This window comes from Lepisosteus oculatus, chromosome 28 (assembly GCF_040954835.1).
Source record: "Lepisosteus oculatus isolate fLepOcu1 chromosome 28, fLepOcu1.hap2, whole genome shotgun sequence".
Classification (NCBI taxonomy): Eukaryota; Metazoa; Chordata; class Actinopteri; order Semionotiformes; family Lepisosteidae; genus Lepisosteus; species Lepisosteus oculatus.
The window spans coordinates 1,244,856-1,389,034 of NC_090723.1; the positions used below are offsets into that span (position 1 = coordinate 1,244,856).

General features: G+C 39.8%; 1 protein-coding gene across 2 annotated transcripts; it reads left to right on the top strand.

Moving 5' to 3' along the window:
• Positions 1 to 12,859: 12,859 nt before the first annotated feature.
• On the top strand, positions 12,860 to 72,865 carry LOC102683404 (tumor necrosis factor receptor superfamily member 16). Of its 2 annotated transcripts, none has more exons than XM_069185660.1 (6): positions 12,860 to 13,201; positions 24,107 to 24,248; positions 37,781 to 38,143; positions 53,361 to 53,601; positions 56,600 to 56,763; positions 63,376 to 72,865. In XM_069185660.1, exons 1-6 carry the CDS (start codon positions 13,166 to 13,168, stop codon positions 63,678 to 63,680), a joined length of 1,251 nt encoding a protein of 416 aa, XP_069041761.1. In that variant the 5' UTR covers positions 12,860 to 13,165; the 3' UTR covers positions 63,681 to 72,865. The 2 variants fall into 2 exon arrangements, with proteins under 2 accessions (XP_069041761.1, XP_015217551.1); XM_015362065.2 differs by having other exon boundaries at positions 12,861 to 13,201; positions 63,373 to 72,865.
• The last annotated feature ends 71,314 nt before the right edge of the window (positions 72,866 to 144,179 follow it).

Sequence of the window (144,179 nt, forward strand, 5' to 3'; positions counted from 1 at the left end):
GCTTTTCCAAGAGCATGAAATCCATCAGATAAAGAGAATTATGGCCCTATTTGTTTGGCTGAATCCCTTGCTGTCATAAGTGATGCCTCACAAACTCCAGACCCCTGCAGTCTACCACACACTTGTTTGTGTTCGTGTACTTTGCCCTCATTGGGGTTCAGGTAGCATGGACAAGGTTCAGGGGGTTAATACGAGTCTTTTCAGCAAGAAGGGAATCCCAGGGTGGAATGGATACATTGCCTGCTCTCACCCCCTGCTGACAAGGGCCCATAAAACTTCTCATCATTTATAAGCTTTGTTTTGTCTCTCTCTGAGCAGCCTGGCCGATAACTACACTCACTAACCGTTTCCTCGTTTCACTCCTGATCCTGGTTTGCTGAGCTGCTCAATGGACACAAAGTCTGCATTTGAAAAAAAACAAACTTTAGGCCACTTGTAGCATTTCTGTGCTGCTCTTCCCATGATGCAATGCTGTTTTGTGGTGTTTGCCAAGGTGGACACTCTGAGCTACCAACAGGGAGAACCTTCTGAAATACCATCCTTAAAGCACAGAACATAGTGTGGCAGAAGCGTACCACTGACCTGGACAGATGGGGGCAGAACCCCTCTCTGACAGCTTTCATTTCCTCGTCCAGTATTTTCAACTTTTAAAATACCTCTGTAGTTATACTAAAGTACTGTAGTGGATCAGAATGGAGGGACAATATGTAAATATTACAGGAATACATATGATGCTATGCTGTGAAACATCAGTCAGGTTTGTTTTTTGGGAGGAAGAAAGAGGAAAAGTAGAAACCACTGCAATTGAATTGTTAACCATGATCTAGCCACAATCAGCTGAACGCCCGAGAAGAAGTATTCACCTGGGCAGGCCTGTTGGAGTCTTCCTCCACCTCCAATCACAGAGATTGGAGCAATCCTTGTGATGTGCCTAGTGGCTCGCATTCCTTGCATTGTGCTGAGGACACAGCTGGAAAAGCATGTCAGCACTTGATAAAAAAGTATGTGGGGACCCTGCGCAAGCTCACATCATGCCCGATTGTTATCTGAACTCAGCGTCCTTCTCTCTGTTGCGCTCTGAAATGTGTTGCCTGACCCCCCAGAACTGCACTCGTCAGTGAGCTGCACAGCCAGCTTGCTCGATCTCTGCCTTCCCCTCTCCAGGACTGAGGATTCATTCATTTAGTCCAGGAGTGCCCAACTCTGGACCCTACACCTGAAGAAGGCTCCATGGCCGAAACCAGATATTTACTAGCTTAACCAGAGCACGAACAGCTTCTGCCAGCTGGACAGCTGCTGCTGCTTTAAAGAGACTTAGAAAGCCTGCAGTTACAGCGCCCCCTCCAGGACCTGGATTGGACACCCCAGACTCCGTCAGAAAGCTTTAAACTTTACATTTCAGGCTTTCCTGATCAGCTCTAGTACAGTGTTCAGTTTAGCCATTTCAGTGACGTCTCTCCCCTGTTCGATTACCCAGGTGAAAGGCTGAAACAGTTACATTTATTTAAAAACACAATCATCCCCCCCTTCACGGTGGATTGGCGCTGTCAATCTGTAACTAACATTGTTCTAAAGATGTTTTGTCATTGTACTCCAGTGTTGTTTGGTATTGCATAAATATTTCCTGAACTGATTAACATGCCTTGGATCTTTTAATGAAGGCATTTTCATTCCCTAGTAATTGTTTAACCATGGATTTCTATTTATGGCAAAAGGCAGAACTTTTTATAGAAAAAATTCTACCCTCACATTTTCAGTGATTAAACATCTGATCCTCTTCATGCTGAATTCTCTTACCACCATCTTAAGTAACACCATTTGTCTTTTCATCTTAGAGAAACACTCATACAGTATATTGTTTCCTTATGAGCTTTGTTCTGAGGCCCTGGCTGAAGGTGGAACTTGTGTGACTGTGAAAGTCTCAAGCCAGGCATTTCAGAAGGAGCTGGACGTTGGTAAAGCACACGCTGAGATAATTGCCCATTCTTGTCTCGATTCATGTCTTCCAGATCAAACCACTTTTCCGTGACGGCAAGACCTGCTGCCACAGCAGTGAACCTGCAGCTGAGCATTGCACTCTCAATGGAGGGTGGGAGAACTGGTTGGAGTGAATCTTGCTCTAATCCTACACGGATTATAGAGGAGAAAGGGTGCTTCCGCGATGATTGTAAGGGATCACTGAGTAGGGAATTCTGTTAAGGCAAATTTAGCTAAGCCCTTGTGAAAACAAGAAAGTCACAGAACTGTGAGAGGAGTGAGCTGAAATGAAGTCAGGCAAGTCTGTTGTCAAGAAGGCCAAGAGCAATACTACAGGCTATCAGCTGTCTCTCACAGAGCCTGGCTTCTCTGGGCTAGCTGGAGGGAAAGCAAATGCTCTTGCAAGCAGAGTAGGTTTGCTGTGCCTCTCTCCAACGACCACTTCTTTTACAAAGAGATTTTCCTAAAGCAGCTGCTGTAAGAGTACTGTAGCTTCTCTCATCAGGTGGTTAAATGTAAAAGAAAAACAGATGTCTTGAACTCAAAACCAAAACCTGAAGAAAGTTTTTGTTTCAGTATTGTTTTATTTCATGCTTTAAATGGCTGTTATTGTTGAAATAAAACATGTTATAAAACATGTCGTGTATGTGGATAAGCTTTTATGGATCAGCAGCTCTCCCGTAGCGTGGGCTGTTTGCTAATTATAGTCAGATGGGTTGCCCAGCCCCGCACCAGCCTTGGCAATGCAATAAGCAACAGGTCTCTGTGAACAAAAATCTCCTTTTACCCCATGAATAAAAACACAATCATCCCCCCCTCTTCACTGTGCAAAGTAGGTACTGTCAATTAGTAACTAATGATTTGTTAAAACAATAAATGAGTCATTAATTGATAACTTGAAAAAATGAAATTTTGGATCCCAGTTTACAAACCCACTGTAATGTAATTCTCAAGTACCAGAGAAAAAAACTAGAACTTTCAGTACAAAAAAACCCTCAAAAATATAGTGTCACACATTTTCAAAATCAGTCCAAGAGATGCCCAAGGAATGCAGAAGAAGGGAAAGATTAACTCAGAATTTTTTAAACAGATATCTTTAAACAAAATTCCTGTCACTGCAGTGCAGCCTCGCTGTTGTATCATGCTGCATAAGCTTAACCCTAGCAAACAATAATGTTAAGGGTATTAGAAAAATGTCAACTTTATGCCCTCCCATGCCTTCGGGAAAAGCCTGTCACCATGGCAAGCATGGCACATCTTCCTGCCCTCATGCTGAGAAAGGGGTCAAGCCTTCACCAGCATCACAGTGGCGTTGCCCCACGTGAGCTGAGAGCTTAAAAAGGGCACTTCTCCAGATCGCCTGGACAGCTAGCTCTTGGTGGAGATGTGCCCATATGTGCATGAGAAATAATGGAATGGAAAGCTGTGGGCAAAGCAAGCAAAGTGCAGTCTGCTAAAGCATAGAAAAGCCTTTTAACAGCTTTTTAATAAATTTATAGTAGTAATTCATGTTTCACATTTTTGTTTCTGTGTTGCAACATACCTAGATGTTTTCAGAATTATTCCCAGTTCAAGTTTTTGCCATTATATCAGTTTACTCTTTTTTATTTCACCTTTACACATGTACTGTACTGTACATTGTTTCTTAGTATTTTATTTTGTCTTTACTGCGCTTTTTTTACCTCACATGCTTTCATGATTGAATGAGTCCCAACCTTACACACGACTCCCTTGGCAATTGCACACTGTGTTACTGTAGAGTACAGAGACAACATAGCAGACCTACAGGAGAGCAGGGAGGACAATGCAAAGGTGCAGAAGTACCATGTGTATGTATCAGGAAGCACTTTCATAATGGAGCTTAGATTTGTATTTAAAATGCTAAGCAAGGGTCACTTCTACAAAAGACTCCTTGTAACTGAATAAAGACACGGTGGCTGATAAAGACACAGTGACAGAGATCTGGGGATTCATTGGCTTAAGAGGTAATGTTTTACAACAGAGCTTGAGATACCTTCAGGGTTAAATTATTAGTGCTCTGGCTGGAACCGGCCTGTGATTCAAGCCTGCTGTGTCTGACGTGTTCATTTTACAGGTCAAAAGCCAGGCCAGACGCCTTCGTTTTGGGGAAAGTGTTTGCATTTGGCTGATTTTAGCAGAAACCAAGTCAAGTTCTAACTCATTAATTCAACCTGGCAAACTACAATCAACTGCTGTTTCAATAGGATTTTTTAAGAAAAGGTAAAATAAGGCACACAACAACTATATAAAAGGCAGTTTTAGCAACTCCTCTCCGTTTAAAAACTTAATACACATAAATCAGCAAATACTTTTGAAGTAGTAAGAGGTAATTTACCATAGCAAACGTATTACATAGAATAATAAAAATATCATATTAAGAGAAATTGTTATAAAGAGCCATTAAAGAGTCTGGAAGGCTGTGTGGCCTAACCTTGTTTTTGCCAGCTGCTTTGGATATAAGCACATACTTAAAGGACTAATTGTATTATAAGATGTTTGAGATCATTTTGCTTTTAGAATATTCACCACAACTGGCATCTTAAGAGTCCCTAAAAGACCAACCATCATCAGCTACAGTGGAAAATGTGTGGTGAGAGGGAGCTGCATACAAATCAACATCAACTCACAGCTACTCAAACTCAGAGTCTGTGTTTGCACATTCATACTTTTAGAGACCATTGCAAAATTAAAATGATCTCAAACACCGCTGACTTGTTTAGCTTTACCCACGAAATGTCTGTCTGCCTGGGGCAAAAATATCCACTGTTCTTTTACATCTGACCCTACAGAGTACAATGGAAGAAAACAGGAGATATTGATGTGTTTGTGCATGCTCCATTTTGTGCCTGGTTACGCCAGACACAAAGCATCAGATCCATCGTAAAATCTGTGCTGAGCTGCCAGGCCTGTCTGTCTGATGCACTTCACCATTGGCTGGAAATCATCTACTGGACAGGATTTTGAAGTAGGTTATCCAGAACTGTCTCCAAGCACCAACTGTCCAGGAAAGGTTGCAAAGCTTTTGCCAGTCTAGTGTGGTACAAGGCCAGGCATCTTTAAAATGATATCTGCAGTTCTCTCACAGGCTCATAATAAAGCAGACTATGGTATTACCGTGCCATAAGGATTCAAACCTGCTGGGGTAGTTTTAGACAGTGTGAAGTGTTTTATTTACAGTAACTTATTGAAACAGCCTTAAAATAATAGAAATAACCATCATAAGAATCACCCAAGAAAAATATTGTGGTAGACAGTCTTTTGAACTACTCAGTGATGAGTTGTTGAACAGAGTTCAGAAAGTGTGTCTGTTTTATTTGGCATTTTACCATTATTCTCATTTGTGTACTGAATCCTCTTTCTTTCATTTTTCTGTTAAACAGCAGGAGAGAACAGTATTATTGTTTATCAAGGCTTTCACTGTGCTTCAATATGCCAGACCATGATAATATCACATTTTCTATACCAATATATTTGATATTGTTTTTCTTGCTAACCCTATAGATGTGTAGTATGTTAAATCACATTATTTTCATCTTATATTGGAGCAAAACCAGAATACAGCATGGTGATACAGTTTGGGAAACACAAAGGGGGCAAAAATGCTGAAATTGTCTATTGTGATTCTCTGAACATATTCCATTCCCATTGAAAACTCAGACACTAGAGATGTCTAGTACAGTATAAAACACATATCTGGGTGCAGCTTTTCAAGTGCTAAAAGTGCTCAACACATTGATTTCATTAATAACCCTAAACTAAACCAGACATCCCAGCAACTGTAGGCTTCTCATCTTAAAAAAAGTCAAAACAATCTCAGACTTCCCTTTTAGAAACGTAATGAAAGGAAATAGTATGTAAGCCAGCGTTCATAATGTTTTGGGTTTCGGAAAAGACTTTTAGAAAGATTCTTTAAAACGTTGCGGGCAAAGGCCTTTACCATCACATTTTCAGACAGTCACCAGGCCTCTAATGCCAGGACATGAAAATGACAGCAGGAGACACAACAGTTTAAAGACAGATCTGCTGAGGAGATTCCGAAAATCTGAAGGCAAAATGTGAGATATAGTTCAGAGTTCTCCTAATTCAGAATCAGCTCTGTTTGCAGCTGTAACTCGTTCATCACTACTGAACCACTTGGCCTTTTGACATACTGTATAGTACTGCACAGATAGTAACAAGCAAGAGAAGGCCAGTTGGCTCATCTGGCCTGTCTGGTAGTCGGTAGTTAATTGATCCAAACACTAGGAAGTGTTCATCTGGTCATTCAACTGGGGCATCAGCTTCAACAATATGGCTGGGTAGCTTATTCTAAACTCCCACAACCCTTTGCATGAGACCTTTTGTTCATGGTTTTAAAGGTGCTTCTACACTGCATAGTTTTTACCTGTGTCCTCTGTCCTCTGTTTCAGATTTCACTGTTAATTCTGAAGAAGTCCAAAAGGTGAGCTTTTCAATCCCATCCCAGAATTTGAATATTTGCATCAAGCCCATGGTACTGTACCTCACAGAAGTCAGCTCTCATTGCTGGAGTGATGCATGTCTCATGTGCAACACAGCCCAATTCTATGGATTACTACTGAGTGAAAACCCCAGGGAAACCTTCACTAATTTAACCCTCCAGTCCCATCTGCTGGGACTGGCCAGTTATGAACTGATGATTGGAGAATCCAGATCACAGATGTTTAATGACATAGCCCAGACTCAAAGCAGTGAAAGCCAGGGAATGACCTAGGAATTAAGGAATAAATACCTCTCAGATGTGGGAAAGCCCCAAACCATGAAATATTAATTATTAAATATTTAACATTTGCTAATATATTAATGTAGTTAAATTAAGTTCATATCTGAATAAAAATATTCACCGTGATCAATGCAGGAGATGGAAGATATATTTACATCATCCATTTCTGAGACTTCGGCTGGAAACCTGCTGGGAAAAGCTGGCACTGTGATCTCCACTGGTAAAATGGACAGGGATGTTTCTCCAACAGCTCACACCCTACTGAGTTGGTATTCAGCCATGTACAGTGCACCTCCTGAACTTAATCCCTCTAAAGTGAAACAGAAAGCCCGAAGCCTGTGCTCCACACTACAGAAAATGAGTCAAAGCTCAGGCACACTATACCTTGACAAATAGGAGAAATAATCTGATTTGCTCAGTGAGGTTTTGCACAGCAAGGTTATGGTGTCAATTTAAGGGTAACATGGTTAATGCTGGCCTGGAACTTGAGCCATGAGTATCAACTTGACTTGACCATTTCGGAAAGAGGCCCCATGGTAACACTGTGATGTAGGTGTCACAAAGTGAAGCAGCTCCCTCAGACACACACCCTCCCACTCACTCGGTGAGCCAAACATTGCTTTTCCTAACACAAAAAACATTTTAATAAACCTCTTCTCAAATTTCTGGAGTAACTGTAAAGAGTGCAAAAGAGACCATTGCTGCAGGCCAATAAAATATTAATGCATTCACTTTTCACCTGACCTCCCATGCAGACGGCTCCTAGTTTTATTACAAATTTCTCCAGATGAAATCTAGCTGGAAAGGGGGGGGTGCAGCTTAACAGTTTATTGAACCCCTACTGTGGCCTGTCAGAAGAACTTGATGGTTACAGATTGGAGAGTTTTAGCAGCCCCGGTGTAACCCTCATTAAAATTGTGTCAGTAAAATGCCCAGCTGTACAACTAGGTAGGGGCGTCATTGTCACGATTGTCATCCCTCCTCTAGAGGGCGCTCCGACCTTTTTGTATTTTAGTTGTATTACGTACACCTGTCCCTGGTTTTCCCTGTATTATTTAAACCCTGTGCCTCCGAAGCTCTGGCCTCAGCACTGGGAGATGGACGCCCGGAAAGAGAGCCCAGGAGACCCCCGACGGCATAGACTTCACCCCGGCATCCTGACCGTCTGAGTCAGGGGCTCGGCCCGCCTGGCTCCGTTGTGATTTTAACTTCTGTATTCCTGGTTCCTAGTTCCCTGTTCCTCGTCTTTGTCTCGGATGGACCTCCCAGCTATTGGATTTTGGACTCTGCCCTGATTTACCCTCTGGACCGTTTCGGACATGTACGCCTTCTCCCCACCCCCCCGAGCACCGGATCTCTGCCGTCACTGCCCTCCTGCCTGTCATGCCATCCTATTCCAGCTGTGTTTTCCCTGTTGTCCTTCTCCCGTCACTTCCGGATTATACCATCCGCACAGGGTCCTAAACAACGCTCTTTACGGGAGTCAGGACCGGCTCCCATGACAGTAATGGCTTAGCTTCCACTCTGGGCTTCCACACTCTGATCTCCCCAATGATTCCCTTACTTCAGCCGGTGTAAGAACACTGCTGTGGGGCTGCTGGTGCAGAATGGCTGGCACTAATCTCTCAGATGGGGGCTGCACTTCAGTGGGGAAAGCACTGTGTGGGATCCCTAGGGATGAAAGTACTAAGTTAATCAATTATCCACAGCAATGTCAGCACAAACCAGAGCACTTGAGAGCAAGAAAGGAATCAGATTGCAATGCATTTCCATTTCTCAAGACATTTAAAAGGGTATTGGATAATTGGGTACTGGGTAATTCTAACCATCTTCAGGGTAGATTTGCATCATTATTAAAGAAATTATTATTTTTATTACGAAAGACAATTTGTCCAATTTGTCCCATACCTGGTAAAACCTTAAACTGATCCAACTGTTTTGCAGCAGGAATCTTCCCAGTTTTCCTGTGATAGGTCATAGTGAATTAATGTGATTAGGTTCAATGTAACTTCTGAAAATGCCAGTTTGTCTAATGCAGCAGGAGAGGCAGTCAATCAATATGACAGGTACTGTATGTGCTCAGCTACAGTTAGGAATGTGCAAGCCCGGGATTTTTGTCATCAGAGGCTCGTCATCTCAGAGAGTTAGATTCCATTAACATTGATCTCTTTGAGGTAAAGTATAAATTTGTGCAGTAGGTGGGAAACCATACTGTACTTGCTGGCATTTGGACACCAGTCATTTCTCATTATTACTACTGTTAATCCTTAATATACCGAGTGCAGCAGTACCTCTGTGTCGTCAGGGCTAGATCATTACAGATTGCTTTATCATTGATCTGACAGCACATCGGCATGGAATTGAAAATTATATGTGGAAAACACTGGAGCTGAGCATTGGTTAATTTAAAGCAAATAATTACTCAGATCAAACTAATGATCATCATTAGTCATGTTGTATTATTGCTGTTTGAATTCAAAGATCTAATTTAGTTACTCCATACCACTCCAAGCCAGTACACTGTAAATGCTAAGCAAACTGCTTTTGTTCTTTGCATTTAGAACAGAAAACTTTCACTGTTCTAAGGTGTAAGATACACACAACAAGAGGGACATTTTCTGTGCAAAAGCAAATATTTAAGTTTTTTTTTACTACTGTGGCAAAGGGATACTATGGTATATCATGCTGAAACAACACTTTGAAATAATGGGACAAGTACGGCCAATTTGCAAAACAGGTGTCTTTTTTAGTATTTTTTATGGGAACCCCATCAAATATGTTAATAATTACTAAGGGTTTCTTTATTGATTCATACCCTGTGTTGCATTTGCAAAGTATTGCGTTCTGGAGGTGAAGGGTTAAAATGAATGATGAATTTTACTTTTCTAGGTGTTGTACTGGCATGCTGGCTTGTACTTCTGCCTCACAACTCTTGAGACACAGACTGGGTTCTGGAATGGACTCCTTCTATCTGGAGTCTGAATGGGTTTTCATCAAAAGCTCCAATTTAGCCTGGCTTCCAAAGACAGGCTGGCTGAGTGAATCACTTTCTCTGTATGATCTGTGTCTGTCCTGTGATGGACTGGTGCTTCTGGTCTTACAGGATAGGCTCTGGGTTTCTGTTATCTTTACTTGGTAACATCAGTTTTCAATCATGGCTGGCTCTCATTTAGACATTAAAATTCTCACCTGCTGCTCTCAGTACTGAATGCAATTCTTGAGCAAAACACCAATTTTTAAATGACTCAAAACTGTGCTCTGGGATACAGTATTGTGTAAACGTAAAAGGCAACATGCCAAAAAAGAAACAAAAACTCACCACTGCCATCTGCAATCTGATGCCCAGTTTACACCACAACCTGAGTTACAGTAACTTATACAGTATATAGTGACCCATGTAAGGAGGTCTTAGTCCCAGAGCGCTTATCCAATGTCTGTCGAAGTTTATGTGTAGAGGGTATTCACTGTGGTGACCTTTGGAGACCTGCATGTTACAAGTTTCATTCTTGTGTCTGAGAAGAGAGGCATTCTTTTGTGGGATAATGTGTCTTTGTGCTTAATTGTGTACATGCGGATTACATACCTTTCTGTGTGAATGTAGACACAGCCTAACATACAAAATTTCATGTGTGCATGTGCACATGTAAGGGTAAAAACATTCCTGATATTCAGACTCACACAAAAAGCTTAAATGAATAGATGACCTCTAATGACCTCTAAAAGACCCTCATCAATTAAGGCCTTCAGCAGCTGTAGGATGTGGGCTCATCGACCCAGGCAGGAATCAATGGAATAACATTTTAGAACACACGGTCGCCGGCCCCTGTAATCAGAGCTCTTGTGAAAAAGATCTCAGGTTGACTTCCTCAAAGCTAAAGGAGCTTTGTCATGTCTTTTCAAATGAGGGGGTGTACCTGTATCTCTGCAGTGTGGCTGGAGAACAGTAGGGGGTGTGTGCTTCTGCTCTTTGTTTCTGATTGGCTGCAGCCAAAATCTTTTGCATACTTATTTTGATATCACTCATTGTCCTTTATTGAGCTCTGCAGATACATAGGACTATTCATCTATGAATCTTTTCCATGTATTTCATATGAAGGTAATTAGATACTAGACTGGTACTAATAAAAATGTCTGACATTCCTTGGAAGCATCTATAATACAGATTTTAGTCAAGTCTAACCATCACAGGATTCCTGATGTTCCCATCAGTAAGTGCTTCCATTTCCAGTCATGTACATTTTCACTTGTGGCCCCTTATCCTTTTTCAGCTGTTAGCTGCTGAAATTGAACATGGGCTGCATTCCTCAAGCCAGGGGTCTGGAGGTTATTCATTTCTCTTTAAAGCACCAGAATCCTGAAGAGATGGGACAAGCTCATTATTGGTCATATTAATCCAATAAAGAGCTCATTCTGTCTGCGGACATCCAAGCTGGACTGAAAGACAGTGGAAACAGCAGTCCCCCAGGACAAGGTTTGGGGAACCTTGATTCCCTGTCACTGCAAGTCTTTGCCCTTGCTAATCTTAAACAATCAAATTGACCTGCTCTGATCTGGGTTAATGAAGGATAAATTCAGTGTTTAAATTACTGCAGGGTACAAAGCAACGTAATGTCATCTCTCACAGCTTGTGCTCTTAACCTGAGTAATACAGAATGGCGAGTGGCTAGAGGGAATTGAATCCAGGTGCCCAGATTAAATACTCCTGCTCTCCTGCATTTTCCTCTCAACTGATGCCCGCTTGCAGTGAGGCCAAAGTCTCGCAAGTGTTTTCTAGGCAACAAAAACTGAAACTAGTAGCTCTGCGTTGAGCAATTTGATTGACAAGTTGCATCAACCTGTGTTTGTAAGTAGTGGTGACAGGCAGAGTTTCAATAGAGGTGCTGAACAAAGCGCTTTTCTTTACAATGAGGCTCAAGGTGAATGTAAAACGAGGTTATTCAGAACAAAACATTATTTAGGAGCTCAACAAGTGGTAGAGGTGTGGTTAGGGATCTGGGCTTGTAACGAGAAGGTTGTGCGCTCACATCCCAGGTGAGACACTGCAATTGTCCCTTGAGCAAGGTGCTCAACCTGAAGTACAGGGTCCTGTATTGTGACACAGCTACACACACGCACACACGGACGCCAGTTAACCTGCCAGTATGTCTTTGGACTGTGGGAGGAAACCGGAGCAGCTGTAGGAAACCCCTAGAAACACAGGGCTAACAACCTGCACAAAGACAGCACCCCTCAGATTGAACCTACAGTTCCAGTGCAGTGGGGCAGCAGTGCTGACCACTCCAAGCTGGATAAATCAGTTCAAAAGTAAGATACTATGGACGAAGTCAATAAATATATAAATTTATAACAAAATGGGAAGGGAGTGAATATATACATATACAGTACTGTATAAATTATATAAAATCCACAGGAGTACCAGGGAAGAATTATAGACAGTTTTGGGACATAATCAGAAGTGGAAATGAGAAGGGGGCTTTTTTAGAATAACAAACACTTCTTTGCTGCACTGTTTTTTATCATGGTTCTTTCTGATCTTGCCGGCTTTTACGTAAATTGCGTTGAAACAACTGGACTGCAATGACAGCAAAGATCCACCTCTGAATCGCACGAGTGTTTTGCATGGTTTGTCGCCCCCTTGTGATCCGCTTTATGGTTACACAACGTGCTCTCTCGCTCTGATGTAAATACCTCTTCGCGGTAAGGTGCACTTCTGAATGTACCTGAACATTACATTGTAGTCGTTACTTACGTGCATTTTGTAAACCAATGACTTCAAACTGATTCTCGGTGTGCTTCATAATTACATGGGTGTTGGAACAGTTTATATCTGAGTGATATTTTAAATTAGACTTAGCTGACATACGGCTCAGATGAGACAGACCGTCAAAAATGCAATTAAAAAAAAACAACTAAGCAAAAACAGAAAAGACAATTACTTTTGTACGGAGAAAGTGTCATACTCCAGCATATTCTTGATTGTATTATTAACCAATCCATTACCGGGCTCTTTCCTGCGGCTGTGTAGGATGCTCGCTCTCGGAACTGAACGAAACAGAAGGGGAGACAACTGCTTGTGTGCTGTCAGATCAAGCGAAAGGGGGAGTGACTCGCATTGGTCCCAAGCACAACCCGTGAGAGGCGGCTCGCCGCTATGAAAGCAAGAGCTCGGCCACGTCTCAGCCCAAACGCGCAGAGTCTCCTCTCCTACCTGCCAGCCTGTCGCTAGATTCCCAAAGGTCCGGCACTTGGGATGTGAAGGGAATCACCGAGGACTGCTATCGACCGACAAGCCGGGGAGAGGAGGACGATAAAGAACACATTCCAGCGAATATATTCATAATAAACTTTTTTTTTTCGTAAAAGGATACTGATATTTTATTGCTAATAAGAACCAAGTCCGCCGTTGAAGCCGTGCCGGGGAAGATCATGGGTAGCGCGATGTTGGTAGTTCTTCTGGGAGCGGTGAGTGCGCGTTTGCTTCTTCCTTGCAGTTTCTGAGCGGTTGTTGGCTCGCCAGGGAAGTGGCAGAGCCTCTTTAGTTAGCGAAGGTACTGGGCCAGTGTGCTGTGCGCCGCGGCAGGAGGTGCCTGCCTGCCCAGTGACAGAGGCTGTTTTTGATACGGGCTCCAGTGCACTGACAGCGCAATGTCAAGAGCCAGGCACTGTTTCGGGAGTCACTAAGACTCGCTCTTTCTCGCACCAGGCACCCTGCGGGTCGACAGACCGCCCGGGGTGATGTTTCGCAATTATGTCCAGAATAATTTGACAGGCAGGTGCCTCAATGTTTTGAGTCAGCTCTCCCACACAACAGGTGAGAAAATGTTTAAATGGGCGTGCGAGTTTGTTATTTCCGTTTTTCGCTGTGTCGAGGCATGCTTTTCTAAACGGGATGAATCGGTAAAACCTCAACGCACCGCGGCAGAATGAGGCACAGTTGTCTGAAGTGGGGAACATCTGTTGGGATGTTTTAGATTGGTACATCTCCAGTACGAGGATAACAATGCTAAAAATAATAACGAAGATTGTTTTGCGGTATAGTCTGAAGCAATACACTGTACAGCTGTGCACCGCTGTTTCTGAGCGGAGCTGCCTCATGCACGTCTCTGAATTATTTAAATCGCATTAAACTGTAAGCAAAGTAACCAGCGGCTTTTAGGGCAGCTCTTTACAGCGCAGCGCTAATGTGTGGGGCTAACCTTAAGTGAAGCCTCCACTTAGAAACGAAATCATCTGGTTGGCTGCCTGCTACCAAAGACAATTAGTCTCCCTGAATAGACCACAAATACACAGCGCTGCCTGCTTGCCTGGCCACGCTGCTTCGTGTTGAGCGCGTCGCTCGGAACCCGTGCTGGGGCTCAGCTTCAGACCCGCCAGCTCTCCCATGGAGACCCTCGTTATGCCTTATGCCTTTTCAGACAACTTGCAGCTTTTCTCCGCAATCAGAGCATTTGCAGAGGCATCATTTATGATGATACATATTGTCGCACGTTGAGTGGTTGTCAGAAAATTATGTGGCCTCGTTAAAAGTGTGCTGAAAAACTGGATAGCTGGAAACCAAGCTTGTATTATAGTGAACTCTTAAAAACTGTAAGACATTTGTCTCGTTTTGTAATCAATATTATAACCCCAATGGCGTTGTACAACCCAGGACGCTCTGAGACGTGATGAGGTTTTAAGTTTTCTCTGAGATTAAAAGAAACTGATAGCGCATGCTATCCATTGACTGTACCCACACGAATAAAGGTGTATATTTATTACAGGGTTGCAGAACTGATCGTAAAGGTAAACCACAATATATTATCCTGCAGTAGTCAATTGTTTGTTCTGACACCACTTGTCAGAGGTCAACTAGAAAACGAGTTTGAGTCTTCCATCAGACAGGTAACTCATTTGAAGTCGAAGTTTTAAAGTGAGGAAACATATTATTATCCAGTTCCAGGGCTTTAAAAGGCTGTAAGCAATCAAAACCAGTTCGGCCTGCAGAGACATACCGTACCATTTTCACAGAGTGAGTGCTAGGGATCAGATAATCTCTTTTTGCATTTCTCGTAGAGGAAACGCTCATATGATCTCCTGCCCACACTGGATCAGATATGCCAAACCGTTGCTCAGTATTTTTGGTAAATCTGTCACGAAAACAGTTTCCACTGTGACCTTTAGCGCAACACACTTGGCTGAGGGTGGCGTTGTTTAAAAAGGTCGCCGGTAGAGAGAAATTAATATTGCATTCTTCAGATTAGACTTCACGGAAGCCTGTTAATATTGGCGTCCTGGCTAAATCGAACAAACCCAGTTTTCCAATTAGATGCAGTATATTACAGTAGGTCTAATTGGGTCGATAACGTCATTTATATTCATTCTTCTACCCCACCTCCACACACACACCCATGAAACGCTTAGGTTGCCCCAGAGTAAAGGTAAGGTGTCTTCACCGCATAAAAGAAGGGGGAACGCGATGGCCTCGCACTTATGAAAGAAGATGACAGCCAGGGGGATACAGGAGAGATTCCTGTAGATTACTAACAAGTACAGTAGCTCCCTTTTGTAAAGATTAAAGGATCAGTGTCATCGCAGGCGTGATTGTGCCATTCCTTAAGTCTTCAGTTTGAACATTAGACATTTCTGACGTGTTGCGTATTATCTGCGAAACAAACAACCAATAAAGCAGATGTAAGGATCTGATGGTTTCGGGAGAGAAAGTACCCTCCGGCTAATAAGGTCTTAGAATACCATTCGAGACGAGATAAATCCGCAACAATTTCAATCCGGATGGATTAACCAAAATTAAACGGTCAAATGTGTCTTTTGTTAAATAAATACAAAATGTATTCGGTTCCTACGAAGCTGCTTACGTGCTCATGCTACATTTTCTTTCCTGATTTTGATTTTAACACATGCGAGACAACTCATTTTTTTCAATTTATATATCGCAGTGCTTTATCAGCAGTATAGTAGAGGCTATCCTCATAACTACAAGACATATATACCCAAATATTGAAACACAAGCAATAGCTTTTCGAGGTATTATGATAAATTGAATAGGGTTGGGACATTTTAATTTAATTTAATGTAACTGAAATATAAAGCTATAAAAATGCATGTGAGGAGCTTGTGATTCAACTAGTTTGGTTGTATAGTAGGTAGCGGTTTGATTCCATCTTATCCAGTTGATTCTTGAAAGAAGCCAAGACATTTGCTTCAATAATGACTGGGTAGCTTGTTCCAGACTCCCATAGCCCTTTGGTAAAAATATCTCCTTTCCTAAGTTTTAAATACACTTCTCCAAAGCTTCCATGAGAGTCAGTTCACATCTGTTTCACTGCCAATTCTGCAGAAGACGATTAGGTGACTTACCAAAGCCTTTAGAGGATTTTGAATACTTGGGTCTGGTCTGTCATAGTCTCTACAAGAGACCAGGGGTCTTTGATGTCACTGTGAGCTAAATGGCATAATTATGAAGCGGGGAACTGGAGGAGTTACCTGAGGAATCAAATTTAAGAACTAGATACGCTGTGCCCAGTGCCACAGTCTTATAACTGAAGAATGTCAACCCAACAATTGTGCCTGCAGTATTGAGGGGTCCCGTAGGTGCATAACAGAAGAAAACAAATAATAAAGACAACATTGGAGTAACTGAATTCAGAAGTGCAGGAGAACCTGTCTTGCAAACCCACACAGACGTGTAACTCTGGTATGGCCATGACACTCTGAATCTGCAGCTGAGTGTTGTAACTTGTCAATGAAGGTATTAAAGATAGGTGTGGATTGACAACACACTATAGTACTGTATTTCAAGTTATGGACAGGTTCCAAGGATGAATTATGAAGCTGTGAGAGTCTGAGTAAGTTGCCGATAGAAACCAACCTTTTTTGTTTCGAGCTCTTTGTAATCAACACTGTGCAGTTTTTGTATATATAAGCAATTAATGAGTCTTGTCACTCTGTTGTTAGATGCTAAGGGCAGTAATAATTATTTTCTATTGTTGAAAAGGTGACGATAATATCCCTGGTAAGAGAAGGGCCAGATCAGATCATTAAAGAATTAGAAATCCACAAATTTGTCCACGTCAGTGCTTCAGTGAAATCTGTCTCTTTACATGGAGCCTTTGGTGATGTGTCATCTTTCACTTTTCCATCTTCAGCCACTCTATTGAATTTATGCATACGAATACTGGATAAGTGCATGGTGTTAAGTTTCTGGTTTCTCTACTTGGTTAATCTTCGATCAATCTGTTTAATTGACAAGTCAAGTGGTGTCAGTTTCGTTTTAAGTGAGGCTATCCAATCAATTTGTCTTGAATCATGTGGCGGCACAAAAAAGGACATAAAACATTGTAAGATTTTTTCCTGTGTGTTGATTTGAAAAGAAGAAGAAATTTGAAACTAACTTTTATTAGTAATAGATAAGACTGGATGGAGGTGTTTGTTTACACTACATTTAACGTTCCCTATTGTGTTAGATACTACTGTACTTCTCTTCCATCGGTAGTGGGTTTACTGTGGAAGGAATCTGGACATACTCTGTCATTCACTGTGCTAACTGTGTACAAGTGTGTCACCCACCATGCTACTGATATGGTAAAAAAATGGTTTCATCCATCTGATTCCTTCTACACAGCTTAGGAGGCTTTTTAGGAGAAATGTCAGGAAAATCTAGAACAAAGTATTTGCAATTCATGCAGAAGTACTTGTAAAATTTGTCTGTGCTCATACATGCTTTTCTAAATGGATCCTGTTCTGTAAACTAAACTTTGGTCCTTGGGTTAGACTTTGATATTTCTTTAATGTACTGCAAAAATCCATTAAAATGTTTACTGGGACTGACAAAGATACACTAACACTGTAAACATTTGCAGATGGTATGTATGGTGCACATGGAGCTTTGTTTAAAACAAAGCAGATCTTTTTTTTTCTCCCAATTGTTTCCCTTTTGGTTAACACGTGAGACCAGAGACAACGCATTTGGACTGGTGCAAAATTCAGTGCCAGGTGCTTTTCATTTTACTGGATCAAAGCTTTTCCCTTTTCCTTGCAAATCTGAAATTTGGATAATGAATTCAGTTTACTCAGGGATATTGAATATGAACCAGAGAAGATCGATTGGTGAGCCCACAAAAGGGATCACTTGCTCACTGCTGAAATATAAGGAAAGCACTGTTTGTGTTCTTTAATCAATATAAAGCATAAATCTATGCGGAATCTGTACTAGTTCTCTGCAGAAATAATGGTTGTCTGTGTGAACAGCTCACCAAATGACATTTCAGTTCTCTTCTTCCTGATATTACAACATTAAAGTGATCAGCGAACCAAAATAAAGTGCTAGCCACAATGACACACACTGGGTTACAAACAAGCTGGGGAAAACCCAGGATATCAAAGTCAGGCTACAGATTTAGCCTTAGTCTACAATGGCTTTGGAATATAATCATTAGAATCTTAAAGACCCCTATTCACTGTTTAGCCTGAAGCAAGATCTAAAGCCACAATTTGTGAAGCACTTACAAGCACTCCAGAGAGAGAGATGCTGCTGGGGGAGAGGGGTTGAGCGAGTGGGTGTGTTGTGCAGATGTGTCCATTATGTGATCTTCCAAATGGTAAAAAAGGGCCCATTAAGTGCTGATGATTTTCAGAGAGCCAAGCCATGGCTGACAGCTAGGGTCAGGAAGTTAAACATATTCGTTCCTTGAGAACACAGGGAAGACTTCAGAGATCGCAGACCCCAACAGAAATGTGTGGAGAAGCACATGCCTCTGGGTCCTGCTCAGATTGAAGATGTCCTCTGGGTTTGTGGGATCTTGACTCTTCTCTGCTATGGATCCGTAAATAAAATAGGAATCCATTTTAAGGGTCACATTTCCTTCCTGCAGCTGGGGTTCCCCCTCCCTGTCCCTTTAGACTTGGATGAACCCCATCAGCTCAGACACGATGCATTCCCACCTCTGACGTTCTTCTCCCTGGTGATTTGGCTTGCTTAGTATTTCCTCAGCTGTGTTTGAGATGCTGGAGGTGAATGGTGGTGAATGTGGAGCAGCACCTCCTCCAAAGAGGGAACAGCAATTCTGTCATGAGTGAAGCAGAATGAAGGGAAGGTGGTGAGTATGTGGGTGTGGGAGTGATCCTGAAGGACAGCTCAGCCTTCAGAAGCAGACCGAGTTCGGTGTCGAGACAAGGCTAACAGCTGGCGAGGCCAGAATTCCTCCTGTGGAAAGGTAGCTCGGCTGACAGTGGGCGGGAAAGGGTTGAGCGTCTTGAGGTGGGTGAGGAGTGTGAAGCACAGCCAACATCTGTGTTTTAATGGGCTTTACTGGCTATCCTACAGCTCACACTGCTGCACAGGTACCGATACCAAATACTGCGCAGCCAAAGGTCGAGGTCCACAGCTCTCTGCACACCATCAGGCAACACTTTCATTTTCAAAGATCGTACCCCTTTATAGGACAGCCTCATCCTAAACACGTCTCAAATTAGTGTCTTTATATTTTGAAGAAAGCAGTAGAGCCTATTGTTTGCATTTTGTTTCTATTACATTTTCTGTTCTTAGTTTCTGCTTTCCAATAATTTTTAATTGGACAGTGCAAGGTGAGTTTAGGGACATTGATGTCTGCATGATGGATACCAGTCCCTCTGCAATCTGCAAACAGCGGTGGAGCTTTCTTTAGTCATTGAACATTCACGTGGGCTAATGCAATCTGGACTCTGCAAGGCACGGAGCATTACGTACAGTAGCAGTACCTTCGGAGGGCTCAAGAAAAGAAGGACAAAGCAATCTAAAACCACCATGTCCATTTTGATCATGCTGATCATTTTCTTTAACTTTGAAACCAAAAGGCAGAATTTAAAAACACACTGGATCATAGTCACAAAAGTTTGACACCAAATCCATACCTGATATTTCCCCTAATGAGAACAAGACACAAAAATTTGGCAAGCGTCACAAGTCTTTTAGATTGTTGAATTAATAAAGAATTTTGAATACTATGTGTGTGAATACAATTCTGTTTAGAAGTTTACTTTTTGCTTTTCAAGAATGGATGGAGAAACTTGATGAATGTTTTTCTGATAGCTTAATGGTGTTCCAATGTGTCTGAAAGAATACCAATATAAATAGTGAGATAGATCTTCAATTCATGTGGTACAGTGTAATAAGAAAATAAATTAATTTATAAATTAATAATTTAGTACTTTTTGGCCTTCTGGATTCTGGACATATTTTAACTCAGCGTTCCCTAGTATTGCTGGCCATAGTGAAAAACCCATTTGAACTGTGTTGGTCTGAAATAACACAGATAAAAATATCTAACATTATGAATTAACGTTAACAGGAACACTAACCTGAGGCCAACCAGCATTGATAAAATAACATAAGGGAGAATAAGCAAAGCCCAGAACAAAAGACTTGCTCTGAAAAGCTGCCAAACTGCTCTCTGCTTTATAGAAAATATCTATATGATATATATAATATATATATATATTATATATACAGATATATCTACACACCTGAAGAAGGCTCCACGGCCGAAACTTTGTGTTTTTTCTCTCTTCTTTTTTTTTCAGCATGGAATAAACCTATTACTTGTTCAGATATATCTACATGCAGTGTGTGCTGATGTCTGAGCCATTTCAGGTGGTTTTTGGAGCCTTTTTCTAAATAAAAAGACCAAGCAGAAAGATGGCTCTAGTGTGTTGACCAAGAGAGAAGAGGGATGCAGATTTAATTTTGAAACGAACAGAAATGCACAGTGTAGGCAGTGTGATAGAGCCCGATCTACACCATTAGCGGCTCCATTAGGGATGTGGAGCAGGGAGAATGGAGAGCGAGGGGGCTGTGGGTTTTCTCGCTGTGAGAAGCACAATAGTCTTTCTGCCTCCTCAGACCGCACTCCAGGCAGATTGCTAGATGAGAGGATCGAGTTACGCAGAGCCTGGAGGATTGTGCTGAAGGGCATGAGTCAGTCAACTCTGTTCTTTAGAACAGGGCTTAAAGAAAGCAGGACTGGCACATTCCAGAACTGGGCACCAGATTGGATTGCTGACCTTCTGGCTCAAAGGACCAGAGCTTTTCTTGTGTTCTGAAAAATCATGCAATGCAACTACAATACCTCCTGCACAGCAGTTCTTGTACCCAGAATGCAGAAGTCAGGCTATAGTTTAGTTTCTCGGATACAATAGCACTGTTTGCATTGGGAACTTAAATCCCAATACTGCTCTACAGTACAGGTAATGGGTCTGGAATCTTTCCAATTGCTCCATGCTGCCCCCTAGCATTGAATAAGTCACATTTGTTACCAGTTTGAATTCTTTGGTGTCCTTAGAACTGCAGGTTAATGTCTCAGATAAAAGATATTCACCTGACATGCCAGTAGTTACATTACCACAATGTCCATTTGTTCTTGCTGTACAAAAATATATAACACTAACATAATGAAATACATTCTAAAGGGTGTATAGTATAGGGCAATAATATATTTTACAAGTTAAAAAGGAACGAATGTTAATTGCGTCTGTGCAAAATTAAGGTGAAGCAGTTTTTGTACATTTCAAAGTTTGATAGCAGACGTGAAATAGAATTATTACTTTAAGGAGGACTGCCTGAGGCTGTGCATGTGCTGAGAAGAGTTTCTCATAGGACTGAACAGATTCTGCAACTGAGCATTGCGAAATGTGATTAAAGTAAAGTTTCTCTTCCACTTTCCTTGCTGTGAATTTTGGAGAGAAAGAGTACAATGGCATACAGGTGCTCATAACCTTCAACTAAGGAGTCTATAGCCCTAACTGCTCTCTTCAGCCCCCATGAGCTAATGTGAAACACATTAAAAAGGTTTGTGCGATGTAGCCCTCATCAAGATTTACCATGGTAAACCAGGGTATTGCAAAAAAGAGCAGCTAAGTGAAAGTGTGCTACAAAATATAGGAGAACAGTAAAAATAATGTAAAATAGCAATAAAAGGTAGAGGAGAACCATGGTGAAAGTATATTTTCATGTACAGTACATTTACCTTGGCAAACCATACTTTCACAATATACCAACTGGGGACAAGAGTGACTCGATTTAGGTTTTTTTCCTATGGGGTCAGTCAAAGTGTCACACAATCCTGATGGTGCCCAGAGAGTTTTGTGCCAAGAGGCACAGCCTGAAATCGAACGAGGGATCAAAATTCTTTTCCTGGTCCTGGGTTTGATTCCAGCCTAAGGTACCTTCTGTGTGTATATTTTCCCCGAATCCATGTGAATTTTTTCTGGGAGCTCCAGTTGCTTCCCATGCTGGCTGGCTGCTGGTGAATTTGTGTCTGTAAGTTGTCCTTGTGTGACCTGTGGTTGATGGCCATTTGTTTGGGGCCGCAGTCCCACGTATCTCTTCAGGGACAGGGTCTAGGTGGACCCTCACTAGGAATAAGCACCTTTCTTATAATGGATGAGTGAAGCTTTAACCAAAGTCACACAGCAGGGACATCCAAAGGTAGAGCAGAAGCGGACTCAGTTACTCAATCCAGGTAACCCAGTGAGTCTGACACACAGTTGTAACTTAAACCTGGAACCTCCTGCTAGCACAACCTCTATCTTAATCACCGGACTGCCTACATTTCTGAGAGAAGCCACTATAAGAAACCTATTGAGTCAAGAGAGTCTCCTGTAGCTCATTAGTTCAGACTGTCTGCACATGTCCTGATTCGTTGTCCTTTGACCTAGACCTTTTTCAAGCTGGAATCTAGATGCACATTTGAAATGATCAATACCTCAAGATGTTTACAATATCCAGGTGTATTTGTAGAATCTGTACGTCTTGAATTTTACTCAATCTACCCGGGCCTTTGAAAAAAAAAGCAGCAATGACATTCCAGCTGTTACTCAGTTTTTGTGGATCACATATGAACTGTATTCTTATTGCTGCAGATTGAACCTTGCAGTGCATGCAGGGACTCCGGGATACCAGCTTCCTCAGATTTCTGTTTGTGCACTTCGCCGGCATTTCGGATTGTGACTTCGAATGACACATGCACAATGTAATGCACTCCAAATGAGTCTCGTAACTTACTTTCAAACCAAAAGGGTTTTTCTATTATTAAAGTTTACTTTGGTACACTATAGTAAAAACAGTGTAAAATAACATGCTCACGAAAATAGTACAATACAGTGTAGAGATTTGTAGTCTGGTGTTAAGCTTGATGGGAAAGGTATGAAAACATACAGATTTACTGTGATAAGATGGCATTAGGGAATACACATCACTTTTTATTTACAATACACTATTTTCATTATCATAACTTAGGAAGCAATAGTGACACCTGCCATCACCTACAGTTGCAGTCTTCTTTACAGGCTCTGTCCCTTAAAATCACATACAAGCTTTTTTCACAGTTCATGTTCATGTGTATTAATGAGCTCTGTGCCATTGCAGCATTGTCTATAACAATAGAGACATCGCTACTGTAACAGTTCATGGACAGGAGGCTTTCTTCTCAGCTCGTTGTACGTTGGTTCAATACCTCACATCTTACGATCCTTACAGATTGAAAATCATGTGTTCCAACCTCCCAGCACCACCCCCCAGTTCTGCTGCTCTTGAGATGGAAGTGCTTTCTGGGGTCTCCTTTTAAGAAGGCTTAAGACAGAGATCAGAGACAGTTCAAGTGAAGGTGTCAGATAGGAATGCATGTTATTTTAGTTCAGGGGCAGACTAACAAAGCAAGGATGCACTGTTATCCATGGTTTCTGTGTTGACTGAGTCCCCTTGGGGCAGGGGTGTCACAATGACTAGTGGAATTCCCTTCAGGGGTGTATTCGTGAGCATATGATAGGAGACTATTCCAGGCAAGACAAGAGAGGCAGAAACAGAGTGTAAATGTCTCAGCCATCAGGGGTCAGCCAAGGAGGCAGGGTGAACTAGTTGATAACAGAAAGTCTGAGAAAGATATCTGAGGTGACAGTGCCTTTCTTAAAATGTATCATGTGTTACGGTTAATTTATTTTAAAATTTAAATTTAAAAAGTATTTAAACCGTGGTTTGGCCACACCGTTGCGGTGGTTCCCCTTTGTTTGACAATGAGTTGCTGTGTTAATCCATGGGAACACAATGACACACCACTTGACAAGTAACGTGTATACTGTACTATAGGTCACCAGTGTGTTCCAATACCCCGGCACTGTTAAGCTTTTTGCAAACACAAGAAATGAGCTTCAAACCTGTGAATGAAGATACCCTGCCCTCCTGAAAATCACAGAAGCATCCTTTTGGATTTAAAGATCACGACCACGCTCACAGGACTCGAAGTGAAACCAGTAAGGAGCTGTCTTCACAGGAGCGGTGCACTGTACGGCGTGCAACTGGACTTGCCGTTTCCCACTAAACGACTGCGTGTCTCTCTGCAGGTGGGCGCCCTGGCAGCCACAGAGCCGTGCCAGTCCGGGAAGCACACGGCCGGCGGGGAGTGCTGTGAAGAGTGCCAGCCGGGAGAGGGCGTGGTGCAGCCGTGTGGGGTCACCCAGACTGTGTGTGCCCCCTGTATAGACAGTGAGTGCCTCCGCCCGATCGTCTTCTCCTCAAGACACACAGATGGGAATCCTGCGTGAGACAACCCTGCTCTCAGCTGTCAGTCTTACAGAAAAGCTGTAGCATGTTTTGACCTGTGTCTTCCTTACTGATATGACAACCATGCAAGACAATGGGTTTGTCAGCCAAACAGCTGTACCATTCAAGCCACACATTCCTCGGCCCCCAGCCTGAAAGGTCACAGTGCTGCAAGCTTTAAGATAATTTAAAAACATCACTGTTGTTCTGTTTGAGTATTTTATTGTATTGCTCCTTTCCCAACTCCTCAGGTGGAGGGGCCAGCATTGAGGATCCCTTTTTAACCTGAGAGTTACAGCTTTCACAGCCTAGTAGCTGATTTGGCATCCACCAGTAGTGCCAGAGCTATACTCCTTGTAAAATCCTTGTATAATCAGCAGAGAATAGACCTGACCATGTAGGCAATGATAGAGCCACTGTTGTGTTTTGACTTGTGGTATCAGTACTATATTCAGCACAACACATTACGGAAAATACAGTAATAACTTAAAAAGGTGTTTTTTCTATCTTTAGATCACAAGTGATGTGGGAGCTCTGTTAGTGAGTGTAATAAAATAGCTGTCTCTACCCAGGCACTGTGCCTGACCCTTTGAGCTCTTTTTATGGCTAATAGAGGAACAAATAAATGCACTTTATATATTGAATATAATCCTAATTACTGTAATTACGGGGTATGCAGTGCAGCCCTGCAACGAATGCTTTAAAATATAATTGGGTACCTCCTGTGTTGTGCACGGATGCCTAATACTTCATGCTTTTGGCTCAGGTTTGTATTAGGGCTGTACGGTTAACTATCACTCTGCCTGGCCTTGTGCATTTGCAATAATTAGAACCTGCACATGCAGTGGAAAATTCCACAGTGAGCTTTTCTGAAAACAGTGGCTATCCTGAAGTCATTTAAGTGTTTGTATTAAAATGTATTTACAGCAGGTCACCATGGCTACAGGTGAACACACTGGAGAAATCTAATGACATCCCTTTATGAAAGGACATTGCACAAGAGTGTCTTCAAACAGTGCTATATCAGTAGAAAGAAAAAACAAATTCAGGGAAATTAAGACATACTGTGGTTTAGTGCACTGAGAAGGACTGTGAGAAAAACAGTGAATTCTCGGAAGATCAGAACAGAAACATTAGTTATTTAAAGCTGGCTAAGGTGTTGAAGATTTACAGCCCTTTAAAATCATGATGGGTTTAGCTAAGCTAGAATTTTAGTGCTGATGGGCAACATCTCCATCATAAATCAAGCTCAATCTTCTTCTAGACTTCTTCATCTGTATTGCACTGTAGTTGATTGTTGCTGCAAAGGTGATGGAACTCCAATGTGCTGTAAATTAACCGTTCACCTTTAACCTCACCTGGTGGGGGACATGCACTGCTGATGTCCCATTAAGAGGCTCCCCTTGAAAAATGTTTATTGCCATCCCTGTAAATGTGAAGAATTGTGAAGAAAACGGTTTGCAGCTTTGCAGTGCATTTGCTATGCTGTGTCATACTGTACCATGAGAAGCATTTATAAGGGAAAACGTGTTGTTGTCAGTTTCTAAAAATTACAAGATTTACACTGTAAGAAATTAGCTATATGATTGGATATTTTTACTGGGGAAACTCGTCAGAGGCTGACCCATGTTAATTGAGGTGAAACTGAGTACACTGTCCATTCCTGGGTGATAAACAGTTTGGATTGTTTTGCCAGGTGCACAGCAGGGTGCCATGCTTTCCATCTAAGATCTACTGGGGCTTTCAAGTAGCTTAACCAAAGGAAACATTACGTTCTGCACACAGTAGCTGTTAAGCTGTAACATATAGGGTAGTACAAAGCTATACGGCTTTTCACTTATAATGACAACCCAGTCTCTCAATGTCTCATTTAGCTTCTCATTTAAACATCCTAATTTACTGATTTATTAATTTACTGTATTTTCACAGCTATAGTTTGTGCTATATACATGTACACAAGTATAGCTAGTATAGCACAATATTTAATGAGTGAATGCAGATCAGAAAGGGTCAATGCCAAAAATCATGGAATTAAAAAGAAATGTTTTGATTTGATTATATTTTCATTAATTTATGTGTTAGCTCCACACATTTCATTTCCATGTCAAGAATGGTAGCTTAGAAGCCATTAGCGTACAGAAACAAAGCAATATCAGTTGATCAATTAATGGACCCAAGTCTAGCGCTCTGAAATCAGGCCATACTAAAAATAGGCCATTGATACTGTCACTGTAGTTCTCTGTAACCTTGAAGGGAACAGACACACAGAGACACATATACTAAGAGCTGCACACCCTCTCCAGGTCAGTAAGTCGCTAATTGTACATGAACTTCAGTCTGTGTGGTACAAGGCCTTAAATATTAAACTGGACTACTTATACATATACAGAACGACATCTTGTTTCATGCATATATCCATTGTCATGAGGGAGAGTAGCTCTGGATTTTGAATATACTTGTTTAAGTAACATTTATGTCATTTGCATTTAACTGGACTTAAGACTAGCCTACAGTACATCTTGGGGGGCCTTTCAATAACATGTGGCAAAGAGATTGACACTTGATGCTTATTCCGGGCATTATGGCACTGAGATACTCCTGCAATATGGAGTCACCATGCACTTGTTGTTAAGGCTAATGATCAAGGCAGCTTGATTTAACTGTAGAGTTTTTAATATTATTAGTATTAGAGTATAAGAAATTGGAAAATATACAAATTAAACCCTCTTTGTTACCAGTAGCTACCTAATGCATGGATTGAGTTATTGTTATTATCAGAGTATTTATTGGCATAGCACACAGTGCCACCAGGGGTCCTTGAAATAAAACTGCACCTGGATCAGTGCAGTCCCAGGCAGTGTAGGCAATGAGGACAGTGATTCCTGGGGTCACAGTGGTTCTTGTGTACTGAGTTGTGCTCCTGTCTGTGCAGGGTGGTGTGCTTTCTTAAGGGCTCCTGAATAGGTCTCATGCCAAGAAAACGATTTGCTAACAGTGCTTGAGGGCAAGTGGAATGGCTTTCCCTGGCTCCTGTCCAGACTACATTAGACTAGGTTTCCCACACAGCGGCCAAACCTGTTTAGCAGAGCGTGGCTTAACCCTCACTGCCACAGTGGGCTGCAGTTTCCTCCATCAAATTTCTCTCATAAATATGCATGAAAATGTCTCCTTCATTTTACAGTGATGAACATGTATGTTTCATTATCTCCACCATATTTTTACGTATTTTTATTGTTTTATTACACTCAACGATGATAATCATACATGATTTATGTTTTTTTGTGCTAAATTAAAGTTCGGTAGAGTTCGGTTGAAAGCAAGGTGAATTGGTATAAAAGGTAGATATACAGTATACCATAGTGAAAGGACAAATATGCCCTTCCTATTTACCATGGAACCCTCCATCAGAGTGGAGCATGAGGCATTTCAAAGCCAGATATACTAAGGATTTGCAAAGGAATCACAAAACAGTCAGAAGTGTCATGTGATGTACTGAATAGAACAAAGTGATATTTGTGAGGCTTTGAGGAATAATTTTCAGGAGGCGATTTGTCTCTTTGATTAAGGTCTTGGTAAATTCCAGGAGTTCCCATGAGAACTTCTGAGAACGGGATGGGGATTATGCAAAGATAAGGTAAGGCCAAATGTTAAAATGATAAGTACGAAAGCTGCCTGCGAGTGTGGCACTTAAAACTGCACCCTGTTTGTTTGGAACTTCGGAAAGCTTGTCTTAAATTTTCACAATCAGCCGAGCTTTAAAGGACAGCATGGGGAATACTGCCCCCAATGCCTGGCTGCTGTAATTGCAGGAAGAAGGGAGACAGTATTCAGACGCAGCATGTGAAAAAGGGATGAGACACGAAAAGGCCTTTTTTTCTTGTTTCGTTCCCCAATTAGGTGAAGATCAAACCAGAAATGCTGGGTGAATCTAACCAGTCTTGTGGTGAAACCAGAATTCTCTCCAATTGTTCCTGCCTCCAGCCTTTTCAAGTGACACTGTGGCAGCAGCGTTGTGTCATCTGTTATCACTTGTGCTTCATGAAGCTTCATTAAGACAAACTCATACATCCCAGCTTTCTCCTAAAATTAGATTTGTCCTGCAAACCTTGCAAATTCTGTAAATCCCATGTGTGTTTCTTTTTTCTCCAAAACATAGGGAACATTAGACTGTACATTAAAACTGCAACTCATTCTAAGCAGACAGTATGTATGCAGTAGATATAGGATATGCACCTTGTTATTCTATTGAACATGCAAGTCGTATGTGACTCAAGCATTGTGATTCCAATCCTCCTAATTAGAGGGTGTATAACAGGCTCCCCTCGAGTCACCTGCCATTATTTTTTTAGAAAAGTGTTACTGTACTTAGTGCATGTAATTCTTCGCTCATTAATATATTTTGCAACATTTTCTAAGGAGCATTTTGCATTTCTTCTAATTAATAGAATTTCTCACAGGATACAGTATGCAAGATTTACTCTGCAGATAATTAAAGTTAGACTAGAGTTGTGCTGCGATCACCTAGCTTAGCTTTATTAATAATAAAAAATAATAATAACAATAATAATTGCTTACACTTATATAGTGCTTTTCTGGACATTCCACTCAAAGAGCTTTACAGGTAATGGGGATTCCCCTCCACCACCACCAGTGTGCAGCATCCACCTGGATGATGTGACGGCAGCCGTAGTGCGCCACAACGCTCACCACACATCAGCTATCAGTGGGGAAGAGAGCAGAGTAATGAAGCCAGTTCATAGATGTGGATTATTAGGAGGCCATGATTGGTAAGGGCCAATGGGAAATTTGGCCAGGACACCAGGGTTACACCCCTACTCTTTTCGAGAAACGCCTGGGATTTTTAATGACCATTATGCAAGTCTATGAATGGATTGTCTGGAATGGATTGCTCTGTGTTATGAATAAGGGCAGAGAATGGAGTATATCGGTGTTATGAGTAAGGACTGAGTGTCTCAATGGTTTTAGTAAGGGCTGAGTGTCTTAGTGGTAGGAGGAAGGCTAGAGATTGGAGTATATGTATTATAAGTAAGGACTGAGTATCTAAGCACGGGGAATGGAGTGTCTCAATTTTGTACTAAAATTGAAAATGCTGTTTTGATCAAGACTCCAAGGTGTTGCTATTTACTCTTATAATTAAGACCCGAGAAAACAGTATTTTAGAGTCAATATTAAAGCAGAAGTCACCTTCTAGCTTGATCTTTTATATTTTCTTGAATATGTCCTACATTTTTTAAATACAAACCTTAACTTAGCCTTAGGAATCAGTCCAGTGCTATTTCAGAGCATTATAAATGATAAACTGAAGTTGCTGGAATGATTCCATACGTTTATGTTATTCTATAGCTCCAGACTGTGGGAAAACCAAACATTTGGAACAGATCAGAGATCTCTTGCCAGGATAACTATATGACCTCCTGTAGTCTACTATCATGGGGATGTGGAAAAGTTAGTTTCTTCCTGCTTAACAGCAGTATCAGTCTTGGCGTGGTTGGTGATCTTGAGGAAAGGCAAGTCCTTTTAAAGTTTTTATTGAAAGAAGATCCTCATAGCATCGAAAATATCTTGTAGTAATGGGTCTAGTCTTCAGTTAAAGATGTGGGAAATTGTGTCGCTATTCCAGAAAATGCATCCTCTTTAAAAGGTACTTGGTTCTCAAAAACGAATTTAGTAGTAAAGTCTAGCTATACTTTCTTCAAGCCTCCATCACTCTCCAAGTCCCACAGGTCTATAAGCCAGTCGTACCCATTGCAACAGACACTGACTGCCTTTTCCTCCTGGCTGCTTTTATACAGTACGTCTTCTCACTGACACAGGACAGTGGCCATTTCCACCTAGAGCCTGTCCAATGTGCTCTTCTCCCTCATGGGAAAATCTCACTCCCTCTGGGTGCCAGTTCTTTAGTTAGCCCAGGTGTGTCTCATTTTGGCCTTTCTCCTTAATAGGCATCTTTTCCCCAGAGCCACCTCTCCCTTCCTGCCAAGCCAGTTCTTAAAAGGAGTCAAGGTATGAGCTTCAACACCTTGGCGATTTAACTTATTCCAGACTCCCACAGCCCTTTGTGCAAAACAAGTGCCTCCTGTTCTCAGTTTTAAATTCATTTCCTTTCAGTCCACAGGGTTGCCTATGTCAGTACATTTGAGGATTTTGAATCTTTTCATCTGGTCCCCTCGTAGTCTTCTGTGTTCAAGAAAAGGTAGAAAAGGTTCAGTCCTATTGGCCTGTCAGTGTGGGGTATCTAGACATTCTTCTCTGGACGTACAACAAAGTATCCATATCTTTTTATTAATGTGATGATTCACATGGGGCACAACATTCTAAGTGAGGTCTTACTAATGATTTGTATAATTTTAGCACAAGATTCCTTGATATTTACTGTACACTTAATTCATTACATAAACATGAGAAGAAAAACAAAAGAGCAAGGCAATTTGAACCATGTACATCATTAGGTTGCCATTACTTAAGCAATCTGAGGATGTCTTCCAGCCATTTCATGAAATAAGCAATGATCCCTGCTTCTAAAACAGGACTGGGCAGCTGTGGACTCATCACAAACCTTCGCAAAAGGTGAATTGGACTTATTTCATTGCAACATTGGCCCCTCCTAGTTATTCTTTTGTACAGAAAGTCTGTGGAAAAAGCCAAGTCTCAGTAGTCAAACCTACTGTACTAAATCTACAAAACAGGACGTCAACATCACAGACTGGTATCTGTGCCTGCTGTCACTTTTCACTGACTGCTGTGGTAGTACAGCAGTTGCTTTAAGCTGCACTCCAGTTTGACTATTATTAACAATAATTACCTGAGACATAATGGAGCATTCTGTACTGTGTACTGCATTTCTTGTGGTGCACTAGTTTAAGCGTGGACTAGGCTAGACATTCTCATTGAACACTTTATGTCAGATTTTATTACATACGTACATTTCATGGATTTGTTGGCATCAGTTCATGCATATTAGCACAAAAAAAATACTTAGCAGCCTTTTGTATCTCTTTCCAGAAATACACTAATTCTTTGGCCAATGCAGTTAATCTGAAGTGCCTCTTTTCAGAATTCTTGGAAACATTTAAAGAAATCAATCAACAAGGTGTGTCATGTTTAGATTGTATCCATTACTTAATACTATTGGCAGAACCTCTCCTTCAATGCAAGTGAATCAGCCTGAATGCAAGAGTGAAGCCTGACCTGAAAGTGACCCAACCATAAAAGGTTTAAAATCCAGCATGATGTGAACTTTTATTGCTGTCACAAAAATACGATTACCCAAACTTGGGTTCTGAAACATAGACAAGGGGTAGACAAGAGGAAACTTAATTTAGGACAGAAAGCAAGAAAGCAAGAGTTGTGGGTATCTGGATCAAGTTTTCCACTCCGGTGGCTGAGATCCAATCTCTGGTCTCCTTCAGGAAATGGTTTAAGTTTTGCATTCATCTAACTGTTGAATTTTTTTAAGATCACTTTATTGGCCATTTATAATATCTTGTAATAGGAATTCATCTTTTTGCATACCCCAACTTGCTCTCCATGAGTCACACGGACAAGGAGAGAAGCTTGAGAATTTTTAAATGGATGGAATTAGCTTAATGACCACCTCTTCCTTGTTTCCATTTCAAGTACTTATGTTCTTAATATGATCAATTCTGAGATATTTCTAGAAAGACAGTAACATTTAGAACAGAAGTTGCTGCACAGGATGCATTGATAGATCCATGCAATGTTCTATCGGCTCAATGTTCTCAAGTACTTGAAAAGGTCAATCAACTTTTAATTTTTATAAGCCTGGATTTGCAGGAGATCACTTGTTTTGCTCATAAAGGGGGGTGATTATAAGGCTAATATAGTTAGCACTAACACAATTTCTTAGTGCTGAAATTGTTGTAGAACCAGTGCAGCACTGAAACACACCCAGGAAACAAACATGCCTTGATGGACTGAATGACCTTTGACAACTTTTCCTATGACCTTTAATGAATGTTACTGAAACATACCATTTCTTCCATTTCAAATCCCTGACCTTTAGCTCTGCGGACCACTTGGAAATGTTCAATTAGAGCCTTCTTCTAAAAGGAGCAATGAAGGCATTGTAGCTCACTCAGTAAACTTTTCCTGCTGAACACAGGATTGACAATGTCTGTTGTCAATTAACATTGCAGATTGTTTTTGAGTGACTGAGGTATGAACTCCTTCCAGGTCCCAGAGCTGCTGCTGCCACATTCACAATGGAATAATCACTCGATTTCAACAGTAACATGTCTTGGCATGATTCCATTCTCATGTATACTAAGTTGTGATGCAAACTGGTGACAAGCCAACTCATGTCCAGAAGTTTCCCACACTATGGCCTGAGCCCAGACCACATTGTTGTCATTTTGGATTCTGTGGCTTTTTAGCATGAAAAGCGTAACTTGTTCCTTACTTTAACACTGAAAATAACCAAAGTAACAACCTGTTCTCATCAATGTCTGATTACCAGCCACCCAATTTTTTAGCATTACTTAACTCTCAGCTTTCTTGTTTGTCATCATGTTAGCATAAGGTTTTCCTTTGCAAAACAGTATGATGCTGCTACTCCTAGTTCACAATTCCATTAAATATTTTAGTATTCTGCTCATTTTGTATGTTATCACTTTTGGGGCAGTGGAGCTGCAGATAATTCTGCATCCCACCACATAATAACAGAGCAGCCTGGACTAAATTAAAGTGATTTAAACCACATTTGAATCGATAGATTGCAATTTGCATCATTTCCCTAAACACTGCATTTCACCATACAGTTTAAAAAAAGGCAGCAACAGAAATCTGGAAATCTGTTGAACGGGAGTTTTCAGAGGGGAGAAGTCGCACAAATTCAATACTGAGATGTGGCAGGCAGAGCTTCCTGTGCGTTAATTACCTCACACAAAGATTTTGTCAGTTTGCAAAAAAACATTTCCAAGAAACTAATTAACTAGTAATCAAAAAGTAATTGTTGTAAAGACATCAGGCTTGAGATGATGTTAATCTTGGAAAAAATATCAGTTTAAATGAAATTGAGCAGATCTTATTCAGCAGAGACAGACCTTTTATTTCTCTATAAACTGCAGAATATTGTAATATAGCCTATAAAGAAATGTATATGCAAAGCTTTAAAGCACTTGCCATAATGTGCTGATCATAAGAGACAGTGCTCTGCCAGGAGTGTACTTTATTAATGTATTGACTTGCATTATTGATGGGTGCATTATGGTAATGGTTGTAGGATGTGCTGCATATGAGAAAAGCTGAACTGGCACATTTAAACTACACTAAACAGACTGGACCCATAGTTACCCCCCAGCAAAGGAAGCATGCTGCTGAAGTAAGGAGATGAATGGTGGCAGAGATAGCCATAACGTTGTCCCCAGGGGCTGGTCTATCAGTTAGAGTCAGCTGGTTAGGACTGCACTGAGGTGGAGCGAAGGAGAATGGCCTCTGAATTTGGTCAACATTAATCACTGGGAAACAGGAAGACATGAGTAATGTAATGAAAACATGCTAAAAGATAAGTTTGCTATATTATCCATCCATCCAATCATTTTCTAACTTCTTTGTTCAATACAGGGTCATGGGGGAGCCAAATCTTATCCCAGCAAGCAATGGCTGCAAGGGAGGGTACACCCTGGATGGGACACCAGTCCATCACAGGGCACAGACAGACACAAACATGCGCACGCTCACATGAGGGTCAATTAACCTACCGTACCATTACTGTACTGAATATTTCTGAACTATGGGAGGACACTGGAGCACGATGAAGAAAACCCATGTGAACACAGGCTGAACATAGAAACTCCACGTGGATAGCACACTACTGTAGGAACTGAGCCCAGGGCCCCAGCGCTGCGAGGCAGCAGTGCTGACCACTGAGCCATCGTTCTGCCCAAGATTGCTTTATTATTTACAGTACTTGATCATTTGTGTATGATTTTCCACATGATCAGTGCAATGCAAACATTTTGGAATAATGCAATTTTTACTTTAATATAATCGGCCAATTTCCTCGAGAAGTCAATTATATATATAAATGCACCCACAGCAGAAGACACAAATGCATTTGGTAGCTTAGGCTCTAACATCACCCAGACCCAGACGGTGGCAGCTATGAAGAAAGGTGACATTCATACGTGGACTCTAGACTGTTGCAGATAAGCAACAACAACACTTTGTTTGGGTGTGCTCATTTTAATTTGAGGCCCTGAAGCTTTCACATATACAGTAGTTATGACTCACTTTCCTGGGTAATTTAAAAAGTCTTTTAGGAATGTACAGAAAAGATGTGCACATTTTTTTTTCAAACACCCTGAGGCTGACTGTAATATGAAGGAATGAGGTTGTCGACTAACAGGAGTTTTCTTTTATTTGTCATTACAACTCTTTCACAGCTTTTCCAGCATCGGGACATGAACCCAAAAGGGCACATATGAGCTTCTCTGGTAAATTGTAAGCAAGAATACAGACCCTGTGAGAGAAAGTACAGGGGTATGAGCAAGTATGGTATACCAATCTCCTCCGACTGGGGGATTGAAACTGCTGATCAATACAATCCCCAGCCCCAGTCGTTGTGAGGAACCACCAGCCTTCTACTACATGCTTTGGTAGAGGTCATGTGACGTGATGGCTGAGCAACTGCACATTTTATTTCCGTAAAAATGTGAGCAGTGCAGCTCACGCCATAGTGAAACAGAGAAGTTTGGTAAAGCATGGGCGAATCACTGGAAGTGCAATGGAAAAGGCAGAGGGCTTTGCATAGACTAAGCATCAGAAAACCACTGTTGTAGACGTATTGTAAACTTTTAAACCAACAGGCACTGAAGATTAAGGAATTTCTGTAATGTCATGAAAATTTGTTGAAGGCCCTGAAGCCTTTGGAGATAAGTTGGAAACGAATCCGGTAGACAATGCTGGCCATTGGAATAACACAGAATGCACTCAGGCTAGAACTGAACCCAAGACCCATGCAGCACCGATGCTAACTGCCATGCCAAACCTATAATAACATACTGTTTCTATTTTCTAAAGAGCTCTTAATGAACAGACACCACAAGGTGCTTCCCGATTTAAATAATTAAACAATATTAAACTTAACACACTTCCATTTTAATCCTAGTTCTAAACTCATTCTCTGTCTCAGTCAATAATCTGCAATGTATAACCTGCTCAGCCTGATTTTGAAAGATGTCTTGACGTACAGCTTGTGTTAATGCACTCCAGGGAAGCTGAGGCAGAGAATCAGCCTGATGCTCCACAGCAGGGCCAAAACCATTTGCGAAGATCATGCAGTCCATTACTCCCTGCAGTCAGGCAAGCTCGTAAAAACAAATGAGCAAACATAAAACATGTCACAACACAGCGGGAGCTCGATCGTCTTTTAAATTTGAAGTTAAAACCAAGGGGACTTTGCCTTGTTCATGGCATCACAGTCTTCTACAGCTACTGCACATCTTCATTCTCATTTCTTTTACATTTTCCACTGTAGAGCTCGTATGTTAAAGTAAACAGCTGCCACGAAGAGACAGTGCCACTGCATCAGAACAATAAGCACAAAATGGAGCTAGCATAACACCGCTTAGTTGGTTTGGCCTTGTGAATCTCAGAGTGCATCCTACTATCTGAATTGGGAAAATGAAAGTGCCCATCGCAGTGGTTAGCATTGCTGTCTCGCAGCACAGGGGCTCTGGATTAATTTAAGATCTGGGTGCTGTCTGTGTAGTGCTTGTACTGTATGATCTTCTCGTGTTCACATGGGTTTTCTCCAGGTGCTCAGTTTTCCTCCCTCAGTCCAAAGAGTTAATTGGCTTCTGGAAAAATTGGTCATAGTATGTCTCTGTGTGCCCTGTCATGGACTGACCTCAGGCTCTCCCCTGCCTTGTGCCTGTTGATTCCCAGGATAGGCTCCAGGTCCCCCACAAACCTGAACTGGATGAAATGGTTATAAATGGTCTGTGTCCATTTTTTAAAATTGGGTGGATGAAAGTGTCAATTAAATGTTCATGAGAAGACAATAGCCATGGCCCTGTGTACATTATCCAGTCTATTTCAGCTGGTAAGGGACTTCATCATCTAGATGCAGAGACAAAACAGAGTATTATGGAGTACATGCTGTTAGGGCTGTAAGAATGGATGAAGCATTATGTGAATACATACATAAAAATGGGTGGTAAATTAACGGCTATGATAGTCTGTTTTTCTTGCTTATAATACACACTACAGAGCTGTGAAGAAGAGACACATCAATTCTCACAGTATTGCTCTGATGAGAATAAGCACATCCAGGATAAAAGTGATGTTTGAGGTGTAGGTAAAATAGCAATGTTATACTATTTATCTGCAACACGATGACTCGGACTTCCCCAAGCACAAAACTTCCGGTCCATCTCTCAGTCACTGCTCACTGAAAATAACTCAGGTACAGCTTCAACGAGGGTTGATATTCTGGAATCATATTCCTGCCAGCTCTGCTATCTGAAACATTCCTCCCCAAGCTGCTTGCTGAAATGTGCCTGCTGCATAATTTATTGTTTCCTATTATATCCGAACATAATTCCATAAGAACATGCAATATTGATGGCTGGATTTGTACAGCTTGGATCTCCATCCCAGAGAAACTGTAGCATGTATTATTCACAGCCTGGCCTCCCAAAAATCTTCTATGCCCTTTGTTCAGTAAAGGAAAAAACATAATTCATCTGGTTCTCAGAAAACAAGCAGGAAATACATTTGTAAGTCTCGTTTTGCATAGCTGTTTGATACATTTCATATTTTTTCACCTTGCAGGTTCTTGGGAAAACAATGCTGATCAAAAATGAGACCAAATATGAATTCAAATCCATTTCTCAATCTCTGAAAAATAAGATAAGATAATATGCTTGTCTTAAATGCAAGACTCAGCATCTCATTCAAATTACTAATTGCATTGCTGTACAGTACAGGTTATATTTCCATTCCCCAAAGAGCAAGCAATTAAAATAACAGACTATTAAAAATATAAATGAGTAAAATAAACACGATTTGTTAACAGACTGCAGATTAAGTCTGATATGTGCTGCAGCTAGTAGAATTTCTAAAATGTACAATAAATATGCAGATCCTTTCATATAGTTTTATACAAATGCATAACTTCTAATTCAGTTTGCTGCTTAAGCAATTTTCCATATATTACTCATTTATTAGTTAAAAGGTAGAAAGTATCTATTAAAGCCTTGTACTGTAGTACCATGGTTAAAGTTCTCTTTTGGCACAAATAACTAATGTTTTCTCATACAGAAATCAAGTCAGGTGGCCAGGGAAAAGGCTGGAAACCATTAAAAATTACTAAATCTTTGCGCTTGGCAAATACATCGACTTTTTTCCTGGCAGACAAAGGCTCTTTGCTAATTACCTGCTCATGCCCAATATAAAGTGCTAATGGCTTTTCTTTTCATGTCTGTCCCCAGGCGAGACGTATTCGGAGACGTACAGCCTGACGGAGGCCTGCCTGCCCTGCACGCAGTGCACAGGCCTGCTTCGCATGCAAGCGCCCTGCACTGACACCAACGACGCCGTGTGCGTGTGTGCCTACGACTACTACCGGAACGAGCTGACGGGGCAGTGCCAGCGCTGCACTGTCTGCCCGCAGGGCCAGGGCGTGCTAGAGAAGTGCTCTTACCAGTCGGACACCTTGTGCGAAGAGTGCCCGGAGGACACCTTCTCCGACCAGGAGAGCAGCCTCGACCCCTGCATGCCCTGCACTATCTGCGAGGAGGACGTAGAGATCGAGCAGGAGGCCTGCACGTCCACCTCGGACACCGTCTGTCGTGGTAAGACCCCGCTCTAGCTTCTCAGCTACCCAGAGTCCCAGAGTGCATGCCAGCACAAGCTAGAACGGACACAAACACATCCTTAGCTGCTAGCTTGTTGCTCTGCAACATTCACCCGTACAGACAGCAGACCTTTTCAGTTTCCCTGCAGTGGTGAGAATGTGGCGAGGGAGTCATGCAGTCAGCCTCCTGCGGGATTGCCTGTTCACATCAGAGCGGGCGTGAGGCTCTGCTGCCGGGCACAACTGTGTTGGTGTCTGCTCTGTTTTGTGCTTTGTGCTGCGGTGCAGAGGTTTTATTTCTGTGTCAGATCTTCCCATTTCCTGCTAAGGCAATGCTGTGAAAGGGGATGCATATGTCTGATCACATGGCATGCAATTAGGATGTGACTGGAAAAGATTAACATGTTTGAGATGTGGCTGGAAAACATCGGAGAGACATAAATTGAATCAAATTTTGCTTCAATTAATGTTTGGTTTACAGGAAATGTCCACATCCACCTCCAAACTATGTACAATATATATGTTCATTTTTCACACACCATGGTAAAATTATGGTAATGCAATCTAGTGAATCGTAGTTAAATCGTAGTAAATCAGGAAGAGATATAATAAAGCCTTGGAATAACAGTATGAAAGCACAATGATAAGTGAAAACATGGGAAATACCTGTGCAGATTCACGGTATTTACTGGTATTTCCAGCAGAGACCTGTAGTGTTTAGAGTTTTAGTGTTACTAACATGAAACTCCTGTTGAAAAAACAAATATATTACGCATCTGTAATACTGTCTGTTCATAGCTACTGTATATGACATTGACTTTATTCTAAAAGGTTGGAAACACTTGGAGACATATTTCCAAGCTCGGCTGTAGGCAGGAGAAGTTCAGAGAGCTTCATCATCATCATCCAGAGAACAGAGTTACAAACCAGAGCCAGCCATTCAGCCCATCTGACCATAGAGGAGGCTCAGGGAGCTCATGGCCTGCACTGCTGTTCTCATTTGGAGAGTTAATGATCCCCAGGGAAATCAGAATCTTTAGGGTCATAACAAAAGATAACATTCCAACATATTTAGTCTCAGGAGAATTTTCACTTGTACTGTGCAGCATTAATATTAATTAATGTTGTATAAAATATTGATAGGCAGCAAGAGATTTGTTTGTAAAGTTTTGAGAGGGTAATGAAAAGTGCAAATCAGAATTTTAAAACTTAAAAATATGGGCCACCTGATTCGATTTCAGAGGAAGCTCCCGATGACTGTGTGGGGTCGAAAGATCTTTGCGGACTGTCTTGTACTGAAATAGTCACTTGGCAGAGCAACAAGTGCAACAGAGTTTGTGCTCCTGATGGAAAGGCTTGGCATTGGAAGCATGCTTACAACTCAAGAATGCCTCCCAAGAGGAGAGTGACCTCCATTTCCATGCCTGCCAAGGGAAGCCTAGCAGTTGAAAAACTGGGATTCGTTTAAATTCTACTGCAATTTCACAGTAGCCCAGATGCCATTGTTAGTGTGTGGGTGGTGCTGTCATTACACAGGCCATAAATGTAATTTCTTCAATAGGCCCAACAATGGCCTCAGAGCCTTCAGAGACAGAGAGAGATAGTAGCTAGTATAAAGCAAGCAGACAATCTGATCAGAGGTGACAAAGGTCACATGTGTGTCAGGAAACGGCCTGTCATTGATCATTATTATGCCTGGGGGGAGAGTTTTGTCTCACTAAAGAACAAGTGCCTGGTCTATGTCGACTGAATGAATAACACAAGAAAAATATTCTGTGCATTGATGAATCAGAGTATTCAGCTTAATGACATTGCATGGCGAAAGACAAGAGAGTTTTACAGAACAAGAATGTCACGTTGATCTGACAAGCAGTATCCATTTACATAGATATATGTAAAAAGACAATTACTGCATAATAAATAGAAAATACCCATATCACACATGAACTAAAAATGTATGTATATACTGTATATGTTACCAATTCCATAGGCATAGATTTTGGGCATCAATAACAAAATCTATTTTTCAGATTTCATTATAAATATAAAAATCTAGGTAAATTTAGAAAAACGCATTGAAATTTTATTTAAACAACTTTTATTCCATCTTGGATAATTTCCATAGTACCATAAAATTACATACATTTAATACCTTAGCATGTGAACTTCGAAAATCACTCTGTGAGAGATGATGTTTCAGCAGGGAGAGAGCAAACACAAGAGCTCATCACCTCAGAACTGTGCAAGACCATCCCGCAATCTGAAAAATCTGATTACTTACAGTATATGATAAAAAACAGCATGTGTTCACAAGAATTGAAAAATTAAAAAAGCAAATAACAGTTGCTATGATAAAGACCCTTCAGATGAAACTTTAAACCTACTGTAGGTCCTGATTTAGTTGTCAAAGATCTTCATGGCACTGTTTGTAAGAGGGATTTGTCCTGGCTAAATTCTACTATTGGTTTGTACAGTGTTAAAGTTTCCTCTTAACTCAATTGGTGAAGGAATTTCTCCACCTAATCTGCTGTATATATGATCTAGGAGAGCAGAATAGCTGCAGTGCATCACCCTGATAGGGGCTAAACTCCAGTGATGGAAGTCCTCTGGGATTCTCTGGGATGAAAACATCTGATGATTTGCCTTGGCAGTTTTCAGTCTTAACATGCTTAAGCACTACATACTGTATGAAAAGGTCAGCTGACTGTCATCTGACAATACACTGTATTGTCATATTAAGGGGGATGGGGTCAAAGGTGCTGGAGTGTAGATCAACTCTAACCAATTCTGGATGGTTTTGCTCATGAGATTCAGAGCTGAAGCTTGAGGAGTAACAAGAATAATTCTATATGTTGGCTATTGTCAATATTTCACAGTGCACTTAGAAGAACCACCAATATGCATGATCTGTCTCTTTAAAAGAGCAAATACAAATATTTATTGCTTTATTTGTTGCTTTATTTAGGATATTGTCCTTTGATGCCCCCTAAAAATTACTTAATTGAATTAATTAATTCTCAGGGTAGTTTTAGCGAAAGAGTTTGTTCCAGGAGAGTGTATTGGTCAGAATGTGAGTGGTCTCCCATTTCTGCATGCCCATCAGCTTGCTGGTTTTGTTGTCAACAGTCCAGAATATCAATCATGGTCATAGAATACTTTAGGGTAGCAAAACCTATCATTTCTATTAAATGCCTGTTCTAGCTCTGACTCACTGAACAAGATATTGAGATACTCATAGAGTTCCACCTTGCAATCACATGAGAAGTTGTTTTCCTCAAAGCATCTAAACAATCAGAGCTGCAGCACATATTTTCAGAACACATGAATAAACCCTGAATGAGACTGGTTGTTCATGCATTCTCAGTTCTAAACATACTTCATCATGTTCATCACAAAACACACAGGGGCCATGTTTTCACAGGAGATCCAAACACCAGCTTGTAAAAAAGCAAAGGAGACCAGAACATGGAATCACCTTTTAGACAGAAGCAGATGTGGTCTCGAGTATCTGAATCTTTTCATTACAGGATGTTGTGAGGTTAGCTGTGCTTCCAGCTGCGCCTGGTGTTTCTCAGGCTTGAGGTATTTCAGGTGCTCAAGAATATTAACTGAAAGCAGCCGCTCCCATCTCTGCACAGATGGAAGAAAGGTGTAGGGTAGACAGCAAGGCTAAATGAGCACAAACACGTACACAAACGTGCACACAGAAAAACACAAACATGCATTCAGAAAAAGGTGTACTCAAAGGGAAAGACTGAACACTGATCAGAGACATATACCACTCATTACCTCAACATGCAAGTCCTTAATGGCTTTTTATTATTTATGTTAAGAAGAGCACACTATACTATTTTTCATGCAGGTGTCTAAGTATGTTATTTAAATGCTTTACCATGTCAAATCATGATTGAACTAATTGACCATGCCTTCTCAGCTGAGTTGAGTTTATATATACCTTGGAGGTCAGACACTTGAATGAGAGAGCCTTTATGATGAGAGGAATCAATTGCCCATGGAAGATTACAACAAAAATGCAATTTACAACAAAAGACTTTAAGTCTAATTTTGGGCTGTTGTTCTTTCCAATGCCAAATAAAAGAAAAGTCAAGCTGTGAACAGAAAGGAAGCAGAGACTATGTCAGTGTTTGGGTGTCTGTTGTTAGCGTATCAGAATTGTCAAGCCACCACATTCTGGCTATAAATCATAGAGGAGTCATTTGTTATGTGCCTTGACAATTCCCAAAGTTCCTACTTTTCTTAACCCAACTGACTGTACACTATTTCCTTAGGATCATGCAGGATTTCAGAAAAGTTAACAGTGATGACAAGTGAGCTGGAGTATAAATTATTAACACGTTCCACACATCCATCAAAGCATCTGTCTATTGCCTCCAGCCTGTTTCACAGTTCCCAAATGTGTCCTTTGACTCCATGTGCTGAACTAAGTGTGAAGAACTGCCCAGAGGTCTTCAGACTCTTATTAGCGCTTCAACTTCAGAAAGATTGGTTTGCCTGAGCCATGGGTACAAGGCATTGAGTCTGAGGTTCAGCTCCAGGCCAGACTTTAACAGTGTTGACAGGAGCCTCGTGGGGAGAGCAGAAGTGGGAGCAAAGAGTCCAATACACACTCCCCCACAGTGCTGTGCCCCTCAGACCCTACTGCTGTGAACCCAGTCAGGCCAAGTTCAAAACTTTGCTCAGCTCCCTTATTGGGTGCACAAAAACATATATAAAATCCCAAAGCAAAAGTTAATATTAGACTAATTGAAAACTGAAATTTTATGTTAAGCCTGTTCAGAAATGCATATGGGACTAGTATCTTCTAAGAATATGAGATTCTGGCTGTTAAGCGTTCTATAATGTAATTGCACCGTGGTCTAAAACAGTGCTTCCTTTTTCATGATCCCTTCAATAAACGCCACAGTGCTTACGGATATCTGCTTTTCCAGGATTTTGAATTAGGAGTTTGATTTCATGTTTATAAGGAATCAAAACTACAGAAAAAAACGGGTGTTTCATAAACTTATACACTAATGTATTATATATACACACTGCATATTTCTGTTAACCTAATTTGTATTAACATATCCGTGTCAGTCATGACCTTCAGCTTGGTGACATGATTAGCTGTTCTCCTCTGAATGCTGCATTTTCGCAGTACAATGTCTGTTTTGTAGTCCCTTGCAGTGCAGCATGCAAGCAAATGTTTGAAGTGATGGTTGCCATTTTTAATTGGTGCTGCTCACATATTCCTCAGCTGTCAATGAATGGTGTCCTCTGTGCCATGGGTTAGCACATCAGAGACTATAATCGTCTGGAATTCAGCAAGCAGCTGCACAGAATTCCTCCAGCATTGCTCCCTTACTGTATTGGACCATGCAGGGCACAGGGACGGTAATACTTGTGCTTAGTCGACACTTCATCCATTCAAACCAATTTTCCGGTTGTAAAATTCCCCAGATTTCCAGTGGAAGAGGGTCACCATTACTCACTGGCCTGTTGCCTGATGCCCAGGGTATGGACAGGGTGCAGTTGATAGAATGAAAAGGCCAGGGTTCATTAGCAGTGCTTTGAAAACCCTCAACAAATATAAAACAGTGAACTTGATGTTCCAGCACTGAGCATGCATTTCTCTGCACCAATGGAGAGCTTCTTTACTCGTGGCTTCTACGTTAACCATTTGCATCAAGTCAATGCTGCTATATTCACAGGTAGCTGTGTGATTTTAGTCTTACATTATATACAATGTGCTCTTGGTTGCCTCGCAAGACGGTAGTAGACTGTCTGTCCATTCTGGCTGCTTCCAGTTCAGGATTGTAGGGGAGCCTATCCCAGCAAGCAGCGGGCACAAGGCAGGGCACAGATACAGTACATGCCAGAAACTAGTTAACCTACCAGGATATTTTTGGACTGTGGGAGGAAACTGGAGCACCTGGAGGAAACCTACGCAAATACAGGGAGAGCATACAAAGTTGATGTAGATAGCACCCCAGGTCAGGAATTGAACCCAGGGCCCCAGCACTGTGAGGCAACAATCCCTTGTCATCTGAACCATCCAGAACAGAACACACTTCCTTTCAGAATATTTCCTGGGACTAAGTTCAGAAAAGAATGACTATTGAGATACTACAAAAAAAAAAACTCACACTCTATAAAATCCCACCAGGTGACACCAAAAACATGCCCTAGCTGAAACAGCCCTTACTTTGATTGGAAAACCAAAAGATATTATTATCTCAGTAATAATAATAATAATTCCTTACACTTCCGTACTTCTCTGGACACCCCACTGTACAGGCAATGTGGACTCCCCTCCACACCCATCAGGGTAATGTAACAGCTCCCAGAGTGCACCAGTATTCTCACCAGGAGGTGAACAGAGGAGAACAGACTGATGAAGCCATTTCATAGATGGGGATTATTAGGAGGCCATGATTGGTGAAGGCCATGGGGAAATTTGGCCAGGACATCGGGGTAACACCCCTACTCTTTTTGAGAAATGCTCTGGGATTTTTAATGACCTGAGAGTCAGAACCTTGGATTTACATCTCATCTGAAGGATGGCACCTTTTCGTTACAGTATAGTGACTATAGGACCCACACATGCCACAGGGTCAGGGCTCCCTACAGGTACCACTGACACCTCTTCCAGCAGCAGCCTTATCTTTCCCAGGAGGTCTCCCATCCAGGTACTGGTCAAGTTCATGCCTGCAGAGCAGGAAACAACAGCTCTGATAACCAGCCACATTTAGCCGAGTGCAAATGGAATCGGGAAGTATTGACATGAAAGGCAGCCAAGGCAATTGTGATGAAGCCATGAAGCTTGATTTTTTCAAAGCCACTGACCGCCTTGTGCTTTAGGACTGATTCACTTCATTAAAAGACTGGGCCAACAGCTTGTCTTCTCTTAAAGTGCCTCATTTCCAATGAGCCATTTCTTGTAGCAGGAATACATTTAGATACTATATATGGTTTTTAATCTGTGTCAGGTCATCAAAGACATACTGTACAGGAGATACATATCCGTGAGCTCCAGCAGTGCTCCAAGTCAGATCTGCACAGTAACTGTAGCCAGGAGCATCAACGTCAGGCAGTCAGCCAGCAGCCATCTATGAAGTCAGCATTAGTACCAGCCTAGAAATATGCATTAAGACTTTATAAGTATCCTAATAGGTTTACAATATCCTTCTTGTTTTTATTCTTGTTTTATCTACATCAATGTAGAAACCTACAGGGATGTCTACATTATCTGAGAGTTACTGAATAAAACTATTAATAGGAATCAACATTGAATGTCTCTTGCAATGCAATTTCTGAAGGTATCCATGTCTCAGGTGCAGGAAGAGAGTTCATAACCTTAGAGTTTTAGGATAACATGGCAAAAGCGTGTAATTCATGAATTCATTATGGTAAATTAAATACTTTGGTAAGCATTGTACAAACTGTGAGAAACTATGTAAAAGCAATGTACCAAAATATCCATGGCAAAATAAAACTTAATTTAATAAGGGTGACACTATACAATACTGTATATTATCCTTTAATGTTTATCCATATAGTTGGATATTATGGGTGTTAGCCCACTAGTGTTACCACTTGTGAAAAAAAGGGCATCAAAGCGTCACTCGCAAATTGGAAAAAATACTCGACACTCTAGGAACAAGGAATCCTTTCTAATGTATTTACAGTTAGCATGGAGGGATGCTTCAGCACTATAAGCCAGTACAGAAGAAAGAGGAAGATGTTATTGCGCAGCTCAGACCTGCGCTCTGATCAATAAATGCCATGGTTCTTATCCGCCTGATCGGGTTTCTCCTATTGACCTCCACAAAACAGATCATATTCTGCTGCAGGGCGCACTTCCATTGCTGAGCCCCCTCTGTCAACCCCTAAATACCCCCCCCCCCCACTGCCCCTGCCCTCCCCGCCTCTCCTAGCTCAATGCGTGTGCTGCTAGACAACACATGACTTGCTTACGGTGTGGGGTTTTTATCTTAGCTGATCCTACTGATCAATCAGAGGTCTGTGCTGATTGTCCCTGCCAGCCTGAAATTACATATCCTTACTTGATTCATAGTTCCCTCAATAGTTTTCTTTTTGTGCTCATTTCAAACAATACTGGGGACCCAGTTTTGAAGGTTTCCAAAATAAAGGTTAAGAGATCCAAAGAAATGAGTGGGAAGATGTTTAGAGACAAGACTCGGAAGTTGCTCTAGTGTTGCTTACCTAGAGTAGGTTAATCACCCATGTGCAGCTATAAAGCTTTTATTTTCATTCTTACACAAAATTAACGCTGATTACAACAGTATTTTATTTTTTGTGTGATCTCATTAAAATCAGACTGGCATCGGCATGAGACAACTGGACTACACAAGGGTTGTGACTTCTGTTCTCAGCACACTTTTCTGCCTCAATACATTCTTCAGGCTGGATTAATCTGTCAGTGCTGTGTGAGGACTGCCGACTTCAGACTTTGGGATTATAGGCTGCTGTGGCAGAAACATGCAATTGCAGAACAGGAGCAAGGCCAGACAGGGATGCCCTCTTCATCTTCTTAATAATGAGCATTGTGAAAAAGCAAAAGATCTGCATGATCTCAGTGACATATAAATGAATCAGGAAAGTATAAAAAAGATCATTTGTTTATATATAAACATGAAGCAAAATCCTCCTCTTTACACTTAAGAAGTCAAATGTCTTTGTTGAGCTTCCCTTGTGTTTCTCTGTGATGTGGAAGAATAGTGATGATCCAACAGGCACACAGACACTTTGCTGCACAGTCTCATATAGTCCTAATGGCCCATTGATCTCTTTCACTGACACTAGCAAAAACAGTGGATCCATGTGTCTGCAATGAAATTAGACCTCACCTTGTTCTTGCTAGGTGTTCTGGGTTTCCTCAGCTGTCAGCTCAGTTATGAGCCTCATTCATGCCCTTACTGGGGTGTCTTTCTGGTAATCAGCACACTGCATTTGACCTGGAAATACTTTTACTGCTATAGTGCTCTAGTGTTTGTCAGTTTAGTGAAGCACAATGATTATGCCTTAAATCAAGAATCGTTGAAAGGCAATGACAAGGGCTAGCTGAGGCCTAATAAACATAGTACTTGGGTCAAATAAGCCAAAAACAGGAGACAGCCACTCATCCCAGTTGATTGCTGAAAGAACTTTGTCCAGCCACTTCTTAAAGGATCATGACAATCACTTTGAGAAGTTGTTTTCCTCAAAGCATCTAAACAATCAGAGCTGCAGCACATATTTTTGAAAAATATATGCACACTAACTTTTTGAAAAACACAATTTTTTGTTCTAGACATTTTTGTCTGAAGATATGTACAAATATCAATGCACTATTGTTTCATTGTTGAGGTAACATTCGGACTGCCGAGTTAGTCTTTCAGAGTTTTGAATATTTAAAGGGAATGATGTTATAACCCCTGTATCACCCTACTGAGTGAGTGATAGTTGTACAAGTGAGAGGTAGCGAGTGACCTTTTCTGTTCTGCAGTCTAGTACACAAGCTACGAATTACCCATTAACTGATGATGGATCTTAGATTGTAGTATGTTTAACTTATTTCAGTGTGATCTGAAATACTGTAGATGTGAACTCAGGATTCCAGGGAGAGGAGGTGTTAATTTGTAAATATGTTAATTTGTGGTGTTACCTCTTTTTGGATGACATACCTTTTCATAAGGGGGAGTCTAATTTTTTTCAGCTGCTATGATCTCAGTGAGTCAAAACCCTAGGACTTAAAGAGGTGTCTTATCAGTCAAAGAATAAAAAAAAAAACTAAATAAAATCTACTCCTAAGGAAGTAAGTATTCTCAAGATCCTACAATTTACATGTGATTTTTGTTCCGATTATCTGTGCAAGTCCATATCGTGCTTTTAAATTATCAATGATTTAAGAGCTGTATTTCAGGTCTATTTAATACTTAATATTTGACAACTTTAATTTTATAAATATCTTGACATCACTGGGATAATTCCTGCTTGTTTGTTGCCTCAATAAAACACACAATCAATAACAACCACTGCAGACCCCTCACTATTCTAAGGCACTTCGTCTCCCCAGCGGACAGCCTACTGTATAGCAAATTAATTAGATGGGCACTTTGCCTACAGTTTGTCTGCAGAGAAAGTGAGGCTTTGTTTTGCATATTTGATATTTTTGTCCTAAATGAAAATAGAGTAGCCTGGGCAGTTCCCCCCTGTCCCCTGGGTTCACTCTGCCTTGCCCAATGCACAATGGAAGGGCTCCTTTTATGCCCTCTGTGCATCCTGTCAGTGGACACTGGCAGCACATACCATACCAACCCCTGCAAGGCACTGCATTCAGTAAGTGCACACAGATGATTATGGATCAATTAGTAGACTCTGATGAAAAAACATTGATCACACCAAAATTCTGTGCCAGTTTTATTTTTGTACACAGGAAAACTGCTAAACAGGTCATCTTTACATAAAGACATCATTTTATAATTCTCATTTGAGACGCGAGGGGCATAACATCAAAAAACATCACTGGGCTAAGCGTGATCGTTTTCTCTTTTTTTAACAAGAAGCTCAGCCAACTTTAAAGACTTTCTTTGATTTTCTCTGGTTAGATAATCAATCATAAAGGGCTGTTGAGATTAGAAATGAAATCACACTTGCACGGTGCAGACTGGCACATTGGTTCTCTGAAATTAACTAAAAAATGACTAACAAATCTACAGTATAGGAGAAACAATTTACAGATTTTCTTACATGAAGCTGAGATTATTTAGATCATTATAAATATAATGTCAGTTCCTTTCACCAGCAAACAAGCTGGTACATTGAATGTATATTATTCATTCATTATTCAGTCTTTATTCATCCCCCCAATTCTTTCTCCAAAGGAAGTGAACAGCAGCTCATTGTGAATGGGCTCTTACTTATATGTAATTGCTGCCCGCAAATCAGGCAATGTTTGAGTTTTCTTCCATTCACTATATCTCTGGAGGAAACTGCCACCAGGCCTTACTTCAAAAGCCGCTTGGTCTTGAGAGAGGGGGAGAGAGCATGTGAAAGCGTGGTAGAGGAGAGATAACAGCTGAAAGAGAGATGGAACGCTGTAGAGGGGAGGTAACAAAAGAGAAACCGAGATAGATATCAAGATAGATATCAAGAGAGCTTCAACAAAGAGTGACTGTGTTTGCCCAGCCATCCTGCCTTAGTGTGGTTATTTGGGAGTTTCTTTGAAAGCAGGAGAAGTCATTGACCCCTGCTCCCAGCACACCACACTGTACATTGTAGAGGAAACGACGGTTGTGGGTGATTTTAGTTTCCGGGGGGGCTAGAGACTGGAACTGTGGTTAACCAGGCGGGAGACAGCAGTCAGGCCAAGGATCAAAGCATAGCAGTGAAAGTCAATTGCTCACCGCGGGAGCTCAGTTAAAAAGCAAGAGTGAAGGCCAATTTGCAACAATGCTCAACTAAAGCATGGCAACAAAAACAAAATCATACGCCTGACAATCAATGAAAAGGAGTATAAAGGCAGTCTTGGCTGTGCTGTTTATGAAGAGAGCTGTTTTTTCACTGAAAGGCGAAAGAGTACAGGTGCTTTGCATTTTATATGCAAAGTGGAGGCGAGCCAAAGCCCATTTCGTTTCATTCCCCATTATTGTCCATTTTACTAGCATCAGGCCCCATTTATGATTCAAGTTCAAAAGCAACTGTTTCTAAAGGAATGTGGCCCCTCGGTGAGTTAAAAGCCACTGTGCAGATGCGAGACAATGCTAACGCATGCACACATCAGTAGCATCAGTGCGTGAGGATTGCTTTCTGCAAGAGGAGAGGAAACTAAGGTAGCAGAAAGGTTTGGTCAACAACACCGAGATTCTGTGCCCTGCGTTGTGTGTAAAAGAAGGCTGTAGGGAAAAGAAGTTCAAGGTTATGCCCTTCAGGCCTCCAGCTAAGCTTTGAGGTTCAGATAAACAATAAAAGCTCCACCAATTAGTTCTCCATCTGCGTCATGAACCAAGCCAAGTGCTGCTTTAAACAGGCTGGCCTTAAGCAGTGGCACATCGAACCTTACTTCTAAAGTATGTGAAAATTGAACGCAGCAGTAAATTCAGGCTCGAAAAGCTTCTAATTGAACTGAAGGGGCTCATAAAACTTTATTTTCAACAGCAATACCTGCCTGTACATCTGTTTGGTTGTTCCACCCCCCCCCCCCCAGAGATCTTAAAGAGCGGGACTCTGCCTCCCGGCCGAACAGTGCCTTTCACAAGAGCCGTTCTGGCTCTCTAATCATCAGCGGCGGCTGTCGGAACAAGTGCAGAGCGGTGATGTCAGCTGGGTTTCAGGAAGTGATGGGGTCAGTCAGCCACAGTGAATCACTGTAATGGGGCCTCGGGGCAGGAGCGCAGGCGGCTCTTGTAGAGCTCTTCATGAAAGATGAAGAACGCCGAGCTTGGAAAAGTCCAGGAGAGGAAGAAAAAAGAGCACAAAAGAAAGAGAAGAAGTTTAAGCAGGCCGAATTGTTTGCATCTGAGGGCGTAAAATGTGAAGGGTTACATCAAGAAAAGTGAAATGAGTACTGGAAGGGCCAAGATAAACTTTGGGTGGCAGAGTGGAAGGCAGAGGGTTTGAATAGATCATCTGTACCAAAGTGGGGTTTTCGGACTGAATAGGAAATGTCAAGGGCCCTTGACTCGTCTCTGGCTCATTTTAAACACAGCAGGAACAGAACAGCGGTCGACTTGTCTCTGCCACGGCAGCTGTGCCAGCCCCTCCGCTCAGCCCAGGGCAGAGCGATCCCTGAGTCTCTTGCAGCCCAGCCAGCTCCCGCCTTTGCCTTTGCTTTGCAAACAGCTCAGAAATGGGATCTTAATAAGCCCCTGAGCGGCAGAACCTTATGAAAATATTAAAGCCAAGAGATCCTGGGATGGAGACTGGAACAGTTTAATAATACATTAAAAGGTCGTTTGCAGACATTTCAAGCTGGTTGTTGGCAAGACTAAGCACAACGGCTTAAATGTGTGCTGTGAGAACAGGAGAACAAGCATGGGCTGAAGATCCTCCTCCACCCAGCCCTCATTTATCACAATCAACTGAACATGCTGCTTTGTGCTTTAAATAATTTGGTTTGCTACTAATTCTATTTAATTTATATGCACATTTGAAATATAACATAACAAACATGAAGCATTACTGACAGAGGTACAGCACAGCTCACGCACAGGAAAGACCTTTGAACCACGGTGTCTAACTTTTGATGAACAAGAACTTCAATCCAGCCTCGCAGTTTTATTATAGTTCATCCTGATAATATGCTACAGCTGGTTTTCACAGTCGACACTGCAAAACTGGAGAACAGTAGTATGCACACTACTAATGCAATAGTGGTCATATAATGTTATCAAATTATAAAACAGAAATCAGTTAATGTGAGTAAATGTTACAATGTTTTGTTTGTTCCCTGCTCTGATTCAGGGGAAACCACCTCCAGTAATAGACTCTGCCTTAATAGAAAATATTTAAAAATAAATTGAAAAACACTTGAACAAGGTGCTGAAAGAGAGTGCAGTGAATCTCAGCCTATTGGTCTCTTGTCTTGATCCAGATGAGCGTATTTCCTTTCTTCAGGCCTGTTCCCATAGGCACCACTTTAGACAGAGGGACAGCCTCAGCGACAGTGATGCTTAATGTTTTATTCTTAAGCAATTTTTGGCAGTCGGAGATCTTTTGAAATCAGAGAAGCGGGAAATGTCCGTAGCCTTAGGGCAGCCTCTGCAAAACGGATTTGCTTTGTAGTCTCTCCAAGGGCAGTAAAAATGTACGTGGAAAGACAGATTATTCTGTTGTTTCTTACACCAGGCTTATTCAATACATTGCAACCATAGTCATCGTAGACCATCCTTGAAATTCTTCACATGTGGGGATGAATAGCTCTGGTTTCTAGAAAGCTGCTGGTTAATCTTTAAAAAAAGATACCAGTGTAAGCACTGAAACATAACAAGTGGTCACAAAACAGCTGCAAGGTCTTTATTTATGGAACCGGGAAGTAACGCAGATTTCACAGCACCAGAAAGCAGAACTGTCTAGACTTCGATAGTAAGCATCTACAAACCACTATTTCTCCCTTTTTAGGGCCCAGAAGTGATATACTGTATGTACTGTCTGACAAGGACAACTCTCCAGGGTTATAGTGATGTTTTGGCAACTCTATATACAATAATGTCATGAATTTACAAAATAATGTTTACACAATTTTTACACTTAATATTTTATTCAAACTGAATGCTCAAACTGAAGTCCTCAAATGGTAAGATACAGTATGTTACAGTACATGTTAGCAAACTAAAGAAAAAAAACTGAAATGCATGCAATCACCTTTGATTGAGAAGCAATTACAGTCACAAAGCTTTTTGGCTTTGAATGTGTAGAGTAGGTTGTATTTGTAAGAAATATTAATTTTTACTTCAAATTGTCATGACTGCAATCTTAAAACCAACAACATATTTTTTGTTGGCACTTTTGTAAGGCACTTACTAATGTATATAGATGTGTGTGTTATGGGCAGATGCCAAATTTGGGTACTTCATGAAATTCTCAGGCAACTATGGTCAGAAAATGAATTATCCTTGAATGTTACAGTACATCACCTCAGTTTCTGCCTGGGTACTTCAAGAAGTACCCACAAATCGGAAAAGAAACAAGTAGTGTTCTATTGGCACCACACATTATGCTGGTCTGGAAGCAGTAAATAAAAACACACTGTTTTTGAGAGAGACATATACTGTACTACTGGGACTGGACTTAGTGCCCTCCCTTACTCTTTACATGTTGTGAATGAAGATCCTGACAACATAACACAGAAAGAGAAATGTATTTGGCAATAACAGCGCTATCAGAGCTTTTAAGAGGGCATGTGGTTCACATATTTTAAATTCCAATGGTATATTTCTTCACACTTGACAGTGAAACTTGTCTCAGTGGAACCATGAGGAAAATGGAGAAGTAGTTAATTTAGAGCTGACAACAGGAGACATGTCTTTACTCAGATAGAAGAGTCTGAAAGAAGCTACGTGTTAATGTTATTGAAAGTAATTCCTTCAATATCCAAAATAACTTTTCCTTTGTAACCAAACTCACGAAACTAGACTGAATGTACCTGTGGTCTTTGTAATGTTCTTTGACACCGTGGTTCTGTCTGCTGCAGTGACTGTGTTTCTTTCCCACAGAATTGAACCCTCGCTTCTCTAGCACCTTGTCCTCGTCCTCCCTGGGACCAACCCCCTACTCTGTGGAGGACATCACCTCCTCCATCGATGACGACCAGACCACCCCAGCCATGGATATTGTCACCACTGCCACCTCGCCGCAGTTCATTGGCAAGGGACTGAACGAGAACCTCATCCCCATCTACTGTTCCATCCTGGCAGCCGTGGTTGTGGGGCTGGTAGCCTACATTGTCTTCAAGAGGTGAGACCCCCCTCTGGAGATTGCTGGGCAGGGCAGGACTACAATCTCTATCACAAAGATGAACACCAACAAAGTCAAGCTGTTTTTTTAATTACAACACCTCTCTACATGAGTGTATGCATCAGACTCTTTAGGATGACCAGCTCCAAGCTATCACATACTACAGGGGAGGAACAGATAAAGGTTTATTCCATGCTGAAAGGGAAAGAAAAGACAATGTTTTGTCTGTGGAGCCCTCTTCAGGTACGACACCTTTACCTGTTCCTTTGCAGCCTACATACAGTACACTGAGGCAGCTATCCACTTGAACATACTGCAGTGTTTGTACAGTATATTCTCTGTTTTGAGCTTGCTATCGTGCTCAAGGTGACAGTGTCACGGTGCCACCTCAGTTTCTTATTGCAGTACAAAGAGAAGTTCATTGTGGGAGCATTGTGGTTTAACCTTTTGGATGAAAGGTGGCTGGGCAGCTGGCTTGCTGTGTAGTCCTTCCAACACACTAGGCTGCTGATTTTACCAACCTTGAAGTCTCAATTACTAAACTGATCCACTATCTTGATCATTTGAAAAAATACACCTCTGTCCATCCATTTTTGACCACTTTATCTAATTCAGGGTCATGGGGAGCCAGAGTGTATCCCAGCAAGCAATGGGTGCAAGACAAGATACTGTACATCTCGAACTGGATGCTAATCTAGTGCATGGCACACACTGACACACACGCTCACCCCAGGGCCAATTTTCCCAGCAGCTTCCTACCAGTTTATGTTTGCGCTGTGGGATGAAACCCATGTAAACACAGAGAGAACATACAAGCTCCATGCTGTTGGCACCCAGGAACTGAACCCAGGGCCCCAGTACTGCGAGACAGCAATGCTAAACACTGCCCCATCTTGTCACGTATTGGATATACATTTGATTCACTATGCAAACATTCTAAGGTTTGGAGAAAGGTTCCCCTTAATTACAGCTGTCATGTAGAAAAACTAACACTTCGGCCCTCCAATGACTAACAGGCTGTTTTAAAAAGTCCATCTACAAATCAGTGTTGTTAATACAGCTTCAAAATCCCTTGCCAGCATAACTGTGATATCGAACTAGCTTGTTTCAATTTATGGTTTGAACACTCTGCATGACATCAGCTTTTCATTAGCAGATAGCTAGATCTTTAACTATGAAATAGATGGCTTCATGACCTTCTATTAAAGCTTTAAAAGCATACAAAGGGGAAAGAGATGTACATGGAAAGTCATGATGTCTGTTAATGGTGATCAGTATTAAATACATCCCTGACTTCCTGATGACAGGCTGTGATTGCACTTCCAAGACTCTTAAAGTCAGGCAGCAGGTGCAGCCAAACATAGAGCACAGGGATGATAAAAACCCTGTCTTTGTGATCCTTTTTGGTTGATATTTGGCATTTTGTTGATATTTAGAAATTTATTTTGATATTATTTGGATGGCATCTTCATTCACATTGACCTGTGAGGGTTAAATAATGAAACATGGTAGCTTTAAGAATAAAGTTGTCTGTATACTGTAGCTGCCCAGGCACTGAGGGAGTCTGCCCTTAATCCTGAGTTCTGACTAGGAGCAACATTATAAAATATTCTGGCACAATGATGCAGGGTGTGATACTGGCCCACTTAAGGCACAAGAACTAAAATACAGGCAAAAGAAAGGAAATAAAAAGCCACATGTAAGGCTCTAGATTTTGTCATATATAATAGAAATAAATATAAATATATATATATTTATTGTCAAGTGTGTGGTTTGTGCATAGGACCAAATGGTAATTTACACTTTAAAGAATTGGTTGAATCCACTGTAATTGAGGAAACTTCACTGCATTACTTAACAGCGGAGTTCATCATGGAGCAATAGAAATTGCAATAGAAAATTAAACTGGAAATATACAAAAATAATTAGGGATAACATAGTACCGCAAATGTGAATAAGAAAAGGTACAGTATTTCACATCTGTATTTGTAATTTAAAATAGTATATACAGTATTTCATTTTCAATTGCAAACTTTTTCAGGATAGATTCTGGTTTAGTTTTCCTCTTTCTATATACAGTATATATTGTTGTATGCTATAATGCAATCCTGTAGCCTGAAGTCAGAAACCTGTCTTTCAAGCAGTAGAAAAGTAAAGAAAGAAACATTTCTGAAATACATATTCATTCATACAGTAATAATAGGAATTAACTTTCAGTTCTTGAGACATTTTGTAATTGAGTATACAGTAGTTTAAGATATGGATGGACGGCAAGAAACAGATATGGGCATTACTGCTTTAAGATTAGACTTGAGTCAGGCCCAGAAGAATGGGCAGGCACAGTATGATCTGAACTAGGACTTCATTTACGTCAGTGGGTCCCTGGAGGTCCTGGAGGAACACTGTCTGCTGTTATTTTAATTCTAGCCGAGCTCTAAACCTCCAGTGCTAATTTATGATTTAAATGATCTGATGTTTGTTTAGACTTTTATTTAACGTCAGTCAGTAGAGAGTGTGAAAAATACCCCAGGGGTACTGTTGTCAACATCTGCAGCACACACACAACTGTACGCAGCCTGTGATTGTTTGGCTTTATTTCTGACTAAACCACTCTTACTAGTTCGGCTGATGTTGAAGAGATGTTTGGGAATGACTCACCTGGATGAGGGTGCTCTTGAAACTTACTCTGACACTCTGAAACCCATTTGACCTTTAAGAGCTGAAAGCAAAATTGCAAATGTGCCTCTAACAAAAACCTGAAATCAATTAGTCTGTGATTAAGAACTCATTTATTATGAGTATTTAATGTGATTAAGAAAAAGCAGCTGACGCAGTGTTCTTCCAGGACCAGGACTGGAAACCACTGTTCCACTGATTGGGCTGAACTGCTTCATTCATTGTTCCCTTTGGTGCTTCTGCATAGTGGATCAGCTCAGAGTGAGCTGTGTTAAAACATGCTGAGGAACTCAAGCCCCATCCTTCCCTGCCCCCCGTACAGGTGGAACAGCTGCAAGCAGAACAAGCAGGGAAACAACAACCGCACGGTCAACCAGACGCCCTCCCCCGAGGGAGAGAAGCTGCACAGCGACAGTGGGATCTCAGTCGACAGCCAGAGTCTGCAAGAGCAGCAGCAACAGCAGCAGAGCCAGTCCCAGACACAAGGTGGGCATCACCGATCACGCATGGCCACGGATAGGTGCCGTTTGGGAAAGCATCTGTACGAAAACTAAACCTCTGCAGAAAGAACAGTAATGAGAAATTGTAGTCCAACACTATTTTGAGATGAGATAAGATCACTTCATTGGCCCTATACAATTTCTTGCATTAGGAATTTGTCTTTTCACAGACCCCAGCTTGCTCTCCATGAGAGGCACAGACAGGGAGAGAAGCTTGGGGTCAGAGTGCAGGATCAGACATTCTCAGGGGCTCAACAAAATAGGATTCCTGCCAGCTATGGGATTTGAACCAGCAACCTTCCAGCTACAGGTGCAGATCCTTAGCCACAGGGCTATGGCTCTGCCCTGATTTTTTTTTTGCCATGTAGGAGGGAACACAATACAGCAAGAAACAGCATGAATATTGTAACGCTTCGGGGTTCACGTGGGCACCCTTGCCGCTGTGGCATCAGGTCGGCCCCCCACCCTTGGGGACTTGAACACGGGCCTCCGGCGTCTCTCAACAGGGACCCAGCCTGTTGAGCTAAAGAAAGATCTCCCCCCGACCCAGCGGCCAGGGAAGGGCGGGAAGGGTGGTGATGTCACCGCTCTGGTAAGACGGCTCTTACACACTCACTGGTGGCCGTATGCGTTACATTACTGTATATAAACAGAGAAAAACTGAAATTTAATACATAAGAAAGGTTCGCAAGTCTTTCTGAAAATGGTGCTCACAAGCTTAGCTTCAGGATGCAATAAATCTTAATATGAGAGGCATAACAGTAAGAAATCAGTGCCGAGTGTAAATTGCACTGTTGGAGACAGAGCAGAACATGTGATCGTATTAAATGCATCTTTAATTAACATTAAAAGTGGCATGTGGAACTGTGCCCCATGTCAGGTGCTCTTTATGCATCGATGTGTAGTGTTCCCTACATAAATGTTATGGTCTTCCCAATATGAATGCTGTCACTCAAAGAAGAATGTTTTAATAGGACCGAAAAGCTGAACCAGTGTTGTGTAGGGGCATAGCAGTCAGCTGTAATTGTACAGGAAAAAATCCCTGAGGCATATAAAATGTGAAATATGAAAGGTGAAATATGAAAAATGTGAAATGTGGAATAAAATGGGGGTCTAGCCCTGGATGTTGTGATCTGGTGTATAAACCTCCCACAGGGCTTGTTAAAGAGTCCCTGCACAACTCGGACAGCTGAGAGAGATCAGATTCACATAATCACAGAGGGTCCCACTCCCAGCGCCAGGCAGGCTGATCTCCACAACCGGAGCTGTTTTACTGCAGTACAGCTTGACCCAGTGTCTACCGGGGACAGAAATGATTTTGATTTTGCTTATGGATGAATGGCTCATGATTGCTCATATTTCCAATATTTCCTTCCCTTCCTTATTTAGCAGCAGCAGGGAAGCAAATATAACAATTTTATGACTATTTTGGGAAATAGGTAAGACACCCAATTCCTTGCAATTTGATCCACTTCAGTTTTCATTCTGAAAAGAAAAATTGCAGGATGTCTTCAGTCAGTTGTTCAATAGTTGTTCTTTTTTTCCCTATAGTTGTATTATTTTTCCTACTCCCATTCACAAGCCTATGATACTATCTGTGTTCCCAGGGTGTGAATGTCAAATAAATTGGAAGTACTGTAGGGTTACAGAGACATGACAAAACTCCATATCTGTCCTTTATTACAGAACAGACATTGGACTTTTCTGCTGTCCTCGAGTCTTAGAGCAACTACTTCTTGTTGACTAATTTTGCATCCTGGTTCTGTGGTCCAAGTTATAGGAGAGAAAATCAAGATCCGCAAGTCTCTTTTCCTTCAGCAAAGCCAGAGCAACAGGCGCAAGAGAGGATACACTCTGAACAGAATGCCAGCCCATCACAGGGCAAAAGCACAGACACAAACACAGACAAGCAAACACTCACACCAGTTCCAATCTTCCCAGAAGCCAGTTTACTAACTGTAACAATATGTTTTTGGACTCTGGGAGGAAACAGGAGCACCCAGTTGCTGAGATACTGTAGCTTAGCATTCACCACTGCCTTTAGACATGCAACTTTGGCATTCTAGCAGTTACAGAGGACTGTTACCAAATTTCACGTGAAACACACTATTAAAGCAAAGAGGAAAGGCATCACTATCAAGCATGAAGAAACCTTGCTGTATTAAAAAATATATTGCAGTCAGCCTGCGATTCAGTAATGCTGCACATTCAGAAGCCCTGGATTCTTATTCATGGGTATTTAAAGTCTATGCACCAAGGCAGCCACAGCTCCAGCTGCTAATCCTGGCCATGAAGCAGTGGTGAGCCGTGGAGATCCTGTGTGTGAGAGCCGCTCACAGGCCTGCTCATTACCAGGTGCGTTCTGACACTGCACAGGCCTGTCTGCTCCCAGCAGTCCTGCAGTCCTGCCTTGTTATTCATGACAGGCCTGGGCTTGGGGGTGTCTGGGTGTTTAATAGGTGCTAATAAGTGGTTGTGGTGTCTCCACAGCCACAGCTCTCGACAGATTAAAGTGTTAAAATCCCTGGATTTCCTCCTAAAGCCTACAGCTGCTTAATGCAGCCCAACAACATTCATAGAAAATCATGTCAATAATAACTGATAAAGATTAGATCCCGCTTAGTGATATCAAACCATCATCCTTCATCTGTATTTGTATGTCCATCCCATACATCCATTTTCGAACTACTGGGCCCCAGGGGAGCCGGAGCCTGTCCGGGCATTCAAGATGGGATACGCCCTGGACTCCAGTCGCAAACAGACACACACCCACACAAAAGTGTCAATTTTTCCAAGTCATTTAACCCCAAGGAAACCCATGCAAACACAGAGAGATCATACAAATTCGCCATAGGTAGCACCCCAGGAATTGAACCCAGGATGCAAGCTCTGTGAGGCAGCAGTGCTCACCACTGTAACACCACGCCGCCTATTTGCAATGTCCTTTTTTCAAAAACACAAAACCTCATCTTCTATTTCTACATTATTCCGTGTTCAGCGATTTTCAATCAATCCAGACTTCTTCGACAAACAGCCTTTGTAGTGGTGCAAGTATTTTCATCATCATGCTTTAAGGAAAGATGGCTCGTGTGTGGAGCTATAGAGCACTTCAGGATTAATGGAGGAATGATGGCCCCTTTTCTGGTATCACAAGCTCCCAGGCACCCAGGATGTATCAGGGCTCTTCTGAAATCCCTTTCCACCCATTCAGCCCAGTGCCGCACAGCTGGTTCTGCACCACAGCTTTTGGAATCCTGTTTTACTAATGACATGAGCCCAAACATAAAAACAGCAATAACTGAAATACAGGACTCAATTTACACCGTACATGTGGCCTTTCTTGGAAGTATCCATTTTAAAGCCGTGCTAATGCTCAGACTGCTTCGAATTATTCATTCTAAAGCATTAAGATTTGACCACAAATACTAATTTCCTGTGGTGCCCAAGATAGGTTTGAAATCTCAGTCATTCTGCATGCTGAGAAAGAAGTTTTGCACAATCCTTTAAATAGCAACAAACATCCCCTTCAGTTTGAAAGTCTTTTATCTTCCTGCCAATTCTATACTTTTGGAAAGGTGCCAATTTGTATCTCTGACGTTTAACCGTAGGGGTGCAGCCAACTCAAGCTCATGTCCAGGAGCCACTCAGTCTTTTAGTACATTTCCCTTCTCAACAGAGCCATTCCCCTCCCTGTCAATCTGCTGAGCCCTCCTCTGTTTGCTGTGCTGATATTACAACCCCGAATTATCAGGGTTGCAGGATATGCCTTTTGACTCAAAGGAACTCCAGTCCTGATCTTACAAACTGATCCCTTTGAACAAACAGAGGCTTTGGTATATGATCCCTGTCAGTGAAAAGTAGTCCAGAAAACTCAAGGAGGGGTGTGTAATGTTTTTGCAAACAGCTCCAGGGCTCTTTCAGAAAGGCATGCAGTCCCTCTGATGTCTGCCTAATGATTCTTCGTGCTGGACGTGTTCCACGGTGTTCAAAATTGCACAAAAAACTCACTACACGCTGCCATGGATGAACTATTTTGAAACAATTTTGAGCATGCCTTGAAGAACCTGTTTTACACTGTCAAAATGCAATGCTTTGCTAGGTCTTAAATTCTATGTAAAATGTACTCTCAGTTCAGCTGGGTACAATTTACAGAAGCCCACCTGTGGCTCAAAACCTCATTTATTTATTATGCAGTTCTATAGTTGATTCATTTACCAATTTCTGATTAAATTCTTAAATCAATGCTAATTTTTATACTGGTCCATCCAGCAATTCATTAATTTATTAATCAGTTCAGCAATTCCTCTCTTCATTTCTTCTAAATCAATTACTGTATGCATTTTTTCACCAGCTAACATTTTCTTCATGTACATTATAATGTAATTAGCTCAATGATTCAGGCAACTGTTTATAAATCTGCTTTTACTTTGGGTTCCAAGGTGAATCCCTTGCTCTGCGATTGACAGATTAAAACAGGGACATGAGTCAATGCCACGCCATGATGAAAGCACACCAGAAATGCTCCAGCCCTGTACAGAAGATTTTCTGTAAATGCTTAATTTCCCATGCAGTGGGCAATGACCGGACAGACCTTTGTGCAGTGACAGAGATGGTACAGTGGGCTTGGCAGCTGAAAGTCCCAGACCTTTACAGGTCTCTGCCAGTGTTGGAAAAATGTAATGGTACCTACCTTCCCCCAGCCTAAAAAAGACTTAATGTTGGTAAATATTTTATAGATACCAGTCTGTTTACTGTGCTGCACAGTGTTAGCATCACTGCTTTGTAGTGCTGGGGCCCTGGGTTCAACTACTAGTGCAGTATCTGCATCATGTTTTCTTCACATGTTTATGTGGGTTTCCTCCAGGTCCTCGATTCAACAAGTGTACAAAACTCAAAATGTCAGTAATATTATTGGAAATCTCAGCTAGAAATCTAAACTTCCTTTATTTCCATTTTGAGAACTGCAGCTTGGGTCAAAACCCAACAGCCTGACACTATGTCTCAGACCTAACTAAAGCTTGTCTAGTGTTTAGAGTAGGCGAATCCTCTGTGACTCCTACCGGTACATAGAGACATGGTGATTAATTGGCTTAAAGTTAAAAAGATTACTAAAATATTTTTCCTTAAAGGGAAAATCTTTCAATGGCCTCTCACTGCAGTTAAATTTATCTCTTTAGAAAGATGAGTGAGAGAGGAGAACTCTCAGGGGAGGTCTGTTCTTAACTGAATTCCTATATTTCAGCTGCATATTCACCTTATAAATAATCCAGCCTCAGTCCTAGTTGCATTTTAATTGCTCTGCTCAAGTACAATTTCTCTTCATCACGCTATCAAACTTGTAACTGTACTCTTGACTACTCTCACTATGAACCTACTATATAAAATCATCTCTAGATTGTTTTTCAACCTTAGTTTCAGATCTGTCCATCTCCTTTAAATATTTTAAAAAACAGTGATCAGATACCTGAATCAATAGAGCCCCCAGTGGTACATTTCATAATTACAGTTCCCAGTTCATCATTGCAGGGAAATAAATTCATGTGGGCTATTCTGTTGTTGTTGATTAAGTGGCATACCAAATTTTAATATCCTAACCTCAAATTTCTAATTTTTCCTGTCTTTTACATTCTTCTTAAATCCCAATAAATTCCTGTGGCTTTTTAAAAAATAATGCCACGGAGTAGATTTTATCAAAACCAGAAAAGGCTAAAGAAGAAAGTCTTGGAGAGTCTTTCAAACCTGCAGAAATTCAACCTACCCATTTCAACGCCCACAATATAAAGGTTAACTTTCATTGGATCAAGCTGAAAAATGCCAGGGCACCAGACACTGCTTTGTTTATACACCAAAAATACAGTTTTGCTTTATTTTTCCATGTCAGAGCTGGCCAACATATTTTTGATTGTGTGGGGTCTATGTCAAGCAGACCTTTATACAATTAAATATTCAAACTAAGTGTGTCCCAGATTCAGTGAACAGTGGCAGATGCTATCAGATGTGTTGGATCTCAGTCCCAAGCCAGCTTGCATTTTAATATCTGTTAAAACATTAACATGAATCGCCAGATCTGTAGAATGCGATAGGATTCTGCTGCAATACGATCAGATTTCTGATGTGAAAGCTTTTCTTTGAAGTTATGGACATAGGGAAAATGTCTGACTGTACATTCAGAATAAGGAAGCACAAACATTTTTATTTTTGTTTAACAGGGATGTAAAATGGATGTTTTGTACATTGGGAACTTTTGGATCCTGCTCCATCCCAATAGCTACTCAGTGACAGTTCTTTTGCACAGGTGCTTCTGTAGAACAGGTTACAGGCTGTAAGGATGGGGCACTTTGTTCCTAGGAGCTTGATCTAAGGATCTAAGGATCTCATTCAGCTGCTTCTTGAAGACCCAAGGGAACAGACCTGAGAAGACATGTGCGAGAAGCTTGTTTTAGGAACCCACTATCCCTATATCACTATATAAAGAATATCATGTTCTCCGTCCTAAATGCACTTTCTGGTGTGACTTCCACTTGTGCCCTTGCTTCATTGCAGAGCACTGACAGCTTGATCTCAGGGAGCTAATTTTCTCACCCTCTCTCCCTAGTAGTGAAGACTGATGGAGGGTCCTACCCCAGCCTGCCACCCCACAAGCAGGAGGAAGTGGAGAAGCTGCTGAACGTGGGCGCCCAGGAGGAGACGGACTGGTGCAGCCTGGCGGGGCTGCTGGGATACGAGGAGGAGCACATCAACACCTTCCGGCAGGAGGAGCATCCCGTGCGGGCTCTGCTGTCTGACTGGGCCAGCAAGGACTGTGCCACCTTGGATGCCCTCTGCACTGCCTTGCGCAAGATGAAGAGGGAGGACATCGCCGAGAGCCTGCGGCCGGAGCCCACGGCCACCTCGATGGTCTGAGCATGGAGCAACTTGTTATCCAGCAGGGCCCAGGAAGGAGGGATTGTGGGAAGGAAGGGGGTGGGCAACTAATTCCCTTCCGATGGTTGATTTGGGAGGGTGGTGGTGTTTTCATGAAGGATCTAGTAGATGGCCTTGCCCTCCCAGTCCACACCTCCCTCTCATTCCTCAGTCTGGAATCCCCTCTTTTAACCCATCCCACGCAACCCTCCTACCCTATACCCTGGCACTGCTTTATAAAGACTTGAGTGCACTGAGGCATCCATTTTCAGTATTGTCCTGCTTTCCTTGTCCCTTAGACATGACTCCTCTGGCCCTACAGGAAACATCCAGATATCCAGAGCTCACCACACTGTGACTTATCGCACCCTACAGTCGTCATGTTCATGTTTATAGCCATAGCTAACCATAACCATCATAGTCATAGTCTTAGGCCTCTTTTATGAGTCTTTTTAGGACTCGATCAGCTACATTACCCTCCCTGAAGCATTTCCCTCCCATTGTGTTTTCCACGACACAAGAAGAATGGGGGGGGGGTCTGTTCTACCCCTCTACCCCTGTATTTCGTTAGTCTTGTGAATAACAACCTGCCACCATATCTGTATAACCTAACCTGTGGTTGCAACCAGGCTGTTTCTGAGCCCCGTCCTCCCTGTGTTCTTTCACCTTCATTGTCATTTTCACGGAGGTTGGGGTCTCCCCCATCCACTCAATCTAACAGATTCTGGTTCTTGGCTTTTTTTAACCCCATTTGGAAATGTGGAATCAAAGCCTGCAAGTGAGTGTGAAACAATCAAAGCCATCCCCTCCCCCACTCTGCCATCTTTGTTATTTTTTTAGAAGTATACTTTAGTGCTCACTTTAGACATATACTAATCCCATTAACTTGTATATTTTGTAAAATAAACTATGCCATCTTATGAGACTAGACACAAGTGGCCAATGTCCAGCATTTGATAGTGGGAAAGGAGCTCCCCCTCCAGGACTAGATGTCTGTCATATTGGCACTCATATTGAATACATACCATGGCTGAATCTCCAGTGTGCTAGACGATGGACATATAACTGGCAGTGTGGCAGGACTGTAAGCATCGTGACAATGCAAGGATGATTGAGAAGAGAATGCCAGCTAGCCCATGCCAGATTGTGCAAGATCTAGCTCAGATTCTACTGCCTTGACTTGAGAATCCCGAGGACCATACACAGTTGTGCCACGTCTCCTTCTGTTTTTTTATTTTATTTTTTTGATTAACAAGTTATTGGGGGCTCTGTAGCTTGAATATGCAACTGGTAGAATATCGCAGTTAATCTGAATCAGAGTTTCTCCCCTGCCTCTCCAAGGCAGCAAGTTATGGGACTAATTTTCAAGCAGCCCACAGTGGCAGGTGCTTGAGAGCAATACAAACCCAGACAATCGGTTTTCTTACGCTTTGCTGTTAAAACGGCAACACAGAGGATCAGACAAAAAACACAGATTGTGTGCCTGTGTCATGCAGAAATCGGTGGTGCAGTTGAGACTGCTGATGAAAGATGAGCAAAGGGAACCCTCTTGCCCCCCCTGGCAATTCTTAGTTTTATTTGTTGATCTTAATGGAATATAATAACAGGCACCTGACTGCATAATTGGTAGAACCTGACAATTAAGACAGGGGGAAATCAATGAGCTGTCTCCCCAGCCTGCCATTTTCATAGACTCCATTAAAGAGATCAAACGCTTATTTAATGCAGCTCTTGTATGAGCACTAAAACAAAAAAATTAAAAAGGAATTAATGCTAGTTCATAAATAATCTGCATGTGGGTAGGAAATGTCAAAATGAAACCATGTCATACAGGTTATGAATACATTTCAGAATGCTCCACAGTAAGAGACTCCTAATATTTGCCATATGGTCTGTGTTGAAAAGTACGGAATAGATTATAGAAGCAGTTTTAACCAGCATGTGTGTAGTGTGGCGGTTCTGTCCTGCTCAGGCAAAAAGCTGTAGAGGCAACATACACATGTAGCAAAACTGTAGGTGGGGTGTGGTTACAGTGTATAGGAGCACCTGAATTCTGAAGTGTGTCCTGCAGACTTTAGGCTTTCTGCCTAAAGTTGGAAATGTTGTGTTACACATTGCTTAAGACTGGCTTCTCTCTGATCCTCTGTGCTGCCTCTAGTCAGTATGACACCAGGCAAACTGTAAATGTACAGTATAATATACACACATTGCCTCAATAACAGCTTGAAAGTTAAATTCAGGGGTGTGTATTTCTCAGGGTTCAATTTCTTTGTGCAAAGACCTCATTCATAACTAGGTTTCCAAAAGCAATTGCTGGGAAGTGGAAAACAAAATAGAAATAAAGAAAAAAACAGTTATCTGTGGCCAAAAATCTTTCCACAGATATAAATCGCAGATATAAAATAAAATAGCAACAGATCAGATAAGGTTTTATACCTTGTTACTCATGTTTCCCAATTTGAGGTCTGCAGTTCACTAAGTCAAAAGGTTTCAGTAAGGTTAAATAAGGATCAGTTTAGCCCTTTAACATAGGAAGCCTTAAAAGATTTAGTTTAACAACACCCAGAAAACCTGCTGGATTGTGGCCTTTAATTTTCTTAAAACCCATAGCAAAGCTTTCCTAGCAAAAGATGATTCATTTGAATGTGCACAGCTTTGCGTGATGTTTACTTGACAGGATTACTTGCTGTAAGAGATCACATAGCATCTTACACATGAAAGTTGTTTGCTTTCTGTTAGCAAACAAATAGTATTCAAGGCACAACAATCCAGCAAAGAACAGTACAGTACAGAACTCTCCCAAAAAACATACCCTTGTATTTGACTTTTAATGCTAATCTGCATCTAAGATCAGGGAACATATTAACTTAACCTAATACACTGTGGCCTGGCCTGTAAGGATAGAAGTGCTCAGCTCAGAAGTAGAAGGGCTTGTGTCTCAGCTACAGGAAATGTCAAGTTTCATCTGAGGCTCAGTTAATTGGAAGAAGTGATCTATTGAATCACTAAAGTGCGTTTTCGCGTTGGTGAGAAAAGCTTTTGTTAATGAAAAAATAATAAGCCATTATTGGTAACACAGTAAGAGCAGGAATAGTTCAATTAACGTATGGGGACCCTGCCTTATTAAAACGAACAGATGATCTGTAGTGACACAACGCCAAGCTCAAAGATGAGCAGACATAAACACAGCAGTATCGGGTTACTTGTCGGTGTTGTGCTTTTCTCAGGACCAATGCACACATTCATCCAGGAGGTTAATGCAATTTCTAATTTAATAATCATTTGGATACCTTGAAAAGAAAAGCACTGACCAAAGGTTGGCCAGATCCTGTATGTAAATCCAATGTGCTCTTCAATGCGTGTTTCAGTAAAAGCCACTCTCCACAGTGCTGGCTGAGTATCCCATGGCCTGGGGTTTGATGACCAGACCCAGGCTGCTTCACTCTTAGCTCTGTAACCACAGGCTCTGTATGCATAACTGGAAGGTGCATAGGAGCTACAATTCTTTCTCGATTTGTCACAAACTCTGCATTTCCTATTGCTAACATAAAACTATATCTGAATAACAGATTGACTTGTTGACTTGGTCCTAATTGGGTTACAGACAAGGGAAAGTAAATGCCTGTCCTTTATGCTACCAGTTTGGTTTTCAGTTTTCTCTAGATTGCCTGAGCAAGAGTTTATAGGTTCCAGCCTGGCCCAATAATTCCAAAGATTGTTTTCAGAACATTGCTTTGGACTTTTTTAAAATCAGGATTAATTCTCCATCAGGCTATACTGCTAAACTGGAAAGTGTTTTGTCTTTATTATGCCATGCCAGCAATAGATAGCACACACTACAGTTGACTCGCTACATCCTTCAAGTAAATGGGAAAGGGAATAAATAAAAACCTATTAAAAAGGGCAGACACCAGTATTATTCACATTCATTATCTGATTATGCAAGACTATAGTCTTCTTTGGTGATAAATTTTAATTTAAAAAATCAATACATTCTTAAATCTGACATTAGTGATTGGGTCACAACTGTGATAATCATTATACAGTAGGTTTGAGGTGACTTAACAAACATGACCCACATTATTCCTCATTATACCACAAGTGACAGGGCCATACTAGAACCCAAACTGTCACCCATGTAAAGCAATAGAAAACTTTCTGTGGGGTTGTCCATTGCTGTTGGTAGTCTCAGTGGACATCTCTTTAGGCATTCCAATGCAAAGGGGAGTGCCAAGAGATTGAGAACCCTCATTCTGTGAACCGGAACTACAGACAACAAACAGGTCAACAGAGAGGTGTCTACAGAGCTGTTACCACTTCCAGAGGACATGCAGGGACTGAACATATACTGAGACCTGACCAGCTGATTTGAACATGCAACATATTTTTTTAAAAATCGACACCAAGAGTCAAGATATACTGTGATAGAAGCTTTTGTTTCTTATTCTTTTCAAGCCTGATTTCATTATACTGTTGTTGAGATCAACAGAGCAGGCCTCACTGTATGAATATCCCCGTGTGTTCCAGCTACAGCTGCAAAAACATCTGGATATCATAGGGTGTCCCAGTGGTAGACAGGGGTGTAAGTTTAGGTTCACGTGAGGCTTCCTTGTGCACTGCCATTTATGCTTGAAACAGACCAGTAGTGTTAGAAGTCAAGCCAAGACACTTTTCATTCCTTGCTTCCCAATATTATCACAAATTAACCTATTATCCAGAATATCTAGGATATTATTAATAGAGTCTGCAAATAATTGATGCAGTCCTATAAACAGTACTGGCTCAATTTAAATTGTTTGCCACTTATGTGGTCCTTCATCTGCTCCTGAAGAGTCTTTAACCTTTCAATGCATTGCTTAATTAATATCCATTTTATTGGATTATTAAACACAATAAGATACTTCTGCATGAATTACAGTACAAGTACATAATTAAGAACAGCATGTAATTCTCTCTGGAGGTCTCCTCTTCCTGATTTAACAGCTACTGCACCTGGAGAGGGAATTTTTTTTTAATAATACTTTAATAGCTGATATTTGTATTTTAAACGTACACTTTCCACAGCCATGAAAATGACCTGTGCTACTTCACCCGGATTTGACAAGATTCTAAAACATATCACAGATAGGGAAGAGCGCATTCACATTTACAAGCAAGAAATGGCAGTTCAATTCATCTTACAGTCTTACAGTACGTGCTGGTAACTTAATGACCTCAGGATTTCATGCAGCCATTTCTTGAAAGGTCCCAGGGAACCTGTTTCAATAGCCTAAAGGAAAGATGTTCTTCCGAATCTCAGTCTTGAATGAGCTTCCTCTTCTTATCCAAGAGTGTCCCTGGGTCCTTGTTTCACTATTGATCCTTTGGATTAACTTTAATTTAACTTTAATTTACCTTCATCACGGTCCTAATCTTCCTGTTGAACTTTGAATACTTGTATTAAATCCTCCTGTGATCACCTGTATTTGAAACTGAAGAGATTGCCATCAGCTTAGTCACATTTAAAGCTTAAGCTTGATAACCATTACCTGCATTACAGACTGATCTCAGGTTGAAATTCAGATGCAAAATGTCAGTCAAATGCTTATTTTTCTGTAGGGTTTACTGAAATGTGATTCAGAGATGGGATTCAGGTTCTGATTGATAATTGTTTGCAGTATTTCTCTTTTTTCGGTCTCTTTTTTAAATAGTGCAACTTCCCATTACGTTTCCTTAAATCCTTAAGAAAAGGCCTGTAACAGCTCTGTAGATGCATTCCATAAATCCAGTCCCCATGTTTACAGCTGTATGTGTGAGACAGCATCCACAGACCAAACCAATCCAGTTTGCAACACTGGGACACAGAATGGACTGGATTTAGAATGATTATGCATAAGTATTTTAGTAAAACAAGAACAAAAATCCATCGCTAATTTACTATGTCTGTTCTTGTCAAAGTTACCGTGGGTATTATAAATAATAGTTACAGCTCAGTTTACAGATGTATTTACTGCCATAACTGATAGTGCTGTGTACAACATTATAGTTCTTGTGTGAAGGTAGATAATCTGGTCTTGGAAAGGCATATGACTGTGAAGCTTATTTAAACTGTTCTTCAAGTTTAGGAATCTGCTAATGACAAGTCCATTAAACCATTGACAAAAGAAGATCAACTGGGAATAAAACTTTCTCAGATTACACTCCATCACTCCAGATGACAGATACTCAAACACTTACCTGACAATCTGTTGTTTTATTTGACTATCTGAAGGTTTTCTCAATGTTTTATTCTTATATATGAGTTGTCAGTTCCTGGAAACGTTAAAATAATTTTGATATATACGGTGTGTATATATCGTGTAAATAATACCAATGAAGGCAACTTTTTTCCCAACTGTAAAAAAATATTTTGTATGTTTTTTTTATAAAACAAGGATTATTTTGTCCTTATTTGATTCTGTAATTACAATACTGGTTTTGTAGCACTTATAGTGTAAATATGTATTACAAAACTTATTGTATCACAAGTGCCTGGGTTTTTTTGTCAGGTCTGTGTTCTGTTTATTGATTGAATGTGATTTTTTTTAGTCGATGCCACAGATTGTAACCTTTGTAAAAGCCTGAGATGTGGCCTCAGCGATTTGCAGTGGCCTCTCTGGATTAACTCCCCTCTATCAGACCTTCTTGAAAAGAGACACTCAACGCCCCAGCACCCGACAGAGCTTCTGTCTCTCATGGGTCAACTGATCTCTTCCTGATTTGATTTAGTTCTACCATTGACAAACCAGGGGCCACATCACTGACATTACTGGGCCTCCTTTATTCTACAGCCTGTAAACCTGTTAGAAAACCTGTTATATCTGTTAATACACAGCTCACCCTCTGGTCTGATCTTTTTTACCTTTGGATAAAACCGTCTACTCAAAGCCTTTATCTTAATAAAATGGGACCACATTTTTCCCAGGAGCAAAAACTTTGAGTTTGCTTCTGTGAAGTTTTAATTTGACTTACTGTATATTTTAATGGTCTGTTAAAGATTTTCATGGTAAATTGCATTTAACAATGGCAAACTGTATTTTCAGTTTCAAGTGGCACACAAATATATCTAAAGAGTCAAATATACTCTTGGTTAAATTCTGAATGGGTTGTTGCGAATAGATACACTGTATAGATGTCTGCTGTGGGCTAGATGGGAAACCGAAAGTATTGTTAGTTTCTAGTTTGCCTTGATTTCTCACCACTATACTGAGAATTTTCTTTTGCTCCCAGAAACAATTTAGTAATTTGTGGCTTTCTTCCAAAATTTGGAATTTTACAGCTTCATTTTTTGCTTAATTCCCATATTCAGGGAAGGGAAATGTTTTGAATGATCATGTTTTCCCAGGACAGATGCTTGCAATCTCCCAGCCAAAATATTTTGGAAGTAGTGATGTGGTGAAAAATCTGGATAAACTCAGTTTTGTAAAACTGTATCAGTGGTTCTCAATCCTGGTCCTGGAGGATTACTGTTTTTTCGTTCCAGCTAATCACTTCATCTTTAGTGGTAACTGATGTGCTTTCAGTTATTTAACTTGTTTCTTAGGCAGTACTGAGTGTCAAAAATACCCAACTTCAAGGATAATGCTTCCAATGTCTTCAGCATGCAGAACTTCACAGAGCCTGTTCGCAACTTGCTTCCTAGTATTTCTGACTGGACAGCTCCTAAGATTTGATCAATTGATCTTGAACAGACCCAAGTGGGAATGACTCTGTATCAGACACTCCCTTCTTCCTTCTGCAGATGCCTAATTGCTTGCACTTCTGGCAGTCCTGAAGTTTAAAAATATATTCAGAGTTGATGCCAATTACAAATACTGTTTCACCTTTTAAGAGCTGAGAGCAAATTTACAAATTTGTGATTAAGAACTCGGCTGGAGTCAAAACCAGAAAACACAGTGTTCCTTCAGAACCAGAGGTGGCAACCACTGAACTATATTGTAATGCAAACAGTAAGGATGCCATTTAGTTTACAACAACCTACACCAACAAACACCACTGCATATTTAAAGCACTACAGATATTTATCACAAAGATCTCCTTTAAGGACACATACAGTATAGCATGGCATGATTTCTACCTATGCCGCAGAATAATTGGGACCTGCAATATCTGTTGTCATGAGTGAGTAGCTGTCCATCCTCAAGGTCTGATGAAGGCCAAAATGAAATGGATATGCTGGGGTAATAGAGCCTGAGATCTGTATGCTGTGTGTCGAAGCAGTTGAACCGGCTGGCTTGTAGTCAGTTACAGAGTTGCAGAGGAAGAGTGATGATTCTCAATTTAGAACTCGATATATATCAGTATAATGCTGTAGCCTTACTCTTTTTATCACTTTGAATGCTGAGACCTTTGAGTTTCTGAAAATCAGTTTACGTGAATGCACAAATATATTTTAAGGTGATTCCTTTCAGTTACATTTGGATCTGTCCACATTTTCTGCTGATTAGTATGCCTACCATTAGACTTCTGCCTTTTTCCTACAGTATAATGACAGGGGCAACCTTGTCATAATTTGGCACGTAAAGTACAAATAAACATATGAGCATTGTTCTTCTATGTAGATAAGGCAGAAGGGAGCGAATGGTATTGAAATGTATTGTGTTGCAGAAGGTCGGTAATCATGACTGCCTGTGAGACTTTCTGACACTACACACACACTGACAGGCATGCAGTACACCCTAGATTATAATCACCATGCCGCAGTCCACGAACAGGCAGCGAGGGTAATAGAAGTCACTGAAATACTCAGATTGCTTTGGAAGGATTAAATTGGGCACATCAGTATTTTAAGGAGGACTGTGAATTGAAGACTTCAAATAACCTTCAATATTTCTTTTAGACACTCTTAAAGTACAGTATGTGTCTGGTGTGGCGCTTTACACATGCAATATGCTCTTTAGTTCACAAAGTGTTGATGTGCCTGGATATTTATGCTAAGTGCCATCTTCTTGTTAACATTGGGGTGAGTCACCTACCAGTGCTCACAGAGAGGCAAACAGACTGGTAGGGCTCCCCGAGGTGCTGGGGCCCGAGACAGAGTCTGAATCTGAAAGTTCCTGGAAGAAACTTGGAGCTGAATGTTCTCTGTACTTACTAATAATGTACACTGTATAATGTAAATGTGAATTTATTAGACTTCAATAAATAAACATTAAGAACAAACAAAACTATCTGGAGTCAATAGTCTACTTCACAATATCATATTGCCTGAACATTGGTAAGAAAACTTCAAAAGCATTTTTGCCCCAACACAATTTTTTGTGCTTTCTGTAAGGCAAAAATCTTGCTAGGATTAAATTTGAAAATATTTGTCTAATTTATATATTGCACTGCTCCTGTCTCAGCATGAGTAAAACATACAGTATTTGCACACCTGCTGAGTAGCAGATTGTTACAGACAGGACAAAATTAGATTTGATGATTTCAGTATGTCCATGAGCTGATATATTGATATGTTACATTGACAAAATCACAGTCAGAATTCCTAAATATTCAAGTATTCATGGGTTTGAAGCCTGTGAGTACAGAGGAGGATGTAATGTATGCTTTTCCTTTAAACAAGAGGCTTACACAATGTACTGTAAGTGCTTAGGAAATGTTGCTTTAGTGCTTAATTTGATCCAAACATGAACTGCTTAAACCCTTGTGGCATTTTAATTATATTTTATTTACTTATTTTGTAGCATGCAGTTATCAATCATTCTTTTATAAAGCTCACTCCAGCCCACATTTCAAAGCAGAGCTGCAAAAAAAAAAGCTGCAGAAAGAAGGAATGTATTGAATGACAAGGTAATTATCTGCAATTAGACAATGACATAGCCGAGGTCTGCTCGGCTACTCAAACTTTACAAGAGAAATCTTATTCTTCTCCCAAAGAGCGTGCAAAAGGATTCATAGGAAACTGTTGCTCAATAAAATGTTTTATTGATTTAGCTACTGAATGAGTATGTTCTTCAGGAAGAGCTGTTTGTTTCTACTGTCACAGGCTGTCGACATCTTATGTAACCTAACTCACAAAGTGTCCTGTCCTGCAAAAGATGTAAATAAAAAGAAATATGAAAGAATAACTCGTACAAAAAAAAGGTGGAAACCATCAGATTGTTCAAGAGAAACATACTGTTTTTCTTTAAAAAAAAATGCAAATCAAATACTTGTCCCCCCATACTTATGGCATTTTACCCCAGCTTTCAGAAAATTATGTGAATTTTGCTTTTGACTGGCAGAGGAGGTGGAGGAAAAGAAGCAGAAATCATTGGTAAAAAAATGTGCGATACAGGTTCCTTAACAGAATACCCTGCAAATCTGGGTCACCATTCTTAAAAAATTGGAAAGATGAGATTTAGACAACGAGTGTTTTGCTGAGGGAATGACCAGCAATGTAACTGCAAATCAGAAAAGCTGTTTGGAAAGAGAGGACACCAGGAATAAGATACATTCATCACTACCTCAGATTGCCCTGACGAGGGCAGACACACATGTAAGGTAGAATGAGGAGCAGCTGAGAATGGAGGGGGCCTAAAGCAATATTCTCCATTAAGCAGCTGCTGACTCATTTCAGTACAATAGACGGCAAAATCTGCAGCAGCACCCCTCTTTCTAAAATAACTGAGTTTCACTTTTGGCCCTTGGAGAAACAAACAATCAGCTAGCTAAGCTAACTATCAAAATAAGGGGTTTGTTTTTTGTTCTGTTGTTTTTACACATGCATCATCCCCAGAGCCTGTGCAAGATTCAGATGAACAAGTTGTAAGCTTTTCTGACTGAAACCTCGATACTAAATGAGGCACTGGGGAACGATTTTAGCAAAAGACAATCTGTAAAATTCTGAGCTGTTTCAGTGCTGCAGAGAATCAGTGGAGACATCACTGCTCGTTCTACCATTCCTCTCTCAAGTGCTCTGCAGAGACAGCCCTGGCCGCAGAGTTCTCAGATTGCTCTGAGATTTTGCAGAAGTGGAGGGCAGAAATGATCACAAGATTTTTCCCAGAATTCTCTCCTCCCTATATTCACAAGTCAAATCCCAAGAGCCACATGAAGTGCATTCATTTATTCCCAGCTTGGACACAAAAATATGGACTTCACACAGAAATGCCTCCATTGGCAACTGCATTTAAATAATCAAAAACATCTCCAATATGAGCACTCAGGAGACACACAGGTTAAAGAAAAACCGCTGTAATTCACTGATTAGGTTAAATCACTAATCAGTGCAGTTGAAACACACAACTTTATATTGTGGTTAATTGTTCAGTCAATGGCCAGTTTTCCTAAAGTACTTTCAGCTTTTGTAAGACTGTCCACATCAGACCTTGCAAACAACACAAGGCCAAACTAAAGAAATTATCCTCTGTTTGGGTCTTATCCACTTTATACTGAGATTTTGTCAATGCATTCTATAAGTATATAGTCTATTCACCATTCTATGGTGTTCTGTGCATTTCATATTTCCACGTAAGCAAACCTGCCTCTTTATTATAGGCTTGTTTCACTAATTATTTATTAAGAAAATGAAGTTGATCACAATGCGGCACGTCAACAAAAATGCATGTGTAGCCTTGTTCCACCTTCTTTTTGGAGATATTACACCCATAAATACAGATTTGTATTGTCTATCACAAAAACATGATGCTCATGGCAGATTACTTCAGGGCAGCCAGATGAAAGAGTGCTGTATACAGAGTCACCATGAAAAACATTCTGAAATAGCAAGACTAGTTTAATTCTCTGCCCAAGCTGCAAAAAACAGATTTAAAATAGATTAAAACGTTTCATGTATAAATCCATTACTGCAGTTTAGAGAAAAGAAAGAATTTCCATTGGTACCCCTCAGCAACAAACTAACTCCCCAAAAAACAGCCATGTGGAAAGTATTTCTACAACAAAGAGGGTGAACAGAGTGAACCTGAGCAGAGGTCTCTTACAGATGCATTAACATTGTGTATGCTGTCCCTTTAATGAGAGGCTTACATTAAGTCCTCATTTGTTCTCACGGGCTACATCATCAATCAAAAGGCACTTGCTCAGAGATGAACAAGCCTGCTCACATTACCTCCTCTTGTTTGTATTCAAATCAGATTAAAAAGGCCTTGATCTGGCCATTTGCTCCTTCCTGCTTTTTCTGCATAGATGAACAATGCTCATACAGTATGTTCATTTGGACTTTACATGCAAAATGATGACAAGGTTGGCCCAGTCACTATAATGTAGGAAAAAGGCTTCTACATTATGGCACTCTGTCTTAAGAAAAGTTTTCAGAGTGTGTCCCCTTTAAGACAAGCACAGGACCGCTTTGGCTTGGTGAGACCAGGAGAGCAGGTCGATCCAGAAGGGCTGCCGATTTGAGATCACAAGAGACCGCAATCTCCTGCCCACACTTGCTGCACAGAGCTCCATGCTCATTCTACTAATAGGTTAGGATTCCACACTTTAATTAGCCTCAGGCTTTCTTCAAGGCAAAATGCGTGCAGGTCACAATGTGAAAGAGGGAATGATAATTATACTTGCTAAAAGTAATGGATACATTAGGTCTGCTACCAGCAAGCTATTAGCAACAGGTTTTCTTCATAGGCAGGGCACCATCGTGTACCATACTAGAAATTAAAAAAGGGTCACCACAAAAGTGACTTATAAGTTAAATTCATCAATCATTTCTCCGTGCATTTAAAAAAATGCCTTTATGACAAGCCTCTACACACACCACCCTAAGTCTATCATTATCCACGTTATCTTTATTTTTTTTTTAAACAGTCTTCTTCTAAATCCGCTCCATGATCCCAGTTGCCCCACAAGTGAAACCCTCTGAGGGGAAAGTCCTCTTCCTTCTCAGTCCTGTATCTTGGGCACAAGAACATTCAACCCAGTTGATGGTCACTCAATTCTTAATGTTCACTTGTCACAGTAGCACAACCAGGCATTAAAATATTCATTTAGACCCCCTTTGTGTCAACCAATCACATTCACTAAATTCCCTTAAATACAAATCTTCACTCTTCTTCATCAAGCACCAGATCATCACCAATAACAATCCAGGCTGATGCTGTTTGGCCAGGAATGCCTCCCTGTGCTCAACATTTGTACAGTACTCCTGATACAGTAGCTGCCTGTTCATTTTTAGTTTCGCTTCTCTGTGACGATCTTAAGGCCCACTCCCAAGGTACCTGGGAGTAATTGTCACAAACTACAGTATATTCCTCTGCTGTAGCTGTGGGGAGAAGGTAGACTGCTACCTTGTCAGCAAATAACACCTGAAAGACTGTTGCAATACTCCCAGTCAGTATTGGCTCAACTGACCAACCTCATTGAGCTTTGCAAACTAACAAACAGCCTACTTCTCCAGTAACTGTGATAACAGCTTAATTTTATTTTTGCAAGCATCACTAGCTCACTAAATCCCATAGGCCCCTAAGCACCCAATACAATACTAATAAGACCTGTTCTTTCCTTCCCTCTAAAGCTTTCGCCCTCCCTTCCAGGCTGGAACCTAGACACAAAATCAGGCCAACTACTTTAAGAAACCTCTTAAGTAGCCCAGAGGAGTGACTAATTCCACGCAGAGCCTATCACAAAAGCTCCTTTCCCTCATGTGGAATTCCAATCTCTCTGAGTGCTGATTATCCAATCAAACCAGCTGCGTCTCCTTTTGCAAGTTTCCCATTTTTTCCCAACAAAAAATTGAATTTTTGTTTAGAATTTACCACTAAAAGAATGTATCTCTTGCAATTTATTGTAATTTTCATAAATATGGGGAGTTTATTGATTGACAGAGGGGAAACTAGTGAGTCAGTAATGATGGAATTCTTTGGATTCCTAAAGAAAGACTAAATAAAGTTCCTAGATCAATTTGTTCCTGAGATGTTAATACTGGCTGGTTCACCTGAAATTTAAAAATTAGTTTCTCTCTGTGCACTTGTGTGGCCATTGTAACATTTCAAGCTTGCTTTTCAATTTAGAAATTGATGTAGATTTAGGCCATGTGACTTCTAGCTGCAAATGCATAAAAAGATGGTTACTGAAGAGACATCATACCAGAGGTCACTAGAGATGCATTGATTAAATGATTTAAAAGTACATTTTTAAAGATTTTGTATGATAAATTATGGTATTGTTTCTAAACAATTAAATGCATGGCTTAATCTGTACTATCCTCAGAAATGATTATACATTGATCCTCAAAAGGAAATTATCACTCTATTTATGCTTATATGCTTTCATAAAAATAAAGTAGATGAAAATGATTTAATGGAATTTTGAGTGTGACACTAAGACAGAATGATTTCTGGCAAACTAGTGAAAAAGAAATATGGAGAAATCCACTACACCTATTATTATGTCAGGAAATACGACATCAGAACCAAAAAAAGTAATGACACTTTCAAATCATGATACAGTATGCTAACTTGGAAAAACCTGAACATGAAAGCAAATGTAATGATATAAAACATTTTCTTCACAATATGGAGCTTCCCAAATTACCCAGACCCCAGGTGGATACAATACAAGCTATTTTCTCTCGTTTTGGAGTTTATTCTGTTGCTTCTTGGATGATTATAAAAGCATTTTGGGAATGGTATTGATCATGTTTTTGAAAAATGGCTGAAAGTATTGTTTCTTCTGATAATATACCTCAAACAATAAACAACACTCTCAATCTAGGAAAATTAAATCTTACTATGATCTAACTATCGCCCAGTATATCTTTTAATTGTAGATTTAAAAATAACCTACAAAGCTTTAGCAATACATAGAGTCAGTTGTAATCCAACTCATCGATAAATATACGTAGCAACATGTCAGGATCAAACATCAACTAGTCCAAATTGGATGTTTTGCCCCTGAACCAATTTAACTAGTAAGCTACTGCGCAGAATCTTCCTTTTAGATGGATTCGAAAGTTTTGAGGCATTTGGGAATCAACATATCAACAAACTGGAAACATTTGTATTCCCTGAACCTTGCTTTCTGAAGATCTGCACACATGGATTAGTCCCCCTGTGTCTTTACCAGGACTTACCCCTGTGGTTCAAACAATCATTCTCTGAAAACTAAACTCTTTATTTTCCATGATACCTACAGTATATTTCCATTCAACTCTGCTGAGGACTTGCAGCACCAAATTTCTTTACTTTCCAGTTGCACTCTTTTTTCAAATGGATCCAGAGCAATGGTAAAACTCATCATGGTTTGACATAGAGACCACAGTTTGTACCTCCATTTCACTCAACTCATTTCCACATGTGGTAGAGGGGATTAAACGCTAATTGTTTTAGTAACCAATGTATATCAATCGCTTTAAAAGCCTGGTTGAAAGCAACACAAATTGTGAGATAATTTATCTCCAAGTTTGAAATTTCCCATATGATACAACCCAGACTTCACAGTTGCAGGGAATCCATTTCTGTTTAAAACATGGCTATAGAAGTATAATTCCCATTACACATCTTTGATGTAGCAGGACTACTCTCATTTGAAAACCTGAACAAAATAAATTTGATACCAGCTGAGGGAAAAGCACCAGTCAGGTTATGTTATCAACACAGTACAGTATATCTAGTACGCCAAAAATCAATCTCTAGTCTGCTCCTTTGCTCCCAGGTGCATTAGTGTAGAAACTCTTTGAATATTCCATACAAGAATTCCACACTGAAAATATAAAAACATATTGCCAGTGCAGATTAAATGTATTTTCCTTAAAACAGACAGAACTGAGATTTTGATGAACCAACAAACATTCGCTATTGATGCAATAGCTACAACTTAAAACAATTTGAATCCTTACATAGCATCTATTACACTGGAAAGAACTCTTTTAATACTGTATACTGTAATTGCATTGAGTAAAGAACATGTGCCAACACTGCTCAGAAAATATGACTAACAGTTATATCCATGTATTTGAGTTCTGCCCACTGTGGCACCAAGGGGGTAGTGTCCGCCACTGTGGACACGAAGAGGCATGTTCATCACTCTGGACACACCCCTCACAGACTGCTGGGGAATGTTTTGCATGTTTTCTTTCTTTACACACACTCTCCTCCAAGAATAGTGCTGTACTCGGCTCCCCTCATATGGGCAAACAGGACACATACTGTACATGGAGATCTCTGACTCATCCTCGTCGGTTTCCTCTATGACCTCCTCCGAGATAATTTATCAGGAATCCTGTATCACCGAGCCCTTTGCTCACAGATTCCCAAGTTGGAAGAATTTCACACACAACCTTCACTCTCGCTCTCTGGCTCGTCCTTTCAGGGCGCAGCAGTGAAAGGCCCTCGACTAGGTCGATCCTGTTTGGCCAGACCCCCTCAATTACCTTCTCTACCTTACCGGCGGGTCAAACAAGGCTGCTACTCTTCAAGGCCTTCCCTGCACCTCAATGACACTCTCCCTCTTCAAGCTGCTACTCAAGGAGTACAGACGTTCTGTTGCCATTTCCAGAAGTACCTCTCAACTGCTGCTAAGTCAACATCAGTCCGGCATTCTCCTGACCAGGCTTTAGCATCTGTGGACATGGGAGACCTGATGTTGTGTTTAGTAAAATATATAAGAAAAAAATAAATGGTCACAATCGTCATCCCTCCTCTTAAGGGCGCTCCAACGCTTTCGTATTTTAGTTGATTATGTGCACCTGCCTCTTGTTTTGTGTCTCATTATTTAAGCCTGGTGCTCCCGCTATTCCTGGCTCAGCACTGGGAGATGGAGGCCTGGAAGCCAGGACAGACCCAACAGCACAGGTTTCATCACAGCGTCATGACCATCTGAGTCCAGAGAGCTTGGCCTCGTTACCCTGGTTTTATTCCCTGTTCCTGTTCTGGATCCCATTCTGGATTTTAACCTTGTTTGGATGTCTCGTCTTGGATGGGTCCCCTGGTTCCTGGACTCTGGACTGTGCCCCTGATTTCTCCCTTGGACTGTCCGGATCAGTTTGCCTTTGCCACGCCCCCCGAGCACTGGATCACCACCGTCACGCCCCCCGTCTGTCAACCCGTCCTGATCCTCTACGTCTCTTCCCTGTTGTCCTTCTCTACTTACTTCCGGATTATACCATCTGCACAGGATCCTGAACTACGCTTCATGGGAGACTGGACCGGCTTCCGTTACATTAATTAGTGTTTGCAACTCATCAGACAATGTGTTTTTACATACTGTATGTGTCACCATTCGGTAAATAAATTTAAGGATAAGTTTAAGGATTAGATATACCATTATAATTGATTACCATATTGAATTTATTATGATATTGCTTTATTTTTTACTGCTGTTTCCATGGTTTTGACAGTATCTACACTGCTTTACGGCACTGGATAATGGGCAGAGGAATAGTTTCCGCTGTGTATTATTGTACAAAACAGAAGCACCGTCATAAACTTATCATGGTAAGCTTTCACTGCCAGAATTAATAACCTCTCTAGCTGGAACAACTAATTTGAACAATTTTGTGTCAAGGTATAGAAATAATCAGGTGACTATGAAATGGAGGAGCAATTAAGCTGTCAATAGGGAGCAATTTTGAAACTTGATTTTAATGCTCCCAGACCCAAGAAGTCATATTTACATCCAATAACATCTTAAATTTGCCAAGAAAAGTTTTTATTGGGGATGCATAGGCTTAAGCACGCCTGTATCCTTTTAAGTTGTACTAAATTATTATTTCTAGATTATTATTTCTGTTATAAAATTGCATTTCTAAGAAGAAACAGTGTAGCCACAATACCTATTAGTGTCTAAAACCATGTCCACAGTAACAGATTAAAATAAGATTATTTGTGAATAAAAATGATTCCTCATGAAAATTCCTAGCCTTTCTGCAAATCATTTAATTATTATTAAATGTATTCAATTTTAAATTTAAATATTTAAATTATTTAGGAAGCAATCATTAAAATTGCCAATAGGACGAATTGTCCATAATTACCTTTATTGTTTCTTGAAACCAAAATCTCATTAATAATAAAGTCTGAATGATCATTTTCGGTTCCAGGGGAAATACATTTTTGAAAGCTTGTTTCTTGGCTTTGGACACACCCCTAGTATTTTCAAAATAAAGAGCATTAAAGCTTGAAAACTTTAAACAGATTATCAGGGCCCTCTCCAAAACCTCTAACAAACCCTGCAGTATTTAACTTGGGACCTTATATTCAAACAGTTTTAAAACTCTTTTGAAAGCAAATGGCACCTGAGAGTTTTGAATATGACATCGATGAGTTTTATATAAATATTACAGAATGTGACAGATCTGAAGTGCTGTGCAAATTAATTGAAACTTTGGAATTTTGTGTCATTCAATGAGTTTTACGAACAACGATGCATTGATGTACTTAGGAAATTTGTGCCCTTTCATATGTCTGTGTTTGAAGCCAAAACTAAAAACAGCTCAGCAGTTCTTGAAAACATACGTTTGGAATGTTGAATCTCATTCTCAGTGCACTCAGATTCTTCCCATAATAAAATGTATAATGGATTAAAATACCATACTACTTACATAAGAAGGTCTATGTTTCCACCTCTTTTTAGACAAACAGTATTTCTGAAACTATTCATGTTTTTTTAATAACGTCTCTGTGTTCCTTTTTCATCCTGTTTTAAATTGATAGCATGTGTTGCAAAATAAAGCCATCAGGAGAATCAGAAAATTAATTATGTGCTAATCTGACAGCTTTCCAGAATTTTGTGGTTACGGTGGCTTGAATTAATCTCCACAGCAAATCAGAATCACAGAAGCGGTAGGGTGCTCTAATAAATGTACAGAGAACTGTATAACATCAATCGGAATGGGGAATAAATGGGACTCCTACTCTGTTCTCACATTCGACGTGCTGGTTGGTGGCACACATCCATAACAGTTTACGAAACATAAGGAACAGAAACTGACTTCCTATGCAAGCTATAAGCATGACATTTTTTTCTTCTATTAAGCCACAAACACACGGTCATGTTTCTCATTTGATGGAAGTATGTAGTTCACAATTCTGGAAAAAAAACAAGACGTAATCAATAGAAATTCAGGGAAAAAAAACATCTGCATGGAATGTGTGTCCAGTTAGTACACACAAAGTTTTCCATGATATGAACGCTAGTTGAACATTCAATACTTGAGTTAGCCTGTAATCATGAAGATTGGAGAGGTATTATATTATCTCCACTATGTACCAATAAGTAAGTTTCATTTACTGTTTTATTTTGTTATATGTTGTATTTAATGTTTTTTGAATTTCAGCAACCTTTACTAATGTAATAATACAAACATACACAACATACAGCATAAACATAATTGTGCTTAAGTGCATAACAGAATTTTGCTCTCATGTAAATACATGAGAATTAATGTTATTTTTTGTTGTTTGCAGTTATGATTGTATGCTTGTTTTTGCTATTTTTACTTGCCCAGGGTTTACCTAAGCAAATCAACTCACAGCTACGTTTGAGTACAGTAAATCCTGCATAGATTTTAAGGATTATACAACAGTCTTCTTAAATGTATAAATAAATAATTAGCTCAGTTGGGATCAGATGACAATACTTTTGGGATATATGGATTTTGATTTTGTGTGTTCAAGGTTTTTGGCTTTGACAGGATGCTCTTAATCAGTTTCAAATGCACTAATCAAATACATCTGGAAAGGGAAACTTTAACCTGGGGGGCTTAAGTACCAGTGACAAACTCAGAATAAAACCCCCTAAATCCTTAAAAGCTGAAAACAGTGAAAAGGTGTAATTAAGCAAGTGATTGGTTCGATTTAGTATCTGTAATGGCCATCTCAGGACGGAAGGCTACAGAAATTTATTGTAACTTCTAAAGCTTCTTCAGCATTTGAGCAGCATCATGAGAGACTGTGTCTGACTGTGAAAGTTACAAATGTATCTGCTTGTTTGTTATTTTTAAGATTCCAGTCAAGTTTTCAGATTTTAGGCCCTACACATTTGTTTTGTTTGTGTTAAAATGTTTGTGATATGCATTTACAGTTCTGTCTGATTGCATTTGATTGATACCCTGATTGGCACTGAAGCATGTTTATATACAGTATACAGTATGCAAAGCCTCAATCAAACCAAAGTTCACAAATTAAATGCATATGGAAGTGCTTTGTGTCACGTTTTGCACACAGGCAGAGTGTGCGATAAAAACTGGGTTTGACTTTCATGTCAACAAATGCAAATGCTTTGGAGTGTGATGCCACAGGATAAAGAAATTAATGTTTTAATGCCTCTGTTCTCAATTTGCAAGACCACTAGCATATTGATTTATACATCAACAGAAGAACAAGTCTTTAACTGTGCTTTAGCAAGAGCAGTAAAATCATAATGAATTATTGCTGACTGAAAGAATATAATTTTATTTATTCTTTTTAAAAAGCTGCTGTAAATAAAACGAACAACTGACACACTGTCCTTCCAGAGAACCAGCTGAGAATCCCCGTTGATCATTTTCAGGCTTTAGGAGAAACTGGTTTTTAAGAAGTCAACACCATCTACTCTCCTAAGTTTGGCAAATGTGATCATACTGTACAGACATGTGGACACACTCGGCATGAGGTTCCATCAATTCATATTTGTACTCATTAGGTTGCAGCACTTTAATGTGAGATCTATATACAGCCACACAACTGATGCAATTGGTACATTTTAAGGTCTCTAATACAAAGTGTTTATCGTGATTCCATAGGCTGTTTGTGCTGGCATTTGCTGGTATTTGATTTTGGTACTTGAATCAATTGCATGCAGTATTATGGATATTGGAGCTTGTTTAGTGTATCTCTTCCTGCCTGCTTTTATCCCTTCCAAAAAACTCATGAACTCATCTGCAATTATTAAAACATAGTAAAAACTAAATAAGAACAGTACTTAGTAAAGCACTTACGCTGACCCCAACGGAGATAAATAATAAAGAGGCAACAATTCACAAGATAAAACCTCACATCAACAAATTAATTGACATAAGATGATAGAACAACAATACCTGCATTCAATTGTACATATTAATTCATGTACACATAGCCTGTTAAGTTTATTGATGCCCCACTTCTCTCTGGAGCACAGGACAGAAAGATACAAAATATAATGTTTTTTTGAATCATTCATTGCTACAGACTTGTCCAGCAACCAAAATCTCTCTCTTTGCCCTTTTGCACCTTGGTGAATACTAATCTGCGCACCATATGTTAGCAGACGTCCCTGTGAAAACAATAATGAAAACGGATTTCGGTGGGAATTCCAGTGTAGAGCAGAAAAGACTTTTCTCTCTGTCCATGTCAGGCAGGGTAAGCCCTAGCAGAGTGATTAATCTAGCTCAGCTGCAGGCCCTGACAGCTCTCTGATTGGGCTGGGAGGCAGCAAAGGAGGGGTTCTTCGGAGTAGGGACGTTGTTGCAACAGGGGAGAAAGGTTTTCTAGTACATCTCCACGCACAATGTCAGTTTCAATTTCTATCTGCAGCAAAGCTGTGGGGGAACTGACGTTGTTTACAGTGAAAACACTTTAAAAAAGTATCATTATATGGGTTGTTGCCCCATCTGTCAGAATCAGTATTGGCTACCATCCATTTAAATCTTCTTCATGGCTCCTGATTTTCCAAATAACACCTACTGCTAAAAAAAACCTAAAAATCCCATACAGGATATGAGATCTCCCTTGTTAAGTAACTCATGCAACTTGAGTCAGTTCCCACTGCAGGCCTCTATTACAGCCAGATGCTGTAATGCTAATCCATAACATCAAAAACTCAATCCCAAAGTCTACTGAACCCTAAAGTAAATTTAGCTGATGAAGCACACAAGGAGTGTGGTAGTAGAAAAAAGAGTTGTTGAATTATTAAAATTGAAATGAAGTTATAACAGATAATCAAACACATACTGTATATGGTATACTATGTAGCCATGGGTTTACACTAGGTTAAGGTTCAGAATTTTGTCAAAGAATGAATGCAACCTTCTATTCATTTGAGTACAAAGTATACTTCACTGAAAGAAAATATTTGTCAGAAATGGTTAAGTAAGCACACCAAACTAAAAAGAACGTACTAACAAGGGTAAAATTCTATTTTTGAGAAAGTATTCTACTATTGGAAATGTTGTGTTGGATGGTGATCTCAATGAGCGTGGTTTCAGGCCTAACTGGTGATAGAGTCAGGAAAACCCCCAAAATTTGGTCTTTCGTTGTAAATATGGATGTGTGTTCAATGCAAGATTTTAAAATGCATCATCCGTTTTGTTTTTCAAACTTTAGCCTTTAGGGCAGTTTTGGCAACATTCCTTTTTGAGCAATGCAGTGTAGCAAAACTGTATATATATTGTACATACATACATACTAATAATCAGTATAAACAGTTCCAATCAAATCACTTTGTGGCTCCATGACACCAAATTCATTGCTTAGTTCAGATGATAAATAGAATGTGCAGAGGAAACAACCACAGTCCACACTGGTATGGATTGACTGTGATTGAAAATGGCCTACAGTAGTAATGAATGTGATGACCCTGTGCCCTGATGCATGTCTGCAGACTACAATGTATTGGCTAACATTGGTTATAAGATATCTTATAAAAGAACAGCACAGTGATGGCTAAACCCACCCCAGATCTGCAACAATTGTCTTGTAAAATCCTTCTTAGTTTATCCAGCCACCCAATGGAGGTCATTAAAGGCCTCTTACACTTCTAAATACTGTACCTACAATAAAGGTTCTTTTAGTAATTCTTAGTTAACTTATGAAGGTTGGGAGTTATATTCTCACATGGCTGAAAGTAGTTTTTTTGGAATATAAAGAGTTTCATGGTGGGAACTGTGGTTTTAGAAGAGCAGGTCTGTTGTATAAGTTTTGCTCTTTTGTACAAATGTGCTCTGGCCCTGTAAGCCAATTTATCTAGGCTGAGGACTGTCACAGATACTAACTGATTCCTTGGGTCACTCTACATGTGATAATCCCAAAGAATTACAACACAGTGGAGATCCATGTGCACCTTGAAGAACTATGGAAGCACTGTATATGACATAGAATAGGAGTTTCCATCCTTTCTTAAGCAGTACAAATAAAAAAAAAACTAAGTGGAAAGATTGTAACACAATAGTCTACTTTGACAGTCTTACAAAGAGATGAAGAATTGAGAATTTTATATCTTCTGTATATGATCTTCAGTGGATCATTAGCACGGTGAAGTCATCCATTCAGCCATAAATTTGGCAGTAACTCAGAATATTCTCGCGCTCATCTATTATGGGCTCTCTCGCTTCATTGTTTAAAATGAAGGCTGCGCAAGAAAAGAACCTTACTCACACCCTTCCCTTGCAGACAATGGCTCCTATTATTGCTCGATAATTGAAATCCCCAGATCTCAATTAATACAAGCTCCAGAAATATGTCCAGTCAACCTTTTTACGAGTTTGTTGCTCATTTTGTTTGCATCCCACGCGAAAGCAGGACCCAACTGAGGGCTGCTTTCAATTAGTGAGCCTTTGTAATGGTACAATGCGCCCAGCATGTTCAGCAAACAGGCCCTTTGATTTATATAGTGTTTGGCCACAATTCAAACAACACAGAGAGAACCTTCATTAGGCCTAACAAGGTTCAATTGCTGGCATGGGGCATGACAGTCATAATAAAAAAAAGGGGGTGGGGTATTCATTTAAAGCTCATTACAAAAATGAATGGATAAATAAGCTAATACACACAGAATGAAGAATGAAAGCAATAAGCAATAAGTATAGAAGGCCTACTACCATACTGTGTTCCTAGCAATCACTGTTGCATTTTGACTTTGGTCATCACTTTACAAGAATGCTCTACAATCAGTTTAGAAAAATGAATGGATAAACTGATTTCTTTCAAAAAACAATACCCATGATATCCTTGGATTAGTTATCCATTAGAATGCCCTCCTCTTATTGGTAACTGTTCTTATGGGACTCTGAATGAGTTTCTATGTGGTCTTCAAAGGCAGAAAGCCAGGTCTTTGTCATGAATATGATACATTTCAAAAAGAAGAGCAGTACAAAAATATGCAAAATTAATAGGGGAAAAAACTCATAAAAACTCAAAGCAGAGAGTTTTTTTCTAAAGTTTTTCCATTCTCTACAAACCATAATAATCTTTCATTTCTCAGCCCTAATTCAGGCTGGAGGCTGCCTCTGAGCAGCTCATTCACTGGTTTCCCAAACCAATGGAAACCAGCCAATGAAGCCCACCCCCAAGTCTCATGACCTAATTAAGGTCCCCAGTTTCACAGATTTTAAATAAAATAACAAGCAGAGTCAGACAGGGTTTCTTGCACTTGTGACTCAACACCAACTGCAGTGGCTAGAGAGCTTGTGACAGATGAGTGATCCCTTCAATCAATGCACTTCTGTGAACTCTGTGGGATTTGCCCCACGAAAAATAGCAAAATATCTTGCTTGAAAGCACACATCCAAAAGAGACAATTTGTCCCATGCTGATGTATGTTTTCCTGTGGTGATCAGAGCTAATTAGCTGTTAATATTCCCTACCTGATCTTTCTTCAATGCCCTGGTTCTATTGTGGGACAGTGTCCCTTTGTATCAAGAAAAAGCACATGGCTTGCTGGTGCTAAAGAAAGCTTGAACTAAGAAAAAATTAACTGCTGATCCTAATTGTTACTTTTTAAATCACAGTTCACACAAAGTAATTTTTCCTAAATAACTTTAAAAACATTTCCTAATTTTAAAATCAATCTAACGTCCACTGACAAAGTACTATACTGTAAACCTATACTATACAGTACTATATAGTATATACAGTACTATACTGTAAAGACTGTTTAAGATACATTAGAATGCCTTTGTAAATGAAGACAGAGAAACCAACACATCATTTTTAATACGTAATGCCACCCATAAGGACAGGAAATCTCAGAAAAGTTATTAATTAAAATCACCTTGAATTAAAAAAATCCACTTGCACATTTTCAGAAACTGACAAGTAGGACTGTGCATTTGCATTGTAACTAAATATTTCAAGAGGACAGGTCTGTATATGAATCCAATCAGATTCAGTAATCCCGTTAGCATTGGTTTATATTCTACAATCCCACTTCGTTGAACAGGACATGCCATTCATTTGTATTGTTTGGATTTGGAAATCCGCCTTAATAACCCAAGGGGTCACTAATCGAACAATACAATGTACATGTATATACTACAGAAAAGAATCAAGTAGCTCAAGGTGATAGAGAGCTATTCAGTGAATTCCAGGCTAGTCTCCACTCATCTTAATGATAAGACATTCACATGTACAGTACGTGCAGACAGTTATTCAAACACTATTATGGGCCATTCATTGATGTACAATCAGCCCATTCCCACCAAATCCACAGTATGAGTTTAGACCTCATCAGGCTAGGATTGTTTTAGACTCCCACAAAACTATTTTTGCAAAGATGCTGATCATTCACAAGTACATATTGTGCTCTTGTTCAAAGCAGCTCCAGTTTCAAAGAAAAACCTTGACAAAAATATAGTTAAATCACAGAGGAAACGTTTTTCTTTGTAGTGGCTGCAGGGTTTCCTTATTCCAGATATTCCCACTTATTTTAAGGATTTTGGGAGAAACCTGACGAGGACCTGGAACTGCAGTTCAAGTTCATTGAATTTCCTCAAATAGGAAATTAAGAGATGATGCGGGGTTTTTCTTTTTCTGAAGCTGGTAATCAGGATTAGCCAACATCTGATCCACTTGCTGTGCTCTTCCTGAGTCACTTCCCCCTTCGGGTCTGGTCGCGATCTCAGGGTGTCCTTCGGGAGCTGTGTCTCTGAGGTTCATTAGCCCCTCAATTAGCTTCCAACCACTGGTTTACTAGACGCGTTTCCGCTACCATGGGAGCTGGTGAACCTTGTAATGCAGTACAGGGACCCACCCTGCTGAGACGACCAGACAGGCACAGCTATAATTCCTGCAGTCACGAATCTGCTGGGTCGTGTTTCGAGCTCTCCGCATCCTTAATCAACGAGTGACAGTTTTATTGAAATCAGCTCTTCTGTAAGACAGGTACTGCTGGCCCCCAACATCGTTCACGTGGGGTACGAAGTGAGCCCGTGTGCTCGCACTGTATCCAGTATGATCGCTGGGTATTAACTGACTCTTTCCATCTCCCATGCAGACATGCACAGCTATGTGTATAATCCGCAAGGCCATGTGGACATCAGCTTATCACATGTGGCAGACACCAGCAAAGCTTTCTTCTGTAGGGACAGATGGACACTTCCAAATATCACCTGAAAATTGCAAGATAACAAATGTACAGGCTCAAAGTTCAAGTGTCTGAAATGCATCTGAAGTCCGTTTGCTGTAAATGAAAGATCATACAGTGTATGTGCAGCAAAGCTCTTTGTGTTCTTTTGCAACAGTCATCCAGTTGTAACTTATCACACTCGTTTGTGGAACAAATTCATCTGGGCTTAGACTGTCATTAATAAGTGCTGTCAAGACGATTTTTATAAAACATGATACTTTTACCAGATGTGCCAAATAATACAAGTCAGTTGATTTTTTTTAACATCTAAAGTTTTTACATATTTACAAATTGTGACTTTTCTTTTTCTGGAACACTTGTGAAACTCAAGCAGAGCTTGATGTGGTGCTTGATTCAGTACACCAATGATGTCAGGTGAAATGATTTATGCAAAGGAGTTGTGTAGCACAACTACCTTGTGACATATATTTATGCAAATATATATCTAAACAGGTCATTCAGAGGCCAAAATATTAGAAAGAATTAGAAACACTGACTAATGTGTTGGGCCTCTGCAGGAACAGGATGTGGAATATATTCCACTAGGCTTTGAAATATTTGTAACCCAACCAAGAACTGCATTCAGCTGTAAGTTTGAAGAGGGTAATCGTGTGTGAAATTCAATAGAACGGTCCCTCAATTCTCCTGCTCCTCATTTCTCGCCACTGAGAAAATCTTTTTATTTAACTGTTGATGTGCTCATTTGATTGGACTGTGAGCATTTCTGTATCTGTCTTTAACTTGATCATTCTTTGGTCCATTTAAAGAACTGCCCTATTCCCACTGACCAATTTTAAAATCAACCACTGACCAATAGGTGTTATGAAAAGGTGTGTGCACATATATGTATCAAAGTTTAAAACAACTTCTAGGTCTTTGTAGAGCCAGATGACACTATGAACTAGGGGAGTGAATATTTATTTGTTTTGGTGATTTGATGAGTAGGTAGATCAAGTATAAACAGACATCTAATTCAGCTTTTACACACTGTGTATAACCTAAGGTGCCTGATCCAGACAGTTGGCTTACCATTAACACAGCTCATCTGACCAGAATATACTGTATATGTAAATAAATTGGTTAGTATTATTGAACATTTATTGCATTTATTGCTAAAAGGCATTATTAATTAGTAAAATGCAACAGATAACAACATTGCTGATTTATATAGCATTTGCTGGGTGTTGTGCATTGAAAGGTGATGGAAACATCATTGATGTTTTTTACACTTCGAGCACTGGAATTCTTACTTGTTCCCTAATCATTTTGTGTAAAAATCCTCATTTCCACACTCTTTCCATCTTCATCAATCTTACACTTCAAAATACCCTCTCGTCTTACTGACAGACACTCAAGGGCTGCACTCTCTCAAACTCTCCCCGAACTGTACTAGGGAGCATTGGAGTTGCAAATAGGGAATGGCAGAGAGATCTTTCCAAACAGCTCTACATCTCTGTTCTGAGAAACAAGAGGTTTCTGTCAATTGTAAAAGAAGCAGTGTGAGTGTGAGTGTATAATGATCATATATTAGAAAGCATGCAGTATTCTGTAAAACTTGGTTGTTCCGAGTGAGCTCTGTTTTATATCTTTCAGGAACCCATTTATTAGAATGTATTCTTTGTTTTTATATTTCAAGTAGTTCTTGAAATTCAGCCCATAATTTTAATAGTACTGTCATTTTTTTTAAGCATTCATCATAATTCCTTAGGCCAAAACATCCAGTCTGCCTGCCTCACACAATTGATTATGTGAATACTGAGCTCTTACTAAAAACTCTATCTTTTGCATCACACTTTATATTTATATATATTTATATATTTATACTGTATATTAGTGGGACCCATTTCTACAAAACCTAATTTTCATGAAAGCAATTTCAAGTTCAAAACAAGATATTTCTATGTCTGTTTTGTGTTAATCAGAATGTTATTTTCTGCAGGAGTTTTTTAAATTATTACCACAATGTGTAAAGGTAACGCAAACACAGAGCTTCCATATTATAATAAACACTCCCCAAAACAATGGCATGGTCAGTTTTCTCAGTTTGTTAAATTAATAGCACAAATCACAGCTCTCTACATAGTCACCCATGTATTCTGTATTTAACATACAGTATGATGTGTTGTTGTCTGCTAACTTTTGTGTCTGTGTTTTATTTCAGATAGGGAAGAAAAATCATTGTGTTTTTGTACTAATATAAATAAAAGAACAAGGGTGGCACTGAGGTGCAGTGGTTAGCATTACTGTCTCACAGCTCTGTGGCTCTGGGCTAACTGGTGTGCTACAGTATCTGTACGGAGTTTGCATGGGTTTCCTCTGGGTGCTCCAGTTTCCTCCCACAATCCAAAGACTGTGTACGTAGGTTAATTAGCTTCTGGGAAAACTGTCCCTGGTGAGAGTATGTGCGTGTCTGTATTTGTTTCTGTGTGAGCCCTGTGATGGACTAACATCCCATCCAGGGTGTATCCTATGACGCTGTATTGGAGAAAGTGATTGGAAAAAGGATAGATACAGTACATGTACAAGTGGTTGTTATTTACTCATGTACTGTATGTACAGTATGCATTTATTTATTATTCACACATGAAATGTGAAATAGGCTGTTCTTTTTTCTTTATTGGGTCAGCTCTGAATCTGGATTCACATCATAGTAAATTTGGGCAACCAGCTTGATATAAAAATGACAGGGTTTCTTTAGGTCTCCCTGGACTCACAACATTGTTCAAGCACTAATGCTGGAAGGATACATTTTAATCTTGAAAAATTCATTTATTTTATGTGTGGTAATTCATCTTGTGTGAGGTCCACTGAATAAAAAACAGGAAGACAACTCAGCATGCATTCCAATACATAATAATTTAATCATTCAAATTAAATATACTGTATATACATATGATCTTTATTTCCAGAGGTGGAGCAGCTTTAATTGGAAGCTATGGCCACTACACACAGCCAATCCACTGGATGTTTGGACAGAAGACACATAACCCACCTGCTGGCTGACAGTAAAAACCTAAAACCACCACTTTGAAGTGCTTGTGGAATAAAAGTTTACAACAGGAGAAGGCTTGGTTTTCAATTCCACAGAGAATGTGTGAGAAACTTCAAAAGACAGTGAATCCTGCATCTCTGAAAGATGTTCACCAATCCAATAGTAAAAAAGATAATTAATAAAAAATATTTTATTTTTTTAAAGGATAGTTTTGACGTCTCTTCCTTAACTTCCATCGCCATCAAAAATCTCTCAGATTGCATTGCCGCTGAGGTAGGCCGTCTCTGAAGCACAGAAATGTGGGATAAAGAATGGAAAACAGATGCTGTAAAACACAGAAGGTGAGTCATGAATCTGCCGATGTACCACAGGAATTTTTCCTGAGAGTGGTGAGGGGAAGCTCCTCTTCAGATCAGACTCCAAGTCTCAGTTTTTCACAGATTTGAATCAGCCGATATGTTCAAGCATTTGGACACTTTCTTACACCAAGGACAAATAAAGTCATCTTCTTGCTAGAAATACACAGTTGTGATACATTTCTAAAGATTTTGATATAAAATGCATTTTCAATTTACAGTATATTGGAGCCAAATGAGTTTCTTAGAGATAGCTGTATGTCCTTTGTCATTCAGCAATTTAGTGGAGGTAGTCAGGTGAGAGAACAGATACAGGTAGCTTTGGTGGGATTTAAAAGCTGATCATTAAAACATCAGCCGCCAGAACTGTCTACAGCTGCTTAAGGATCAACTATATGTTTCATCCCCTAATTAAACCAGATAAGTAAATGGAAAACTAATTTGCAAGAGAGAGCACCCATTTATACAACAAGGAATTTAAGGGAGCTATTTGAATGGAAATGTGCTTTCAGAACAATGTGAATTATCAGTAACATCATCAACATTTTAAATTGTATGAGCACATTTCTGAAGAAGTCTTTTAGGGTGGCATTACTCATTACACTGGTAAATGATGATTTTTTAAAATGATTAAAAAGTTTTAGATTGTGAACTGTAGGTACATTAAATCATTATACTCCTCCTCTTTGTCCTCCTATTATTAGTGAATAAGCACATCATTTTGAATTACTTCTGCATCGACAGTATACTCAGCTCCTCAAGCACTGCATGCAGGCATTTTAATTCAGTTTTCTAATGAGAGAGGATAATTAATTCAAAATGTGAAGTACTTTGGGACACTTAGCTGGTCAACAGTTAAACTCTATGGAGTGCTGTTCAATAGGAAAACACAACAGCACATAGGAATTCCTGGGGATGCTCTAAGCTCCTGAAAAGAACACTTAACCTGTGATCCTGAAGACCCGAGTGCTGATTTACTGTTTGTTCAGGTCAATTACAAAGGTGTCAGCACAAGCACCTTCTGTGACAGTTTAAGCAGTTTCATTAGGAGGGGATAAAGCTGTCCTCTCCTAGTTGAAGTGTCAGATTTACAGTGCTGTTGGACCCCGGTATGAAGTTGACTCTCCAGGGAATAGGGAGAGTCTGGACAGAAGGCTGGGAATGATCAGTTTACCACCAGTAAATACGCCAACACCTGTTCTTTCCATCTTTGAAGCCATTCGGCTAAAATGAAATAATCTCATCCCTTCCAATGCGATTGTCACATTTATGGTGTGAATTTTCAGATTTCAGGTCTGACGGTTCCTTTCTGTACACACCGTGATCTTGCAATTACACAGTAGGGTGGTCTGGTGTCTCGTGGTGCTGACCTTTCTCTGTAGCACTCCTGGCACTCAGCTTGGCTTGGGTAGTCAGCAGGACCCCTTGAGCCTCGTTTGTTCAAATTTCAATTTCTTCAGAAAGCTGGATCAGGCCAGGACTAGAAGACCTCTGAGAATTACGCAGTGCCCCACTCAAGCAGTGCATTTACTGTCCAACTTCCTCTGCTCCCTCACTTTCTGTGAAAAGGTGTTGACTAATGAATTAGCTGCACTGCTAATCCTACTTTTAAAAAAAACAACATACTACTTTTTATTTTCCTGTGCTCCCATCCACCCCATTGCAAGCTCACAGGCCTAAAGTTTTGGGGTCATTGTTGTGTGGTGGGTTGGTACTGTGGCTCACAAAAACCCTCTAAACTTCTAGGTTGATCCAGTGTTGTTCTACTACTTCTGCAAATGTGATCACCTGCGTTTGATGACATACAGTACAGTAAAACAGACTGGAACCAGAGGCTCCCAGAAAAAGGCATTAAGGAACCCCATTATTGAAAGAACTGAAAGATCTGTAACACAGATCTGTACTTGAATTTTAATCTGAGCTTCTTTACGGTGTAGAGTTAATTTTGGTTAATTAGTACTGTAATATTAATGGTGTGATGGCTAATGATTGACTCACTTTTGAACACAAGATCCAAAGTGAACTCTTATTGGAGCCAACAGCGAAGATCAACAGCTGTCTCACAGATGAGATTTTTTTTTGTAAGGCAGTGTACCCTGAGTAAATCAAAAGCAGGTAAATAAACATGTCCGGCCGTTCACTTTTCCTTCACTGATCATCAGATCAATCCTGTTTTCCTTTTGAAAGCGATCAGCCATCCAAGGTGCAGCTTCCTGCCCAAGGAGTTCCACCACTGACAGCTCATCGTTAGAGGACTGTGTGATCATCTGATATTTGTCTGTGAAGCGCTTCATTGGTGACCTTGTGAATTAAATTATTAGTTGTGGAAAGGAGCAACACACTCTTGCAGCAACATTGGACTTACTAGCATAAGAGTCTGAGGTCAGACTAGAGGTACCAAAATTGAAAGCTGCATTAATTCGTTCTAAAATGCTTGTGGAGGTTTTCTAGGAACATAAATACATTTTATATCGTATGCACATCAATACGTGTCTGTCTGATTGTATATTCTCCAACTAATAATAATGAATAATTCCTTTAAATCCTTGTATTTACAGTTTATGCAGCTTCGCTAAGATACCTAAGCGCTTTATAATTCATTCACCACTGACGTCCAGGACCCACCTGGCTGCCATTCTGCACCAGCAGTCCCCTACACAGAAATCAAGTGGAGCAGTGAGAAAAGTGAGATTTGCCAGTGAAATTGAGTGGGATTAAGGGTATTTTATCAGTAGGAAAAAATCCAGAGCAGAATTTAGCCCTGAAGGACAGAACTCCCGTAATGAAAGTCTTCTGTTACCATACCAACATATTAGCTTTGAGCGATCCAATCTAGGAGGACTTACTGGTCCTCCTACACACTTGCAGTAGAGCTTGGTATTTCTTAGTGGTCTCCCATCCCATTCCCATCCCATCCCTGATCAGACACACACTTGAGTAGCCTCTGAAATCTGCCTATAAGGTGCTAAAGCTGTGGTCAACTACACAACTCTTGAGCATGCAACTTTGCTACATCTGCACAGAATTAGTCTGTTTCTAATCAGAGCAAGACAGCGAAGGTTTGCGTCTCTAGCTTTGTAAGTACCGCAGGGCTAGAGGTCTGGCCCTCAGCTTGGTGGTCTCAGATTTAGTCCCCTCTTAACATTAATCAACAGCATAAAATGCTACAGCTGCTAAAACCAAATGATAATCATTCTTAAATATAAACCCACTATTTGACATTATGAACCAGTAATTGCAGCAATTCAGAAACTTATTTTTCTTGAAATGAAATGTGAACACTGTAAACTTATAAAAAGCTGTGTTGTTTGTCTGCACATGACACGAATGGGCACATCATGCAGTGTGCCTGCTGTCAGGACAGGCCCTACCTTTCATAGAAGAAATGAAGGAAATAACACCCTAATTCATCCTTCCTCTTAGAAAATAGTGTGGAATGGAAGTTGGCAGCCTAAGGATTTCTAAACAATTTCTATAAAGAATTATAATTCCAGATAAAAGTCAACTCATTTTAAACATTATATTTAAGTGGAAATTCTTGTTTTGTCCATGTGAAATTTATCTCTTGCCAGATTTGCATCTTTAAAGTTTGGGACTGAAAAAACTGAGAAAGTTCTTTCGGTACAAAAATAAACTAAACAGGACATGCAATCACCCAGAATGATTAAAAAGGATTATTTTTAAAAGATCTCTTATAACAAACGCTTTGACTTCAGCTTGCACAAGGTTACCAGCCCAGCATGGGCCCTGCTTGGGGAACAACCTGCAGACAATGTGGGACTGACAGGGTGTTTACACTGCCAGTGCAAATAGAATAGAGGTCCAGACTAGCATCCGGTCCATTCATGCAGAGCTGGCCTTGGGGACCAGGTCTCCTGGTGGAAAGGAGATGGCAGCACTGGAGAGATCACAAAATGTGAGTCCTGGGGCTCTGTGATGCTCAAAGCCTTAAGGACAGATGCCAGATGCCAGATGCTTGCTTTAAAGTCTATCTTCCTGAGTTCTCCTTCTACCACAATAGATGACCTTATAATAGGATTCTGAATGTGGAAGAAAGGGGCAGATTGGATCTGTGATTGGCTAGATACCACTTGAGTAATTTACAGCTTTAATTCAAGATAATGATGTCATAATTTAAATGGTACAGTAGCTTTTAAATCTTTTGCCTCTGTCACATTGCTTCTTGGTCACCATTTCCTTTGAATGTTCATCAATGGGAATTTATACTGTACATTAAAGTAAGGTTATCATCTAAAGCATTCTGCTGCAAGCTGTATTATTGTAGTGCAGGGCAAACAAAGCACTGAGAAGGACAAAACAGTTTGAAATCCAAAGGAATATAAGGGTTATTTTGTATCAAATCAATTGTGACCGAAGAGAAATCATTTGCAGTTCCCAGGTTCAAAGTCAGATGCATTGGAAAAACCTTGCACAACATTTAAGTTATATTATTCCTAGCAAATAATGATATTGTCTCTATTTAATAGGGGCTATGGGACAGATATGAAAATGCCTGGAGTAATGTACTACACGCCTTCAAACATTTAAAACCTCTTTGTGTTTTGCTCACAGCTGCAAAATATTACTAGGAATCCTTCTCCGTGGACCAGAACAAATGGTTTTTGTGTTATCTTCGTCATGCAAGCAGGTCCATCTGTAATTCCCTGATAACTACTGTAGGCCAACATCTAATTCTGGAATATGAAATGGCAATGAAAGCAGTGAGTCAGCAGTGCAGGGCATCTGGAGAACCCTGATTAGAACTGACACACTGACAGCATCTCACTCCTCCTCACTAAATCCACCAGCAGTGAGGCAAACCTGAGCTTCCTTATTCATCTTTCATCTAGGAGCCTTCATGCTTGCAAGGACTGGTTATCTCCCACAGTCCAAAAATATATTGGGAGATTAATTGGGCTCTGGGAAAACTGGCAGAGATTGTGAGAGTGTGTTTCTGTCTGTGTGTACTTACCCTGCCATTGCCCATTGCTGGCCACTGCTCTCCTGCAACAAGTGTCTGTACTGTGTCTCACTCTGTAATGTGCTATAGCAATTCACTCCCTGAAGCTGCTGATAGGAAAGGTCTGCAGGAGGGGATTGACTCACTGCAATCAGTTGCTCCATGTTTTTTTTCACTGCAAAGCAAGTTGTCTTGTAGTTTTGTACTTTTGTAACTATGTTTAACCAAGAATTCTGTTCGCAGGCAGAATATGTAATCCTGCCTTGTGTAGTGATGTCATAAGCGTTTGTGAAAGCTGTAATCCCCTGAGCCTGCCTGTAGGAACTTCCCAAAATCACTCTCCTCCGTATGAATTAAGAATCATTATTCCTGAACACCGAGGCTTTGTGAGGTTTTTCAGCACTAAACCCATCATGTTTTGAAAAATTGGTCATGCTGATAAATTACAGTATCACGTGGCTGCATTCAAAAAATTATGTTATATGAAACACAAATGACCATCTTCAGTATTGGCCTTTCGTAATGCTTTGTGATTTAGCCTTACTTTTACAAAACATCTGAATTTGAATAAACCCTTCCCAAAAATATTAATGAGGCCTCATGTCCTCTATGCTGCACCTTTTAGCTCAGCGTCCTTCAGCTTTGTTCATCACAAACTGGCATTAAATGCCAGTAAAAAGTAATTCTGATATCAAATACGGGGTTGTTGTTTTTGTTAGGAATCGATTTTAGTAAAACAGTACTCACTTTAAGACAACTGCATAGTAAATAATATGCCAGTCTCCAGTGGTTTCCACGTGTATCTGTTTCCCATCATCAGTGCAATCTGTTCTGAGACTCCCCCCTTTCTCCGGCCCCTCTTGTAAATGAGATGTGTTTCCTAAGGGGCACAGCTCTGCTAAAGCAATACTATATATTAAACTAATGACTGCTCTCTCGGGATCCTGCACCCAGTTATTAATGCTATGAAAACATCAAGGTCCTCAAAGCCACATGTTGCTATAACATCCCTAGATTAATGATCTAGTGAAAGAGCTTTGTAGCAGCTTTGATTACTACCCTATTAATATTATTACAACTACCTTAGATTGTAATCATTATTGGCAGTATAATTTTATAGATCCAAACTTAATTTTCTTCCATGAAAGGGCCAGAGCTACACTGTCATAAATTAGAGAACCAGACTGTTCTTAGTCTGTGGGCTACAAATATTACATCACTCATGTAGTAATGATACATTTTGAACTATGAAAAGTTAAACGTGTCCTTAGTCCATTTGTTTTTGTTTTTCATATCCCCCCACCTAGAGTGTGAGTCACTGGGATATTGTTGACTCATGGACATCTTCTGCTATCTCAGTCACTGGAATCTGACATGGATATTCAGTGACTTTGACATTTATCATACCTTCTCCTGAACTGTGCCTACTACAAATGTATCCCTGAATCTTGAATCTTTAAATTTGCGACCCAATGGAAAGACTTCACAGAGACATGCATGGGTGCATGTACTGTATTGTATGCTGAAATCAAGTGAAGCGCTGTTATTGTACACAGATTCCATCAGTCTGTTTGTGTGCAAACATTTGTGCATCTGGTCTAATTTTGATACTTGGTTTTTCTACACTTTGTTTTAGGTTTTGAAGAAAAAAAAATGCACATACATTATTTGTAACTTCACAAAATGAGATATTGTTGTAAGAAAACAAATACTTTTGTGTGGCATTGTGTGTTAGTATTAAGATGGACATCACCCTCATAAAGAACAGTAGTGCCAGATAAACTGATAGGTAGGACCCAACACAGCAATTGGATTTACAGTACCATGTTATTTGTTTTGAGCTGTATTCCGCTAGAGTGCCTTTATTAAAGTTGTGTTTTTGGGGACATGCTTGCCCATTCCTCTAATAGAATCTGGGCTTTTTACAACAGGAGAGTAAGAACTTTGACAATTCTCCCCTATCTTTCGAGAAAGCTGCCCAGGTCTGATACAATTAAGAGCTGAGTGATGAGATTATATCCCAGGCATCAGCAAATGGAATGGGAAAAAGAAAAACGAGGGCAGGAACAGTCCATTCTCACTCCCTTGGGACATGGCTAGATTCTATTAGACCCAGGCCAACTCATAATAAGAGCATTCTCTGCATCTCTCTTTCAATAATGCAGTCAATATGATACTATTGTGTGTGTGTGTGGGGGGGGGTATATTTTTGAGGGCTAAGCATTTATTCACTGACAGAGAAGGTGTTATTAGCAATGCAGTATCATCTGTAGTGGTAAGTAAGGTAAAAAGCCATCAATCTTCATAGTCACAGAAGGAAGATCGAGAAAGAGTGTACTAACGAGGTGAGGGTCATACTGGGTAGGTGCTACATGATTCTAGGGACATCCTTCAAGTGCAGAACACAGTTATGTACAATCTGAAAGTAATATAACTGAAAATATAAAGGTGCTTCAGCCTTTTTTGTAAGTCTTGTTTACAATTTGTATAAATTGCTCATTTTATATGGCTTTGTCTGTAAAGTGAAGACCAGACCTACATCATGTACAGTATTACAGATGTGATGTAACTAGAGCTTTGTACAGTTCCAGTATAAACTCACTTGATATATTCTGTACTCTGATACAGTATGTATCCAAGTATCGGCTTTTTATATCACTTTTTATAGTGCTTCAGTACATAAAATAGATATTCTGAGTATAATGAATAAACCAAAACTGATATATTTTTTCTATTATTCACTTTTCATTTGTCTGCCATTATGGTATAATAATGCCTCACACTTTTCATACCTACAGCATGTCTAAAACGTTACGTATTCATTTTAAATTTTAGCTGCGTTTTGGGGTTTTTAAACATTTACCACTTTGTTCACAATTCTCGGGCTCCTTAAGAAATTCCTGACACTATCATGGTCATTTGCTCTTCCACAGAGGTTTCTTAAGTTACACAACTTAAGACAAAGGCAGTAAATCAGGTACAGTAGGTAACATAATATGAAATTACATTTAATAGAGTGTTTGATCTTCTAACTGGAGCACGCCTGATGATTTTATGGAATCTTGTTGGCAAGCATCCAGTACCACAAAGGAAAAGACAAAATCAGCTAAGGCCTTAGCTAAAATGACAAGACCTGTTACAAGCTTTGTTTGTGGGTTGGAGACATTTGTTACATCCCAGGTCTAAATGGTATTCGTGGAGCCTGTCTGTGTTGTGCCAAGCTACGACCTGTGTCAGATAAGTCTCCCAGAGCAACTATAAAGAAGCCCAGAAGGGCACAGAATAAAACAGTGCCCTTTGTCTTGAGCAGAAAAAGCCATTGTGGCACTACAGCACTTGACATGTGCTTTTCTTAGCTTTCAAAGAAGGAGCTCTGGCACACCTGTCATTCTGAGGATGGTTTATTTGATGTGAGGCACACAGGTAGGCTCTGACATTGTATCTGCAGCTAAAAGCCCAGTGAATGAGCTCTGCACAATAAAGGCTGGCTATTGCCTCTTGCTTGCCTATAAGCATTCTCACAGCAGCTGGTGCAGAAGGATATTCAGTTTCCCAGAGGAGATCAGAGACAAGGGGACAAGATCCTGTTCTTTATTCCCTAGCTGAAAGAGATATCCCTTCTGTCAGAACAGAGAGGGAAAAGACACTCGTTCCTCACAAAAAAAGCGAGGCAGTGAGGTCAGAAAGATTCTTATTTTCATCTTTTTTATCAAGCAGTCTCCTGAGGGAGTGATTTGGTGAAAGCATAAGGCAGGACTACAGCAGCCTGCAGCTCATGGATCTCAACCCTGCTTGTTCTACTGAATCCACACTGGGCAGGGGGGTCAACAGTGGTATCACAACCCTGACTGGACTGCACCAGTTCAAAAGAAGGCAGGCCTAAAAAATCAACTTGCTTGGTTTCTGCATGTATCCTGCAGGTCTTTGTCCAATAAGAGGTAAAGGATCAGATTGTACAGCTGAAAAAAGTGAGATGATTGGGGCACATGAATCACTGTTTTGTGCCTATAGTGTACATTATTGTCCTAGTCAGTGCAATAGTGCAGCCACAAGGTAGCCTTTTTCTTCAAGATTAGCATCTACTGTAAATAAACAGACAAGATATAGAGAACATGCGTACAGTATATAGAGAACCTAGTCTACCTGTATATCTGAATGAGCAACCATTGAAATACTGCAGAGACATCCGTACAGCTACACAACAGCAAGCACAAAATGTAACAAAAATGTACTTGGTCTTGCACCGCAGGAGATGCAAACTGACCTTTTCACTTAAGAACAAAGGAATGGCTAAAAATGAATGGAGTTAATTGATCAAAGGATCGTATCCAGCCACTTGTATGCTAGGATACTGGCTTCAATGACACAATCCTTTGGATAAAGAAGTGCCTCCTGTCCTTTGTATTTGAAGATACAGCTGAAAGAAGCTACTTATTGAAATAGAAAATTAACAATAATGCTATAATTGAAATATTATATTGCTTTATTACTAAAAAGATATAACATCATATATCTCTTACAATAGCCTTGGACACTATAATTAAACTTAAACATTAGCTTAAAATTATACATGATGATTATGTATCTGTAGCCTTAAACAGAGTATCTCAAAGCATGTCAATACTTTTCCTGAATTTCAAATGCTTTCAAATGCTTCCTAAAATATTATTTGGATTAATATTTAGTATTTTAATAAATACAAATATTTGTTTGCATTTAGCAAGAATAGAGAGAGCTGAGCATGTATAACGTGTTTTAAAATCGTCAATTTTGACCATTTGTGAGCAACAATAATGAGTCTTGGCAAAAACCGAAAAAGTGGGCCAAAATTTTTTCTCAAGGAATCAACAAACCAACGTCTTTTCTGAATTTCAAATGCTTCCTAAAGCACAGCAAGTGCATCAGAAAACTTTTCTTTATGTCCAAACCCTAACCCTAACCCTAGCTCGGGAACTTGTAAAACCCCCATCAAAACCCTTGCCTTCAAGAAATGTGTTCAAAAAGTTACCCAAATGAAATGTTTCTGACTCGTTTGGAGTCAAGCGATGCTTTTAAGAACTTCCTGTGTATCTGCTCTGAATTTGGTTTACATTTCCAGTATTTCTTTTTTGTCACCTGCTGCACAAGCGACATATAACAAAATCACGATTAGTGTTATTTAAGGCTTAGCATGACAAATGCCACAAACGTTTTGCTACAAGTATCGTTTTATTTGGATTTAAATGCAAGAAACGAGAAAGCTGAGCATGTAGAACGTCTGTTTTAAAATCTTCAATTTTGACCATTTGTGAGCAACAAGCATGAGGCTTGGCAAAAACCGAAAAAGTGGGCCAAAATTTTTTCTCAAGGAATCAACAAACCAACGCTATTTCTGAATTTCAAATGCTTCCGAAAACACAGCAGGTGCATCAGAAAACTTTTCTTTTTGTCCAAACCCTAACCCTAACCCTAGCTTGGGCACTTCTAAAACCCCCATCAAAATCATTGCCTTCAAGAAATGTGTTCAAAAGGTACCAAAATGACTCCAAATGAATCAGAAACATATAAAGTAATGCTTTATAGCATGTCCTGTGTATCTGCACTGAATTTCGTTCACATTTCCAGTATTTCTTTTTTGTCACCTGCTGCACAAACGACATATAACAAAATCACGATTAGTGTTATTTAAGGCTTAGCATAACAAATGCCAATAAAGTTTTCCTACAAGTATCGTTTTATTTGGATTTAAATGCAAGAAACAAGAAAGCTGAGCATGTAGAACGTGTGTTTTAACATCTTCAATTTTAGTTCCAAGAGGACTACAGGGACAGCAGGAAGTAGGACTGGGAATGGGAGAGAGAGAAAACACAACAGATAGGTACCGTTCTCACCAGAGCTTCAGACTCAGCCTGATGATGAAGGGGGAGAGAGAGAGGGAGAGAGCACCAGGGACTGTGGAAAGGGGGATGGTTGGAGCAGGAAGTGCACACAGTGCGGGAGCTCTGGGGAGGAGTGAGGATTTCGAATGGAGTTGAAAGAGAAGTAGAAACATTGCAGCAACTGCAGCAAGCTGGTGATTGTCTGCAAAATGTAGAGAGGTAGATGTCAAACAGCTGCTTGTTCGAGGTGAGTGTGACTGTCCCTGCTTGGAGACATACTGTGGTTGGGTCACTGGGTCCCTCTACTCTAAAGAGCCAGCAAGTCCAGGAAGGTGACAGGCCGGGAGCCGAGCAAGAATGAAGGTCAGAGATAAAGTCTGTCACTGGCAAGAGAAAATGTCAAATGCAAGAAAAATCCACAAAAGGTGCTTGGGAGAAGAAGTACATTTAAGTGCAGAAAAAAGTGGAAAATGACAAAAAAAAAATATATATATACTTATGCAATCAACATATTGTAGATTTTGATTTTCTTTCTTTTAACCAGTAATAGTGTTGAGACTGTTTAAGTCCATTTAAGTTTTCAAAGCACTTTAAATCCAAACCCCAGTCTTGTAGAGGACATTTCTTCAAGGTTGGTTATCTGTGATTTTAGAAATAAAAATGATTTGTTCTAACCATACTTTGAAAGACAGGTAGAGCAATCAAAACTGTTCTGTGAACATTGAAAGGCATAGATTATTAAGAGGCACTTGTATTTATATTTGTTTAAAGAAAATGAAAAATGTCTTGTCACCCAATTAACAAAAAAAACGTTTACTATCCGTAATAGTAAAATGCATTCCAAATGTGATAGTTTTTCCAATGCAGGAAACTGACAGAAGGCGGCTTCCTTTCAGCTGTCAGCAATTATCAACAATTTCTGATAGTCCCCCACTTAATTTAGGTCCAGTTAGGACTGGTCTGCACTCAAGTCTTCAGATGCCTTCACTTCACTGACTTGTGCTTAATTACTTGATTGATTGCTGCTTGTCTCAATTATACAAATTGGTCAATAAATATTTTAAAGCTTGGATCTATACCTTGTCTCAAGCAGAATCACTGCATTTTAACTTATCAATTCATTAAAAACTGACAATCTTAAATGCAATAACTCATTTTCCTGAATGTCCATTTGATAGATGCAAAGATACAGAATTCAGATACTGTATATAACATTTTTGGGATAAAATGACCTGCTCTTAAAACTAGGCGCTTCAAGATTAACAGTCGGTTCTATGGACATCCTCTGTCCAGAAGCATTAAAGCAGTCATAGCTCAAATCTTTACTTTGTTCTATTACCAGTAATTTTAAAAATGATTTTCATCTAAAAGATGAAGAGCAAATAGGTTCATTAAGAAGTAAATGCGAGAGTGTCAGTGACAGAGATAAGGCAAGGCCTAGGAACCTCTGAGCAGGATGGCCTGTACCTAAACAACTACCTCATCTAACTTCCCAATGTAAGTTTCTTTCTATACCCCTGGGATCTTTTTAGAGCATTTAGAATGGGCAAACCTTTACAGAACCTAATATGTAATATAGTGGAAGATATTCCTATGTTCACATCTACAGAGAAACATGTCAGTGCTATGTGCTTGTCATCTCTGGGTACAACCGTATCTGTTTTTCCAGATAAAATGCAGTGATGAGTAAATAACAATTTCAATTAGATGCAAAGGATGAAACTTGATTCTTGTTACTCAGGCACTTTCAATTAATAATATGCAACTGACGGTGGAATAACACAGCTTTGAGATAAGAGAGATAGCAATTTGTTACAGACCTGCCCCTCTTGAACTCCACCAGATAAATGATGTGACACCATGCAGTTTAGCAAATGAGAAGAGAATTTATGGTAACACTTATGAAATGGAATCAATGCGTGATACTTTTAATGTGGCTGAGGTACGGTCCAGATTAATTGACCATGAAGGCACATCACTGAAAGAGTGGTGGGGCATCTCTTCCAGGTCACAGATCTGGCTGCCTTTTGAAGTGTTACACAATCTATTGCACCAAAGCTGTTAAGCAACACAGTGCAGGCACCAAAATGATTTCTTTTTTTAGAGACGTACCGTATAATTACTTTATTACTTTACTATTATGGTTTATTACTCAAATCTTACAAAACTTGACATGGAACTTTGCGACTAGTTCTTTATATATCTTTTCCCCCCATTTCTTAGATTTTTAAAAAAAACGTATAACTATTTTTTGTTCTTTAGAAACAATATGTTAAAAGCCTTTTTGTGCTCTATTGCATTTAAGATATCATTGTTTTTCATTTATACTGTATGGCTACTGTTTTCGGAATTATACTCATTTCCATTATTTGAGACTATTGTCACGTGAAATGAAAAGGCTTGTTCCCAAAGTATGAGCCTCTGTATCAGGTTCCACTGTGTTTCTGTCTGCTCTCTTGTGCTTTGGATGGTCTCATCCTCAACTTTACCTCCATATCATGTGAGGCACTCAGGATGACAAGGCAAGGCTTTGTTTGATGAGCAATGACTTGTAGTTTTTAAATAAAAACACCTGCAGAAGGGAAAAGCATCATTAAGGTGATGGATTTGAGGAGAGGAGCTGGAATGTAGAACCAGTGTCATGATCTTGTAAACTATCAAAGACAAACGACTATCTTATCTTAAAATAGCTGCTCTTTCATTGTTGCAATGCAGAAGTTCTTTTAGAGTAAGGAGTTATTAACCCTGGATCAGTAGCTATAGTACGTTTGTTTGGATAAACTTCTTATTTTTTATTTATTTATTGTTTATTTTAGCCTGTAAGAATAGTTACAAAAGATGCCATTCGACCCATTTTGTCCTTTGGCAGTTAGTAGCTAATTGATACCTCGATCTTTTGTAGCCATCTGTAGACAGAAGCCAGGGTTTGAACTTCAACAACGTGGCTCAGTAGCCTACACCATATTATCACCAGAAGTTAAGACCGCTGATCCTGAGTAACGTTACTGCTTCCCCAGGAACCCGGTAACACAAGCGGATGACCACACAGCCAAAGCTGAGGCCCATAAGTGCAACAAGGCCAAAGAGGACTGATTTCTATGAATGTGGCCTGACGTAAAATCAAGACCATCCCAGAATAATTAACTGCATTTATAATCCTGGACAAAAAAAATGATCAAAGGAATAGATTTGTAATTAATATAATGCAACATTGTTTACTTCTATACTTGAGCATCCCTGCGCCATTAAAGGGAAGAAAACAGTCCCTTTTAGGACTGCATACTGTAACTAAAGAAGGTCTGTAACACTGACAGTGCAGGAATTTATATTTTGTGATAAGGGCATATTTGCTTTTCCCAATTACACACAGCCATCAGGAGTCACGCTTGGCCTATCACCACTCAATTACTTGCTGAAAGATTCATGAGTACTAACGGCTGGGGAACACCAACAGGTGACATCCTGTGATTTTAAAAGTTATGTAAATAAACAGTGTTGACATACAAGATATTTTTTTAGCCACCATCACCAATGCTTTCTATAAACTACATCCCTGTACTTCAGTAATTTATTAAATCAGTGATTCTTCCTTTTGTTAATTCATAATCATCAGTATCTCCTTTGTCATCAGAACAGGGCATTGCCAAAGGATTTTATCTCCATAAATGTCTCCAGCAGAAAGACTGCTAAAGTACCTTCATTAAAAGAAAACTGCACAGCTAGCACTTGACATTTAAAATACAAAATATTTTCTTTATTATTACAGTATATGGGATTAGAGAAACTGTAGATTGAAAGGTCTCGATAAGCACCTAGAATTCAATTTCTTGAATAGGTGGGTACACACAAATGAGTAAGAGATCATTTTTCCCTTTCAGATTAAACTCACTGACATTTAAAAGCCGCCCTTCTCTTAACAAAATGCATTCAGGTCCTTTTGTCAAGGTCCATTAAAACAATTCGGTTTTATTCTGTGTTGTTCTTTGTGTTTCATAGGACAGCATTAATTAAACACACTCACACCTGTTAGCGCATGTTCCACATTTACAAAACATTTATAATGTTGCAAAAGTGTCTGATCCCCAATCCCCAAACAGTTTTTGAGAACATTACATTATCTGTTACTATATACTGTCAGATAAATTTGCCTTTCGTTTCCCTTCATTTTGGCACCATGATAAAATTAGTACTTCACACAAGGAACCTGAACATGAATTAGAGAAAGAAAGCTGAAGATCTTGCTATCATCTGGCAATGATGTCATTTAACTTTCCCAAAAACATTGACTGATTTTCACAGCAATCATATGCTAAAAGAACAAGAAGCCTAGAAAATCAATTTTTAGCTTATGTATTTCATTGTAAGGTTATTTTGGATTATTTTCATTAGGATATTTGATCTCACACAAACTCCTTTCAGTTTGCTTCCTTGCAATTTGAACTCTCACGACAGCTGGCTTCTCATTTTCCCCAAAATCTCCTCAGCTTCCAAAATTGGCAAAGAGGGCCATTTTGTCCACAGAAACTGAGAGAGTTCCATTATTACTTAAGTTAATAAAGGCTTCCTTGGGACCATGTGTTGTTCATTCTTTCTGCGTCCTTTGAAATTGAACACATGGCACTGAGGTCACTTTAAGTGGCCTGTTCCTCTAGCCATAGATCAAGGATTCACTTAAACAGGACTGACTGTAATCTTGTGGATGGACTATTAGCCTGAGATAGATGGGATGTGTTCCTTGGTCTGACACTTACAGCTCCTTTCTGTGCCTCAGGCCATGGAGACACTGCTGTCCCTCCAATCCTCCTGTATTTTAAAATCCATGAAGGTTTTATGGTCCATTTTCAGGGATGAGAGAGCAGATAGACAAGCTCATAAACCTAATGGCAATGCTTACAAAGGCTGGGCTTGCTAAATTACAGCTGGCAGGTTATTAATAATTTGCCTTCTTAAGGATGAAACATTCCAAGTCTTGCCAAAGGTGTGGAAATCACATGGGACAGCTGCTTTATTTCTCAACTTCAGGAATACTGACTTCTTTGTACTCTGGACAGATACAGTATAATCAGAATGCTTCTGTCTCTTTTTGGTAAGGAACTTTTTGAACCTTGTTCATTTTTACCTAGAATACCGAAACAACTTTAAAACCTACAGAACAGAACATCAAGATTTTAGTCCTAAACTGCAGCCACCTTCAGATAGAAATGTTTTATCTAGGTGGTCTGAGTGGAAAATTGACTTTTATCCTTGGGTTATAGAAAGGAGGCTCCAGATTGCACTGTATCCATAGGTTGGGCCCTATTGCCCTAGGATCACTGATTTTATACTGATATGTCATCACCTATCAGCAAAAAGAATTCCTGAAGCAATGTCACAAATGACCTACAGTACATTTAGCTGGGATTGGAAGGATTTATACCAGCCAGTGTTTCCTAAGCTCTGTGCATTAAAGAGACATCTGTGGTTTGCCAGGCACCTGTGTGCTAACACTGGCCTCCCTCAGATTGGCTAGATCCACAGTTTCCACAGATCCACAGAAAATGACATTCTTTGTTCTATGACTTTGTGTTTTCAAACTGACCACATATTTCGGTGCGACAGAAACTGAAGCAAATGAAATAAAATGATCTAAGGCACTTACAATTCTGACCTATAATCATTAACTACATTTCTGATTAGTTATCATTGCTATTTTTTTTAAAAGTCTGCAGTATCACCCTTCAGTGATAAAAAACTCCTACTTAACTCCTCCAGAAACAGAGTTTATCTTTGTTACTTAGGATCTCCCAAGTCTCTTGTCTTTTTATCCCACCATTGATCTTAATACTTAAGGGAGCTCATTATTTGTTTAATTAGACCACATTAAATTACCTTTTCCTCAGTATTTAAGATGCTGATGATTTAAAGAACCCAATAAAAACAGCTGGGCTACAGTTCCTCTACATGGATTGCAGTTAGGAACCTGTGCTTTAGAGAAATTCCCATACCAAACATTTTCCACAGGTCAAGCACCAGGACATGTACCTAATTTTAGAGGTTAGGCCTAATTCCTGCTCTGGCCATAAGTGAGCATTAAGGTCTAGAAATTAGGCCTAACATAATAAAGTACTTGCTCTGACTGCTTGACCTGTGTATAAAACACCAGGCCCCCACACCCAATAAAATAACACAGGATGACAAATCAGATGGTAAATCACTGAAAATAATCACATTCTGCTTTTTAAATCAATTCAGTCATTTTTTGTTTCTCCTTTATGTGTGTAAAATTGGCCATCACACAGAATCTGATTTCCATACTTGGCAGTGTGGAATTTTGTCTTGTGGCCCCCAACATACACTGAGAAGCTAAAAGAGATAGTTTGGGATTCATCTTCTATAAACCAATGAGCCCATCAGCCACAGTTTACTTAGAGAAGAGCTGCAAATCTGAAGAGTTCAGAACTGTTTACTTAAGCCTCTTCACCTGGAGTGTGCTTGGCTGCTCCAATTTTTTTAGATGAAATTTTACACCAGTCCTAATTCATCCCAGCAGGACACCGACACCCAGACACTGCCAGATTTCTGCTCATCACCAGCAGCGCCGTGGTTCAAGACTGTGTTTGTAAAACGTAGACTTTAAATTTAGTAAGGAAAATAAACAGCACTCAAGTACCAGGAGTATCAAGTACCCCAACTTTACTTCAGGTGGGAATATGCTGGTTGCGTGGCCTCCAAAAAAGGACATCAGAAATAACCTGCACTCAACATCTTGAGGCCTGAGCAAGATGAATTACAGGGAGTTAGAACTCAGAAAAATAAGAGAGCCTTAACAATGGGTGCACTTATAACCAAGCATGAACTTTCTTTTCTCCATTTACTTTTGTTCAAAAAGAAAACTGGGATTAACAATTGCTTTATCTCTTATATACTATGGCTGGTCTGTAAGAGTCATGATAAACATACAACCTGCCACTGGAGTCCATTAAAGCCACTATAAATAGGCACACTGGGTGCTAATTAGTTAATTTAATGGGATCGTTTTGGGTGTCCACATTCTCACATAGGGTGTAATTAGGAATGCTGGGGATGTAAATGGATGTAAATGGGGATATAAATGGCTTTCACAGTGTTAGTAGTGGTTAGATTTTGATAGCAGTTGGGGGGAGGGGGTGATAAGGACTGTTATGTTTGTGAAAAGGAGCTCTCTGCTATAAAGCTGCTTTCACTGCCTTCTTAAACCCTTGTGAGATTTAGAATCTGTTTAGAATACCTATAATCTTGTTTTAAGGATTATTTGTAAGGGTCATGCAACCTAGAAAAGGCTGGAATTGAAAACAAGATACAAAATCTTATAGATAACCAATCAACATTTGAAATGCAGGACAAGCAATTTATCAGAAAGTAAAGATTAGGAAAATCTTAAGTCTTGTACAATATTTATCTAAATATGGACAATATTTATCATGTACAAAATGTATCTAAAAGCTATCTAAGGACTTTCAGTGCAATCATTGTTCCTTGAGGTGTGTTTAATTACAGATTTAGTTTATTTTAAAATTGAATAAAAATAAAACTTGCAATACAGTACATTCATGTCATGACCCAATTACAACCTAAACTAAATACAGGTGGACTCTTTTCCCATTTCTTATTAAATCTACATAAACCTGTCTGGAGGGAGCTGCAGTGATTTGTCTGCTGCTCTGTCAAGGAACCCAGCTTCCTTAACAAACTTGCAGACATGAACCTTGACCCTGACAAACATGGCCTTTATAATGGAGGCTGTTGCCATTTCAATCTGTTGAAGATATGGAAGTGAAAAGGGAAAATTACAGCTCTTAGGCAAAACTAGATGTGTTCCATATGCAAGGATCCCTGCTTCTCCATAAAAACACCACCTCCCACAACACACACAAATACAACATCTACCAGGGCCATTCATGATTCAGTCACTACTGGCTATGAAACTACTACCATTCCTTCCCCTAACCTGCATGGACTCACTGTTCATCCCTGCAGAGAGCCACCTAGGAATATCTCTCTTTGGCTTCAAACACACAAACTCTGAATGTCTCGGCGAAAGATGGTCTTTTTATTGTTGTTAAAGACGAAAACCCAGGGAAATGGAAATTATATATTCTCCTCGTATTCACGTTGATTTCCTCTGGGTGCTCTGGTTTCCTCCCACAGTCCCAAGACATGCTAGTAGGTTAATTCGCTTCTGGAGAAATTGGCTCAAGGTGTCTATCAGCATTGGTCAACTCAGAGAAGTTTATAGGGAGAAAAAATCTCTGGCAATCCATGGTATTGAACCTTCACCTATGCTACTTAACTAGAAGTTGTTTAGTGGAAACAGAGAAGGTTTTAGCCTATTCTGACAGCTCATGTAGTGTTACAATCTCTATGATAGGTCCTATGGTTTATCAGACATTATTCACGAGAGTTAATTTTACCAGCAAAAAAGGCACTTTAAAGCTGTTCTTAAAAGCTTATTCCTTGTACAGCTTCACACAGGCAGTGTTTTCAGGACGTGAATTGGGTGGTGCTTGTTCAATCATTTCAGCTCTCAGATTAAAAATATAATACCTACAGTACATACTGTACTTCCTTTCTTGCAGCTTTGAGAAATGCTTTAATGAGCTTAATCTGCATGAGTAAAAGAAGAAAGAGAAGAGTAAATAGGACTTCAAAGGGCAGAATAGTGCAAGAAGAGAGACATTTAATTATTAAAAACTACAGATTACACACAGATCTCCTCTTCATTGACCACTGGGCAGTGGGCTTGATCTTGGAAAAGGGTAAGAACTATTGTTCTGTCTCCATCCCTCACTTTGGCTGAGCTTGAAGAGCTCTTACATCAGTTCCTTTGGTTTCCCACGATCAGATGGTTATCAGATGAGATTTGTTCTACCATTCAAGGCTTTATCAGTCCCTGTTAGGATTCATGAGTAATCACAATTAGGTTAAGGCGCAATCACCTAAACGAAGAACTGAGTTTCTGGGTAGGGGGGTCTGGCTTTACTAGTCTTTGAAATGAGTTCCATCAGCTGATGTGCCGTGCAAAAAGAGTGCATGAGCCGATGCAAAAGAAAATAGGCTGTTGTGTTCACAACCAGAGACTCTGCATTCTGTTCTTTACCAAATTGAAGGGATAAGGAAATAGGAAGACAGACATCTGTGCCTTTATCTTTAGAATGCATCTAGTTCTGTTCCATATAAGCCATCAGTGATTTATGTAAAAAATTGAGGCATTCATATTCCTGTCATCACCTGCACTGATCATTCTTTATAACATAATGTCCTTCATTGAAGACATGCTTCCTGGAGCAGAATTGCTCTAGTTTAAACAAAACCAAGACAACAACATGTACTTCATTCAACTCAAATGTTTGCTTTTTATAACCGTAGGGTGAGGGTCACAAAAGCACAACTACATTTTTTTTCTGAGCATTTGTCCTTAAGCAGTAAAACATTAAAAATAAACTGTTTCCTCTCACTGTAGTTGTACCGAGGTTGCTGCATCAAAACATTTTTCTACAGTGTGTTTGATTTAAGTCACCTGTTACACCAGCAAAAACTGCTATTTGTTTGGTCCAAGGGTGAGGAGCTTACTTAATGAGCAAACCTTGAATTAATAAGCACTAGTTTTCTATTAACATGTTTTCATATCAAAACTACAACTATCTTATCTCTTTTTTAGTCAGATGAGTGGTGTTGAGATAAAATGTTAAATTAATAGATTTTAATGGGGATGATCCAATCTCAATTTAATATATTCAGAATGTAATTAGCTGGAGTCTTTAGAGATCTGCTTCTAGCATTTATCAGATCACAAAACTGTAAAATATGTAGAATAGCAATAATAGAAATAATAAACACATGCATGGTACCAGCCAAGAAGAATAAAAGCCTGGAACTGTAATGAAGAATGTAAACATAATAGGAGATACACTGGAGTTCCAGCAGAGGTTTGTCGAATTTAAAAATATTTTTAAAAACTGCATAAAATCCAATGTTACAGTGGGCTAGGATGTACTCCAAATGTACTCCCTCCCTGATGTGCTCAGAGCATTGTCAGAGAGACCAGATCTTCATACACGCATTAAGTTGAGTAGAGTGAATGTATTGCTGCAAACACTGAAAACATTTAACATAGGCCAAAAGTTGTCAAATGCAAGCAAATAACAAGAAATAACAAAGCGTAAAATTCTCGCAAGTAGCAGAACTGCATTATTTTCTATTAAAAGCAACATACCGGTGTGATTTTGGACCGTAATAAGTAACTGGTACACCTGGAAGAAACTCATGCAAACACAAACAGAGCATACAAACTCCTGTAACCAAGGATCCCCAGAGCTGCAAGGCATCAATGCCAAACACTGCACCACTATGCTGCCCCAATTTAATCATGTTAAACCATATTATCTGCAAAATGTCACATGCCACAGATTTTGGATCTGATAGCATACTCTCCAGGGGTATTTGCCATCACTAATAACTGTTTCGATCTATTTTCAGTGGACAAGGCAAAGGTCAAGTTTGGGGTCAGGGTGCACTCTTCACCAGCACCGATAAGCATCTATGTCTACACCAGCCTTTCCTGTTTTGTCTTTTCTGTAAGCTACTTCTACCTTTTTTAAGCCAGAATGTATTGACTGAACTGTACCAAACTCTGGATTTATTGGAGCTCTGTGGCTATCTGTTAACACAGACATTGAACTGTGTCATAAAACTACCTTGGATGTATGAGTTTCATTGTAACATTATCTCAAGCTTGCACTGGTCCAATAAAGAATATTCACATGGGTTTAACTACTTTTTTAGCAGACAGTAAATAATTTATTTGATGATAATTTAGTCGGAAGTGTGGGTGAGGGGATACAGGCCGCACCTGCTGGAGTAGATCTCGAAATGAACCCTGCAGGGAGGGAGCTGAAAGAACAGAGAGCAGCAATAAGGCACCAAGGAATAATAAATGAAAATGTAGACCAGCCCAATAATGGGAGCAGCCCAGCTAAGTACTTCTGCTAGATTGGAGAGCTTTTAGAAGGGATTGTTTATGAGCTTTTATCAGCTCTGCTGTTCCAGTTGGTGTGGTTATTATTTCATATTTGGCATTATTAATCTTCCCTTATTCCCTCGTTTCTCAATCCTTCCAACAATGAGCAATGAATAAGCAGTGCTGAATTAGGAATCTAGGAATAGTGTTTTGATATAGTTTGTCATTGTTTCAGGACTACAGTACTTTGTGAGATGGTCCAAATATCGGACAAGCTCAAATTTTGATTCCAGTTTCGCATGCACATTTCTTTATATTTCTTTCCTGTAATAAGGTTTTTATTTTCAGATGTGCTCTACCAGATGTGACCTCTAAGCCCTGCCTTCTGACTAAATTAGCATACAGAGAGTAACATTTACTAAAGATCCTTCAGCTCTTCATATATTTTTATTAACAATCAAAAAACTTAAATGACAAATAGTACTAGCCCCCCACCCCCCGCTGCAATCCCCCCTATGATGGAAACACTATAAAAGGAAAAGGAAAGTAAAACAACACACTCAAAAAACCCTATGACTACAACAGCGATAGGAACATTTTAAACTTATTCTACATCTGAAGTATATGCAGTATATAAAACAAACCAAAACAGAGATTGAACTGAGATAATTGCAGAATCCCATGATTTATTTGTCTGTATTTTAGCACCATGGAGACGGGCTGCGGAAAGTCCTAAAAACAGTGAAGCCGCCTGACGCCAAGGGAGAGCACCAGAGGTCAGGCAGCTCCCCATGCGCTTCCATTTTTTAGAAGCGTTGGTACCTACTAACCATATCCTTTCTTGCAATACGGACAGTTTCAAAGACAAATCATCATTCGGTAAAAGTAACAGTGTTGAACAGGGCGTATCTCCCTGTAGTGTCTCATGAACACACTTCCTTTAGAAAAAGCCCTGCGGACATTTCCAAACCTGATTTCCAATAACACAGTGAATAGTTTGGGAAATCAGGCTGACTTATTAAAAATCTTTTACGTGGAGTTTACATTGCTAGCACTATATTTCAAACCTATTAATAGCATTTCAAACCTGTTAATAGGTTTGAAATGTAGCATTTCATGATCAGATTATCCAGATGTGTCAGATTATTCCAGATGTGTTCCTATCAGATGTTGTTGGGTTTCTTCAGATTTTGTCCTTTTGAAAGCCCCATTACTAGCCATCCCACCAGTGTGGAATCACATGCCTGGGAGCTCATATCAGAATGTTTTAATGTACAGTAATTAGTGCCACAGCTGTATGTACACATGACCCAACTGAGGCCTGCATAGCTGTTTGAGATGCTGCGTGAACACGGCTTACTGAAGGGATGAGCAGCAGAACATTGCAGTGTAGTTAATTGCCTTTATTTTTCTATCCATTATCTGACAGTGTGAAGCGTGCTGGCCAGCACCATGTGCCTGATCCTTTTTTTACTGGCAGGATTCTTAGAGCAGGAAGAGGATAAAAACAATAACCTTGTCAGTTCAGTCTGTCAGAAAATCAATAAAGGCCTGACTCTCTGTAATTTATCAGTACGGGTTCAGCAAATCATCCCTCAGGTTTCTATTTTTATCTTACAGCAGGAAGAGAGCCAATGTGATACAGAGCACCCATATAAATACAAAAACAAGGAATTGCTGTGAATCCTCCCAAGAGGCTGCATCCTGGTGCAGGTTCTCACCTAGTGTAGATGAACTGAGTGTTGATTAGAATGACAGGCCAGAAAAACATCTTTTCAGTTTTTGGTGTGAGTGGTGTACAAGAGAACATGATTGGGGCATCCAAAAACAATCCTCAAAGGAACTGATAAAGTTAATCCAATGGACTACAATGAAAAATGAACAATAGAATGTGGAAATTTAAAGGAAGTGCACATAATTCTATAAACTGGAAGTAGTTCTCTGCTCAAAGAGTGGAGAGCATCTGGCATAAATTATAAGGTCACATTGTTAAATCACATTTCCTGGAAGATCTGAATAAATAGCTAGTAGAAATTCTTGAAATGATTCTTGAAATGAATAGGGATTAAGCTATGGAAAAGTGCTCACCTGAGCGCTGCAGAGCGAGCTAGCTTTGCTATTGGACTACTCACCTGTCACTCAGCACCAGTGTGTGTGGATCCAGGTGAAACAGGAAGCTTGTTTCACCTGTGAGCTATTACAATCTCACACGTCTCAGGTGAATCAGGCTAGTTAAGGTCTGCTCTGACGTTTGACTGAGCATCTTAAGTCTGTGGTTCCTATCTTATACAGTACTTTGTTTGGATTCCTAACTTGGCTTGTCTCAACCTCATTCCCAGAGTTATGTGCCCCTTACTCTCCTCTGCGTTTATTCAGCTTCAACCCTGTATCGTTCTGACCTTGGCTTCTGGATTTTCCCTTTAGCACTGCTCTTAGCTACAGATTTGGCCTGCCAACATGACCTTGGATTTGGATTCTCTCTGTGCTTCGCTATCATGCCTTCCTGGATCTGATCCTTGTTTATTGCACACACTGCTATGCCTGTTCCCCTTGCCAGCCATCTCCCCACCTTCACAATGACTCAACTTACTGTACGACTTAAAGACGCTCTTTAAATCATACTTGATCAGTGGTATATTACAGGCATAAAAGGGGAAGATATACACTTTGGAAAAGAATGTGCACACACTGTAGGTAATAAAAGACCATGACAAAAAAGGAAGTCTACTACATAACTGTCTACTGTAAATGCTGACCAGTGTTCACAAAATGTAAACTACACGTTTCACTGAAATTGTATTCAGTTCTGAAAACAGAGGGAAATGTTTCCACAAGGTGCGATGGATGTCTGGAAAATGCTGTCAATCTATGTTTTTGAGATTAATTCCCTGGGAACCTTCAAGAACAGGCTGAACTACTCTTGGGATGATTATACTGCTAGTGACAAAATAAACATGATGGGCAAAAAGTCCTCCTCTTTTTTGTAACCATCTTCTGTTCCTGCGTAAACCTGTGAAGACACCACTCGTTTGAAAGAGAATAAGTAAAAAAAGATAAAAGCTGTGAGAAACTTTACTCTGACCATGTTTTTTTCTGAACAGCAGCTCTTGTTTTTACAGCTCCAGTTCACTTCCAAGAAAGTATTGGATTCGTCTCAGATTGACTGTAGAGAACAACCATGTGTTGTGGCTTTGCTCTGTTCAAGTTAATGGAAACCTATTCAGCTGTAGAATGTTTTAAACATATTTATTTTTTTACTCTGATAGCTTCCTGGTCACAGTGTTACTGAACTAAGACAAATTAATTGTTCTTGTGTGACCTTGAGGTGACTCTGAAGCCGATAGCACTGAAGCATGTGAAGGTCAATATTTACAGCATGAGAGTCCAATAATTGAGATACGTTATTCCAATTGTTTCCAGCTTCAAGCACATGTGTCCAAAATGTTCAGTTTCACTCATTTTATCTCATTCTGTTAAACTTCAGATGAGCTTGTGATGTGTTCTCATAAAGTGCATGTTTTCTCACCCTCTTTATTAAGTTCACAATTAAATAGACTTCTCATCAGACAACTGAACAACAGTGTATTTAAAATATAACAAAGGCTTTGCTTTCGTAGTAATTTATTGACAATGCGGAGTATGCTTTCATAACCGACTTAATGCAAATGCTGTAGATGCCCTGTTACTTATCAATGCTTTCAGTTTCGTAGGAAGGCTGCAATGTAATCTGAACATCCCAAAAAATATCAAATGTCTGCTATCAGTAAATGTTTGATGTTAAAGGGGTAAACCATCTTTGGTTCACTGATCTTTAGAAGCAAAAAGTAATCAAAGAATAGTGGCGCAGTGATTAGCATTTCTACTTCTCTGGCCCTGGGTTCGATCACACATGGGGTGCTCACCATCCCTCATGAGGTAACTCCCTTTTACTGAGTTGCATTAAATGTACCTCAGTTTGCTTTTGAAACTACCCATTCTCTTATAAAAAAATGCCTGGCAAACCGCCTTCACAATAGCTACTTTTGTTTCTTTTGTTTCTACTTGTTTCTTTCCCAAAAAGCAAGGACAAATAGGTCCTAAGTGGAAAAATAAGTCATTAGAGTCATCACAGTGCTAAGGTGTAATACTCAGATGATTAAGGAATGAGTACAGAAAGACTGACAGACTAGGAAAATGTGATAATTGGAGAATATGTTGAAAACGTCTCCAAAAAAGATATAAATGCTGTTCCGTGCTGCTCTGTCATTGTATTTGCACATACCCTTTAAAGATGAAAGATAGTCTTCCTATACAGCTGATGCCGAAGATTATGAGAAGGCAGGTCTGAGTATATTGTAACGCATACGGCCACCATTGCAGGTTGTTCGAGCCGGCTCACCAGAGCGGTGACGTCACCGCCCTTCCCTGTGAATAGCAGGGGCCGCAGCCATCGGGTTGACAGGAGATTTTCCTTGGCTGGGTCCCTGTTGAGTGATGCCGGAGGCCTGGGTTCAAGTCCCCAGCGGTGGGGGGGCCGACCTAAGACGGGAGAGGCGAGGGCGCATACGCATGTGAACCTGAGAGCGCTACAATATTGACAATGTGCAGTGAAATTCTGGGGCAATAGGTTTCTGACTCGTGACTTGTTGCCTTCCACTACGTGGAAGTGCATTTAAAACATGAGGCACCTCTTGACCAAAACGAGTAATGTGAGTAAGGAGAAAGCTACCCAGTCATGGTTTGAAGGTGGCACTCAGCTAAAATGGGAATTCGGGAACAATGAACTACTAACTGCTGGGCTAGATGGCCTGAATGGGATCCTCTTGTTTGTAAACTTTCTTATGTTGTCATCTTCATTTTAAAATAAACTGTCTTTACTGTGAGTGAAATATCCCACAGAAATACAGTATTTCCACCGCAGTCTCAGTGAGAGGGTTTCTCATGTCCCAAGATGGATCTATAGCAAGAGCTCTCCTATAGCAGTGCACAGTATTCTTTTCCTTACACATTGCTCAGAGGGTAGCCTCTGCACCTGCCAGTTTGTTGCCTGATATGATTTAAAAGGGTTGCAATGAAAACAGACAGGCCTCATTAGGCTCATCTTGGTGAGTACAAAAGAGCTCTGAGAGGTACCTCGAGGGACCAGGGGTGTCTGTTAAAAGCTCCGTTCTCAGATTGAGCAAGTGGGGTCGAATTGCTTGTGGGAATTATCTCCCACGACTGACCTAAAGGCCACACAGTCTGTGAGGAGAAAGAGGAGGCTAATATGGTAGGCTCTGATACTGTAGGTGAAGGATGATGGTGCAAGACCAAAGAAATTTGTCATTGTTACATTCTTCAGCAACGGCTACAATAAGAAAAAAAAAACCTGTGGTTCTTAATCCAACTACATTCCTGAACACGGCTGTATTAATGTTACCCTAACTGGCATATTAAGTGTCCATGAATCAATCTCTCAGTTCAGCTGACTCCATATTTTATTACCTAATGGTGTGCTTTATTGAAATTCTATATTCAAACTTGCCATTAGGAGGACTAATTCTATAATATCTTGCAGCACAAATCCATTGTGTGGATGTTGTGTAGTGTACAGTATATTGTGGAATAACATTATGCCTTAAAAAACAAAACAAAACTCTTATCTTGCAATCACTGACTTTTCATCTTCTTCTAATTTGCAATAAATTATTGTTAGACCTTTTTCATGATTTTCCTGAATACTCAAATCTGAGGTTATATTCAGTTGAGGTAACTATACAGAGCCATGTCTTTCTACGCACTACAGATGAATTTATTGTGATTGTGTTGTGATGTATTATTATGTGATGTGTTTATTATTTCAAGTTACATTTTGTTGGTTTTAGCCAAAAGCAAAGCTGTTATTTCAAAGAGTAGTTTTCACTTGGTTGCATACTAAGAACAATTTGAAAACTACTTAATTGTATCCCTGAACTCCCAATGGCTATAGAAAACAAAGAGCACAGTTAGTAGATGAATACTCAAATTGACAGGGATCAGTGTTGGAGCCACTGCTTTACATATTTTATATCAATGATCTAGGATGTGGTATAAATTAACTAGTCATGTGTGTAGATGATGCCAAAATAAGAAGATTAGAAGAAAGAGCAGTAAATGAAATAAAAAAATTCACGCCTGGGCTAACTCCTGGTAGATGACATTTAATGTAGACAAGTGCAGGATTTTGCATGCAGGTGGTAAAAACATAAACTATTGTCGAAATAGAAAATGGGAAACTCTAGAAGAGTTACTAGAAAAAGCTACTTATGATACTACTTAGCTACTTAATGTAGGTGTTTTTGTTGACACATCATTTTCATCTTATAGACAATGTTGAGGAAGCAATAAAAAGAAAACAACAGTTTAGGATACACAGTCAAAAGTGTAGTATCCCAATCAATGGAGTTTATGATAAAATTGTTTAATGCAATAATAAGAGCTCCTTTAGAACATTGTGTACGGCTGTGGTCACCGCATTCTAGAAAAGATAGTGCTGCTCTGGAGTCCAGAGTCCAGAGCTTAAAAAACGTCCTGAACTGGCAGGCTGAAATAACTGAATCTGTTAACAACACATTCTGTACAGTATGTTTAAAATGATCATTGTGAAAAAAGTGCTGAGGTATGACAGGATGCAAGCTGCAAAGACACAAAAAGTGGTTCATTAAGCTGTGGATCCTTCATCAGAAAGGAAGGAAAAGTCCGATGATAACTTGAGAAAAGTGCCAAAATATCCTGGAAACTCCAAATGTCTCACAAGGACACCATGCAGACAGTCCTGAGCCTTTGCGAATCAAAGCGGAGTAATTTCCCATTGTGATAGCTCACTGTGAGCCTTGTTTCCACTTGCCACAGAGCGTAAGATGCTCCGTATTTGACATTGTTCCCATTCATTTCCACAAGCCCCTGAGGCACAAGGACACAGTGTGTGCTCCGACTGGAAGGGGGATTGAGTTATGCCCTAAAAGGGACTACTGAGCTCCCAGTGAAAAAGCCTCCGCAGGTCTGTGCTTTGCAGGGTTTCTGAGTAGCCTGACTTCCACTTGAAGCTCTGATCTGTCCCTGTGGCTAGCTTCTCAGCCCCCACTCTGTTTGCCTGTGCAGCTGGAGTGTTGGGCTCTATCTGAAACTGGGGATTTTCTCAGAGCTGGTGCAGAGCATTTGCTGGTGTGGGTGGCTGAGTTACACAACTGCCCTTTCTAATGATTTAAAGAGCCCTGTTGTGCTGATATCAGCAAAATCCCACCTGTAATGAAACTGTACCCACTGTATGCTCTCTGGGATCAGGCCCTGTGTTTCACAGCAAATTTCCACACATTGGTGTGTAGGAGTTTGCTGTACTTCATTCTTGGTGTTTTGTCTTAATTATGATTATGCCTACATCATACAGTACTGTATATGCTGGTATTTGATAGAAATCCAACCCTCCCCAAAAAACATCTTGATACAGTATGCCCCAGTCCCCAAATCCCAAATTTATACTGTACCTAATACGGTTTGTTTTCATGTTGCCAAGAATAATATTGCCGATTAAGTAACCAGAATGTTGAAAAAAAAGAAAATCAATTAATGGAGGTACATGAAAATGCTTTGAGTTACTGACAAAATCAACCCACTGAACTCCTTCAGGAAGGATAATTGTACAAGAACTTACGGAAGCAAGGGGAAATTAAGAAGGTGATTGTTTAGGGCTGAAAATGCAGAATGATTATCTGACGCCAATGACTCTCCTCTTGCTTGTAGCATTCCTTATGTTCTTACTATTATCTGTGCGCAGAATGTCTCTCTGAAGAACAGAGCAAAGAAGAACAGTCTCTCACAATGCTGGCCGGAGGAGAAATGACATTAAATAAACCGTTAACCTGCCTTAAATGAACGTTCATCCATATGGTCAGTTCTTTAAATGGATCTGCAGTTCTGATCAAGTTTTCATCTCTATTTATTTTCCAGAGCCCACGTGTTGGACTTACACAAGTGTTACCTTATGGTTGGAAATGATAATAACCCTTTAGCATGTTTATTTGCTCTTTTGTTAGTTTGATTATACTGAAATGTAGCATGCAAGCAGGAAGAAATAATAAGACTCATATGCATATAGATTTTTCTTTGTTTTACATTTGTCCACAAAGTGCCTATCACTCACGCGGGCTTATCAGCATTACACCATTCCAAACAATCTCACTGACTCAATAAAATCCTGAAATATTTATTTCATATTTCATCAGTTTCATCAAAACTGGTGTAAAACAAAAAAGAGATAATAAATCAAGCAAAATTATTTCCCATTGCAGATATGTTCAGAAAATGCCAAGAACACTATCAATCTTTGTGTTAGAAAACAGTCACTTATTTAGTCTCTATTATGCATGTAGCTAGAAAACTATATAATTCAGATGATTGAACACCAAATTTGTAATCGTCTTCAGTTTGAAACTAAAAAACAAGCACTGAGGGTCATCAAGTTGTTGAATTCCTGTCAGCCAGTGTATGAGGATCATGCGAGGTGAGGTGTGAGGGTCATGCTGGATAAATTGTCCTTTTTATTTACTGTCCTTTCAGTTCTTTGGCTCCATATTCCAATATGCCTGCAAGCTACAGTACATATGGATCCAATAGAGGCCCGATAAACATCCTAAAATCACTGGAAACCACCAAATTGCAAAATAACTCAGCACAAATATAACACACCATATGGACAAACCAGCTCTGGTTCTCATTACAGCCTCTGAGGTGAGGGTTAAATCATCTATATAGTAACATGTTTAAACCAAAAGTGTGAAAAATGAAACACAAATAAACAAAACCAGCCCTAAAGCAAAGAGAAAGTGTCTAATGATAGCAGTCAGGGTGGTTATTGTAATATTCAAAACGTTCTGAGCCTAATTTAGAGGGAAAAAATCAGAGTCCATGGCAAACCAGCTACTGTAAGTGTGCAATAGTCCAGATTAAGAGTGGATTTTTTATCACATTGAATTATTGACAGTGGCATAGTTTAGATTATTTAAGTGTGTTAAAGACTAGATAGCTTTGAGTGAGCTTTACTGTAAGTGTCCTTAATTGATATTTTATTTTTCTTATTTATAAAAATGAATAAAAATGAACGTTCTTTCAAGAACAATTGATGCTAAAGAAAACTTAAATCCATTTTATTGGATACATGCACACTATATTGTCTTGCAATGGACTGGTGTTCCTTCCAGGGTGAATCTTACTCTGCACTCATTTCTCTGTATTAGATAAAGCAAGTAGAAAATGGATAGATGGGGATATAGTATATCTTTAACATTAGAATGATTGGCACTTATTTAATTGTCAATGGATATAATTACACGGGACCATGTTGTGACTCTGATAACTCTTGAAAGCATTTCCACAATCTTGGCAGATTCGAGCAGAAAGTCAGCTTGCACCTGTGCTGTTCATGTCATCACTGCGACACACAGTGACACACCGAGCGGTTTACCCCCTTGGGCTCATCCCTGATCCAACTGCAGAGACAGAGGGGTCCGAATGACAGTTCGACTCATGGAGGGGCCAGAGCTGAAGGCAAACAGATTATTTTTCAAGCAGAAGCCCAAACGAGGGAAGATCACTTTTCCAAAGTGCTGACCCCTGGACACACCTGACCATAACTTCTCCTAGCTGAAAGGGCAAGGTCACCTCCGTGATTGCAGCTCCCCTGCCTCGGTCCTCCTCGCCCTGTCCCCTTCTCTCTGCAGCCACACAGATTTGCTGCACTGCTGCAGTTCTTCGCAGAGTCTCAGGTTATTCTGGGGTATCACTTATCAGGACTGATCGTGATCAAAGGCCCCCTGTGAATGGAGGGCGCTGCCCACCCTGCCTCTGTATTATCTGGGGGGACAATGAGACTGAGTGACCCTGGGGCACCGTAATGGGAGTAATTACACCAGTGGATCAGACTGATTGCTTATCAACACAGTCAGCTTGGGTGTCCATCAGGGAGCTTGTGAAGTATCTTTTGCAAGAGACTGGTGTTGATGAGCATAACTGAGCACAAGGAACACAAATAAATACTGTAGCTTTGTAAGCATTAGCAAGGTCAGAGGCTCACCTTAATTAACAGCAGGGGTGACTTTTAGAAAACAAAACTTACAAGTAAACAATCTAGATAAATCAATGTGCAAACAAATTATTTGTTTATTTACTGACATGCTCCATTAAACTGTAGTGAGGTCAAAAACCTTTCATTAGGACACACTTTCAGGATTAAAATACATGCACATCATCTAATATTTAATATGGATTTCTTTTCTATCTTGACAATGTTACCTTTCCCACTTAGGAGATGTATGTATTCCACATTTCCTAAGTTTTACTCTTTGCAAATACAAACGGGATAAAAGCCCATCCCAGAAACTTTAATCGCCTTCCATTTTGGGCAATAACATCAAGCAATGAGGCATCTAGATTATAAGGAACAATTAGACCTCTTACCTGCAAACCTGCTCTACTGCTGGCTTATGCTGAGGGAACAAAGTCTGGATGTCTTAGTCAAGTAAAAATTGAAATATTACTACACTGTCACTCTGACAGTTTCTAAGCAAACTTTAATGGAATAAATATATAATATGATTGCATTTAAAGGAAATCTTGATCAGTAGTGCAATGGTATTCAATCACAAATTCAATTTCCAAACAGACTTTTGAAGACCTGAACATGTGTCTCCATTCTTAAGCTATTTAAAGCAGCAGTGCGTTACTAAGTTAATAACACAAATGAGCCTAATGTATTTAGAAAAAGAGGAGGAAATCAAATCATTTAATAAGAAATTACACTGATACTCCAGTAAATCACATATAAAGGCTATGAACAACATGCATGCTATTTGATCATTTATAAATCACAACCTACAGTACATTTATGGATGGCATTAAGGCATTTTGACACTGTAGGTTTGCTCTTTGGTTTCTTACTGAGAAATACTGTAGATGTCTTGCTCTATGCTCACAATTAGGAAAGAGATCATGCAGGAACAGAGCTCAGCCATGTTTTACTGTCTGAAGACAAATTAAGGCAATTTTAATTGGACAGTGACTCAGTAAAACTCTCCAGCTATTGAAACAACGCATTTCCATTCATTTAATGATATGTACACAGAGGAGCTAATGAGTATTATATCTGATCAAACCTTCTGAGCAAAATGCAGAACAGCAGCTACAGCCTTGGGCCATCATTTCCAGTGATTAACAGACCCTGATTATCATTAATCATTGAACTACTTAATTCTAATTTAGGTAGGCATGTCTAGAAGTATTACTAATCACAGTCCATGAAAACAACATCCTTACGTTAAATTTCCACTTCATTTTCTTCCTTTGAGTTCCTGGAGTTCAGGGACAGAGAGCAGCTGAACACATTAAAGTCTGAACATCAGAAGAATGTGTCAGCTGTCTGTCCCTCAGCCACCTACAAAGACTTCTATACTGTAGACGTGCTGACAACTTTAACTACAGTATATGGAAGTAAACAATAGAAAATAATGGGAGCAGCAGGGCTTTTGTTCTGAAACTGACAACTATTATGAAAGATCATCTGGAACTTGGAAAGAAATGTCATGGTGCTCAAGTCTGCCAGGCCTGTTTGTGTTAGGCAGCCTGGTGGGACAGCTTACTCATTTTGCTTAAGAGTCAATGTACAGTATAGCCAAACCTGATTTCATGTTTTCTTACAAATAGCAAATTTTATTGGGAGACATGAACTGTTTGTTTAATTAGCATTATTCATTTCAGATAAATGGATAATACTTTAGAAAGTTGGTTTTGATTCTTTCAAGCTGTTACAGCCTGTAACATGAAAGGAAAAATAAATTCTAGGGCTTAGTTCAAGGGGTTGAGCTAGGAATCTCTTAGTAACAAATATTTCTTTCATCAGCTGGCCCAGATAGCATCCCTCAATACTCGCCACCACTCAGAGCTCATGGCATGGGTTTAATGTCATGATTAAAGAGACAGCCTGGCATCCAGCCTACTGTACCCTCACCAGGCTATGCAATTTATATGACATTCTAGCAGTGCTGGATAACTGTTAGGCCTGTGTGTGCTCTGAGGCAGTGGTTCAGCTGTAAATGTAACTGTTAAGAGCATGTGATATTTCCTTCACAAGCTGCTCTCTAGTGGTGCTGTATATTTTAATAGAGTGGCCAGGCCGAAGCTGTGTTTGTATGTTTTGTGAAAAAAGCTCAGTAAGACTCACAAACACAACCTCCAAACCACCCAAGGCTTGATCTCTGATCCTCTTCAACATAAAGCCTCCAAAGGCCTCAAGAAAAATAAATGGAAGTAGAAAGGTCATTAACTAATATCAGGTGCACTTTTCATGTGTACCAACCAGCCTCTGCAAGTTCAAAGGTGAGTGCTTGCAGCACAGGCGACCCGATCTGTGATTGCACGGCCCAGGTCTGTAAATCACCCACCAAAAACTGTCCGTTCTCGGGACCAGAATTCATTTAATTCCTCTTCGTGCAGGGAATTTTTCAGGATGGTCTGTAGGGGAGCACTAAGCAGAACTGGTAGCCACTCTTTGCCTGTCTCCTCCGGCTCTGCCCACATGAGCTGCCTGCCTTTTCTTCAGGCAGGGTGGTACCATCAATCAGGGACACCGGGGGACAACAAGGCTACTGTATAAAATACCACCACTGATTGCTTTTTACATTGTGAAATAAAAAGACACTGCTTTGTTTCAGTGCTGTCCTGGAGCTAAACATGAAACACATGAAACAAACCCAGTGAATCTCTCAACTTCAGACACCATAGACCATGGGTCTCCAACTCCATTCCTGCTGAAACTAGTGTCTTCTGGTCTTCTGGTTTTAATTTCAGTAGCAAATTTAGCAATTAGCCCTTATTATTTCCTTATCCAAGTTGCATTATTCAAATTGGACACTTCATTAAAGGTACAGAGGGCTCAGTGGGATTTAAAAAAGCTGTACTTAGATAACATTTCATTGCATCTTAATTTTGTTTTAATTTCCTTCAAATAATTGTAGGGGATCCAATAATTTTAACACCTATATTTTGGGGAAAAAATAGTATTACTTATTTGAAAATATTTATTTTGAAATGATGCAGTTGATTAAAAAGTTAGAACAACTACACAACTGAGAACTCAATACAAAATGCTCAGGGGGTGTCAGCAATGCTTTGGCTGCAGTGTGGAGTGATTTCATGGGAGGGAATTCAGATTTTTTAACCTCATAAGAGAAATCAGTGGATGGAAGCCAAGATGGGTCTCAGCTGAATGGAGGGAGAGGCTGTATGAGAGAGATATAGGGACCAGTTTTCAAGTCTGGAAACACTGTTATTACAAAGAAAAGAAAGTGAAATTATATTATAAAGCCAAACCACAGTGCCATTACAGTCTGTTTAGTTTCTTCTGCTATTTTTTTAAAAGGAGGATAGGTCAGTAAGTTACCCTTGTGCTGCTCTTGTGTAATTCAGCAATTTTAATTCATAATGTTTTTTAATCCTTATGCGCCCTTTCTAACACTTGTCTCAGAATCAGATGGCTTTCTCAGTTGCTGAACATTCACATTTTTACTTCAAATAACGTTAACCAAAGTGACAAAATAAGAATAGAAAAGTGATACGTAAAACAGAGTCACATTGAAGCTAGAAACAGAATGTACTGTACGCAGTATGGTTAGATTAGAGACTGTTATGAGACATGGGTGTCCTCTGCATTACCATGATTAACCACTACTTCAATGTGCTGTATTTCATTTTGCTATGCCTTTGCCACAGTACACTACATTACTATTTTATCAAGAAACAACAGTTTATTTGGGGGCAAAAGTCAGCCTTAATATAAGGACCGAAAATTGCTGGGAAAAGAATAAATCGAAGCACAGTTTAATGTGGAAATCCAGGAAAGGTTGAGGATTAACCCATTTAACCTCACTTGTTTGTCATTTCTTCTTCCAGATGTGATTTTTGCAGATGTTTTTTCATCTTGGACTAAAGAGAATTCTGAGGGGATTTTGAAAATATTCAAAGACATTGAAGATTTTATATGATCTGAAGTTCTTGATCCAGATGAAGACACCTTTTCTTACATATTTTTAACAGTGAAAGGAACATACATATTCCCTTCAATGTTTTTTTAAAAATGACACCCTGTTAGACTACACCAAAGAGCTCGTGATTACAATTTGATCAAATAACATTTATTTTTTATAAAGGGAGAATAACATATTTCACAAATTAAATGTTTTATCCTTTCTTTTTGCAGGCTGAGTTGGAAAGACAACCTGTTGCAGTATATTACTTCTTTAATTTGTTGCTGAAAATGTAACTAACCAGCACCTGGTCTTTATCTCAAAAGATTAGAAATAAATTAATTTGCCATGTGATAGTCTTTATATTTTTTGCTGTTCAATCTATTGCAATTGTTCTCTGTATTTGCTTCAGATGGGATTACATATCTCTTTATACTTGTTAAATATCTCACTTATTGTTTCCAAGTCTACAACTGTACTTGTAGAAATGCCTTTTGTTGCACAACACTTCTGCAAAGCCATGATTTTCCCAGCACTTTCAGGTTTATTCTATATATAGATCGGTTGTGCTTGAAATTCCCATGCACTGTTCAAGTTCCTGATGTGTTTGCAACATTTCACACTCTGTCTTTCTGTTCAGCAATGTGCTGTGTATTATGTGGGAATTATAATAATGTGCTGTATATCATTGTGGGAAAAATGTGGAGGAAGTGGATGCACATCACATGTGAGGAAGCCTCAATGAGATGATTTGTAACTCAGTAGTACCCACAAAGTTGTTTTTCAAGGACCAAGTCAAAATTTACACCCCCACAAAGGTTGTACACTCAGTTGATTCTTCCTTTCTTGTCTTTATAACACTTCCATTAAGGAGAGGCAAGGCTCACCCACAGCAATTTTGTGGAGAGTGTGGGTTTGCTTTCACATCCCCCAGTGTGCTGAGCAACGAGTGGTTTCAACTGACTGCAATCTGGGAGCCAGAGCTGCAGATCTAGCTTTTAGCTGTTTCCTGCCAAGTGTGAAGCACTCCAGTTTGCATTTCAATATGAAGACTACCTGCTTTTAAAATTCTCTTTCTGCTCTTTAACCCTTCTCAACACAAGGCTGGCAGCTACAACACTCTCAATATCTTCTGTACCTGACCTAGAATTGTTCTGACTGACCGAAAATACAACATTCTGCTCTGCAGTAGAACTGAATACATAGAATTTATTGATAGATACTCTATATATATATATTTATTTATAGGACATAATTTATTGATTGCTAATGGGGGAGCTCTGAGTAAGAGCATAACTGAAAGCAAGTTGCCAACACAGTGCGCACACTACTCTCACTCACAGACATTCATTTCAATGGAGATACCGTGCCAGCCTCTCACACTGAATAACAGGCAGACACACAAGACTGGAGTAGAAGGAACAAGGTGATCAGAAGTTTATACAATAATTTCTGTCCCTAGAGGCCTTGCCATAGCGTGTATGAGCATTGTTCCATCATGTTTAGCGCCGCTGCAGCCACTGTTCCCCAGGACCCCAGGACAGTGTTGACAGATAGCACTACAATACTCTGCAAAAGGTATTTGGTGAATAAGGAAATTGGATTTTAGAGCTTTATCCCAGCCCATCCCAGAGCAGTTCCTATACTTTACATAGAGCTTACTCAAGCCCATTCAGCACTCGTAGTGTTGAGAGAGAAAAGGACAGGCTGGGGTCAGGGCGTTTTGCAATGTAATCCCCATTTCATCCCCTCTGCTGACTTGTAGCCTTAAGAGCATTAGGCTCCACAGCTCTGGATAGCCTTCTTTAATAGCTCAAATTAACCCATTTAATGGGACAGAGTTCTGTTTCCACCCTCCTGTGAGCTCTATTAAAGGCTGGAATATTGAATTAGATTGGTGTAATTGGGACTATAAGACAAATCTACTTGATCTTTAAACCTAATTTGGTCTCATTTCATGTCAAAGAATAACATAAAATAAAGGTCTGTTTATACCTATATCAGTGCCCTATAAAATCCACTAGCTAACAAGGAGACTGGTTTATTTCAGTCCTAACTCATGCATGTCAAAAGGTATTGGAACATGTGCTTATAACTTCAAGAACAGCCATAAGACTTTGTCAGTACAGAAATATACCATGACGTCTTTGTTTTGTTTGTTATTTTTCAAGTTTTTTTTTATCTGTGCTTCTAAAGCATTGAGCAGAAACATAAATATGCCTTCCAGATTTATCTCCAATATTACAGGATCAAGAACGATTATATTATGGAGCATAATGCATTACAGATTGGATAATATAACCATAACATTCATAACATTGCACAGAGCAAAGTCCTATTTGTTATAAATAATTAATTGAATTACAGAAAACAAGAGGTTCAACATTTATTAATACCCCCAAGTATTCCTTCAACAAACAACAGTGACATTCTGCACTTGAGAAGAGTAATGGAAACCTTTGGAACTATAAAGAGGCCTTCAAAGGTTTCCTGTTTCCCTAGGGTCTAAGAGGAAGGAGTACACAGAAAATATTAAGTAGCCTCATGTATGATCATGGTTTAGGTCAAAGAGCTCTTATAGGACTGCAGGCAAAGGATCATTGTCCTCCACATGCTGGGGGTTGGATGAGGAAATATCCACAAAATGCTGAATCTTTTACTGTAGTGTCCCTTTTTAAGACATCTGAGGCTACTGGTAAGGTGGTCACCTTTCAAGGAACAGGATGCACATGTCGCTTATTACCCCAAGAAACAAGTCTACAAAACGAGTACAAATCTGAAGGTAACACCGGGACAACTCCATTTTCCAATACATACACATTTTCAGGATAATGACTGTCTAAAACTATGATTTGAATTATTGTGCAAGAAGGTGGCATTCATAGTTGAGTTACAAAGTAGATGGCTCTTCTGAGGGCACAATAAACTCAAACTTTGACAGTTGAAACTATATGTGTGGTAAAATGAAAATTGAACTTTTTGAACATGCACGTTAGTGTTATGTTCAGTGTGAAGACAATGAAGGTCTTGTTGAGTATGTTCTTTCTCAACACTCATTGAGAAATATTGTGACAGGGGGATCTATGACGTTTTGGGGGTTGTTTTGCAGCTACAAGTCCTTGAAACATGATGGAGTAAATTCCAGCCTTCCAACCTGGACCTCTGCCCTTTAAGGTGCTTTCAGCAGTCCTTTTCAATGGTCTTGTATTCCTACACTATTCACAATGCATTATGTTGCATACATTCAGCACACTTTCACATGAGGATATCCTGACCAAAGCCATCTCTCATTCCACACTTCTTTTTTTCTTTGGCCACCCCACATTTGCGAATATACATAGTTGTCTAGTCTGCTCTTCGAGTCAGGAGAATTTAAGCGTCTATGGGTGCTGCTTGTCTGCCGGCCTTTCTAGTTTAAATTGCTTCATTTGTGGCTTTTACTGCTCCATTACAGTTCTCACTGTCTGAATCTTTGCCCTGGATTCAATCTCTCCAGTTACATCTGTCTTTGTGCACCCTCATCAAGGTCAAAGATGCTAAGGCATGCACTTCCATTTTTGCAGGAAAACGACAAGAAATTGATTTCAACCAAAAGAGTAAAGAAGCTCCAACTACTATTTCTTCATTTCTTCTTTTCCAGTACTCCAGTTTCTCCTACTGTATACCCTTCTTATGTAGTAAGAAAACCAGAAAATAAGCGTAAATCACAGACCTGTGATAACTCCTTTCGGGCTGGATAACTACATGATGCAACTGGTTGCTCCTTAAGTCTAGTTTGCAATTGGTGTGTCCCTATACCTAAAAAATAATCTGCAAAATAGTTCTTTAACAATAACCTTTCTGAACCATCATTCAATCTCAAAACAAACCTTTTAAAATATTTGTCCCTACACGTACATTCCGCAAAGGCGTCAGTTTTTGAGAACAGGACCTAAATTTAAATTGATTACATATTAGCATTGAGGTTAATGGTAATAGTATTATGTAATAGTTCATAATAGTGTAGCTGGCTGCATTCGTGCTTATAATTAGGCAGCTTGCACTGGCTTTTGTTATGAGTTATAATTAGAATTCCTAATGATAGCATTAGTAGAGTTTACAGACAGGTCTTTGGCAAAGAGCTTAAGATGAAGATTAGTCTAAAACGTGTGTATATCTGATTCATTTTGATATTATGTTTTCCTTTTTGTGTTTTTTTTATGTGTTTTTTTATGATTCCCTCAAAAAGTGTTTTCTGAAGATATGTGCTGATGATGCTGGTGTCGCAGAGTTCATAAGACAATCAGTTGTTGTCCCTGGGGAATACTTCAGGCATCCTGGGAATGTATTTATCACTTCAGCAATATTTCCAAAAAATAATGTTTCAATTTAGCCTGTAACTGAATGCAGTTCAGCAACAGAAGTCCCAGGCAGAATGAGAAACAGAAGATTTCAAAAGTTCAGTCCTATATAAGAACATGTCTTTGAGGACAGCAGCTCAGCTGTTTTGCATGGGGAATTTACTTTCATAAACAGGGAAAAACAAAAGAAAGACAGAAAATCCCATACACAGAAAAGTGTAAAAAGAGAGTAATGACTGTAATAATTGATGCATTTGCTTAAAGTCATTTCCAATTAAGAGGGACAAAGTGATTGGGTCAGAGTGAAATACATTTGTAATTGCCTCGGAATTTCTATTGGGACAGACATGTCAGGAAAGAGAGAAGGAGCAGAAGAAGAGGAATGCCTTTTTATGGGGAAAATACTGTATTTCTGGTCCAGAAACCAAGTGAAATGGTGTGGAGCTGTCTTTAGACGTAGGATGGGAAGAGCTCAGTTTCTCTCCTCACAGGCAATTTCCCAACACATCTGTTCCAGATGTTCCATCTGTTTCAGTCAAATCCGTGAGCATTTTAGGATTAGTGTGCTGAATAGTCAGTGTTTGAACGATTTGGTGGAGAGGAAGATGTTGAGTCAATCTGTGGTTAACATTCCTCTGCAGCCCACATTGTCATTTTTGCTAAGATCAATTGACTATTAAATCAGTTTTGTTACAGGGTTTGAGGCAGTGTATTGGAGCATCCACAAAGAGTCTATCATGCAAACAAAGTGGTAGAAATGCAAAACATATGTTGTCTATGAATTCAGTCATGCACCTACAGCTTTTTGAGTGTTTGAGTCGTAGTGATTTTTTACTGATGTCCCACAGATTTGAGTTTGCATTTCAACACAGGGTTCAGGACACTACTGTAGCTTCATTTCACTGTAATCATCTCTTTCCAGCTTTGTGCCCAACACCGTTTATTAACTTCTTCTCTATGCATATGCATGCCTACTGGAAAGAATGAACTCATAGAGCCTTTAAAAATTATTCACACCCTTCTGATAATAGTTCTATGGATGTGAAGATAATGAGAAAAGAAGTTATTGACAGTGGAAATGAGCTGGGTTAGGAGCCTGTTAAAAGCCAGGAGAAGAGACTAGATCAGAAATGAAGTGATGAGAGATAAATTAGGGCGGTGAGAAAGTTTAGAAAAGAAAATTGCCAAGGTTGAGCCATGTAATTAGAAAGAATGACAATGGATTACTAGCCAGAGTTCTACACAGTCACATAACAGGAACAAGACTGTCAAATAAATTGATCAACAATGTAAGAAAGGCATCAAAGAATGTAAGCAGGGTATGATTAAATAGACTTAAAAAAAAAGTCAGAACACTGGTGTCATTTTGTTATGACCTCATCACCAGCAGTCAACTGATAGAAGAGCAAAGAGGGAGAAGACTGCACCCTTTCTATTCAAACACATAGATGAGTTATTGCAGGAGGCTCACAGGCCAAGTCCCTAAACCTTAGATCTTTCAGCAGCAGGATCTAGGAGTCAAGTTTCAATTTAATTTCAAAATAACACTAATCTTTTAAAGTCAACAGGATAGTAGCGTCCTTCCCTAAAACCAATGCAAAAAATAATAAGGCATCAGTCAGCTGCTTCTCTTTGACTGAAAGTTTAGCTGTGCTGGGAAAATGTCAGAATGGTGAACCTGATACCTTCTGTGCGTGTGCTGTTCCTGTGGGTGAACTGGGACCTGCCCCCTGTGTAAGTGATAGATTTCCCAAGCACAGCAAAATAATAAAACAACAGAACTGTAATAAATGCACCAGAACACACAAACTGACACAGCCTACTAGGAAAGCCCCTAGAGGAGGAGAAGAAGGATTGTAAGCAAATAATTGGTTTAATTGAAAATAATTGTAAAATATATTTTTGAATTTATTTTGAAATTATTATTTTCATTTAATCTAGAATGTTTAATAAAATATAATTAGTTACGGCACGGAGCCTGTTCAAGGTCCATCTTCATTTTTTTCAGAACAAAGGAAAAACAAAGAAACAAACTTTTTTTTTCTTTCTGAGACATTTCTCTGAGCCAATGAAGACAAAAGACAGCACAATCTGGGATTCATTCCTTAGAGCTACTGTTAACATCATCAAGAGACTTTCAGAGTCGGTTCAGAGAGCATTAACTTCTCCACCTGAATTTAATATGTATAAAGAATTTTCTATGTAAGGGGAAAAGACATGCTGAAAGAGTTAGATGGATATTAAGAAATTGCTTGTCCTATCACTATCCTTGTGGCATAATCTAACTTAAAATAACGGAAAAATACAATTTTCTTTCCTTAATCCTCCTTTTTCACTTTTTCTTTCTGCCTGGCTGATACGCATGGTGTACAGTAGGTCTGTACTGCATCTACTGTAGGCCTCCTCATTTATTTCATTCTCCATCACTGAATCAAACAAAGCTTATGACAGCATCTTGTCCTATCACAGGTGGGTAGCTCACACCTGAAGAAGGCTTCGCAGCCGAAACATTGTGTTTTCTCTCTTCTCTTTTCAGCATGGAATAAACCTATTATTTGTTCCATATCATATGAAATCGGCATCAGTTTTTTTGGAGATCCTCTTTTGATGTTGTAACATCTCTGCCTTTCCCCTAGCAATGTTAATTTGTCAGCTAGCATATGACCAATTTGCAATTTATTGTGCCTCTTTTATAATAATACTATTTGCTATTTATGTCCTTGGTTTCATAAGATACTTATTTAAATTCACCTTCATTTCTGAAGAAATGGATAGATCAGAAATTTAGGAAGTAGCTACTGTAGTCAAGAACCAGCTTTCCCTGTACGGGATTTTGAGTGAGATGTTGCTATAAATATAAGTTACAGTGTGTAGTTAAAAGGATATATTTTAAATCTACCATGTAGGTCATCATGGTTAGAAAATAAACATTGCATCTAAATTAATGGAATGACTGATACTATGAGAGAAACAAAACCTTTTTAGCAAAGTATTCATATTCCTGAGGGACACCGACAAGGTTAACCATATGGACTTCTTCAGCGCCAACAGTGAAACACAACCCAGGAAACACAAGTGGAAACTATGTGTATGCACACAGAGGCTTGTGGGTGTCTAGGACAAGCTGCCCAGCCATGTTTTGGAAACCAGTGTCCAGGAGTCTTTCAAGAACTGAGTGGATGACCTCTTTCTTGTTTCTAACCATTCTTATATTCTTAGTTGAAGACCATATGACTAATGCAAGCCAACTTCTGACCCTGAAGAGTTGTATTCTTCCATTGATGTTTGTCCAGAGATTTAGCAAGAGATGGCTTTTATACATTTTGCTCCGGACCTCTAGGGCTGCTGCCCACACTGTCAACAGGGGAATTGCTGGTTATGGATGCTGACATATTCTTCAAAACCTGGGGGACTGGAGAAGCCTGAGAAGTGGTTATGGGGAAGATATCTCATTGCTGCAAGTACTTTAAGAGAACTTCATTTTGGTCTGGCACCTCTCACAAGAACTCAAAAACAAACCAAGAGCCTAAAAACAATAACAACATGTGACAGTTCAACTCAAGCAGACCTTAGTTCCATGGTAACATCACCCTAATGACTTGATTACATGTCCCTGTTATCCTGCCAACCTGCTGAAGATTCCCAAAACAGCCTAAGATTTACTCCAGCTGTAGGAAACTCTATCTTTGGAAATTCAATTTGCAGGCAGGATGTTTCAAAGTGAAAGCAAAAAAGAGAGAGATGGGAGAAGATCAAATGGCACAAACATGAGTGATCCTGGAACATGGTGCCTTAAAATCACACACACACAAGGGAATGGAGAGGCATGCAAGACATCAGGCAGTATTAAACAGCACCCAGCACAAAACCTATCTACACAAACAAGAAATAATCACCACTCTCTCTTGGGTATTGCACGACAGTGATATTCCACAAGACAACACACAAGCCCAGGTTCTCCAATATCACTTTCAATGTGTTCTGACCTTTACATTAGACCTTTACACTCGACACAGATCAAAGGCAATGTAAACTATCCACACAAGCTCAAGGTCACCACCAGAGCACGTGGATGGATGAACTCCTTCACCGCCTATGTTGGACATGGGATATTAGAAATGTGCCACAGATACTGTTTGGATAGGTCTTGATTCCCTTACAGTATATCATGAAAATAATATTAAAAGAGAGAACATTAATAATCTCTTAAATCTTCTACCTCACAAAAGCATTATGACACCATAGCATTGATACTGTAGATGCGTATGTACTGTATATTACATTTCTGATTTATTATATGTATTTATTACAAATAATTCATATTCCATTGTTTTACTTCATTTCTTTTGGGCACATTGGAGCTGAGGGGACATACAGTATGTATTTCCCAAGCAAAATTAAGCCTGGTGCTTTCATATTTCACCTATACTACTTGAAGAATGACTAATGTTTTGTTTTACAACTGCAGCTACAACTCCTGTGCCACACAGGAACAACAAGGAAGTTCTAACAAGCTTCTCACATCCACCCATTTTTTGACATACTGCAAGCTCCATGCTGCCTTACAGGAGAGTTAAAACTGATTGGAGGAGGGCCACATCCCTCACTGACATCACTACAAGCCTGAAGGGTCCTGCAAGGTTATAGGAGACATTGTCTCTCCTATAGTATATAAGAAAAATCTCTCTTTGATCACTTTAATCCCAGCCTGCACTCTGGCATCTAGCTGTATTTTACTGTTTTAGGAATCCTAGTCACACAACACTAGTTCAAACCCATGACATCTGAGCCATATAGGTCAGCCTGCTTGACTTGACTCAAACTCAACCATCTGTTTTTTAATAAAAATCCTAAAGTTATTTAAAGTGTTGAAGCCCAACAATTTGGCATAAAATTTATCAAACACTTTTTGTATGCCATAGAGTATCTGTAAGCCACACATGCTATATATTTTCTGAAAATATAAAGATGAAGCTGATTCTAGCAATTTTTTAAAAAACACCATTTCACCACCAAACAAAGATTTATGACCAAAATTTAAAAGAATATTGAAAATAATGCTAATTATTCTGTCAGTCTTTTATTTTTAGTTTTTCTCTCTAATACTGCAGATTTCCTTTTTCCTAAACACATTCCTTTATCACAGCACAAATATGTACTATTCCTCTGATAAGTGTCTGGAAATTATTAAATTCTTATACTGCATATGGGCATGAGGAAACACAGATTTGAAGATTGCAAGACAAATCCTGCTGTGTAAAATGTTGCACATTCTCTAAACTCTTAGCCTTCCACTTAGGAGTCAAGCAGTCAAGCTACCGAACAACAGAGCCCATGCAACTCTCGTTTCTCTCTTCTTCCTCTTTTTGCTTTCTACCCATTTTTTTCACCTTTTATTTTTTTTGCTTTCTCTTCCCATTTCCTTTTCTCTCCTCCTTTTACACCTCTCCTTTCTCACAGCAGTCTTCTGTCCCTTCTTCCTCTCCTGGTCTTGTGTTTTCGCACTTGCTTTCGATGATTCTGCTGCCCCTTTTCTTGTGCCCCACAGAACCCAACAGAATTGTACATGATTTTTTTGCCAAATCCAATCTCTGTTCATATTAAGAATTATAGTGAAACCACGCTGGAATGCAAACCGCAGGTAAATCATGAAGGAATACAAAAATGGTAAAGTAAATAGTGAAGTATGACACCAGTAGGGTTTAAGCAAAGGTAAACACCATGCAAATGGCTGTGGTGCAGGTTCTTGAGGGCCGCTGTAAACATGGCCAATTCTTAAGTGTCTTCTCACCAGGATAGGTTTATTTATTTAACATAGATTAACAAAATTCGTTTATTTAATTATAAGCAATATTTCTAAAACATTCCACACACTTCTCAGAAATGTCTTTAGGATTTTGTGCTAAAGAGTACAACAACAAAAAAAAGAAAACAACAATGAAAAATTAAAAGGAAAAATGTGATAAAACATCAAGACAGTTTGCATACTTTCGCAGCAGCTTCTTAGTCTCTGAAGAGAGTTTACCATATTAAAAACAAAATATCCTCTTCTGACAAGTCAGCATTAACCTTCATCAGACACTGGCACCTGGTGCTTATAAAGAATCAATGAAATAGTATAAAAAAATTATCAGGGAAAAGTCAAATAGAACAAATAAGGTTTAAGAATAGTAACTGATTTTACATTTCTCTGTAGTAATGATCTGATAAGTTATTTTCCAAACTTTGTCACTCGTTATAAACTCACAGTGGGATCACTTTAGGTTTTGGCATGTCTGGAAATGTATCTACATTCTGACACCAAATCAGCCCCACCACACGCCGTGCCTGTGCGTCTCCCTGCTGTCCCTTTGTGAAACAGAAATCCTTGTGCGACATGACACAAGAAATGGGATAGGATATCGGCCCCCAGAACCCAGCCTCGGTTTTACTTCTCTTGTTCCTGTGGGGAGGGAAGGAGGAATGTTTATTAAAAACACATTGATTTGTCCCCTGATGGGACCCTGGGTTGCTGTTTGATTTGACGTTCCCCTTGAGCAAGAGTGTTAATATCCCCAGTCTGTGTTCAAGATTCCCGCCGTAAAGCAAAACACATGTTCTTCCTTGTCGTCCGTGGGTTCTGATGGATACCTCTTGCCATGGCCTCTGGCAGCCAGACAAGAAGGCAGTGTGGGCATGTGCAAAGCTGTAGGATGGCCAGGCAAGATTCATTCAGATGCTGAGCTTAATCTGGCTTGGCAGATCCATGCAATTAAGCAATGGAAGAGTGAGCTGAGGGGAGGCAACCTCTTGACGAGATGTGTCCATCATCAGTTACACCCTGGAGTTCCCAAGCCAGCGGTTCTTTAATATTTTAGTATTGCCTCAACCAGACAGGCTGTCAAGTGCTGTGTGTGTAAAAGGAAGAGACAAATAGGGTTTCAGTGGACGTGAATGTCAGATCAGCCGAAGAGCATGAACTTTCTTCCATTTGCAGCCTGGCGGGATGTTTTCCTCCTGCTGGTTTGCTCTGAGCAGGCGAGTAGCTTTGGGGAACGTGCTGAGGGCACAGCTGAGCAAAGGGGAAAGGCAACAGCCCTCACATGGATCTCTATTAGCAATGTAAGCAAGCTCACACTTGCAGGACTGAAGTTTCTCAGCAGCCTCATTAATTTGTAATGAGAAAAAGATCCACTGTTGGTGGTATGGGAGACATTAATATAAAATATAATAATCCAAATGGAACAATGCTGGATAGCAGTGAGGCACACACATGCACTGTAATGTCTCCCTAATGGGTAATTTAGACTCAAGTTTAAAGGTTCTAAGGTGAGATTCCCTACACTATTGAACATCACAATGAACTCTCATGAGGTGATATACAGTACTGACCAAATACTGACAAGAAAGTGTGCGTGCTGTCAGTCCTTTTTGTCTTCAATATTAAAGACCTAATAAAGAGGCCTGTTAAAGACCTAATAAAGTGTGTTATTTATGTGTGTATACTGGCAAATGTTTTAATCAATTATTGTTTTGTTCTGAAATATAAAAAAATTAGAATGGATTTAGAGATGCAACATGTCACAAAAAGCATGCAAATAGCACTGTATTTTAAAGAGCACAGGAGAGGCTAAAATTAGAGCAGATATTCTATCTCATTATATTATGTTCTAATATTTTAAGTATCTAAAGTGTTATGTTATTAGATGACACAATGCATTCACATCTCTTTGTGCAAATAAGCACTTATTTGGTCTTTTTAAAATTAAATTATGAACTTTCATTGGGTTGGGTCAGCTTTGTCCATTATGAAAAATTCAGATGTACACTCAATAAAAGAAAACAAAGGCAAAGAGTTTGTGGGTCAAATAAAATGGAGTATTATGAAGGAAAACTCACATAAACAGTGACATGAAGTCAGTTTTAGCAATGCAAAGCTGGAGTTTTTTCCAGTTGCTATTGTAGTACCCATTAAATCTGTAGAGAGGAGCAATCATTCAGAAGCAAAAAAGCCTTTGAAAAAGCAGCCTGCAAATTTTGTAGCACTTCATGTACATCCACCAGCTCAGCCTTGATAATCTAGTACAGGAGCATATCGTTCAGAAAACTGCACTGGAATCCTGCATGATCTTGATCTTGTTTGTCATGGCTGGAATTTATAGCCAGAAGTCAGAAATCTGCCCCACATATTCTGCAAGCGTAGAGAAATGCCTGCAATGAATCAGAAAGATTGTGTCATGTCATTTCATCTCTGCTCAGAGAGTGTGTTCTGAATCTTGGTAGCCTAACTTTATGAAACAGTGATGTGGTACTCCTTATTATAACGAACATTTTATTATGAACCATGCATGATTCTCTTATAGTAATATCCAGTAAATTACATTGACAATAAGATTTGTATCTACAGTATGATAATGGTATGATGCTGAGGCCCTGGTATCCATTGGTGGCCTGGGGTATTATCTTCGCAGGGTTTGTTCATTCTCCCCATGTTTGCTTGGATTTCCTCTGGGTGCTCCAGTTTCCTCTCACAGCGCAAAGACATTTAAAAATAGATGGAGGGCTGGATCTTTTGCTCTGGTTCAGTTGATTACAACCTGGAGGAGAGCAGGAGCTGTTGATAATGAAAACATGACTTTATTACACTGAACATCTTCTGCTTGTGTACAATGTCACTTCTGTCTTACTCTATAGTTCCATTTTAAAATGTATTTAATTTGATTAACTTCTTTATTTGGTAATAACACTGATTGGGGGTCATGGGGAATTTTTTCTTTGTTCTGAATTTGGTTTGTTATGTTTTGAAACATTCAGAATTGAATAAAATCAAAAAGAAAAAAAGCTTTTATTCCCTAGATTCAGTCAGCATTGGGTGTGAGATTATATGCGAACAGTGTCTCGTGAGAAATTATAATCACTAAATTCTTCAGGCAAGGCTCATTTATTTGTCTTTCCTTGCCTTTAGAACAAATAAATGCACTTACATGCAATGTGTCTTTTCTACAGTATTTACTCTTATTGGACAGAAAGAAACAAACCTCTCAAATAATGAAATTACCAGAGCTCACGGTCCTGACTTCAAACGCCATCTTGTTTGTTTTCAAACTTGACCTCTGACTCTTGACCTCGCAGGGCCTGGTCTCTCTGTCTTGGAGAGGTAGTATAATGTAGCTCTCTGAAAGACAAGAGGTTGATTTAACCCCTGATCTCCCTTTCCTGTCCATTCAGGGTCTACATGGGTTAACTGATTGGGGTCTAGGCCCAGGACAAGATGTGACTACAACTACTGTCCGACATTAAAATTGCCACCTATGGCCATCTTCAAAGAGCACTTTAAATACATATTTTTAAATTACATATACTGTAACTTATATCACTTTTTAATTTATTACAAATCTGTATTAAAATAATGCAGTAATAATGTGATTGTGTATGTGTACATTGTGCCTTGCACTAATTAAACATTTCTATGCAAATGTCAGAATTTCCGTTCAAGAAACATGCGTTTGCCACGTCTATTTTCAAGATGAATATATATAATTCAGTGCTTCTGGTGAATTGTAGTCCATGCACGACACTGTGAGAAAACCTTCAACCGATTGTGATTATCATCATCGTCGTCATCAAGATCTTGCCATTGATCTAAAGCACTGATCTTTTGCCTTGTTTTTGGACCTCTCTTTGGACTCGTCCCCGGATTGTTCGCTTCGCTACACCTTCCCCGACCACCAGCACTCCTTGGACACGCCCCCCCCGGTTTTATTCCCGTATCCTGCAGGACTTTTTCCCAGTGTTTCCTCACTCAACCCCGGATTGTGTCGTCCACATAGGGTCCGGAAAGAATGCTTTCGTGACAAAAGGTCCTTACCACTTATCTCCACTGGCACACCGCTCCACTCACAGCAACTCAAAAATTCATCTGATGACTGAGAAAAGGGGAATCATGTAGATTAGGGAAAACAATAAAGGCCAAGTATAAAAAGTTTTATGATTTTTACTTCGCAGGTATTGTTGCCTCCTGCTTTTATGCTGAAGTATTAAAGGTATTAAAAATAAGTGAACATTTGAAGTAGTTTGGGGTGTAATAAATCAATTTGTTTTATTGGAAACGCATTTTCCATTTATTAAAATGTGGGATAATGCCTTTCCCATATGAGGTCATCTCGCAATAAAAGTAACACGTGTCGAACATAGTTTAGAACTTTTTGAAGCCAAGACCAGCAATTAACAAGTATGATTCACAGAGCAGTGCAGTGTGCACAGAGTGAAACTACAGAGAGGCCACTGTTAGCAATTGTTACATGTGTGTGCAAGGTTGGAATTTCTCTCTTTTTATCTCACCTTCCTTGAGTGGTGTTGCATTAAAATGTTTTTTTTTTTGTCTGCATCTGCATCCTCAGTTGGCCAGTTGTTACCATCTGCTACAGTCGAAGCACTATGAGATTTTGACTTCTCTGTTTCTTTGTAGTCTGTGCTCTGCCACGTCAACCAACCATAAGATTTGCTCAAAAGATTTCTCCAAGCGGAATGAGAGAAAATGGAATGGTGGGACTAGAACTTCATTGCACTCTACCACAACCAGTTAAAAGATGTGGTGAAACCCATACTTACTATTCTTCTTTACTTCATGTTGGAAAAATCTGGCAAAACATTTTGGAAGGTAGTTTTGCTTGAATAGTTAAACAACACTGTAAAAGCAACTTAAACAGAAGACTACAACAACGCATCCTAGTTGGAAATGCACATTGTGTGATCCTTGGAGGTCCTGCCAGGTATT

Bases quoted from the DNA above. Each gene is read 5' to 3' on its own strand.
- LOC102683404 (XM_015362065.2), top strand. From the start codon at position 13,166: ATGGGTAGCGCGATGTTGGTAGTTCTTCTGGGAGCG. The intron at 13,202-24,106 runs GTGAGTGCGCGT...GTCTCTCTGCAG, and splicing joins TGGTAGTTCTTCTGGGAGCG to GTGGGCGCCCTGGCAGCCAC. The intron at 24,249-37,780 runs GTGAGTGCCTCC...GTCTGTCCCCAG, and splicing joins GTGTGCCCCCTGTATAGACA to GCGAGACGTATTCGGAGACG.